The 141,020-nt window shown below is 45.6% G+C and overlaps 10 protein-coding genes across 11 annotated transcripts in view; 6 read left to right on the forward strand and 4 right to left on the reverse strand.

The window, feature by feature from the left end:
* Positions 1-6,898, forward strand: part of dnajc5gb (DnaJ (Hsp40) homolog, subfamily C, member 5 gamma b) — a 7,024-nt gene extending 126 nt beyond the window's left edge. Inside the window, exons 1-6 of the mRNA XM_036542896.1 lie at positions 1-93; positions 3,000-3,115; positions 3,725-3,938; positions 4,438-4,591; positions 5,920-5,976; positions 6,661-6,898. The exon at positions 1-93 is cut by the window's left edge and continues 126 nt beyond it. Coding sequence (XP_036398789.1) covers positions 3,003-3,115; positions 3,725-3,938; positions 4,438-4,591; positions 5,920-5,976; positions 6,661-6,728 — 606 coding nt within the window. The 5' untranslated portion in view covers positions 1-93; positions 3,000-3,002 and the 3' untranslated portion in view covers positions 6,729-6,898. The remainder of the gene's footprint in view (positions 94-2,999; positions 3,116-3,724; positions 3,939-4,437; positions 4,592-5,919; positions 5,977-6,660) is intronic.
* A 4,643-nt stretch (positions 6,899-11,541) lies between these two features.
* Positions 11,542-15,704, forward strand: LOC118787400 (zinc transporter 2-like). The gene is made up of 7 exons (XM_036542950.1): positions 11,542-11,689; positions 12,270-12,416; positions 13,026-13,179; positions 13,544-13,790; positions 14,431-14,536; positions 15,003-15,137; positions 15,559-15,704. The coding sequence occupies exons 1-7, from the start codon at positions 11,548-11,550 to the stop codon at positions 15,702-15,704; spliced, it is 1,077 nt and encodes a 358-aa protein (XP_036398843.1). The 5' UTR covers positions 11,542-11,547.
* Positions 15,705-18,050: 2,346 nt separating this feature from the next.
* coq8ab (coenzyme Q8A, genome duplicate b) lies at positions 18,051-40,971 on the reverse strand. The gene is made up of 15 exons (XM_036542051.1): positions 40,865-40,971; positions 35,055-35,238; positions 34,258-34,632; positions 33,232-33,298; positions 32,263-32,337; positions 30,293-30,418; positions 27,660-27,745; positions 26,985-27,125; positions 25,755-25,836; positions 22,962-23,055; positions 21,063-21,204; positions 20,226-20,333; positions 19,790-19,855; positions 19,409-19,495; positions 18,051-18,823 (listed from the first exon to the last, which is right to left on the reverse strand). Exons 2-15 carry the CDS (start codon positions 35,217-35,219, stop codon positions 18,530-18,532), a joined length of 1,908 nt encoding a protein of 635 aa, XP_036397944.1. The 5' UTR covers positions 35,220-35,238; positions 40,865-40,971; the 3' UTR covers positions 18,051-18,529.
* A 1,057-nt stretch (positions 40,972-42,028) lies between these two features.
* Positions 42,029-60,775, forward strand: ccdc180 (coiled-coil domain containing 180). The gene is made up of 36 exons (XM_036542165.1): positions 42,029-42,088; positions 42,686-42,740; positions 42,905-43,014; positions 43,552-43,680; positions 44,167-44,277; positions 44,383-44,478; positions 44,809-44,972; positions 45,454-45,573; positions 46,065-46,144; positions 46,648-46,736; positions 46,869-46,988; positions 47,768-47,941; positions 48,299-48,414; positions 48,782-48,908; positions 49,068-49,110; positions 49,432-49,523; positions 49,607-49,797; positions 50,362-50,537; positions 51,018-51,198; positions 51,331-51,477; positions 51,967-52,111; positions 52,265-52,381; positions 52,764-52,862; positions 53,029-53,115; positions 53,408-53,595; positions 53,979-54,049; positions 54,450-54,564; positions 54,864-54,935; positions 55,336-55,405; positions 55,587-55,731; positions 56,239-56,399; positions 57,054-57,191; positions 58,046-58,157; positions 58,592-58,697; positions 60,062-60,188; positions 60,619-60,775. Exons 1-36 carry the CDS (start codon positions 42,029-42,031, stop codon positions 60,754-60,756), a joined length of 4,272 nt encoding a protein of 1,423 aa, XP_036398058.1. The 3' UTR covers positions 60,757-60,775.
* Positions 60,776-62,917: 2,142 nt separating this feature from the next.
* LOC118787065 (EH domain-containing protein 3-like) lies at positions 62,918-72,363 on the reverse strand. Its single transcript, XM_036542475.1, has 6 exons — positions 72,137-72,363; positions 71,721-71,897; positions 67,521-67,618; positions 64,891-65,303; positions 64,382-64,546; positions 62,918-63,917 (listed from the first exon to the last, which is right to left on the reverse strand). Exons 1-6 carry the CDS (start codon positions 72,361-72,363, stop codon positions 63,390-63,392), a joined length of 1,608 nt encoding a protein of 535 aa, XP_036398368.1. The 3' UTR covers positions 62,918-63,389.
* A 2,529-nt stretch (positions 72,364-74,892) lies between these two features.
* LOC118786792 (polypeptide N-acetylgalactosaminyltransferase 14-like) lies at positions 74,893-100,100 on the forward strand. The gene is made up of 15 exons (XM_036542115.1): positions 74,893-75,021; positions 80,263-80,432; positions 85,607-85,705; positions 87,230-87,297; positions 87,438-87,503; positions 88,512-88,633; positions 88,851-88,938; positions 89,652-89,736; positions 90,686-90,789; positions 92,797-92,923; positions 94,587-94,679; positions 94,842-94,925; positions 96,970-97,114; positions 97,442-97,564; positions 99,936-100,100. The coding sequence occupies exons 1-15, from the start codon at positions 74,893-74,895 to the stop codon at positions 100,098-100,100; spliced, it is 1,668 nt and encodes a 555-aa protein (XP_036398008.1).
* Positions 100,101-101,575: 1,475 nt separating this feature from the next.
* On the forward strand, positions 101,576-105,961 carry ccdc25 (coiled-coil domain containing 25). Its single transcript, XM_036542116.1, has 9 exons — positions 101,576-101,709; positions 102,090-102,137; positions 102,538-102,577; positions 102,991-103,042; positions 103,506-103,581; positions 104,221-104,324; positions 104,703-104,905; positions 105,198-105,243; positions 105,377-105,961. The coding sequence occupies exons 1-9, from the start codon at positions 101,685-101,687 to the stop codon at positions 105,404-105,406; spliced, it is 624 nt and encodes a 207-aa protein (XP_036398009.1). The 5' UTR covers positions 101,576-101,684; the 3' UTR covers positions 105,407-105,961.
* Positions 105,962-106,591: 630 nt separating this feature from the next.
* On the reverse strand, positions 106,592-125,477 carry LOC118786572 (ralBP1-associated Eps domain-containing protein 1-like). Of its 2 annotated transcripts, none has more exons than XM_036541706.1 (20): positions 124,993-125,477; positions 122,957-123,080; positions 121,208-121,401; positions 119,688-119,844; positions 119,303-119,412; positions 118,445-118,607; positions 118,259-118,322; positions 117,468-117,622; positions 116,730-116,851; positions 115,575-115,652; positions 115,129-115,216; positions 114,639-114,740; positions 114,167-114,239; positions 113,666-113,805; positions 113,383-113,447; positions 112,610-112,780; positions 112,126-112,215; positions 111,202-111,350; positions 110,796-110,901; positions 106,592-110,309 (listed from the first exon to the last, which is right to left on the reverse strand). In XM_036541706.1, the coding sequence occupies exons 1-20, from the start codon at positions 125,143-125,145 to the stop codon at positions 110,241-110,243; spliced, it is 2,373 nt and encodes a 790-aa protein (XP_036397599.1). In that variant the 5' UTR covers positions 125,146-125,477; the 3' UTR covers positions 106,592-110,240. The 2 variants fall into 2 exon arrangements, with proteins under 2 accessions (XP_036397599.1, XP_036397598.1); XM_036541705.1 differs by having other exon boundaries at positions 115,575-115,655.
* A 487-nt stretch (positions 125,478-125,964) lies between these two features.
* On the reverse strand, positions 125,965-135,048 carry txlnbb (taxilin beta b). The gene is made up of 10 exons (XM_036541707.1): positions 134,960-135,048; positions 133,026-133,337; positions 132,255-132,346; positions 131,324-131,494; positions 130,669-130,863; positions 129,622-129,741; positions 128,878-128,952; positions 128,089-128,181; positions 127,648-127,743; positions 125,965-126,998 (listed from the first exon to the last, which is right to left on the reverse strand). The coding sequence occupies exons 2-10, from the start codon at positions 133,333-133,335 to the stop codon at positions 126,459-126,461; spliced, it is 1,692 nt and encodes a 563-aa protein (XP_036397600.1). The 5' UTR covers positions 133,336-133,337; positions 134,960-135,048; the 3' UTR covers positions 125,965-126,458.
* Positions 135,049-137,625: 2,577 nt separating this feature from the next.
* LOC118786517 (gap junction epsilon-1 protein-like) lies at positions 137,626-139,574 on the forward strand. Its single transcript, XM_036541602.1, has 3 exons — positions 137,626-137,664; positions 138,230-138,412; positions 139,179-139,574. Exons 1-3 carry the CDS (start codon positions 137,626-137,628, stop codon positions 139,572-139,574), a joined length of 618 nt encoding a protein of 205 aa, XP_036397495.1.
* The last annotated feature ends 1,446 nt before the right edge of the window (positions 139,575-141,020 follow it).

The raw sequence follows: 141,020 nt of genomic DNA on the forward strand, positions 1-141,020 counted from the left end.
CCGACCTTGCCGGAGAGCGGGAATCTCAGATCCTGAAGTGTGTGCCTCTATGAACTCCCAAAATCTGCACCCCGTCTTACTTACTCTTGTTAGGTAAGGTGATCGCCTTCGGGTGCCGACGGCATGGTGTGGTGAAATCAATGTACAGTTGCTACCAGTCAGAGCTATGCATTACCCAGTTAGCTAACTAGCTAGGTTGCGAATTTACTTACCTACTTTGCGCTCTGCGCTCTTGAAAGTGTGGATCCCTGAAATCTGAAATCTCACTGTACTTTGTTTCGGTTTCCAAGTTGAACAGTCAAGTTGAAGGAACATCAATTAAAACTGTCGTTGGCGAGAGAGCTAGTTTAGCTGGTTTGTTTACTAGCTATTAGTCCACCGAAAACCACGACGCACAGATCGGGAACGAGCTAAACAAAGAGTTTGTAAAATGTTAGAAGTTAGATAGCTAGTTATCTACGCATCAACAGTTAGCATGGTTAGCCAATTTTAGCTAACCGGGAACTGCATTAAAACATAGGAAGTGGGCCATTTCCATGAAGACATTCTGACGATGTGTGTTTCGGTAACGTTGTTAAGAGTGGCATTTCATGTACACTGTTTAACAGTGTTTTAAAAAACATTTTTCGTCTATCTTGCCTGTAGCCTGTCCGAAAAGAGCCCCCAGCCATCTCATTTGTGAGGGAGTTCGTGTCAGACTCACACTAGCTACGTTGGGTAATTAAACATCGGTTTCTGTAATCTACTTTGCTGCTGTAGCTGTAGTGTCTCGCAGAGAGCCACTGAACAGTAAAGGCTAACGTGGTGCCACGTACAGTGGTTTAAACTGAAGAGCAAGCCCTGTATACTGCCAGTGTTTCCTGGCTAGTAGCTACGTTTATTGGTCCAGTTAGGCCAAGTTAGATATTTGGTGAGAGTTCCAGCACCGATGTCACGGTGGTACAGGTAAGACCAGTCCAAACGGACAGGAGACAGAGAGGAGTTTGTGTCCCAGTCAGTAGCCTTAGCAGAGCTGAACCACCAGGGGTGATGCACAGTGACAAGAAAATAAGGATCACCTGTAGTTACTGTTCATTCACAGGTGTTCAGCCAACACCTGTACCAAAGGTGTTGGACAAGAACAGTATTCACTTAGATCAGTCACAAGTAGGCTATGTGTGTGTGTGTGTGTGTGTGTGTGTGGGAGTGGGTGATTTTATCTCCAAGAATCCTTGAGGCCTGCCCCCCCATGCTCCACTCAAACTAGGGTAGAGTGGGGGAGGGGGTGCACTCTCCGCCATGACGAAAGCTGTCATTCGCCTGGAGACGTTTCTGAGCTGTGATTAACACCGTCTGATTATACAGTAACCCAAATCACGAGGTCCAACCAAAGCACCTGAGAAATGGGCGGGTCTGGAAAAAATCATTTGTGATGGGGGGGGAGCATTTGCAATATCTCCCAGCGATACAAGTGAGGACAGATGCAGAACACTGCTTGGCTCTCTTCAGAGGAGAGAATTTCCCCAGTCGCTTCAGTGACACACCGGTCATTCAACTCAGAGCGTTTGACCCCGTGCAAGATTGCTGTCCTGGATGTCACAGGCCTTACCTTTTAGCTAAGTGGCTCCTTTGTGTTTTTCACACGAAAACAGAAATCAAGGTAAAGTGCCTGGTCAGCTTGAGGTAGAAGTTGCCCAATAAATACTGATGTAGGAACGGATCACCCAACTAGTTCTAACCTTTACGGTGATAGGGTAAACAGCAACACTATTAACTTCAGCCTGGAGTGGAGGGCGGCATGGGATGTCCAAATAAGCACTTTCCCTGGGGTTTTACTCTCAGAAAACATACTTAACTTGCCAGAAAGAATTTGTCATCCAATTTAAATTTTAGGCCCACTGGGTATGGGTTGCCTAAAGAAACAAAAGCCAAACAATGATACCCAGGTAGCACTGGCTAAAAGACCCAAACATTTGTCAGTCAGCCTTGTAATGTCGTCCCCTTTATGTGTTATCAGTACTGTCAGATACTGGTTGCCTCGTGAGGCAATCCAGGCAGTCTGACATGCTAAAGGAGAGCAGTAAGGTATGTGCAAAGTTTCAGAAGGTAAGGCTTGCTGGGTCTGGACTCAGGGCGTGACACGGCGCAGGTGCGGACATCACAGGGTGAAGGTGACTGAGGAGAGCACTGCGGAGTGCTGGAATGTAAATCGACACCGCAAGCTGTTGTTTCCTACTCGTTCTTGGGAGTGTTCTGGAATGATCTGGCCTTGCATTTTTAAGACTGCATAGTTGCGCTTGTCCTGGTCACATCGGGACTTTCACTTAATTGCACAACCAGAGCCTGTCTGAAGTGCAGCTGGTGGAAACTAACAGCTGAATTGCTGCTCAGAGTGGGAGAATCTTCAGTGGGTAACTAAGCGTATGGACTCAGTAACAAAGTGAATAACCTTTTTTTTTCCACACACCATAATACACAGCAATTTACAGACAGTTTCAGTTGATACAGCCTTGCTGAAGGGTTCAACAACAGCAGTTTTGACCCCCAAACCTGTGGCTACACGTTGCATTTCTGTTGTCCAGTAACTACTATGCCCTCCCTGCTGGAAGGGGGTTCACAGTTTGACTCTGAGGTCTCATGGGACAAAAGTGACCGCTACACAACACGAGAGATTTTGCTGTTTTAGTGCATATTCTTTATGTCTAATCCTGTTCCAGATCTATAGATATGTTTCCTACGGTAGAAAGCTGGGGGGAATATATTCTGGTGACCACAGATGAGACAACATGACATCCAGATACTAGTATGTCCAACCCAACACTTTCTCATGCTTTCAGTTTCTCTTAAAGCAACCCTGGGTGACTTTTAATACCGCCTACCCTTTTTTTCAACAGCGCAGCTGGGACAGGTTATTGATAGGATTCTATAAAGGTATGGGCCATTTTCTCTAAATGGACATGGATTGTGTCTGGAGGAAAAAGTGAATGTCTCTTTCCCTGTGGTCCCTGTCTCGGTACTAGACCATGGCAGAACCAAACAGGCCCCAGAGGAAGATGTCCACAGCCGGAGACAGTCTGTACAAGGTCCTGGGACTGGAGAAAGGAGCATCAGCAGAGGACATCAAAAAAGCCTACAGGTAAGGACTGTTCTCCTACTCAGGTTTGGTTTTCTGTACTGCACTGTGCTGCTTAGGTGTCCTCATCCAGGGCAATATGCATATTGTTGCTTATATTTTAAATGTCCAATTATATATTGGGATATTTAATGGAGCAGCACAGGTCACATACATTGTTTGGTCACAATGGCAGTATCACATTAAGTATTTAAAACCTGTAACCTCCTGATTACCCATCTGGTTCCCTAATCACTGCAGTCCCAGGGTGGGGTACTGGCCTGGGAGTGCATGTGTGGTTTCACTCTAAGGGCAGCTTTTCTCTGAAATATCAGTAGGTTAACATGTGTATGCTTGGTGCTTCATATAAATTTGTGTGCTTATTATACACATATAACTCCTCATCCTTTGAAAAAACTTATGAAAGTTTTTTTTTTTTCAGGGAAAACATGAGTAAGTAAATAAAAATGAACTTTAGGTTAAGTGTTTATTTGGACATGCCAAGCCACAAAGGGCAGACCTGTAAATGCTTGACATTGCCAACCAGCCGCTTTAGCTGGGTTTTGCTCTCTCATAGAAGGGGGCCACATGCTTCTTTAATATAAACAGCATCTGTTCTCTCCTTTCCTGCAGGAAGCTGGCTCTGAGGTATCACCCTGACAAGAACCCAGACAACCCAGAGGCAGCGGAGAAGTTCAAGGAGATCAACAATGCCAACTCCATCCTGAACGACGAGACCAAGAGGAAGATCTATGATGAGTATGGCTCCATGGGGCTCTACGTGGCCGACCAGTTCGGGGAGGAGAGTGTCAAATACTACTTCCTCATGTCCAAGTGCTGGTTTAAGGTGAGGCCTTTGCTGAGGGGGGTTGCAGGTGCATTTTTGGTCTAGCACAATGTCTCTAGCCTCAGTTGCTTTGAGGAAAAGGTGGGACAGCCTTGATTTCTTGAATAACAATAATGATCATTGCAGTCATCATCATTGTTGACATTTTTGTCAATTAGCAGAAGCCCTGATGTGGGGCGACTTGCCATGTGTAAAGTAATTACAGTACAATTTTAAGTCTGGATCAATAAGTGTAATATTTTGTAATATAAGTAGGTCTTTCCAAATGATTGAACACACAAGGAAATTCATCAGTCACTGTTGGTTTAAAGGTGGAGTGAACGATTGCATGAGTGAAACTCAGTGGGGAGTTGCAGTGTGCAGAGTAAGCTGCCCGACTTTGACAGCTGTGATGTGTGACTCTCACTGCCTTAGTCTGGGTCTGGGTCTGGGTCTGGTTCTGGTCCTGTTTCTGGTTCCTCTCCACACGCTGATCCTCTGTGTCGGGTCTCTGGTCCAGACGCTGGTGGTGTGCTGTAGCATCTTCACCTGCTGCTGCTGCTTCTGCTGCTGCTGTTTCTGCTGCGGGAAGTGCAAGCCGCCCGAGGATGACAACTACGATTACATCGACCCGGAGGACCTGGAGGCCCAGATCAGAGCCGAGCAGGACAGAGGTGAGCCTCCAGGCAGGGCGGGAGGGGGGGCGGTTACAGTGTTTTTTGGGGGTACACTCCCCTAGATGAACTCCACTGATGCTGCTTTATAATGGACCTGGGCCCTGAAATTAAAAACACAGCCAGGGGAAAGGGGTTTTGCCTGTACACCAGGGGATTCCTGCAGTTTAGCAAGCATAGTTTCTTAGCGGTCTTTGGCCATGATCACCCCCTGCTGGTAAAATTGTGGTACTTTTCACACCATGATAGCTTATGTTATTCTGCAGTGATACACTATATGAGGCCAGTGATCTTGAAAACCTCTTAGCCACAGGTTGAAAAATGAAATTGGATTCATTATCCTGTGTCTGGATGCATCTTGCCGTGCTGGGTCGTATTCGGAGTAAACTGCACGGGGGTGTGAGCAAGGGAGTACTGCTGACATGCCGTTAACGCTACCAGTGTGTTTCACAGGGTTGTTGCTTAGCAGCAGACGGCACGTCACAGGTGCCTGCTCGGAATGTCTATAGCAGGGTGTGACATCATAGCCCCAGAACATTCTGTGGCCAGTATTTCATTGTGCCGGGCGGGTTTCGGTCTGACAGGCATTCCTCGGATGTCTGGCAGCACCAAAGCCTGCTGCAGGATAGATATGAAGACTTAATGACATTTTTTAGCTTCTGTAGAAGAATAGCTGTTCTTTGAGAAAGGGAAACCAAAACAAACCAAAGCGATTTTGGCTCTGGGCACCAGCGTGTCACTCAGGGCGCGAAGACCTGCTTCAGCGGGCTGTCTCTGTGTCCTGGACTCTGTAAACAGAGGAAATGAGACACTGAGGAGGTTGGTAAAACACTAACAGCACAGCGGTGGTGCACGCTTCCTGAGGCTCAGCACAGACTCTTGGGTTGGTTGTGGTTTGTAACTAAAGCTCTCTGTGGCAGTGAGGGCTCAAACGATGACCTACTGCACAGTACAGAAACACCCATTGGCTCAGTGTCTGACAGCCTGGAACTGGTGTGGGCCTCTCTGTAAAAAGCAGGGTCATTATTTGAAAAAGACCCACAGGGGAAACGTTTGGGTCGATCTACCAAGTACACAGTCATCACACGGTCATCACTAGGCTGACGGATATGTGCTTCAAGGAAATGCATTTTCCCATAGAAAGGACCTGTCACACACCAAAACAAAAAGAACCAGGAAGTGACTCCTTGCTGGCTTTACGACATGTGACCATTCACAGCCGGGACAGTATGTGGGACACCTCTCCATTAGGACTTGTGATGTTTTTTGGCTGTAGGAGCAAAACTGTTAATGTCATTAAATTTTGTGAATGTTTTTGCTCCTCCCAGGAGGTGATCCGGTGATAATCGTGCAGCCGATTCCCAGTGCGCCCTCCGAAAGCTCAGGTGAGAAACCTCGCCCACATTTACACCTGTGAAGGATTTTACCAACATGAGTGATCCATATGTACACAGCTGCAGTGATCAGTACCAGCCATGTAATTCAACAGGGACTAGGCTTTTGCATGTATTTGCATATATCACATATAGTTTTTCCCCACACGCCTGAAGCTGTTCTGAGCTGTTCTGAGTGACTTACAGAGTAAAGTATGTTGCTGCACATAAATAGACCTTGATAATGTGCTCCTGATTGTCTCAGTTGCATAAGGCACTAACTCCAAGCACAGAGGACTTTGCAGGTTGAAAGCTTGGCTGTAGCCATTAGCATTCAGTGACCGACAGCGTGTCCCCAGCTCAGATTGGCCACATGAAGAACAAACAAATGTGGAAGAACATCACGTTTGGTAGCATTTTATTTCCTGTTGTCTCATGCAGACATGCCTCACCGAGTGCTGCATGAGACTTCATTATGCTGTTTACCACTTTTATCCTTTTAAAATAAAATATTTGTGAGTTAGTGGGGGAATAAAGATGAAAACAGCACAGTGGCATGTTTGTTGCTCAGCGGATGGATGGATGGTAAGCGTGCGTTCGAAGAGCCTTGGTGTGTTGCACCAGCTTGGAGGATCTGCTGGATGGATTCGCTGTGTTCCAGGAGATTTCACACTCGCTGACCTGTCTTCCCCGTAGGTCCAAACGCCCCCATCGCCATCCAGCCCCATTCCATGGCCGGTGACTCCAAATTTGCACAGCAGTGACCCGCCGGGACAGCGCCAGGCCCTCAGAGGACGAGACCCTGCACCAGCAGCAGCCCTCACGGCTGCCACAGTTCCCCTGCGTCCGGGAGACCGTTTAACCTACCCATAGCTCATTTTCATTGCTAACAGGAAACGGGTAGACCTGTTCGTTTCCCATTTTCAAAAAAAACCCCAGATTTTTCAGGTGTTTGTGCCACATTTACCTCACTTTGAGGAGAGCCCACACAGATGTTATGCCTGACGGACACAGTCAAACAGGACATTTAGCAAACCGGGGGTTCCAACAACAAGCAAAGGGCTTATTCTAACCAGGAACATCTCTCCTAACAAACCGCTGGCTGGAATAACAACAGCTCCTCTATCAGTGGATGTGGCTGCTCCTGCTATTGTGTGCTTAAATGCCAGCCGGATAAAACACTGGTTTTATGGACCTGTCCTCACACACACGAACACACATACACTCATGCACATTCTCACACTCTCATATGCATTCTAACACAACTGTGCCATGTGACAGACCCTCTGTCCCATGAATCTCTCGCACCAGCACTGGTCTCCTTCCAGCCGGAGGTGACCTGGCTTTCTTGAAAACGAGGTGCCTTCAGTTTTGCGTGCCGTAGTTACGCCTCCAATTGAGGCTCAGCCAAAGCAGTTGTTGTCCCATCGCACTGAAATTCAGATCATTTGACCCATAGGAAAACTTTACAAAAGCTTAGGCTTTGAGAATGGTATCTGATCCTGACTAACTGGATATAAACAATGCAGAATTTTTTAGTCAAAGAATATATTTTTTTTAAAGTTATGATGTCATGTCCCTCTATCCAGTCACCATTATCTACTATACAGTTCCAGAGGGGCATGATTCTGCTCCCATTGAAAAGACCGCTCTGAGGCCTTACAGCATGGGGTGTGCACCTATGTGCAGCACTTTGGAAATGTGCCAATGCTCTCTCACCTGCGAGGGCAGAGAGGCCAAAGAAAGACTTTCGACACTGCAGACACAGGAACAGGTCTGATTTTTTTTTTTTTAGAAGGTTTATGTCTGTGCTCTGTTTAAATGCACTGGCTCCCCAGCGGGGTTGGCAGGGTACGGGGGGGTCCCAGCTGAGGGTTTGACCTCTCTGAGACTGAGCTGCGAAAAGCGTGCTTTTCTTTTAACGCTAAGAGATCACATTCCTTGAAATAAGAATGGCTACAATCATACAGCATTTACGTCATTCTCATTTCAAGAAATAACTACAGAGAAAGTACAGCACTGAAATCAGACAAGATCTGGTGTGTTGGAGCTGCCGAAGGTTTGACATGTGTGGAATGAGGAAATGATGAATACCAGCAATGAGGAATATTCTCTCTTCAGGAAATGCTGTTTTGGGAAATCCTTCTGGCCTGCTCCTCTGCTTTGAGACTTTGAGTGAGTTTGTTTCACCAAAAGGCCAGCCTTTCAGCTCCTGTGCGTGAGGGCCATGACATGTTGATGGTCTCAGTGTTTGATCTGTTCGATCTACTGTAATGTGAATCGATGCCAAATGATGTTTGTATGAGTATGTGGGAAAAATGTAAAAATTTGTACACAGAGATTTGAATTTGATTGTCTTCTTGTGACAATGGATTTTTTTGTCAATCTATGAAATATTTGGGGTAATATATGGGGTTTTTAGAGGTCTACATGGAATGGCTTTATTGTTATTCAGGAGACTGACTGTGTTAAGGTGCTGTTGTGGCCATTGGCTCTGTGCACTGGAAATATAACGCCTGTCTGTGGCCCTCAACTGAGGCATGTTAAAAAGACCCAAGAGTGCCTTTGTAGGAGAATAAAACCCAGGGAAAGTGGTTGTTTGGACATACTAGGTACAGATCAGGTTTGCAAGCCCAACTGACTTGGTGTGTGTCAAACTGAACGTTTTCTTGAGGGTTAATTTTAAGATATTAATGAATTTTTTTTAGAAGCATAAAACAAATTTACAGATTCAAGATAGACGCACATCTGAAATGATAATGGTTTAAATTCTGAGAAAAGCCAAAGGTGAGCTTTAATGCAAATGCAGTGTCCCTGCTGGTTGGGCAGGTTTTACCTCTTTGATGGCGTTTACTTTTCAGGGTCTAGGCTTGAAGACTGATTTATTCTGTGGTACTTTTACATTAGTCACAAAAAGTAACTTCACTCCACCAAAATCTACAGAAGTAGGAACAAGCCCTCAAATTGGCCCTGCTCCTCTTTCATTCACGCTGTCTATCTTTCTCTCTCATACTCTTACTCACTCACTGATCGAATGGCTCCCTCAGCAGTGAAGAGCAGTAACAGCATTTCACCACCAGGGGCGCAGTAAAAAGTCTTTATCCAGCCGGCAGGAACTGAAGCACTGAGGGTAGAGCAACAGTTTCACACCAACAAGCTTTTGTGCCTGTAATTGGGTCTCAGCAAGTGTATGGAATTTTTGCCAGTGTCACTTGGAAATGAGACTTGGAAAATTCGAGGCTTTGTAAATTCCCATCGTAAAGGTGTAATGCATTCAAATTTTTCTAATGTAACTTAATGAGCTGCATTTTTAAACGAGGCGGAGGCGGAGCCTGTGCCTGTCGATAGGCAGTTGGGAGATGCTGACTTGAGCTAAATATGTTCCTGCTGATCACTGACCACCTCCAATGGTGAGTCTGGCAGAGCAGGATGTGACAGCCAAAAGGTTTCTGCAGGTGGCCACCTGCTTGATGCTGCTCTCAGGTATGCTTCCCAGAGTCTTGGTGGCGCTGACCTCAGATCAGTGCCTGGCAAGAGTGCCAAACAGCAGCTGCTCCTCTCACCCTTGTTGTCACTGACCTGAGGTGTGGAGAGTATTGCCCCTCTGCTCTCCTTATGGGTCACACTGCCTGGAATAATTTTTTTAAGTTTCATTTTGATTCCTCTTTTTCGGTATTATTGTTCAGGCCTTTTCGCTTTGTGAAGCTGTCTGTGAATATATTTATATGATTATTTAAAATAAAAAAATGGGATGGGTTTTACATCGGAAATCTTGTCTGTTTCTGTGATCACACGTTTCAGGAGGGAATGTGAACTGTTGGCCCTCATTCTCGACCATATTTGAAATGCACTGTACAGGGAGCAGAGTAAGTTAAGTTCAGGAAGGCATAGCTGATTAACATTGTAATACATACTTGGTATTGCATTCAAGGGTAGTTCCAGCTGTAGTTGCAAAGGTGGTCTGCAGGTTGCTGTGAAGGTTTGTTAGACAAATGGAGGCCCAAACTGTACACTCTCCTAAAGTGGTGTAAGAGCTTTTAGCCATTGGTCGTAAATACTTAATGTTTGAGGTTTTAGTACTGGGGGCGGCAAGTTCGTCGGTTTTTCACAAGACAGGCTACCCGCAGAGATGATGGCGTAAACAACACTGCCCCCTGCTGGAAGAGATTGAACATTCTTCAAGCGTGTCGTTTTCAACCGCACCAGAGACTGAAGTCCAGCACTCTTCCAAACTACGGAGCGGGGACAAATCAGCGATGGTCACGTGTCTATATTTCACCCTTACAGACCCCATGCCACGATGAAAGATTTCTTCTTCTTTTTTTAGCACTTCTTAACGCGGATGACTATTTGTTGTGTTCTTTAAAATGCGCGTCTGTGCTCGCACCGGACAGACCTGAACATTTGCGATAATCTTGTCATATTTTTCCAGAGCATATTTAGCCAAGGTTCCAACTGTGTTTCCCAGCGTATCGACACACGACAATGGATGACATCGACTGCGAGACATCGCACCTCATCGACAAGAAAATGTACTCACTGAAACAAAAACGGTAAATGCATAGGTTTCTCAATCGATTATTTTCAGTTATGTGATGCAAAAGTTCTGCTGTTATTTTCGTAGTTCAAAGAACTTTTAAAAATTACTTTGTAGCATCTATAGGGTTATAGGCTGCCGGATTTCATTCTCAAATCATTAAATTACCACAGTTTATGTTGTTTTGGCCTACATGTAACCTAAGTCACTATCTATGTAATTAATAATACACAAGCATGTCAATATCCTATTTCATGCTATTCATTCATATAATGCGTATAAAATTAAAGTATATAGCCTATCATTCAAGTAATATTTTGATGATGCTGATTATTATTGTTAGTATTGCTATTAATATCATAGTTGCAATCTATAGCGTTTTTTTCCCGCCAGAGACTCATTTTTAATGAACTTCTTAACGTAGGTTACAGTATGTTTCCGCATACCTTTGCAATCATATGTGCACGGTAATGTTATTCGTTTATTATTCAGTACTTAAAAATCTGACATTTGCTAAACAATCTTGTGCTGCGAAGAAAACCTAATAAAACACTGAAGGTGTAAAAAAAATATATTTTGCACAGCATACTTGGCCACGTGCGAGTGAACACATTCAATCATCTGCTGACATTCCATTCCGTATGGCACCTGTTCGCACTTTATCTTCAGGTTTGGATACGTTTCATACGGAAGGGACACCCATGGCTGCTCATTGAAAAACTATCAATAGCTCTCTCACCAATGATCAATTAACTTCTTGGGATAATTGGAGTTAACAATTGAATATTTCTGTTTTCCAGAAAGTCACAAAGTATTTGAAAACAAACCCCAAAAAGGTGTCCTGCAGCATGTACCAGGCATATGCCTGGTTAATGGCACTTACAAAGTTTATTGATTGTTCATTGCTTGGTACCTCTGACAAAACACTTTTCCCGGATTTTTCCCAGGGTGCATTTTAAATAACACATTTCTGGCTGTCCTGCAGTGCGTGCCCCGGTTCTGGGCATCCCCACTTCCTGTCCGGGACTGGGGCAGCGTCTGGCGCCATGGAGCTGAAGCATCCTGTTGGTGCCCATTGCCATGGCGATCAGGTGGTGCCCGGAGAGAGGGGAGAGAAGCAGCTGGCCATGAGGAAGCTGTGCATGGCCTCCTTCATCTGCCTGGTGTTTATGATCGGGGAGGTGGCTGGTGAGAGCTCCGTCAGGCTGTGGTCAGGTGGGAATGATCTGCCTGGTGTTCGTGATCGGGGAGGTGGCTGGTGAGAGCTCCGTCAGGCCGTGGTCAGGTGGGAATGATCTGCCTGGTGTTCGTGATCGGGGAGGTGGCTGGTGAGAGCTCCGTCAGGCCGTGGTCAGGTGGGAATGATCTGCCTGGTGTTCGTGATCGGGGAGGTGGCTGGTGAGAGCTCCATCAGGCCGTGGTCAGGTGGGAATGATCTGCCTGGTGTTCGTGATCAGGGAGGTGGCTGGTGAGAGCTCCGTCAGGCTGTGGTCAGGTGGGAATGTAGGGAGGGTGATCGGTAAAGCACAAAATCCAGGTGCATCAGAATTAAAGGGCACTTTCTACTGTTTTCAGAGTAAACTGTTAGGATCTTTCCCAAAAATATTCTCAGAGTAAAATGTTAAGACCTTTCCTATGAAATGTGTTTGTGTATGTCTATATATATACACATATAAGTATATGTATATACTGTATATGCAGATGTGTGTGTTCATTTGTCTTTGTATGTATATGTACATGTGTGCATGTGTTTTTCCTGTCTCCACAGGAGGCTACTTGGCCCACAGTCTGGCTATAATGACGGATGCAGCCCACCTCCTGACTGATTTGGGCAGCATGCTGGTCAGCCTCTTCTCCCTGTGGATCTCCACCAGACCCCCCTCCAAAACCATGAGCTTCGGATGGCACCGCTCAGGTCTGGACCTGGCACTGCTGACCCAGAACCCAGAACCCAGCAGATTACACTGACAGAGACGTTACTGCTCCTTACATCCATTCCCTCTGAGTATACATGTGACCTGCGGTACTCTATTATAAATGAAGTCTTTTTAATGGAAACAACTTTACTTGCTGTATCACAGGATTTTCTAGTATGGTGTAACAAAAATGTTTTTACATTTTTACATTTACGTTTTTACATTTGCATTTACATTTTTCATGATGGATGTGGTATGGGTTCACTTTGACTGCTACAGAGACTTTTTACTGCAAAACATTTTGTGCATTGATAAAAACGCCACATTTTAGTACAAGCATGTCTAATAATAATGCAATATTACAGTGTTAGCATAGTGGTTAGAGGTAGGGCTCGTAACTGAAAGGTTGCTGGTTTGATTCTCAGCTGGTGCACTGCTGTTGTACCCTTGGGTAAGGTACTTAACTCGTAGTTGCCTCAGTAAATATCTAGCTGTATAGATAGATAAAATTTTTGCCCATGTAAGTTGCTATGGATAAGAGCATCTGCTAATTGACAGAAATGTAATGTAATGTAATGTTGTGGTGCTCTCCCTCCCCCCTGTGGCAGAGGTCCTGGGTGCCTTCGTCTCCGTGACGTCCATATGGATGGTGACCGCGGTGCTGGTGTACCTCGCCCTGCAGAGGCTCATCGACAGCGACTATGAGATCGACGGGCACGTGATGCTGGTGACGTCAGGAGGGGCCGTGGTGGTCAACCTCATGTGAGCCGCCGCTCCCTCTGTCTCAGAGCTCCGCCTCGGCCTGTGATACGAGAGAATTTTCACCTGGCCATCTGGCATTGTACAGCTTCATTGATTCTTCCTTCATTTTTCCAACCAGTTGGTTAGTAAATAAACCAGGAAACCTTTTTCAAATACATCACGAACAGCACACCCTTCACCATTGAGTCACTGTGTATTTGTTGTGGCTATAAGTTTCCTCTAACCTTTGTCAACCTTTGACAGAACATAGCCAACGCGAGGTGCTCTGCTATGGTTTACCATCAGCCACCAGCAGTGAATGTGGCTGTGCCTCGGGAAGCTGTGAGACTGATGTATAGGCTCTCTCACTTCCTTCTCTTTTCAGAATGGCATTTGTTCTCCATCAGTCCTCCGCCTCCCATGGCCACACCCATGGCCACGGCCACGCCCACAGCTCCGGGTACCACAAGCTTCACGAGGGCAGGGAGAGCAGTGCGATTCCACACGGCCACTCCCACGCGCTCCTGGGTGGCCATGGCAACACCAGCGTGAGGGCGGCCTTCGTCCACGTGTTGGGGGACCTGCTGCAGAGCGTCGGGGTGATGCTGGCCGCCACCATCATCTACTTCCGGGTCAGCACCAGTGTCACACCTTCACTTGAAAAAGGTCATGCTGGTACTTATTTGATGCTTATTAATACCATGAACGATCACCTACAATGACTTTTTCCCTCAAGTTACGAATTATTAACACAGCTGTTACTTAACAGTCGAATGCATTGGCATTAGCTTTGAGTGTTTCAATGAAACTTACCATCCTGCACATAACTGACTATGGGTGTAAAAACACATTTCTGGCCTTTGTGTTGTCACAATAGATGTTTCCTCTTCCCACATCTGTACTCTTCTGAGTGTGCATTTTTGAGTGGAGCTAAAACTGTCAGGCACTGATCTCTATGGCTGTGTTTAAGGGCTGTCCTGCAGTGTATGTAATTTTTGCACTGCATTTATGATTGGTGTGTGGCGCTGAGGTCATCGGGCTCTTTGCTTTATGGATCAAAAGCATCCCCCTTCTGGCTCTGTTCTGACTGACTTTTTCCATAACAAGTTGAACGTGGTAAAGCATTCTCAGGTACCACATAGCGTCGTCCTTGTAATTATTCTAACAAGTAGGCTATGACATGTCCGGCAGTCTCTCTGATGTGTTCAGGTCCCTCGTGCCTGCTTTGACCTTTGACCTAACCACTGCTCTCTGCGCTGCTGTCTCCCACAGCCTGAGTACAAAATAGCAGATCCACTCTGTACCTTCCTGTTCTCCGGCTTTGTCCTGGCAACAACCATCTCAGTCCTCAGGGATGTGCTCAGGATTCTCATGGAAGGTAACCTCACGATCTAGTGCCCAAATCCAGCACATCTCTGACATGCCTGCGTCGGTAATTCCACAGTAATGTTGAAAGGAGTAACTGTTTAACAGATACTTACAGGAGTGTTTCCACAAGGATAGCCAGGGAGAGTGCTCTTTTGGATGTACGAAGCATTTAGAAGTCAGTCATATAGCGTCTGTCAACTTGCTTGTGATGGCCAGCCAAACACTTTCACTGTGGTTCACATTTCAAATACTTCTAGACTTTTCCCATTCAGTAAGACATAGTTTGACTCACTCCATATAAAGTTGTTAATTAGATTTAGTTAACCAGCACTGAGAGGAAACGGTGACGGAGACTGTGGTATTTGGACAAGCAGCTGTAGGTGCACTAGGCCGGGTTCAGAGCTCTCTCTGTGCGGTCTGAGACCCATCAGCTGCGGTGATGGTGAAACAGCCATGCTCCTGCTTGCTCTCGGCAGGAGCCCCTCTGGGCGTAGAGTTCGACTCCGTGAAAGAGGCGCTGCTGGCCCTGAAAGCGGTGAGGGGCGTGCACAGCCTGCACCTGTGGGCCCTGACACATGGCCACGCCCTGCTCTCCGCCCACATCGCCATCGGTGAGAGCCCCGCCCACTTGCAGTGCACTCACACGTACATCACCGCACATACAGACTTCTGCCTGCTCAAGCACACAGCACGTCAACCGTGTCCAAACACCAGCATCTCCACTCTCAGTAAACGCCATGCAACAAAACCAAAGAAACCTGATGTATCAGAACTCCAGCCTTCTGTTCATTTATCATTTTGCTTGGCAAGCTCCTTGACCTGGGATGATGTACAGAGTTCACAGTATTACAGTTTGTGGATTCTGAGCTCTTGAGATAAAGTACTTGAGTATTTTAGTAAGCAGAGTAAGTTGCTTGAGTGTCTAGCAGCAGTGTCCCAAGCAAGATTTAAACCCACAACCTTCAGGTTGAGTCTAGCCACTGCACTGTGTGACTCACATACTGATGGACGCCAGGTGGGTGTGTTTTTCAGAGCCGAATTCAGACCCTCAGAGCGCTCTTCAGGAGGCCTCTGAGCTCCTGCAGGACTCGTTTGGGTTGTACTGCACCGCCCTCCAGGTGGAGCTCTACTCTCAGGACATGGACCACTGCGTGCAGTGCCGGGACCCCTCTGACTGAGGGCCGCCATGGCAACAGAGACCATAGCAACGGGGTACGCCTTTTAAACCGGAGCGGAAAGGTCTCCACAGAATGAGCGGTGGCCGTAGAATGGCTGTGTGGAAAACACACACACACACACACACACACACACACACACACACACACCACAGACCTCCTGTATAGGTCACATACACACACATTCATGTAGAATAGACTGCAAACAGTGCACACATACATGCTGCCTTTGTAGAGCACACATGTCTTAAGGCATCTCAGAGGTCTGTATCAGACTGAAACAATGCAGAACTCAAACATTCAAACAGACAAAAAAGACACGCAAAACATACACACCACTCACCATCCAGGGGGGCAGTTTGCTTGTCAGCGTGCCCAAGATACTGACAGTATATAGCACTGTAATATTTCAAGTATGTAGACATATCATAATTGCTTCTTGCGCAACGGTATTTTTTTCCAGAGATATATATTCAATGGAAAAATAAAAAAATGTTTATGCCATTTTGTGTTTATTTTTAAATATGTAATGGCTTCATTTTCCCCGCAACACAAAGCGTTAACTGTGTGCTTGATATCTGCGCTTACTGTACCTCACCTGCAATCTTGTGGGAAAGCTCCTTATTCAATAAATATTGTTTTTTGCATTTATGATAAGGGACAGATACTGTACAAGGACAGCTTGTGCAGTAAAAGTAGTAGCAGCTGTGTTGGTTTCCTTTTTCTCTTGAGGTTTTGATGATCCTCAGTCTCTCTTTCTCTTTCCAAGATCTGTCTATGAAGTAATTCTCTGGTACCCCTGAAATCCATGCTGTACCCAGAGGAGAAACACAAACAAGACAAAATGAAGTACCATACTGCTCAACATTTGCCTGTGGACCCCCTTCCTGAATTCTGTTTAAGTAGCGTCTGTAACTCTTTGGCTGACACAGGAAAGAGCAGTTGTTGTGGGATCTCACAAATGATAAACTATCTCTGGTGACGCAATCAAGGGTGGGTCTCCTTCTGCTTGAAGGTGCTAGCACACACAGCCAATACTGAAGAGATAAAGAGGTAAATGAGAGGTGACCTCATCAGATAAGAGAAATGCATGATTTACTGACAACAGTACTAACAATCAAGCTCATTTTGCAGACATACACACGGCATGGCTGACCTAATTCAATCATGGCCACAGTCTCCAAAGTAAATAATTATGCTGGTTTTATTGTCATAACTCTCTGTTAGTAGATACAAAACTTGGAAATCCAACAACGTCCAACACTTTTATTAATTAGCATGATCTGTTTTCTTCTGAATTCCTGGCCTCTCAGGGGGATGGCGTGTTTCAATTTGCATCCCCACAAAAAGAGTGAGAAAACACCACAATCAATCTTCATAATAGTGCAGTTCCTTACAAAGAAAGCCAGGCCTTCCCGTTAGTCATCAATGACCAAAACAAAAAGAAAGAAAACAAAAAAAAAAACTGATTTTAATTCTTGGAATAAGTGTGTTACAAGAACGAACAAACATGACCATAAGATAACCTGTAACCGACACTCCTGATCACATGATACGACACCAGACTGATGTAGCTCTGTTTGGCAAAGCCCACAGACAGGGCTAGGAAAGCAGCAGAACAGCTTGCCAAGCATATCTAATATAACAGGAAGAACATTACAGAGAAGGGCAGGCATTGTGCATAAAGTCAGCCCACTGCCAGCCCTCACCTGACAGTGCTGCATCTACGCCGAACCTGTGGTGAAACCAGCTGACACCGGATTGGATGCCCGAGGCAACGGTCAAAAATCATTGGATTTTTCTCTTATAGAGGTGAGAAAACAAACTGAACAGCCGCTGAAGAGCGAGTGTCGGTGACTCCGCCCCCTGTGTGTCGACTCGAGGGTCACTGAATGCGCGCTACCGGGCTGCGGTCAGTGATTCCTGCCGGGCGACAGAGCAGTCCTCCTCCCGCTAGACTCCGGCTGCAGACTGGTTTATCGAGGATGGCTGCGTCCTCCATTTCTCCCTGCTGCGATGACCTTTTTGCATAGGCTGGGACCCGCTTCTTCCAGTGCGTCCTGGGAAATATCGTCGAGCGTTTCTTTTCAAACGGCGACGCACGCGAGTTCTGATTGTCGCCACTTTTGTGCGTGCAAAGGCCTTAAAACAGAATGATGAGGAGCGACAGATAATGAACCAACGCTATGGTTTGAAGGCTGCTTTGCTGGCATGGAATTTGCTCCTGAAACCATGTTCAAAAACTGTGCCCCTCTTCCACTCTCACCTGAAATCATTAATTTTACAAGAGAGAAAGCACCCTTTAAAAACTATGGGGTTCTCTTGTGGAAAAGATAACACCCCCCCCCCCCCCCCCCCCCCCCCCAACACACATAAGGCACACAAGGTCCTTCTGTGAAGAACGATCAGTGACCTCGCTCTTGTCATTTCCCATTATATATCCAATTTAAACTTATTATTCATTTTCATGAAAAATACTATATAAAGAGGAGGATATGCATGTGAAGATTAAACCGAGGGAAAGTGTTTGGTTGGCCATGCTAAGCATTCACAACGTTGTATATGGTATTTGCTTGGTGCGTTTAACCAACCGCTTTCCCTGGGTTAAAGCCACGTGCTTTTACACATCTACCTCAAAAAGCAAAGAAAAAAAAAAAAATGGGATTTTGAGTGAGGGCGAGAACAATATATGTGCCATATTCACATTTAGCTCGCAGCAGAGTCAGCAGAGCGGTCAGAGGCGTCTCTCCCCCTCTGACTGCGACCGCTGCGATACCGCCGCAGTCATGGTCGCACTGCGGTCACAGTCGCCACGGTCACAGTCGCGTTCACTGACCGAGCTCCGCCTTGCGCTCCCTCCAGTACTTGCTGTAGGCCTCCTGGAACATGTTCTTGCAGCTCAGCTTGGCTTTGAGGCGGGAGCAGATGAGGAAGGATCCGCCCATCTTGCGGTGCAGCGAATAGGTCTCCTCGGGGGGCGGGGTCAGGCGCTGCTTCAGCATGACTGGGATCAGGTTGTGGATGCGCTCAGTGGTGCTCTGCGCCCCGAAGTCGAAGGGCTCGTGCGACGCGAAGGCCTCCCCCAGGATCATCACCGCGTCCACATGGGCATTCTCCATCGCCTGCAAGCAAGCACCATACACACTGTATCCCGGAAACGAACACCATACACACTGTATCCCGGAAACGAACACCATACACACTGTATCCCGGAAACGAACACCATACACACTGTATCCCGGAAACGAACACCATACACACTGTATCCCGGAAACAAGCATCACAGACACTGTATGCTGTAAGCAAGAGGCAGAGATTCCACATACTGGAAACACTGAGATATAATCTCTCCTGGAACTAAGAGTGAGAAGTAATCTATCCTGGAAGCATGAGTGAGAGATACTCTATCCTGGAAGCAGGGGTCATAATGACTCATAAATGCCATATGTTGTAATCATGGGTAATAAATCCCATATGCTGTAAACACGCCTCATAAACACTATATGCTGGAAGCGGGGGTCAGTAACACTCTATCCTGGAAGGACGGGTCATAAATAGTCGTAACAGCAGGTTGGTTCTGCACCACTCTGCTCCAGACAGCTCTGCAGTGAGCTGGCCACTTATGCTCTTAAGCGCTTCAATAGTGTTGATGCTGAATTAAATGCTTCCTCTGGCTGCCATATTGGATGGGCCTCAGGTTTTCTTACCTTGGACTCGTAGCCTGTGAGAAACTTCATCTCTATCGACCGCTGCAGGACCCCCTCTCTGTTACCGTCAGCGGCTGCCTTGATGATCTGAGAAAACGGTACACTTTGCAAAGGTTGTGCAGAAAAACCTGATAACACTCACAAAGAGGGCTGGTTTGCTCTTCTTCTTGTGCAAGACTAAATGGATCCTATGCTGGGTGTGCGGAACTGCACGCTGAATTCTGTCCTATACAGCTCATTAATGGACTGAACCTCATCTTTTGTCACGTGTACACTGATATCAGTGTGGCAGAACAGAAGCTGAGACTACAGGTCTTTCCCACACCCTCTCAGTGTCAGATATAACCCACCTTCGTATCTAACCAATGGGATGAGTCTTACCTCAATGTAGATGTCGACAAAACTCTTGTCAAACCCTCTGGTAGCACCAAAATCCAACAGTGCAACCTAAGGGTGGAAGTACTATATTATACATGGGAAAACATAGCCTGGCCTAACACTGTATGTGTGTGTGTGTGTGTGTGTGTGTGTGTGTGTGTGTGTGTGTGTGTGTGTGTGTGTGTGTGTGTGTGTGTGTGTGTGTATTATTGTGTATGGTGCTTTTGTGATCTGGCTGTGAGTGTGCCTGTGTTTCTGTGCATGGTGCTTTGTGATCTCTGTTACAGGTTACAGGTTCAAAGCCTAGCTGGGAAACAGCTGTTGCTTCCTTGTTTTCCCGTGCTTCTATGGAGGCTGACCTGTACAGAGCGGTAGTATCTTTAGCTGAGGAATATGTAGAGGCCACTTTGCCACTGTCTGTTCCAGGGCCAGAACTCACCCTGTGTGTCTGTGGGTCGTAGAAGAAGTTGGACCAGTTGGGATCCGTCTGCATGTACTGGAACTCAAACAGCTCTCTCAGGCAGAGGATAAGAATGTTCTCACAGATCTGCAAAGATGGAAAAAACAAGTGGGATTCAGACTGGCTCACTCTTTAACTGTGCTCCTATACACCTAGTGACTCTCACTTAATTAAGAGCTGTTAAATACACTACCCATGAGCTTGCTCTTTCATTTATGCATCTTAAGATGAAGCTTCAAAACAACCTGACACAGAAGAATATATCAAACTGAGACAAATTAGTCTGGTGGAGGTGATATATTTGCAGGGGCACAATTTTTATACAAATCAAAGTGAATCGACCATAGTTGATGAATACAGCTCAACATGACACTACATCTGTCTGACCACTAGATGGTGCTGCAGCCCTTCAAAGTGCCATAATGCAACTTCCTCTCTAGCTGTGCATGTTGGACACCATATCTGTGAACTCATTCACAGCTGATGTGGCTACCATGTGTAACCAGCAGGGCTACAGTCTTGCAAAGAGGCATGTAAAACCCTTTACACACGCTTGCTGGAAGGTAAGGACCATTTCTGAAATCATCCTATACAAAAAAATTCAAATGAGAATGTGTCTTAGAGTCTATTTTTTTTAGGTCAATAAATATATTTATCATGTGTAAATTATTGCCATTTAGTATACTGCAATATATTTCTGATTTTGATTAATATATATTCTTGGGCTGAACCTTATATTTCTCAGTAAATAACGGTATCTTTGATTTTGGTATGGGGTTCCTGAATGAGCAGGTGTGGTTCGGCCGGGGGACTCGCCTCGTTCTTCAGGTCCTGGGACAGGTCGTCGGCCTTGTCCAGGGGGAAGCCGGGCACCAGCTCGGTTGTGAGGACATGTGGGCTGCTCAGCTCATCGATCACGTCAGGCACGTAGAAGAAGGGGTGGCCCTCCATCAGCGCCCTGTCCGTGAAGCACAGCGTGAGACTCAGACAGCGAGCACAGCCCACAGCACAGCGTGAGACTCAGAGACAACACAAACAGCACAGCGTGAGACTCAGACAGCGAGCACAGCCCACAGCACAGCGTGAGACTCAGACAGCGAGCACAGCCCACAGCACAGCGTGAGACTCAGACAGCGAGCACAGCCCACAGCACAGCGTGAGACTCAGAGACAACACAAACAGCACAGCGTGAGACTCAGACAGCGAGCACAGCCCACAGCACAGCGTGAGACTCAGACAGCGAGCACAGCCCACAGCACAGCGTGAGACTCAGAGACAACACAAACAGCACAGCGTGAGACTCAGACAGCGAGCACAGCCCACAGCACAGCGTGAGACTCAGACACATAACATATGAACATATCACTCAAGCTTGATATGTTCAGCAGCCGTAAAAACATGAATTCCCTTTGAGTGTATGTCATTTAATAAATATGAGCTTTTAGCCCAGATTGTAGTCAGCGGTACATTCAGAACCTGACATCCAGAAGTACTAAGCCTGACTCAACCTGAACCCGAATGCTGTAACTCAATTATAGGCCCAAAACGGCTTCAGGCTCCAGTCAGGTTAGAGGGCTTTAACGCACAGTCTCTAATGAACAACCCTCTTAAAGCTTTCCAAACGCTTTAACTTCCTTCAAGAAACATCATTCGTACTTCATTTAAAAATCTTAATTGAAATTCATTTCATAGCTCCCTTTGCCACGAATGTCACGTTTCTAAGGTTTGTCTGTGATCTTTTTTAAGAAAGCAGTGCGCTCCCTTTGATCGAGGGCTCAGATTAAACCCAGCTCTCCATGCTGTATGTAAAGGCCTGCACACCCGACACCGATACGGCCGCCTGCATGTGCTGACACCCGTGGAAACCCAGCGCCATGGAGACGCCGCTCAGAGCGACGCAGGGGAAAAGCGCACCTCCACAGCGGCTCGCGCGGCCGGACGGTCACACGCTCCGTCCGAAACGGGATACGCCTCTTTCCGCATGGTCAGGCAGAGATGCACAGAGGCCTTGTTTTAGGGCCGCTGTCATTTCCATGGCAGCTGTATGTAACTAAAACCCAGCACCAGTGTTTTTTTCCAGCACTCGACTGGGACCTTCTAGACAGTGGTTCGAAAAGTGTCCTTCCGAAACGTCCCCCCCCCCCATTCCACCTGCCCCCCTCAGGCTCAAGCCCCCCCTTGGTCTGCTGGGCATAAACACCCGCAAGGCAGGCAAGGTCACACACACCTCCCTGTCGAATGCACTGAGGGCGTTTTCGGCCCACGCCCCAAGCTCTCTGCATATCTCTCCTCAGCCTGGGGGCATTCAGATCACCACACCAGACCAACAGCAAGGAGACACACTTACAAAGCCTGGAGTCACAGGAACTACACTACGCACACAGAAAGACAGGACACTGCTGGACATGCCGGTCCATTAGACAGTGTAGCTCACCCCACAGTAACCACTTAAATGCAACTGGAGCTTGAACTTTAATTTTACAGGCAAGGATCAGAAAAGCAACTTCCTTTTTGGATTAACGAAGTACTATCTTATCTTAAAAACGCTCCAGATCTGTTTGTTTAGATGTATGAGGCACATGCACAGTGAGTAGATTTTGCCAGGCCTAATCCCATGACCTCAGTAGGGCCAACTGGGTTTTATTGTGTCAGTGACGGGTGCTGGGAGACGCTCCTCTGAAAGCCAGCCCTGGGCGGTCGCCGCTCTCCACTCACTTGAACTTCTTGGCGCACTTGGCCTCCCTGACGTAATCGCACTCCAGCGCCAGCTCCCGGCTCATCACCTCGATCAGATGCTCCGGGAACAGACCTGCTCCAGCCAAAAACAGGAAGAGGAAGGGGGAGAGAGAGAGAGGCGGGGTCAGGCACCGCGGTGCAGTGCAGACCGGTGCCCACCGCGGGTCAGAGAGGAAGCGACAGCGGCTCGGTACCGTCACGGCAGTGAGGCTGTACGTACGGCCCCAGTGCCAGGGAATGGAGGCCAGAGGGGCCTTCCTGGAGGCCTCTCCCTGGAGGCCTGGCCCGGGTGACCCAGCCCTGGAAGCCTCACCCTGGAAGCCTCACCCTGGAGGCCTGGCCCTGGTGACCCAGCCCTGGAGGCCTCACCCTGGAGGCCTGGCCCTGGTGACCCAGCCCTGGAAGCCTCACCCTGGAGGCCTGGCCCTGGTGACCCAGCCCTGGAAGCCTCACCCTGGAGGCCTGGCCCTGGTGACCCAGCCCTGGAAGCCTCACCCTGGAGGCCTGGCCCTGGTGACCCAGCCCTGGAAGCCTCACCCTGGAGGCCTGGCCCTGGTGACCCAGCCCTGGAAGCCTCACCCTGGAGGCCTGGCCCTGGTGACCCAGCCCTGGAAGCCTCACCCTGGAGGCCTGGCCCTGGTGACCCAGCCCTGGAGGCCTCACCCTGGAGGCCTGGCCCTGGTGACCCAGCCCTGGAAGCCTCACCCTGGAGGCCTGGCCCTGGTGACCCAGCCCTGGAAGCCTCACCCTGGAGGCCTGGCCCTGGTGACCCAGCCCTGGAAGCCTCACCCTGGAGGCCTCAACCTGGAGGCCTGGCCCGGGTGACCCAGCCCTGGAGGCCTCACCCTGGAGGCCTGGCCCTGGTGACCCAGCCCTGGAGGCCTCACCCTGGAGGCCTGGCCCGGGTGACCCAGCCCTGGAGGCCTCACCCTGGAGGCCTGGCCCTGGTGACCCAGCCCTGGAGGCCTCACCCTGGAGGCCTGGCCCGGGTGACCCAGCCCTGGAGGCCTCACCCTGGAGGCCTGGCCCTGGTGACCCAGCCCTGGAAGCCTCACCCTGGAGGCCTGGCCCTGGTGACCCAGCCCTGGAAGCCTCACCCTGGAGGCCTCACCCTGGAGGCCTGGCCCGGGTGACCCAGCCCTGGAGGCCTCACCCTGGAGGCCTGGCCCTGGTGACCCAGCCCTGGAGGCCTCACCCTGGAGGCCTGGCCCGGGTGACCCAGCCCTGGAGGCCTCACCCTGGAGGCCTGGCCCTGGTGACCCAGCCCTGGAGGCCTCACCCTGGAGGCCTGGCCCTGGAGGCCTCACCCTGGAGGCCTGGCCCTGGTGACCCAGCCCTGGAGGCCTGGCCCTGGTGACCCAGCCCTGGAGGCCTCACCCTGGAGGCCTGGCCCTGGAGGCCTCACCCTGGAGGCCTGGCCCTGGTGACCCAGCCCTGGAGGCCTCACCCTGGAGGCCTGGCCCTGGAGGCCTGGCCCTGGTGACCCAGCCCTGGAGGCCTCACCCTGGAGGCCTGGCCCTGGAGGCCTGGCCCGGGTGACCCAGCCCTGGAGGCCTCACCCTGGAGGCCTGGCCCTGGTGACCCAGCCCTGGAAGCCTCACCCTGGAGGCCTGGCCCTGGTGACCCAGCCCTGGAGGCCTCACCCTGGAGGCCTCACCCTGGAGGCCCAGCCCTGGAGGCCTCACCCTGGAGGCCTGGCCCTGGTGACCCAGCCCTGGAAGCCTCACCCTGGAGGCCTGGCCCGGGTGACCCAGCCCTGGAGGCCTCACCCTGGAAGCCTCACCCTGGAAGCCTCACCCTGGAGGCCTGGCCCTGGTGACCCAGCCCTGGAAGCCTCACCCTGGAGGCCTGGCCCTGGTGACCCAGCCCTGGAAGCCTCACCCTGGAGGCCTGGCCCTGGTGACCCAGCCCTGGAAGCCTCACCCTGGAGGCCTGGCCCTGGAGGCACACCGCATGCTGGCCCTCCTTCCAGCTAAGCTCTTGTTTAATTAGCTTTGATTGAGCCGCTCATTTCATACTGATCCGGCTTTGCCAGCACCTCACCAGCATCTGTTGCTATCGCTCTGAGGCAGATTGCTGGAAACCTGTTTGTTCCCGCAGGGCAATGTGTTATCAGGATGATACAAAAGTTTGTTTCTAAGCTATTTCTCCTCATCTGAGCCCCTGGCAGAAATCCGAGACCCAGCCAGGTATACAAGATTAATTAAATGGAGTAATTACTCATTCAGTTGGGCCTAGAAAAAAATCACTGAAGAAACACTAAGCTTGATTGAGATAATCACACTGAAGTTGTTAACAAGGGAAAACACTAGTACTACTAACAAGTGTGATGTAATAATAATAATACATATTTATTTTGACACAACCTCGACAGCACATTTATTTGCACAGAGATTAAATGAAAATATGTAAATATGGGTTACTGAATTATTGAACAGCCTAGTTCAAATAAAACTGAATTCACTGAGAGCTGGAATGAAGAGGTGCACGCATACGCGTGGTGTGTCCTCGGGCCCAGAGGGCGGTGGGTTTCATTCCTGAGCAGGGCCCTTGCACGGCCTTGCTTCAGTGGAGCGCCCTGCTGGATAATGTGTGAAATGCCGGCAATGCGAGCCACGCCGGGTGAGTGTGTCTTACTGCATGCTGTACAGTCAGCGACAGATGCTCCAGCATTCTGGCAGCGGCCCGTGCCGATTGGCCGGGCGGCGGGCAGGCGGGCAAGGGAGGGGCTTGGGGGGGGGGGGGGGCGATGGGGGGGGGCGTGGGGCCTACCTTCGGGCAGCGCGTTGCTCATGCTCAGGACGGTCATCAGGTTATTCACGTCGCTGTTGATGCTCTGGGCCACGCCGGGGTACTGGGTGACACACCGAGGGCACAGAGACAGGACAAGAGTGTCAACTCTCCACACACCCGAACTGTCCTCATCCCTCTGCTAACGGTTTACCGCAACCTCAACCCCCCCATCCTGGACCTCACTGAGCCCCCCAGCGCCACTTCTAGCTCCGTTTAAACCACTGATGGTCTCAGAACCTGGCAGAGAAGCTGGACCGGTTCAGTCCAGACAGCGATCCGCAGACACGGGAGGGTTAGGCGTTTAGCTGGAGCAAAGGCCCAAAAACGCTCTGTGCTTTGAGAACTGGGGGTTGAGTAGCCTTTGTTTGCAGCAAAGTTAAAAGACGCCTGCTTTCTGCCAAAATAGGTCTATTAAATAGACCAAACAATGCTGGGGTTTTTCTTGCTCTTTTCTGGAGATGAAAATGAACCCTCCACCTCTACAGAGATACCATACTTGGAAAAATCTGCTGGCCTTTTTTCCCCTCGGCTGATGGATCGCTGGAATGACGGTCTGCAATGTTTATAATGGGGGCCAGATTTCTAACAGAAAGGTATTTCAAAACACAGCGATGCAACAATTCTAAAGGCAACAGCTCTTTCTTCTCCTGGCCAGTAGGACAGAGAAGTGATTAAAGCATTGGGCCTTTAACCAGGGGGCTGTGGGTTTGAATCAAGGGTGTGGCATAGCAGCTGCACCCTTCAACAAGGTGCCTATCTTGAATCGATTAAAAAAAATATCCAGCGGCACAAATTGATAATACATAAATACCCTGTAAGCCACTGACTTTGATTCCTTAAAGAAATGAGCAACATGAGTAACATAAAACTTATATTGAGAGAATCTATCATCAGTCTAATAACAAACATCAGTAATATTTTGCGAAGTCGGTATACCTCTCTGGCTCTGAAAGACGCCCTGTGCAGTTTGACAATCCAAAGCAAACACTCTGTTCAGAGTTTCAGCACTCTGATGCTGGTGCTCAGGTTTTTATCTCTGCGTAAACACTGGCTTGCAATACATGCACAGGACTTCCCAACAGCCAAGATAAACAAACTGTAAACACTGGCCCTAGATCATCTTACCAACCCCTGATCCCTGCCTTAGCCTTTATGAGAGCAGCAATCAAACTGATCCCAGACCAGTTTGCCTCGACGCATCTCACTCACCTGGATCTTCATGGCCACTTCCCTGCCATCCTTCATGCGGGCCAGGTGCACCTGGCCGATGGAGGCGGCGGCGAATGGCCTCTCCTCGAAAAACTCCAGCTTGTCCCTCCAGTTGGGGCCCAGATCGCTGCTGATGGCTTTCTGTTGGGGGGGGGGGGTGGACGGACGGACGGGACACACACCAGCACGTCACACTGCGTCCCAAAACCTCGTCCCGCACTCCGTCCCCTGCTCTCAAAGGCATCTCAGTTTCTCTCTTCACTGTTTTTTTTGAGGGACTCGCTTTTCAGATTCACTCTGACACCACCGAGGTGTCTCCTGACGTGTTTCAAATAACAGATCTCAGACCGTTACACTGTCATTTTAGCAGATGCTCTTATCCAGAGTGATTTACACAGGTTACAGTTTTCACTTGTTACTCATTTAGACAGCTTCAGATCGCAAAGGGAGGGTACCATCATACAGGTTACATTAAGACACGAGCTCATTGGTCAGGCTTTGATGATGTATTATTGATGGTGATGTGCTGTTTTATGTGTGACTGGCTTGCTGCTTCAGGGTGTATAGTATTAGGGTTAGGGTTAGAGTACCAACGCACAGCTTCCTGGTCAGGCTTTGACAGTGATGTGCAATTTTGTGTTTGGGTTGCTGCTTCAGGGGGTATAGTGACTTTACCAGCATCTGCTTGGTGGGCATGAAGTCAGCACTCTGTCGAACCCGGTCGAAGATCTTGGCCAGCTGGGGGTTTATGAAGGCGTCGTCTGAAAGACAAGCGGGAGAGAAGAGGGTGAAGAGCTGTGTTTTAGAAGCACTGCCATGCTGCCTAAGCAAGTAATAATCAAAAACCTACGGTACTTTTAGGATCATGCACAGTGTGTATTGAACCTGACTGCAGCATGTGAGGATTGCATTGGATAGCAAATAGCTCCCAGATAGCTAACCGTTACAGTCCCAGCTTGTCCAACCACGCACTTTCCCTGAATTTAAACCTTCCACAAGCTCCAGCGATATGGGCCGTTGAACAAAGGTCACCAGGACACTCTAAAGTTAAGCACACAGGACAGGTAAAAAGCTTAACTCTGCTTTGAGAACAGAGGAGAGATACGGTGCTCTCAGCAGCAGTGATCGTTTACATAAGCAAACTTAAGACCTGCTGTCGATATAAAATCCGGCAGTGTGGCGTCCTGACAGTTGTTTTCCCACTTCAAAGCTTCTGGCGCTCGGGGGCCGGGAGATTATTTTGGGTCCTGACATTTCCTTAGCTGTTGCTGGTCTTCAGGGAACGGCTGCTGCCTGTCACAATTTAAATGACAATGACAGAGCCATTTTCGTCCCGTTGTTTCCCAGCCAAATGTGACTCAAACGGAGACAGCGCAGCAAAACAAGGTGACTCTTAATTATGTGACGTTTTCTCCCTCTGGTGAGGGTACTCCAAACGCTCTATCTCCATGGTGACCAGCGGGAATTCATGATTGGAACAGCTCCTTGGACAACAGTCTCTTTTAAATAAGCAGGTTGTTGCTGGTCCCCTGACAGGGGATGGGATGTTGGGCTGTTTCACTGGAGAAAGGTAGGAGGCGGTGCACGCGTGCATGCGCATGCGTGTGTGTGTGTCTGTGCATGCATGCGTGTGTTTCTGTGAGTTTATGTCTGTGTATGTGTGTGTGCGCATGCATGTGTGTGTGTGTGTGTGTGTGGGTGTGCATGCGTGTGTGTTTCTGTGAGTACATGTATCTGTGTATGTGTGTATGAATGCGTAACAATGTGTGTCTGTGTGTGTGAGCAGGTGTGGGTACACGCATGCATGCGTGTGTGTGTGAGTGCATGTGTTGGGGGGGGGGGGGGGTAGCAGAATGACACAGCAGTATAACTAGCCCTCTGCTTTTAATGTGCTGTCACATTCCAAACAGGAATAACCGAGAGGGAGAGAGACCGCTACCGCAAACGACTGCAGTCAAGGTCAGCCGGTAAGGCCCGGGGAAGGGGGCGGGGAGCTATAAAAACGCCATTCGCCGGCAGTATTTGGGGTATGGACCACGCTGATGACACAGACGCACAGAAATGGCACTTGGCTGGGACAGAAAATACATGACAAAAGGCGTCTGGGCAACTCTGTATGGGGTGTAAAAAGCAGGGACAAGAGCCGGACACCTGGACTCTGCAGGAACACTGTGCTGCTCACATTACATTACATGACATTACATTACATTACATGACATTACACTACATTACATTACTGTCATTTAGCAGACCCTCTTATCCAGATGACTTACAGAGGTTACAGTTTAATCCATTTATACAGCTGGATATTTACTGAGGAAATTGTGGGTTAAGCACCTTGCACAAGGGTACAGCAGCAGTGCCCCAGCAGGGAATCGAGCCAGCAACCCCTTGGTTATGAGCCCTGCTCCTCACCATTATGACACACTGCTTCCAATACAGCTACCCCTGCCCCTTTTAAAAGAGGATCACACTGTGAAGCCAAAACGATATAAATTCAGCAGCCAATGGGGGAAAAAAAATGAAGGTTTTCTTTGCAGAGCAGGAAGTTTCAGCAATCTGGTAGAGCTTGTGTATGTAATCCGATAACAAGGTTTGAAACCTAATCTGCCACCTTATCAGGTGTAAATAATAGGCGCTGTAAGGCCTCTCCAGACCTCCTGCATTGCGACACCCTCTCCCATTATTTTTGGTGACCCTGTATTTTATTTAGCAACAGGGCAGCTGTTGACGGCTGCCTTACATTAACTGCCGTGATCTTTAATGCTGCTCCCGGCTGCCACCAGCTTCCTGCGTGCACAGCTAGGTTGTGATGAAGTGATACAGACAGAAGATGAATTGCATTCTGCGATTTGTAAGAAACCTTGCTGTGGAGCTGTTTGTGGAGTTTCAAATTAGCCTGTTGATTGCTTTGTAAACCTAGTAATATCTTCGTGTTGTTAGTAAAGGCAGGGAAAAACACATACATTTAAAAAGTAATGTATATAATGTTGAACAACCATTTTTTCTATTATTATAATGTTGAGTTATCCTTTAACTACATTCTAAATACTTCTCAGTCCCTTATTGATTAAGTGTTGTTCTTGCAGTTGTGTATGTACATGTGCTCTACCAGTTTTCTAATCCAGATAAATGCACAGACCTGAAATGGTACGCATGCTTTATTATAGAGGGCCTACGGAACACAGTGAGAGGAATTTCCCTGGCTTTTGAGGACCAGGAGGAATACACCTGGGTCAGACAGAACCAGGACGCAGTGAGCGCTGCAGGTGTGTGTGTGTGTGTGTGGGGGGGAGGGTGCCTCTCACCTTGGATACTGAGCATCTGTCCCAGCTTGAGGGCGGCTCCGCGCACCTTGCACAGAGTCCTGACAATCCTCTCCGCGTTGGCCTCCGAGAGGAAGGGGCTGGAGTCCAGGATGGCCTTCTTCTCCCCTGAGAGGAGAGAAGATGTGTGGTGTCAGGCTCCTCTGACGCTGGAGGAAAGCTGCGAGGGGCGGTGAAGGACCCTCTCCAAAAAACAAGGAGGAAGCACAGCACAGTGCAGTAGCTGGGGGGTCCCTTCCCCTTTCAGCAGGAGCTGCTGCTGTGGGAGTCGCTCAGGCAGTGATTCAGTGAGTCAGTGTTTCAGTGAGTGAGTCAGTGAGTGAATCAGGAAGTGAGGGAGGGACACTTCCTTCTTGGGCTGCTTCCTCCAGTGATAAATGAATCACAGGAATTACCCTTACAAATATCAAATACCATGATCAGCCAACCGCAGCTGTAGTTATCAAGAATTTTAGTAGCCGACTTTTTCAAACTGTACACCTGGGAAAGCACAGTTGGATGTACCCAGCAGACACCATGCCGTTGGTGCTCTCAAGGTGAAAATGTAATTCATACACAGTCATTTCCCTGAGTTTCACATTGCCACAGAACAACCCACAATATGTCCTATAATCCACTGACTCTCAATCCTACTCCTGGGGGCCCCCTGCTCCGCAAGTTCTCCATCTCTCCCTGCTCTACCTACCTGACTGACCTCATCAGCGGCACTTTTGATCTGCTGAGCACACCTGACTTAATCAAGAGCATGTTAATCACACTAATCAGGTGTGTTATGAGCAAGGATAGACAGAAGGTATGCAGGACAGTGGGCCTCCAGGAGTAGGGTTGAGAAACACTGCTCTAATCAGATTCAATCAAACCCGGAGGAATAACAGAACTAATACAGTCCATGCAAACAAACCTGCTTTTAAAGGCACAGATGTTTCCTGCCTTATGAAATAACAGTACCTTTTATAGGGGGGGGGGTCTACAGAAATTTACTGACCGCTTCATTCCAGTCAGCCTGTCCGATCACACGCGCGCTGTTGGCCACTGCCTGTGTTGAACTGTGAGGGAGACTCAGGGTGTGAAGGCAGATGAATGTGTGTTTATCGCCGTGCGGTTCCAGCGGGAGGCTGGGATTGGTCAGCGCTGTGTTTACAGTCTATTTTGAGGGGTGTTTATGAAGCTGTGGGCCGGGACAAACTCACAGCCCCCCCCATTCGGTCGCTAAGGCTCTGAGACAGTGAGTGCATGGGAAGCATATACTGACCTTTACCAAACCCACTAAAGCAAACGCTTCCTGTTCCTAGCTGCTAATGGTTCGAAGTGAGCACCACTCCATGGGACATGACTACTGGGTAAATTGGCTTGTTATAAGACAATTCCCCAAATTCAGTAAGAACATAGGGATCCCCCATTACGTTTAAGTAATGTAAAAGGACAAACATGCGTGGAACTGTCTAACACAGAAGCCGTGGATCGTGCTAAAAAGGATGCCACTAGGATGCTGTTCTATATCAAGGTGCTTTCCACATATCGGGGAATGGAGGCACTTTGAATGGCACACAAACTGTGCCAAAAACAGGTCCCTCCAGGTGAATTGACTCACATCATCTGGTCATACAGACTACTACAGAACTGTGTCAGCAGTTCCTCAGTCATGGAACAAGTTATAATTGTTCTTTTTATAGTATAGTGCACTTACTCCTAGCGGTACAGACACCCATTTTTTTCCAAGTATTACTACACACCAGGTTTATCTTTAAAAACTCTGTAAACTGGGTATACCTGGCAACCCGTGAACAAAGCAGGCAAAAAACACTAATGCAAATAATTAAACTATACACTATCACCCTAAATGTAGGAGTCATGTTAACATTTTTCAAGTTGAGGACAAGACTGTTTTATCTTCATTATCTTCATCATCATCATCACCATCATCCTCGCCATCACGGTTACCGCTGACTCACCGTTCTTCTCCTCCAGCCGCAGGGTCTTTTTGGCCACCTCTGCCAGCGCCCCGAACCCAAGGCCCACAGCCAGGCCTGCAGGAGAACGCAGCATGACTTTCAGAGTTAACCTCCCCCCACCTCACCATGCGCCAAGTAAAACGCTTCCTCTAGGTCCTCACTGACGTTCAGCTCTCTAACTGAGCAGTGCTTTCAGGTTTTCAACTTTTTTTCTAACATGAAAGTTTTCTCAAGAACAGCATTATCAAACTCAACATTTTACAACAGGTTTTAACCACTTATCCATTCAAGAGGGGCAGCTTCTCTCTCACACTAAAAGCATCATTTTTTTTCTTTAGGCTTAAATGAGTGTCCACTAATCATATTGGTTTTGCTGTAGAACATTTTGTTCTTCTATCTCTCTCTGTTAGCTCCCCTGCCCCCAGGGACTCCCCCTTTATTTTATGTAAGAACAACAGAGTCCATTAGCTTTACTATCGGCTGACTAACAGAGCCATCACCCAAAGCTGTAGGACTAGGGAGTGAACATGCCTTTTGTAGCTGCTTCTTAATTCACCCTTTAATCTGCCATCCCTCCAGCATTTCCCAGCAGCCCCGGGGTGGCGCCACATATGACAAAAGATGGTGCTGACCTTTTATGTATAATAGCATTTCAGAGGCTTATGAATGATTTCAGCTTTATAAAATGAGTTGAATTTCAACTAATTTCTTGCTAAACGACACGCCCACGCAGCATTTCAGCACAGAGTAAACTGACAAGAAGCAACAAGAATCTTCACCCATGAGAGGTTTAACAAAGTGATCGTGTGCACTTACAAATCCCCATTTATAATAATGTGGCAGGTCAGGCTATGACAACCACACAGAAATTACAAAGGGTGCATGTTTCACAATAGCGGCGGCTCCACCCGGGACACTGTGGGCAGGCCGCACATGCAGCACAGAAGCCTGTGGGTTTGTGAGCGTTACCTCCGAAGTTCGCGAGTCTCCCTATCCTCGTGACGGGGACTTTGCGCTCCCTCGCTCTCTCGCTGAGCTGAAAGGAAAGAGGAGGGTAAACATGGCGGACAGAGTGATAGAGGCTGAATAAGGCTCTGACTGGCTGCAGTCTGAATCTAAAAATCTACCTGATCCTGTCTACTTGGAGGGTGAAGCCTCACATTCTGATCACAAGTTACTGTACCAATATCTATGCTTCTTGTCAGAGTGACTGAAACGACACTGCTCCCACATTGAGCTAAGGTGGGGCGTTGCACCACAGGTTAAGACACCTGGCACAGAGAGGGGGCAGGCAGGAACAGCTAACAGCCTGCAGAGCTCTTTCCAAATACAGCCTTCCTCCTTAACATTCGATATTTCAAACTACGTTTTAATCAAAGCAGCGACAACCACATAAGAGGCAAGCTCAGACTCAGGGGCCCCTGGGGTTCCAGTCTCTAAGAAATTATATTCACAGAAAGTTCTTGGTTGGATGTTACAGGTACCCTTGTAAAGGATAATTGCTTGGCATACACTTGGTGCTGTAGGTTTGATTGTTACACTTGTTCCAAGGTACTTGTAAAACCCCTGCAAGACCCTACTGACACTTAATGTACATAATAGTGTTAGAAAACAAGGAACATTTTTCCCTGTGTCTTAGGACACTTTATGGGAGTGGCTTCACAGCTGAACTGAGGTTGGCTGAAACAGCTGGCCTACCGGAAGGACCTGCTGAATTCTTTAGATAAAATACCTTATGATCTGCCAGGAAAAAATACATGATCCTGTTTGTAGGATTACTTCCATGACCTACAACCCGCCAAACATGTCCGAATCATGGCCCACAAAAGGATATTAGCGGGGTATCAAAAAAAAAAACCTTTTAGAATATCTTATATTCAGTATCATACAGTATGTCTAAACTCTACTGAGCGTCTTTCAAAAGTAAAACATAAAAAAAAAGGTTTCCAGTGCCCACGTTAAAGGTGAATACCCCAGTAGGTAGGGGAGATGTACCATTTGCTTGTGGGGTTTGGAGTCGCCCTTCTTGGTCTCCCTGGCTTTGTTCAGGTCCTCCGCCGTGAGACCGCTAACCGACGAGTGGTCCCGGTGGAATCTGCGGGTCTGTCTAGAGAACTGCCTGCTCTGATCCACGAGGCCCCCAAGGAGCCTGCTGCTGGGCGCTCTCCACTGGACGCGGCCGAAGGTTCGGGGTGTCCCCCTGTCTGCCCGGTCCCACGCGGGGGCACCCCCCCTCGTCACCTCGTCACCTCGGGCCTCGAAATCGCCCCCTCCGGAGCCGGCCATGATCCCCTCGGCGCTGGAGAGATCGAACTGGGAGTCCAAGTCCGTCCCGAAATCTGACGATCCCTGCTGCTGGCCCCCAAAGCCCTGAAACAGAGGCAGTGCTAAAGTGGCAGGAGGTAGCAGGTGAGAGGGCCGGGGGCAGGACAGGGCTGGGGGGCGGGATAGGACTGGGCGGCATGACCAACCCTCTCTGCAGCCGTGAGGGGCTGCGGTTACAGGCCTGCAGGTTTCACTGCCAGACTTCAGCATAGCACTTACCCTAAACGGCTTCAATAGATATCTATATAAATATCTTTCCTTACAAATGGAAATATAAAAATGCCAGGTGGGAAAGTCTCCCTGGATCCTGGCTTTGGCCAGTCAGACCAAACAGATCTACCAATTAACCAATCAACCAACTACTCAATGTATGCTGAAAATGACAGTAACTGATGATAACTGTAGTGATATATCATTAATAATAACAATAATGAAGATGGTGATGACGCCACAGAGCCGGTACACACCTGCATCCTTTGCACGGCCACGCCCAGTCCCTCCGATAGGCCCGTCCGCACGCTCTGGGCCGTTCCCTGGGCTCCGCCCCCGAGCAGGGCGTTCGCCTGCGTCTCCATGACCGCCCAACCCAGCCGGGTCAGCCCCCTCATCAGCAACACCATGTCCCCCGCCATGATGGCTCTCCGTCACCCCCTGCGTGCAGAGGAGGAGAGTGTCAGTCCCCTGCTGTCACACACGGGCCAGGCCGCGTTCGGCTAGCGGTGCTGGGCCGAGCCGTGAACGAGGACACAGTGGTAACAGTGGTACTCCGTTACATCTGTTACAGTTACATCTCCGTTACATGTGACTGCCACGTACACTATAAAGAAAGCAGGGCTCCATCAAATCAGAGCTGACGACAAGTTCAGATTCTCTAGAACTGAAAGTAGGCCATAGTAATCACTGCTTCAGAGTGCTTAGCATTGAATCAACATTCATAACCACAACGGCAATCTTTCCTTTTCACCTTTTCAATACACAGCCTAAAAGAAGATGAGATACCGGCCAGCAGCACAGGTGATCTGATTAAAAAAATGCAATCAGCTTACCTGGAATAATATCACTGTTAGTGTTAACAATAGGACTTATATATGATATATAATGTGAGCAACATGTGACAGTCGTGTAGTGATAAGGAGCAGGGGTTGTATCTGAAAGGTTGTAGGTTCAATTCCCCACTGAGGCACTGCTGCTGTACCCTTGGGCAAGGTCCTTAATCCAGAATTGCCTCAGTAAATATCCAGCTTTATAAATGGACAATGTGTAAATATGTAACCTGTGTAAATTGCTCCAAATAAGAGCGTCTGCTAGATGACAACAATGTAATGTAATGCTGGCCATTACACGCTTCTCTCACTGCAAAATACACAGATAAGCGCAAAGAGAAGATAAGAGTGGAGGGAGACCAGCCCGAGGTCGGGCTCTCTGCCAGTGCCCTACTCACCACCACCGATAAACAACAGCAACGGCCCAGCGGAGAGAGGAACAGCTGCCACCGAGCCACATACCGGCCAAGACACATGCAAAGGGCACACCTGTTCCTGCGCCCAGGCCAGGCTAATTATAGAGCCTTCAGTATTGTTTTTATTCATTATTTTTAATTATTATTGTTGGTAACGTTGTCACTTCCCAGCCAAGCTTCACTGTGGCTGCTGTTGTCATTATGTAGTAGTCCATGTCCTCAACAACTTATTAATTACTGTGACATTTGTTCTGAACACTTTTGTAATCGTTAACAAAATACAGAATGTTTTATTCAAAATAATAAAAAAGTCAGAATGAGCAAAATCTTCATTCATTATTAGCTTATTTAATCACTGACAGGAGGAGAAAACTGTGTCCTTGTACAGTCTCTCTGAAATAGTTTCTCTCTCATTCCTAATTCCTACATTACCCAGGGTACCCAGGGCTGAGTTTGAGAATATGGTTTTTGTTTGTTCTGAATTGTGCCCCTTAAGAGCTCTTTTAAGGAATCACTTCTGTTTTTCTGTGGGCTTCAGCATACAAAACGTCACAGCCCTACAAGATGCTCCAGCTTTGAGTGCGTGTCTGGTACTGATGATGAAAGATCAAAGGTGAGGCCCCTATAGGCTCCTCCAGCTCCAGGAAAACAGAGAGCATCATGGGAAGAGCAGTGGAAACTGCTACCTTATGACTGGTGCATAGAATAAGGGCACACTCAGAGTCTAACATTCCCCGAAAGGACCAACACACTAACACTCACACTGAATATGAATCAAACTCATTATACTCATAATTCTTACTCATAATTACTGTAGTGTTTTTTACCCTATACAGAGCTGTACAAACCCAATCATGCATGCGTCGGGAAGCCCAGAGAAATACCGTGACAATAGATTTATTCACACGGGTCACAACACAGGTGGGATCTTTTCCAGTGGACTTCCCCCTGCATCCACTCACCTTTAAATGTCCCGAAAACAACAAGCCACACTTGTCCTTCCACTGGCCTTTGTAACAATCTTATCGAGGTGATTATTTTAAACAGCCCTGCGAATGAGGTCACTGATAACATCAGATCCTTACTTTACAATCTGTTGTTGCTGCATATTCCTTCCATTACAGCAGGGAGAAAGCATCCTATTAGGGTAACTGTACTGCATTAGCTGTAATGAATTCACTGTTCAGTGAATCATTTTTACAATGTTACAGAGTAGCTTCAGCAGGCAAATGTTAGGCCTATAAATAAACCAAAGCTTCCATCTGCAATAACTACGGGAACAATGAATCAAGGTGTCAGACTTAAAACTTGGTTGGATTGTATTAGTTTATACATACTGGTACAATTATGAGATCCATACAGCAACAGTCCAAATGGTACCATATAAAACTGGTGGGAGAATGACACTTCATAAAACCAAAAATGGGTGGCAAAATCTTGAGATATCAATCACTAACTGATTGGATCCAATTATAGTGCTTTGCTTTGGTGAGGAATGCCTTTTCATTGGTTCACACAAATGCCATGGTAGCTTTGGCCAGTTTGTGACCACAAAGCTTAAATTTTCCATCACTACCATACACTGGCAGTAACATTATTCAAGGTGATGGTGCTGAACTACACTGGCTTTCTTTATACTCCCTTGTGTGTGTGTGAGTGTAAGTGTTGCCCAGGTCCACACCGCCCTTTAGCTAGTAAACTGTCCTTGAGCCAAGCCACCTTCCCATATAAACAAAACACTGTGGGCCAGCGTTGCAGAGTAATCTTTTCTTGATATCCTTTGCATAACTGAGGGTGAAATCCAACACCTCTGCCTTACACAAGCTCACACATAAACAGCGGGCTTCCCTTACTATGTCATAGTTCGGAATTCTGAGCACACAGCCTAAAGCTTAGAACCACTACAACGCTTCTGCATGTACGTTCTGTATGTGAGGCCGTGAGTGCTACCAGATTGGTTACTCTGTAAAGACCGATTAAACTGTGAAATTATATTTTTACTTTCCCCAAATTTAAGCATGCTGAAAACAGAAAAACTCCATTTATTATGATCATGATGGTGATTATTATTAACATTTGGAAATAATAATAATAATAATAAGAAAAAGAAGAATAGGCTGATGTTCTTATTCAGACGAGGCTTACATAGCATAGGATTACATGTACAGTACAGGTCACACGAGCAACATGAATAGGTACGGAACAGCCTGAATGACAGTACTATAAATAGCCATTAAGCTGAAAACATACATAAATATATATAAAAATAAAACACAGGAACCAACAATTAAGTAGAAAAGCAACACTACCTTAAATTAAAGTGTTTACTTGGCGCTAGACTGGAGTTCTGGCGATGGACAGTTCAGTGATAAGAACAGACCATTCAGTGTAAAGTAGTGCTTGACATCTTGGTACTTTGTTGCACCAAGGTACCACAATTACATAACTCCGGCATTATGAAACAGTTATTGAAATACTAGTATAATGCATAAGCATAATGGCACATGTCTCAACTACAACAAACATTTAATGTCTTCCTTACAGTCATCTGAATCCATCTCCCCAGTAACAAGACACCCCCCCCAAAAAATGCTTTGGGTGCATTTTTAATCCACTGCAAATCAATAATTATTAGGAATGCAATAAAGCCACAGAGGAATCAGGGACACCGAGGTGAGGATCTGTCAGTGTGTGGGGGAGTTTGTAAATGAGTGAGTGAGTAAAAGAGAGAGAGAGAGTGTGTGTGAGAGACAGAATGTGAGAGAGGATATGTGAGAGTGAGAGGAAGAGTTTTTCTTGTAAAAAATCTGCAAGTAACAATAAATTGGTAAATAAACAGCTGTAGGCTGCCAATGAAGGCTGCTAGATGTAATGTTTTGCAGTCAGTAAGGCGCCCTGCATGAGTACATATGATACCTAAGCAGCAGCATAAGCAAGGAAATCCAATCAAACCGCAGTTTGCATTTAGACAGCAGACATGAAGAGCAGCGCAGAGTTGAACTCGAACAACTCTCCCCTCTGACTCTCCTTGTTTTCACCACGCTAATCTTAGAATGGATCGGCCTCTTTGCTATCTAATAGTTTACGAAGAGGACAATAGAACTAGAGTGCAGTGGCTATTATGGAGCAATCAAAGTCACAGAGAGACTGGGAAGTAACTACTGTAGCCTTGCTCTTTTTACTCTGCATCATTAGTTAGGGTTATAAACCTTATGCCAATCATTCACCTCTATTTCAACTCGTCCCTGCCAGGCTACAGGAAGGCCAGGCAGCGTGAATGATTTCAGATATTTGTTTTGTGGTGGGCAGCCCCTTCATTGGGCTGAAAGGTGAGCCACCTTGACATATATGGAGAGTAGTCACCACCATATGCCAGGAACAATTCGCCACGTTCCTGCCGTTGCACCGGGTCATGACTCACTGGGATATGACGAAAACCTTCTTCATTTACACTTAATGAGGGACCTGAGTCAACCAAAAGGTGCAGTGCATTTGTGAATGAATTCAGCACAGTGATCACATAAGTTCATGACTCAAGGTTATTCTTAAAAAAAGTAACCAACTGGGGTGGGGGGAGCACTTTAGTGATGTGCCCAGACGTTGGGACATCTACCAACTAGTGTCACCACTGTCGGTTTTCCCTGTCCTGAACAACTGACACCAGCAGGTCAATGCACTACGTGTGGGGTTATTGTCAGTCTTTGTATATTGTCACTATTTTCTGTCCCAATAAAGTACAGACAGAACAATAAAGAACGTGACCGCGACAAGGGGATCATGCTGGCAACGCCGCAGGTCCTAGGCTTTGCTTTTTGAAAAGCGGTGAACAGCACGTACACACTCCATTGAAAGAGCGGCCAGCTTCACTGACCAAAAAAAAAATCTAAATTAAGTTTACATGTACCACGTCATCCCCCTGGCGAAGGCAGAAAAAACTTCCCCTGCAACAAGGACACACTGTCCCGAATCTGATAGTAATGTGAATGAAAATATCTTGACGATCACATTTACAGTATTAGCCAGCTAGATGGCTTTATGACTAACTTTCTATTCACGTGCTAAAAGGGGGGTGCTACGGTAGTTACGGTACAGTCAGAGATCAAATTTAATTTTACACGCTCACGTCTATTCACGTGGATCTCATCTCTGGTATAACATATTAGGCAGCGTAATTGCAGGAAGCTAACTCGCTGCGCGGCTAACGGCTAGCTTGCTGTGTACAGTTAGGGCTAGCTCGTTAGCAAGCTGGGCTCGGCGCATACCTATCGCCTAGCGATGTGGACTGCGACGTGCTGTGCGCCAGCGAGCAAGTTGGCGACCTCAGTTAGGCAATTGGTTGACTCATCCTGGCAAATCCAGATGAACCATGCCTTCTGTCACGTTTCGCATGGACGCAGCGGACACCTATCGTTACAGTAGCAGGGCTTAATCACTAGCTAGCGAGCTAGCCATATTGCTAGACAATCAAATCGCCAGTCGTCTAAAACATTCTCATAACTGGCATGCATTCACCTTGCTGGTTAGAAAACTAGCTTCCTGATCGCCATACTTAACTTCTCACACAAGCTTTTATGCAGAAATCGATAATCTCTCTACCCTGACAGTTTTAGTTAACTGGCTAGCCTGCTTCACGTTAGTTCACTCAGGCAAAGACAATCAGAAGTATGCAGGCTGGCCAGATAACGTCACATGTGGCATGTCATTTAAAACAAACATGTAGAGAGCGATAACATTAGGTAAGTAGGCATAAGCCTCACCAGGTAGTTACGAAATCTGCTATATGGCAAGCACTTTTATTAATTATAGACACACACTTACCACCAGGGCTTGCCAACGACCGTCTAGCTCTGCACAGTCCCTCGTCCTTCACGGAGCGAAGGGGAGATTCGTTCCATGAGGCGAAAAGTGCTGTTTACCAACTCAACAGATTCCCATAGATTCTTACTGTACGCCCAAGGACACTTCCTATTGGCCGAACCTGTCTCCCAAAAAAACGTCCGGGCTGACACTTTAGCTTCCCATTGGCTGTCTAAGCCATCAATAAAGCAAAACCGTTCGCGGACGCCACTGGCGGGATCAACCAATAGGAAGTTGGGCAGTAGTTACGGGACCAATCCTTGCAGCCACAGCGCGTAAATCCGAGAGAGGAACACGCCCTTTTGTTTTATAACTTGCCAAATCCCTTGTTTAGCCCCCACGGTTTAACCTGAATACACCCAGAAACGTCGAAAGTTTCCGACACAATCCAGACACATTGATACCAGTTATACTGTATATAAAACCAGTTTAGAAGACTTTGTGTTACTAACTTTGCGTTAAATGTTCTGTACTGTCACTGATGAAACTTATGTCTCTGTCGCGTTCTAAATGGTCCATTACCGGAACTGTTTAATGCAGCTACTGTGAACGGTAACCGGAACTCTTTGGCTAGACCAGGAAGAAATGTGGTGCGTCTTGGTTCCCCTTGACATAAAATGTGTCTGTCCTCTGGCATCACTACATGTTGTCATGGCAACATGACGCTGTGATAGCAGTTGGGAAGGGCTTTTCCACAAAACTTGTCCTTGGACACTTGAAGGTAAATGGACAGAGAGAAAACATAAATGATCGTTTGTTTTGTTGAGCCGCGAATGTTTTGGTGCTTGCATTGCAAATGACACGTGCAATTTACGTATTAGCTAAGATCGGTAGGCATCTGGCATGTGGAAATATTGCTACAGTGCTACTGCTAGCTAGAAGGTTAGGCACCAAGCTAAAGTTATCGCATAAAGATCCGACTTCGGTTGGCAAACTAGCTTGCCTAGCTAAATGCCATACTTTTACGCCTAACAGCACTTCTTTTGGGCGTAATATCACAAAGGAGTTAGTTTACAGAATACATAATATTGACCTTTTATCTGTATCTAAGATAGCTACCTTCGCTTCCCCAGTGATTCAGTAAGCCACCTCCCCCAGCGAGCTGTGTGTTCGTCGCTGATAATGATGGCTGAAACTCGAATCATTCCCAGCGGAAAAGTTTACAGACAGATGTTTGATGCCCAGGTATGGTGTGTAGCTACCAATGTATAAACACTCAGCTCTGAAAGTAATTGATTAGTTTAAACACTTTCTAATATTACTATCTGTTAGCTACCTAGGTAATTGTAAATGACATCACCCATGACTAGCAGCGTGTGTGTATGTGTTTGTATCCATTAACTATAAGAAAAGCCAACAACAATAATAACATTTTTTTCAAACACTCTTATCCAGAACGACTTATACTGCCAAATGATGGCTGCTATGATTTCTGCCAGGTTCAGCTGTCCAGAACATTGCGTGACAGTCGGAGGAGACGTGTCGCGCATGAAGGGTCCCTGCACAGCGACGCCCCGGCGACCCGGGACGCGGACACCGTCCTCCCGTTGGGGAACAGGACCGGGGCCAGTCACCCTTTGGCAGACATGGCCGTTAGGTACAGATGGCACACACGATCTGTCCCAGTTCAGTGTTGGGATTCTTCTTCCTTTGCAGCTGTAATAATGTCACGCAACCGGGACGCAGCGCTTCATTCATGTGCGCGGGCCTGTGTGTGTGTGTGTGTGTGTGTGTGTGTGTCACCGCAGGGATCAGCTGTCCTCCGGCGCGAGGCCCGTTCAGGAGAGCGAGGAGCAGAGCGTGGAGGAGGAGGTCAGAGGACTGCCAGACACCATCAGTGCGTGAATTCCCTAAAAAAAATCCAAACTCTGCGTGTTCATTGTTGCATATGAAAAAGTGATTGCTTTTGCAAAGACTACGGGTTGTAAGTGTTTAATAGGTTTATGAAAAAAAGATTAGTAGAATTAGCTAAAAGTGAAAGTTTTTCAACTTTCTCCACAGTGGCAGAGAAGTTGGGCTCTGACATCATTGAGCGCATGATGGAGAAGAAAGAGAGGAGTCACACAGAGGCAGTGGCACAGCTGCACCAGGAGCTTGTCATGCTCAGTGCGGTATGCACATCATGGTGGGGTGCAGTGACACGCACACACTACAGTGGTGGTTCGTGGTTTACTGACAGGAGAGGTAGATGAGACAACCTAACATTAATTGACAGGCATCCCAAACCTGTTTTTGATTGTGTTGCTGAACTCAAAAATATGCCAGTTTAAAGACGGATTCATTGGCAGCTGATTAGAATCCATTTTCTGGAAAATTAATGGTGACTGTCTATGCATTATCTGTTATTTAATGTAGGGTCTCTACGGTCTCCTTCATGAATATTGATGAGAAAATTGACAGGTTTTTTTTGGCATTTTTGTAAATTAAACTTCTGAATGCCGATCCAATCAATTTATCAATGATTAATGGTTGATGGTTGAACATTCAAATCAATTATTTGGTTTCATCCCTAGTATGCATAAAATATAGGGAAATGGTACAAAACGTATTTCACTGTATGTACAAGCAACAGGGAAGTTGCAAACATTTAAAGTGATTCTTCTCTGAGCTGGTGAATATTCTTAGTTCATGTCCTTTTTTTCTGGCAGGAGTATGAGTCATTCCTGACAGAGAAGGGAGAAGACTTCCTGTCTAAACTGTCAACATCCTATGAGAACGCAGAGAGGCTACTGCAGAGATTGGACAATGTCTCCGATCTGGAGACGTTCACCCTTCAGGTGAGGGGTGCTCCTGTACCCTGCATCAGCTGGGATTCACCAAATATCTGCCTGAGCATTACCATCATCATAACAAAAAGCGTGAGGTTTTTAGTCACGGGTGGGGTGATGTGGATGTGCACTTAAGATACTCAAATTGAATTGCTTCAGAAAATACTGACCTGTGTGAGAGATGTGTGCTATGTTATTCATCAGCTGTGCATGCTAACCCTGGATGAGGCTGTCTGCTAGATACACCAAAAACCTGATGTAATCACCTGCATCAGCATCATTGAACATTACCATGGTAACACACGGCGTATATTTCATTCACTGATCTTGTTGAAGGGCGTGTTGCCGCACAGATTCTGCGCAGATTTTGCACAGCTTCTGCGCAGGTTCACTGATCTCTGCGATGCAGCGGGTTTAGTGAATGCGACGCGCTGTCCAGATGAACTGAAGATGAGTGTATCTGTGCTGAATGAAGCAGGGCCCGCTCTTCCACAGGGTCTGCATGAGCTGTGGGAATCAGTGAAGCAGGAGTCTGAGGAGAGGAGGAAGTGGATCCGGGAGCTGGACGAAACGCTGGCCCAGCGCGAGGCCGAGAGGACAGCCAGGGTGGGGGAGCAATGCAGAAACAAGAGCGTGAAGGTTTACTGGGTTCAGCTGATGAAGGGAAATCATGTGTGAAAGAATGTGTGAAATATTTCTTTGTTGTTGCAGATTGCAGCAATGCTGAAAAAATACACAGGAACACTGGAGAAAATTGCCTTCATCGCGATTGCAGACGTGCATAGGCTGATCCACAGTGAAGCCATGGTACGACTCTCCTTTGCTGGGGGGAAATCATTTGCACTGCTAGAGTGGTTAGAGATGCTTTGGCTGGTTAGCGAAACTGTAGCCACTGTAAGCCATACTGTGTATGAGCATCATCATGGCCAGTGAGGAGCAAGTTATTGTTTGGCTTTTCACCATTTTTGGTTGGGGTGTTATCAGGTATTACTTTATTTCATTATATGTAATGATAACAATGAGGATAAGAGATACATCAAAAACACACAATGAATGGGTATCTAGTAGCATGTGGACTCACATAGCCAAAGTTTGGTAGTGATCAACTGAGATCAGTGGTTTTTCTCTTCTCCTCAGATGATAAACCAGGCAATGCTGGCCAACCGCCGTGCCTTGGCCAGACTTTTCCTGAACTTGATGGAGAAGGACCTGCAGGGGGCGCTATCTCACAGGCATCACTGGGAGGACAAGCTGCAGGACTGGAAGGCCATCCGAGTCCATGCATCGGTCAACCGGTTCAAGTATGTCGGCCATGTTGGTTTTCCTCAGACTTCTCTGCAGGAGGCACAGACGATCCTTGAGAATTAACCCTAGACCTGGAAGAGATCTTTTAAATATTAAATCATTATCCTTTAATCTACCGTGAAAATGAATTCCACTTATTAAAATACCCCAGCTTATTTGGAGTTTGTTGTAATCGTAGTAGTAAGTCATTCAAGCGCACCGTGTTGAGATGCACCATGTTCTTTCAACTGCCAAATATTCGCGTTCTTTTCTGTTTTTAACATGCAGAAATTTGATATCATTGTGTGGAATGTACTGGGCAGCTTTCAGCTTCCGAAACATGTTAGTTGTGTATGCAGACTGTGTAGCACACAGTGAAAGATCCATGTTTATCCACTCTGTATATACATCATGTCTGGCAGCACTACTCAGAATCACACAGTGCCACAGGCTATGTGCTGCCTATTTAGCAGTCTGTGCTGTGAATTCTGCCTTCAGGGAGTTTATGAGCAGCCCCCCGATTCGGAGCCCCGAGGGGGTGCAGGCCACGCTGGACGCCATGAGGGCCGGGCAGGAGTCACTGAGTGAGAGGCGGAGCCAGGCACTGCGGTCACTCAGGTCAGAGTCCACATGCGACCGCAGAACGCACAAAAGAACATCTGTTATCAGGGTTAAATTTATATCACCCGCCTGCAAATAGGCATAGGGGCTAGAACGCTCAGGGAAAACCAAACCCGTTTTCGGTGCAGTCAGTGAAATGAAAGTTGTGAAATGGAGCTAATATGCAGTTGAAAAATTTGATGTACTTACTAAGAAGGGTCAGTTTACAGTCTTTCCGGTGCTCTGTATCTGTGTCCTTGTTTTGTGCTGCTCCTGTTATGTACATTGAATGTATCTTGCCATGATCATAATTCCCTCAGTAATTCTCTGAGAAGAGCATCTACCAAGTATGTAGGGAAACACTAAATTACACCATTCATAGATACACTGTGGAGCTCTAATCTGACCTCGTGTGCTTACTTTTGTTGCATTGCATGAATTTTATTATGAGTCACTGTATGCAACTGTAGATTGTGCAATTTGGGTTTTGGTGCTTTGCTTGCGCGTAGTTGCATCACCCCTCCGAAGTGCTCAAAGGCCCAGGCTGCTGAGTGGTACTCCACCCTCTGTGCTGTCAATGACCAGATAGGTGAGCCCATCACACCTGCTCTCCCCCTTCGCCCCTCTTTCTGATCCTAACCTGTACCCCTAGTCTGGGCCCATACCTCCTGTCTTTTCTGGTTACCCCTCTTTGTCAAGCTCATCAAGATCGTACAGATCATTGTTGGACATTATGTGTATGGATGTGTGATTCAAGGTAATATTTCTCTTGGGGATTTACTGATTGCTGTCTGGCACAGTATGAATACTGATATAAGTGAATGTTGCTCCTATGCAGTATTATTAGACTCAGTGTGTATGATGTGCTGTATGTATGTTGCTCTAAAATTTAAGGCATTATGAGTGTGCTGAACAAGTGTGGTTGTATGCTTACATATGGTCACTGTTTTTCAGTTTGATGATCATGTCACCGTGTTGTTGACTGGTATATGTACGTTTGTAATTTGTATTTCTCCTGTGAGTGGGGCCTCAATGTGGCCTCGTTTTCCTGCATTTGAGACGCAGACTGTGTGCTGCCTCTTGTTCCTCCAGATTCTCTGCATGTTGGCTCTATCACCAAACTGCGCCTGCACTATGAAGAAACCTGGCAGGAGTGTTTAGCGGAGGTCGAAAGGTTTAAGGTACGCAAGCGTAACGTTTCTCCTACGTGTTTCCTGTTGTCTCTGTTTTTTCTCCAGTTGTGAAATGCGTGCATTACAGGAACCACGATTGCCTTGTGACATTTGACTGTTTTGGTGTTTGATTGTGTGCAGGATGAAGTGGCTGCGTATGGGATTCCCGCTGACGAGATCCAGAACGTTGTCAGTAACGAGCTCCTGCCTCTGATTGGACAATGCCAGAGCCAATCAGATGAACAGCTAGAAGCCATGGATGTAAGATCTGGAGGGATAAAAATGTAGTTTGGATGTTTTTAGAAGTTGTATTTTTGAGTTGGCTCAGTTTTAAATTCAGTTTCCCACATTGAGACTTTTACAGTTGTCGCTGTTTTTAGTATTATTTATTTACATGGTAGATGCTCATATCCAGGGTGATTGTCAGATAATAATTGAATTCAAACAAAGAATGTAGTATGAAGCACTACATACAAGTAATAAATGGAAAACAAATTACATGAGAGGAATAACTGAGAGTCACTTCTTTTATCAAGCTTTACCTGTCATACCGTGGAGCGAAGCCAAACCAATCAATGATGAGTTTATATGTCATTTTCACTGCCCATTCACTGGTGCAATCTCAGTCCAAATATACTTTCAAGATCAGTTCAGGTTAGAGGAATCCAGGAAGAGCCTGAAGAGGAGCTAGGCCAGAGAGACCCTGCAGGTCTAAAAGAGGAGGAAAGGTCATTAGACAACCTAGGAGCCAGGTGACAGGGAGCAGACCCTCGCCATGGGGTGACAGGTCTTTGACTGGTACCTACAATTGGGGGAGTCAGTTGCAAGATAGATTCTTATCTAGTGTTCAAGTTATAACAATCTGCCCAGTCACCCTTGAATTTCAGCAGACTCATAAGAATTAGAAGGCAATGCGCCTTGCAAGGATTTATTTTTATGCAATTTACCTTGCAAATATTTTATAAAAGCTTATGTCTTGGTGTCACATGATGAAGCGTCACTGACATGACATTTGTCCCTGTCTCTGTGTGTCTGTGCAGAGGGCGTTTGAGGCTTTGGCCAGGCAGGCCGGTGCGCTCAGCAAAGCGCTGCTGAGGTTTGCCCGGGGGGCGGGGCACCTGTGGGAGGTGCACGGCGCGGGGCTGCAGAGGAGGGAACAGCAGCTGCAGGCCCAGCTGGAGGAGGTGCGCCACACCCACGAGCAGGAAAACCAGGCAAGCTCCGCCTCTCATAACCCACACAACAAGGCTAGCTCCGCCTCTGTCACGCCCCTAAACCTGACACAACTAGGGAAGCTCCACCCCTCTGCCATTCCCATTACATACACAACAAGGCAAGCTCTGCCTCTCTGTCATGACTGAAACCCACACAATCAGACAAGCTCCAAGCAATTGTCATGCCCATAACCCACACAGTTAGGCAAGGTCTGCACCTCTGCCATGCCCATGATAACAATCATGCCATCACCAGAACAACTAGGTGAGCTCTGTCCACACCTGGCTGGACAGTCCATAGAGACACAGCCCCAGGGCACCCCCAGGGTTGAGTTCCCTTTTCCTCTCTCTCCCCAGAGGAAAGAGGCGGAGTTGGACATCATGCTAGACAGACTGAGGCAGGAGAGCTCAGAGGAAGCCCTCCGAATCTCTCTGGACAAGACTCTCCGCTTCCTGGAGGAAATCAAGGCTGGGTAAACCTGCTAAAGCAACCTGAGATCAATGCAGCAGTTATTACAGCTAATCTATTTTCAGATCAAAAAATCAGGATTAGTTTTAAGTCTTCTTTCTGATTTGAATTCAGCATATTGCTCTTATTTATCTTTGTGGGTTGATAAGGTGAGGTGCAGGCACAAGTGTTTTTCCTGTTCAGTACCTCCAACATGCTACAGTTTTGCTACAAATTATATTCACAATGTTTAGTAAATGTCAAAAGTTTTATCACTTTTTTAAATCTGTGTGAGATTTGTAAAATTGCAGTGTTCTTGAGTTGTGTTTAGAGTTTTTTTACCTATATCAAATTACCTGAGCCAGGTGTACATATGTTCCAATCCCCCACAGGTATATTAACCTCCACAAAGATGAGGTGAATGTAGTGGAGGGTTACCCTGCCATGGTCCTGAAGGAGATACAGGCTTACAGCACGGCCGTCAGTCGCTTCTTCAAAGTCAAGGAGATATACAGTCAGGTACAGATTCTGGTGCTTTCCAAAATCAGTGTATTTCAAATTGTTTTGTCTGACTTCATCTGTCACTTGAGCAAAGTTAATTATGTGAAACAGTACGTCATTACATCTATATTTGTGTGTGTGTGTGTGTATGTTTGTGTGTCTGATTGTCTTCTACAGGATGCTCAAGAACTCCGCAGACTTTGCCCGTTCCTTAACTTTGGTGAGCCTTACTGAATTTGTTACACAAGCATTACCCAGAAAGCAATGTCCCATGTTTAAAAGAATCCCCCAGGGAAACGATGGCAAGAGGATTGTTTGGAACAGCAACGTGTGTGTCACCGGTCTTTCAGCTCCTCCTATGGCCGTTCTAGTTTTCCTCAGTGCATTTTGGCTGTGAAAAAAGTGCAGTATTTCTCCCTGGGTAACCTTCATATGTGTAAATTTTATCACTTAAATGTTTCCGAGCCCTGTCTCTTGGGTGAGTTTTTGCATGAGAAACTGAAGATATTGGGTGGCTGTGATGTGTTGTGATACATTGTAGATTCCAGCGGGAGGGTTAGAGAGAAGCAGAACCGACAGACTCGCAGAGCTGAAGACCTGTCAGACTTGTCTGCTGATCTGTTCCTCACCGAGGTAGGCGTGACTAAACCAGTGGGTGTAGTACAATACTGTGTGAGTACAGTTGATTCTAATCCCCTTTGCTTTATGTACTTCAGGGCAATGATGGCTCCCATCAAGAGACTTCCGATTCCCAGGAAAGTGAGACGTTCACGACCTCCGGGGGGAACGTGTACAGCGCGCTGAGTTTTGGGGAGCAGTGGGCAGAGGATGGGGAGCAGGGACCCGCCGTGTCAGTGGTGGAGCTGGTGGTGTTCCCGAAAAGTCTCCTGGCTGAACTTCAGAGAGAGTGAGTGCTTATGATCAGCACTGCTACTCCACTAAAGCAACCGAAACAGCATCACTAGCAGCAGCAGCTGGTGTGGTCGATGTCGTCTTTGTCACCTTCCTTTTGTTAAAATGTTGAATAAAATCCCAGTTCAGTCAGAGGCGTTTGTAATTCTGCACATTATTCATGTATCAGGGATAATTCTAAGGAAAACTATTTTAACATTTTCTATTCACAATATGTGACATTAGCCTTCAAGCAGCAGGTGATGGAAGTTGGAGAATATTTCAATTAGAGCATTATAGATGTCTCGTAAGTGTAGAAAGGGATGCAGCATGTGCAATTATTGCTGGTCAGTAATACTATTCTCTGTTCTTGAAAGAATATGCTCCTCTTCTTCATCTTCTTCTTCTTCTTGTTCTTCCTCTGTTTATCCAGAATGACTTAATTAGCTTACATGTTACACACAGTGCTATCTGTTTGCACAGCTGTATGTTTACGGAACTCCGGGAGGGAGTTTATTTGGACGGGCCGAGCACATGTCAGTTTTCAGACCATCGCTGTGTTTATTCTCCTGTCCTGCAGAGTGCGGGTGGCATTCTTCAGTCACTTAGAGGACTGGTATCAGACGGCACTGACCAACGGCACGGGCGTCGTGGAGGCCAAGAAGGAGGAGCTGAAATGTGGGCTGGATCTTCGGCTGCAGCTACAGCAGTCCCGTGCCAGGAGGATCGAGGTGGACGTTCACGATGTCCGCGCGGGTGAGTCAGCACACAGACCAAACCGTGTAGCGAAGGTTGGGTGTGTACCTGCACTACCCTGAAGACTTGTGTTATTGGACCAAAAATCCAGTCAGTTCGACCTCTTCCTGCTGCCAATCGTTTTGCCAAATCTCATCCAGCTCTATTTGTTCATCTTCAAGTCAGCCCATTCGTAGGCAGACAAACTAATGAGAAAAGTAACAGAACTAACAGGACAGAAGGGGGCAGCCTTCACAGGGGTTTAGACCTTGAGTGTAGACCAGTAAACTCTGTGTGATTAGGAAAAGCAAACTGTTCCAGTTCTAGCACAATGCAGTGGTCTGGTGGTCTAAATTCAAAGTTTGACACCCTTGCTAAGGTCATTTCACTTGGCCCACGAGGACGATCCTATGAGAACTGCTCCCCCTGGTGGCGGTGGAGGTAATGAACACTGCGCTGTGTGAGTGTGCATTTGAATGTGCGTTTGTGTGTCTCACCCAGGGGAGCTGGTGTTGCACCGCGACCGGGTGGACAGACACTGTGAGGGCGTCCAGCAGGCCCTGAATGAGCTTCGAACCCGAGTCCAGGACCTGCAGCTCCAGCAGCAGCGGCTGAGCGAGGAATTCCGCACCCACATACACAGCATGGAGGACGTCTTCACCTCGGCCAAAAAGTCTGACGTGTGAGTGCGTGAACGACAGGGTCATTGGGTGTCCCTCGTGTGGGACTTCAGTGTTCGCGGTGACACGGTTTGATTGAACGAGTGACGTGCAGTCGCTCTTAACCCCGCCCCCCCGCGTCTCTCTCTCCACAGGCTGGCCAATCTGTGCGGCTCACTGCAGTCCCACCTGGAGAAGCACATGGCCGTGGTCCAGAAATCACAGAGAGGCTTCAGGCAGGAGATGGAGTCCAGGCTGGGGGGCTTAAGGGAGGCCAACGCCCAGTTCATCAAGTCCCTCCTGTGCGCCCCCTCTTCCTCTCTCCCCCTTTTCCTTCCCTCCTCGTCTCTTCTCTTTATTTCTCTTTATGTTCTCTATTCATTTACCATTATGTCTGCATGAAATCAGCCAAGACTGCAGTGTTTCAGAGTGTCAAGCTAAGCGCTAATCGATATCTGTTGGTACCCAGATGGAAATGAAATATATTGTAACATACTGAGAAATAAGAATTGCGAGAATATATCGCAAGTGCAATTAAAATATATTAATGCAAATCAGAAATATATTGCAATGTACCAAAATAGCAATCGTTTATATACTGTATTTAGGATATATTGATTGAACTCAAAACTAATATCTCTAACACAGAATTTTTTTCATACTGTGACAGGGTGAAATTTTTAGATTTAGGTTTGCTGCCAGCCTTTCGCTCCTCTTTTCCTCCTCCATTGTCCCGATTCGTTCCCTCTGGAGCTCAGGGCCTCACTGAGCGCCTCTCTCTCTGCACTCAGGCTGTTTTCGGAAGGGGGAAACTTCACCCCCGAGGAGGTGGAGGCGTGTCAGAAGCGTCTGGAGAAGATGGCAAAGCGCATCGACTCCACAGATGAGGCCATCATGCTCGACATGGAAGGAACGGAGTCCAGGTGCCTGGAGCAGGTAAACAGCACCTGTCTGTGTGTAAGCAGCAAATCTCACAGATACATCCACTCTCCTACAGATTCACTGCACCCTGTGACATCTAATGTATGAGTATGCTCTGTAACTCCAGCAGTTTAGCACTTTTTCCCTCTGATTTTTTTTTTTCTTTAGGCAAAAGAAGTGATCAGCATGTTTGAGGACAGGTTCCAGTTTTTGACTGCGGATCTGAAGTTCCTGGAGAAGATTCAAAGAGTCCTAACCAACACACAGGTCCAAATTAAATCAGAGGTGTGCCAGGATTTTACCCTCAGTAGACCTCTGGGTCATACTGGACTGCTGTTGTCGTGCTGTTTATTTGTGAGACTGCCCACGTTGATGTGCCCTATAGAGTTGGACTAGGACTTGTGTTCCTTCACATTAGAACAGCATAAAAACCAGCCCTGATCATCTACTCCCTGCTGTTTCACTGAGTGTCATTTTTTTATCATCTGTCATGCTCCTGTCAGGTGTCAGATGGGGTGGGGGTGCGGGTTTAGACTTTTGATGGGTCGGGCCCCAGCCAAGGGGGAGGGTCAAAAGCTGAGATCATTAAAAATCACCTCATCATAAAGATGTATTGACTGAACGTTGGGTTCACATGTAATCTCATGTAGTTTTCTCTCCTCCACAGGCAGCAAAGAGTAACACACAGAAGAGGAATCTCGACAGCATTGTGGTGCAGCTGGAGAGCGTGACTGAGGGATTTGCAAAACCCAGTCCTGAGAAGAAGGTATCTTGATTTTAAATAAGATACACTAAATAGCCGATTATTTCATAATCGCGACTAAGATTGTGTTTGTCTGGATCACAACCAAATTACATCTGCAAATTCTGTTCCTGATCGCGTTTGCTTTTACTCCGTCCTCATAGCTGCGTAACTTTCTTTGCCGTCGCAGGGTGTGACACCAGATGACGTAAACGCTCTGACCCGGTCGCTAATGCAGGAGCTGAAGAAGAGGTGCCAGTACCTCAACTGCTCCTTGGTGAGTGTGCGGTAAGGGGCTGCTCTGCACGGAGAACTCTGTATAAGGATGCTAAACCTCACAGGCCTCGATATGACAGCCTATCCTCTGCGTTCATAATATTTACATAAGGTTCGCAGCTGGTTAGGTTCACATAGCGGTGGATGAGACCTAGCTTTTGCCTGATAATCATCTTGAACCTGTTGCTGACTGTTTTGTATGAGTAACAAGCTTGGCGATTTAAACAAGGTTGGCTTGTGTGAATAAGTGAAATGTGAAGGCTATGGGGATGCCCCCCCTCTCTGGCACACAGGTCCCCTCTGTGGCTGTAGCGGGGCCGGACTCCCCCCTCCAGGGGGCTTTCGCGGTGGCGGCACGCCCCAAATCCCGCCGGCAGGACAAGCCCGGTAGCCCCGCCTCTGACAGCCTCCTGCAGCCCAGCCGCATGGGCGTGCCCTTCAGCGAGGACACCGCCGTGAGCGTGGTGCAGGGGCTGCTCAGGTACGGGTTTACATGGGCTTTAAAAAGTAAATCAAAAATATAAAGAATATTTTAAAAATACAATAGGTAAGTAAAAAGGTATATGGGTTAATGGATGGATAGACACAAACCACCAACAACAAGACACTTCATGCAGAGACTAAATTGCCATTTTTACACATTTATTTCATTGATATATTTATATACAGGCTTATACACTACCCTGTGTGGCAGGGCAACACCTGATTCAGCTGACCAGCAGCAGCGATTGCCAGTTCTCTGTGATCATACTCAAAGAGGCCTTTATTTATTATCTATAATCTATAAAGAACAATCTGTAATCCTCCAGCCATCATTTCATTTCAGTTCAGGATTTTTAATCTCCTTACCTGTACTTGCTTCAGAATCAGCAAGCCTAAATCCAGTCAGGAGGTCCAGGTGGAGTCACCTGATCGACGGCCAGCACCTGTAACAGGTAAGGGTCAGATTCCGATCCGGGCCATTGATCATCCTTCATGACAGTCACAGAATGAGGGGTTAATTTTGGGGTCAATTATAAATCCAAGTAACCAGAATTAATGTAATAAACATGTTTACAGCTGTAGCCACACAACGGCAGGAAGACACAGAGCAGAAGTGTGTTTCCCCTGCAGAGCAGAAGGCTTTCCCCCACACAGTCCCCCTCATTCTCGCGGTGCTCTGTGCTGGTTCAGGCAGCCTGCCCCACACAGTCCTCCTCATTCTCACGGTGCTCTGTGCTGGTTCAGGCAGCCTGCCCCACACAGTCCCCCTCATTCTCGCGGTGCTGTGTGCTGGTTCAGGCAGCCTGCAGGAGCGGAGCTCTCACTCGCAGGCCTCTGTGTTTCATTTCCCAGCCAGGCTGACCCCCGCAGGGACACCAGGGCGGCGAGAGCGAGCAGGGGGAACTCCCAGCACCCCGGCACTCCACAGACAGCGCAGGAGGTCTGCCGAGTCCGTCAGCTCCCAGAGGTCAGGGGTCGTCGCTGGGATGGGGGCACATACACACACACTCTCACATAGAGGAGCGGTGTTGGACATTTCATATATGCTCCAATTAATAAAGCAGTGAGCCTTTTAGAAAATACCTGAGCGATAAAATAATATGGTGGAGATCATGAACACTTTAAAGTGTTTCTGACACCAAAAAATGATTTAGAATGTTAGATATGTTTTGACTTATAATAGGTGATTCATCTGATTTATAAATACGTGGTTAATCTTATTCATAAATATATGATCAATCTGATTTATGGTGTGGTGTGTTGCAGCATGCACAGACTGTCCAGGCCGTCTCGCTCTGATAAGAGGTTCCAGGTGTTCGGGGCCGATCCTGAGGCACAGTGCGGGTGAGCTCTTCAGGTGTCGGTGTCAGTATGATTACGCATTTTAAAACAGCTTTCTGAGAAATGCGGAGGGTGGAGTTCTGATGAGATAATAAAAAGTAATAAAATTTAAAACAGTGACAAAGATCAATATGAACAGTGTAATAAAAGTCCAAACATGATATCCAATGATATGAAGCACACTGAGATTAAGAAGGAGGGATCAACAGTATGAAATAGAGGAGAGTGTGATGAGACTGTGATGGTCGGTTGACTCCTGGTTTCCTGATTCTCTGGGGGGGTTAGTTCCACACATTCCACGCCAGCATTCCAGGTTCAGTTTGTCAGTCAGTCAGATTCATATTTTCATGTCTTCATTGCATTTCATACAAATTCTGAAATATGCTGTTTCTTTCAGCACGACTTTCAATGGTGCCATCAACAGCATTCTATGGAAGGCCAACGATCTTCTGCTCTCATTGGCTGAGGTAGCAGCAGTTAATTTTTTTGTCATTCGCACTGCAATGTATGAATGGACTCAATGAAAATAGTTTGCTTAGGAGGCATTTCATAATGTATGTCAAAGAATGTGGAAAACTGCGATTATAGTCTTATCATTATGACCAGATTTGTTATTGACTGCACAGTTTTGTCGTGGGTGTCGACCAGGAGTTCTACAAGAAGAAGGAGCGTCGGCCAATCGCGCGGCCGCAGCACCTGCAGGAGACGTTTGAACAGTGTGCGGAGGAGCTGAACAAGAGACTGCTGCTGTACCAAAAGCAAGCGCAGGAGTACCACAACGGCAGCCTGCAAGGTCAGCCGGGCCCTGTGCTGTCTGAGCCTGCCCGGGCCCAGCCTAGCGCAGCACTGCCAGCACACAGCTGGGAAAACACTCAGGCTTAAGGTTTATGTTGTTATGATTACGATTATTATTCTCGCTAGCATCATTAATATTTCTTTATCTGGCAGATATCCCTCTATTCAGTTCAATTCATTTTTATTTGTATAGCGCTTTTTACAACACAAGTTGTCACAAAGCAGCTTTACATCCCTCTAGAGGCCACTAGATCAGCAACTGTGTGTGTGTGTGCACGCTTTTGGTCATGTGACTGAGAGCTCAGTATACATGCATATGGGTAAATAATGCCTGTATATTTTTAAAAATGTATCTGTTCCATTAGTGTTATCAGTATTTCACTGTATTGCATCATGCGTGGCAGTAGGTACCTGTGTTTGTGAGCTCTGACACCCTCGGAGGTGACGGGGTAACGCAGAGAGCCAGCAGCTCACCCCTCTCCCCCCTGCCCCCTCCCTGTGACAGACTTCAGGCAGCAGCTGATCCGCACTGAGGAACGCCTGTCCCAGGTGCCCACGCTGCTGCTCTCTCACCTGGGCGAGAGACACCTGGAACGTCTGAGCCAGGACACCGGCCAGATCCGCCAGAACATGGAGCGCGTCCAGCAGGAGAGCGAGGACAGGAAGGTACAGACGTCACCTGTCACCTGTCACCTGGCAGCTGTCATCTGTCACCTGTCACCTGTCACCTGTCACCTGACTGGTCTTGGACACTCCGGCATGGGCTCAGTCCATCAGGAGGGCAGCCAGAGCGAATGTTCCAGAGTCCAGTAACACTTACCAGAAAAGCAGGATTACACCTAGTTTAGCTGCTTAGTATAATTCACTTGTAGAAGGTTCAGAGTGCAGTATAATATCCGTTTCTGCTTTATTTACCAGTAGAAGGTGCACAGTACAGAGTGCAGTACTACACCTGTTTTTGTGTAATTTACCTGCAGAATAAGCAAAGTCCAATATCATACCTGTTTCTGTGTAATTTACCTGCAGAATAAGCACAGTGCAATATTAACCCTGTTTCTGTGTAATTTACCTGCAGAATAAGCAAAGTCCAATATCATACCTGTTTCTGTGTAATTTACCTGCAGAATAAGCACAGTGCAATATTAACCCTGTTTCTGTGTAATTTACCTGCAGAATACGCACAGTACAATATTAACCCTGTTTCTGTGTAATTTACCTGCAGAATAAGCACAGTACAATATTAACCCTGTTTCTGTGCAATTTACCTGCAGAATACGCACAGTACAATATCATGCCTGTTTTTGTGTAATTTACCTGCAGAATAAGCACAGTGGGCAGTTGCGTGTGCGGCTTGGTCACCCTGCCTATGAGGAGGAGCTGGAGAGCTTGCGTGTGGCTGAAGAGAGCAGACAGAGGGAGCTCACCACTGCCATCCAGAGGACCAAGCTTGAACTGCAGGTCAGGCCCAATACAAGCTGAATGGTGTAGTATAGCTACTCTCTTCTGTCTGTTTTAGTTGGAGTGTGCTAAAAAGCTGGGCTTGAGAAGTAAAAATAACTTAAAAATAACCAGATTAACACAAATTTACCAGCCAGACTCAGTCATGAAATGACTCTTTCGAATGTATTTATCGAATGTGTTTGTCTGATCTCATCGCTCTGTCTCTGGACAGAGCGATTCTATAGATACTATTACTAATTACTGTATAACAGATGCCTTTATCCAGGGTGATGCATGTAATTTATTTTTAACAGTTTATTGATTTGACACAGCTGGATACTGGAGGTTTTCAGCTTAAATACCTTGCCTAAAGTTTCAACAGCAGTGTCCCGCCTGAGAAATGAACTTGTGACCTTATTGTTGCAAAACATCATGACCATCCCGGTCCTGTATATACTAGCTTACCTCTTTATTCTTCATAATGAAAAGTAAATGAAAATTTGTTCTTAAAGCCCAGCTTTGGTTGCATTGGGGACCGAGGGAAACTCTGCACATTTCCCTCATGGCAGGGTGCTTTCTGTGGCTTTTCCCCCATTATGTGAAACTCTCATTAAAGGGAAAATGACCTTAGCAGATACCTTCTAAGGACTACAGAAAAAGGTCTACATCTGTTTCAGTGTATTGTGTTTTGTTTTCAACTGTGCATTCCTCTTCACTAACAATCATGTAGTTCAAAGGGGCTGTGTGAATGCATTTACAGAAAGATGGATGGATGGGTGAATGAGATCGATAGATAGATAGATTGATTGACACGCCAGCTTCCTTACCCACAATGCCGTGCAGTTCTGATAGCAGTGTCTGTCCCCTCCCAGGCTTGTGTGAGGTCACATGGGGAGGAGTTTGTCGCTGCGCTCGCCTCATTGACAGAGAACATGCTCTTCCAGATGGACAACCTGCTCACCATCGACGAGGTGCAGGCAGGCCGTGAGTACCCATCAGCCCCAGGCTTACTGTGCACCTCTGCCTCAAACCTGAGCTAGAATCACTGATGCTACTGATGGCATAAAATAGCATAGTGCATGATATACCTCACAATTGCATGGTGTAGGATAGATTAGGATATATTAGCGCAGAATGGCACCATATACATACACTGTAGTACTGTCTACAGTATTGTGTATAGTGTAATACAGTACAGAACAATACAGTACAGATCAGTTTAAATTTGGATAGTGTGGATACACAGATATGGCGTGTTAATAAAAACAATGGAGCCGTGTCTAATTTGCTGCCTTGCAAAGCTTACAGCAGCACATTGTGCTGAAACGTCTGGGAGATGAGCCTTCCGGTTCTCTGAGCAGAGTGAAAAAGGGGCAGGTTTAATTCAGTCAGACGTTTTGTTACTCTCTGGCCCACAGAAGCCGAAGCAAAGCAGGAGACTCTCACCACGCTGATCCGGCAGAAAGGGGCTGGAGCTTCACTGGGGGAGAAACAGAGCGGCCCTCAGATACAGAGAAGCAGCAGGTAAACTCACCTGATCACTCACTGAGCCCTCAGATACAGAGAAGCAGCAGGTAAACTCACCTGATCACTCACTGAGCCCTCAGATACAGAGAAACAGCAGGTAAACTCACCTGATCACTCACAGAGCAGCCCTCAGATACAGAGAAGCAGCAGGTAAACTCACCTGATCGCTCACTGAGCCCTCAGATACAGAGAAACAGCAGGTAAACTCACCTGATCGCTCACTGAGCCCTCAGATACAGAGAAGCAGCAGGTAAACTCACCTGATCACTCACAGAGCAGCCCTCAGATACAGAGAAGCAGCAGGTAAACTCACCTGATCGCTCACTGAGCCCTCAGATACAGAGAAGCAGCAGGTAAACTCACCTGATCGCTCACTGAGCCCTCAGATACAGAGAAGCAGCAGGTAAACTCAGCTGATCGCTCACTGAGCCCTCAGATACAGAGGAGCAGCAGGTAAACTCACCTGATCACTCACTGAGCCCTCAGATACAGAGAAACAGCAGGTTAACTCACCTGATCACTCACTGAGCCCTCAGATACAGAGAAGCAGCAGGTAAACTCACCTGATCACTCACTGAGCCCTCAGATACAGAGAAGCAGCAGGTAAACTCACCTGATCACTCACTGAGCCCTCAGATACAGAGAAGCAGCAGGTAAACTCACCTGATCACTCACTGAGCCCTCAGATACAGAGAAGCAGCAGGTAAACTCACCTGATCACTCACTGAGCCCTCAGATACAGAGAAGCAGCAGGTAAACTCACCTGATCACTCACAGAGCAGCCCTCAGATACAGAGAAGCAGCAGGTAAACTCACCTGATCACTCACTGAGCCCTCAGATACAGAGAAGCAGCAGGTAAACTCACCTGATCACTCACAGAGCCCTCAGATACAGAGAAGCAGCAGGTAAACTCACCTGATCACTCACTGAGCCCTCAGATACAGAGAAGCAGCAGGTAAACTCACCTGATCACTCACTGAGCCCTCAGATACAGAGAAGCAGCAGGTAAACTCACCTGATCACTCACTGAGCCCTCAGATACAGAGAAGCAGCAGGTAAACTCACCTGATCATGAATATGCAAACATGCTGTGCTGTGGGGGCCACAGCAACTTTTGAAATAAAAATATACAAATACTCCTACAATTCAGTATTTGTCAGTCTGTCAACCTAAATTGTCAGTCTCAATTTCTCCAACAAGTGTTGACTCCCTTCACTGTCTTTTGTGTCTCTCTTTTGTGTACCAGGTCAGATTATGGTGTACGTTTTATTATGGTGTCTGCATATGTTTGTATACGGTGAAGGATATATTAGTCTGCTGTACTGCAAGCAGGCTCTTCCTGTTTTCCTGCACCTGACAGGACCTGGCCAGGGGTTCGTTACTTTGAGACTCAGGAGCAGCCACACAGGGAAACCGCGTCCATCACCACGGCCAAAACCACCCAGGGTCACCTGATTGCGGTGGAGATGCGGGACACCATGTACCAGGTAATGCCGCGAGAAGTCCCAAACACAAAGCACCCACCATCTGAGCAGGGGTTTCAACTAGGAGTCAAGACTACTCACACCACTGAACTCTATCACAGCTGGAATGGCTTCTCCCAGACTGCGAGACCCACAGCAGCCTATCTAGTTATGATACATGGTACAGGTAAACACTCAATGTTTCAGCCCCTGCTACCGTAGCGTTCTGTGTGTTGAACATGGTTGTACTTTAAATAAAGGCACTTCCACAAAGACATTACTTATTTGGGAAACTGCAGTGGCAAGAGCCGTTTTCAGAGGCAGGTCTGAAGCGTGTCTTTTCAGAAGCTGATCGTGAAAGTAATGGATTAGTGGGCTGCAGGTCCCAGGCAGAGCTCACTGTCCGCGTTCACCGCCTCCCTGTGTCTGTGTGTGTGTGTCCTCCTGAGAGCAGCGCTACAGGCAGCGGTACGAGGAGGAGCTGTCCCGGGCGGAGGAGGACAGTGTGGCCCAGGAAAAGCTTGCCGCCCGCTGGGAACAGCACTGGAGAGACTCCATGCAGACCCTCACTCAGCTGTACTCTGAGGAGTGACCCCGCGACCCTCAGGGCCCTTCACCCCACCGCAGACGTCTCCCTCTGTGGCACCAATATCCAAAGACTCTCTATAGTGGGCGAGAGCTCAGTAACAGCAGCTGAGACAGCGGATCGCTGTCCACACACCCTTTCTCAAAAATCTACAACCTGAGAAAGGCTGAATTATACACATTATATAACCTGAGAAAGGTTCCTCTTATTTATTGGTGGATGTAGTTTTGCAATAACAGCGCATTGATGACATGTGTGAAAATAATGAGCTGGGATGAAATACAACCTTTGACTAATGAGACAAACTGATAGTCACCCTGTTCATCTGAATAAACGACCATGAACTATTAACATCTGGCAGTGACACCACCCGGTGGGATACAACAAAACCAGTGTGCGCACACATCCTCAGAATTAACAAACCTGCATGAGGGACTAAGAGTATCTCATAGGAGCAGTTCAGCTGTCACCATTCACATCAATACAGTACAGAATGGTCTGCACACATAGTGGATGGATGCTTCAAACAGTAGGGTTCCCATGGTTACAACAAAAATACTAAATTATCAGCACGTGGATGAAATTAGGGCACTTGGCATGACTGATGAGGGAACATTTTGATTTTGTATTTCAATCACTCACATTCAGTGAACACTATTTCCACTGCAGTTTCACTTCCACTATTACGGTTCCCATGCAAAAAGTATGGCATTGAGCAATGGTTGCACCTCTCCCTGTGAGACTGAAGCGGCACAGCAGAGCTTGTGCTCACTCCAGTTAACAGCCGGCTCTCTGTCCGGGCTGCAGTGTGGTGCAGGTGTTAGTGTGAAAGGTCTCAGGTTTAGCTTTGATTCCAGTGTTTTCATCTTGGTGATACTGTATGCAGAAACGCCATGTGGTAGTTTAATGGTTAAGTAATATAGTAATGCCATGTGGTGACACTTTATCAGTGTAATTTCGTAAGACCTTCATAAATCATACATAAATCTATGATGTTCATGGCATGACTGTCTTGTGAAACAAAGACAGGTAAATGCATTTTATGCTGTGGTGTTACTGATACATAAAGTCATAATGCCTGAAGCCATATAAAGGTATTATATTTGACTGATCCTTAAGCACTTTCTTTGGTTAGCACAGTTTGGGTATCTGTCTGTCGTAGTGCTGATGCTGTGACCTGAATATTGTTGTATGGAGTTTCTCAGTCTGTCTCCCATCAGGGCTGACTCATTTTGCCTGAGGGACACAGACAGCCTGACTGACCCAGTTTAACGGTCTCATATCGAGCACCAGATCTCAACGTGTTAAGGAGAACTAGCGCACATCGCCATGAGGAACTGCATTTCACTTTTCTTTAAACAGTGAGGTACTTCATTTCATTAACATCTCCTGCGAGCCTGTGATCATTTAAACAATAAACCAGCTCTATTAGTAAGTAAAATCTGCTGATAGTCACTGGATACTTAGACAGTGAACCAGTTCATTTTATTACTACACCCAACATCCCCTATTAATCACTGGGCATTTCGACAGTGAGGTACTGTCTGAAAAAGCATCACATGTGTGTAACCACAGACTATCCTGGGTGCCTGGGTTTCCCTGGGACACAGTCAGTTTACTGCAAATGACTGCATCCGTCTTAAAATGAACACAGTCCCCCAAGAACTCAAGAAAGCTCTACCACAGGGACACCTTTGAAGACCTGCAGTAAATATGTGGGGTGTACACAAAAACATATTCTCCAAACCTTTTCTAGGTGACAAACTAGATTTAAATATTACTGAAGCACTATGCACATTGAACTGACTTCATTAATACACATTATACAGGGGTTTTAGTGTTCTAATGGAATTTTAAAACACCACCTTTTAAGAGGCTCAGACTGCTAAAAGGATGAATACACACTCTCTCTGAAGACAGGAAAGGACTTGCATTTCATCACAGTGCAACCACCCCTGCTCACACAGACAGTTTATAAAGTACATTTTATTAAATACATTATAAAGTCACATTTTCTTTTCATAAATACATCATATCCATATAATAAATGTACTTGCCTTTACGTTGAGAATACATAAATATACAGGCCTCACATCTCCCTCGAAAAGGACACTTTTGGGAGTTCAAGTGTAAAAGCAAGGCAAATTAAATTGCATTTGAGTTCCCATCCCTGGCAGATGCCTCAAATAATACACTGGCACCACATGGAAAGTCGGAAAGCAGAGAAATCTCAGATGTTCTGTGACCGGACGGTGTACAGGTGTCTGAACCCATCTGTTTCCCCTGATAAAATCCACCCTCTTCAGAAGCAGAGCCACTTCAGGTCCAGACAAACTGAAGGCAGCGGCGAGGCACAGCGGTTAAGGAGCAGAGGTTAGCCAGCTCGCTTTCCAGGTGGCTGAACCCTGGAGCCTGCGATTCAGACGGATATGTAAAATATTAGCATTGTAACAAGCCCCAGAGAAGCACATCGGTTTTAAGAGGACACGGCGAACACTTAAATCCTGTTGAGCATGGCTTAGGAAGAGTTGAGTCGAATGTCTGTGGTTTTACATCACTTCCTGTTGAGGTGCTTTCATCCCGCCTCGTTTCCTTGCATTTTGGCGCACTTCCGGCCTTCTCCCTGGCTCTCTGCAGGTTTACTCAGGTATTTTCCTCTTGGAGGGGGGCACCAGGTGCGGGGGGAGCGTGGCGGGCAGCTCGTGGCCCTCTAGCTTGACCTTGATGAGGTGGTTGGCCAGGGCGAACTCCTCGTCATCCAGCATGCCGTCGCGGTCGATGTCGGCCAGCTTCCAGATCTTTCCCAGCACGGTGTTGGGCAGCTTGGACCTCAGCATCTCCTTCTTGGCGCTGGCGCCCGTCACCTTGCCATTGATGGGTGAGAGGGTGAAGAAGATCTCGTCGTACAGCGGCTTGTCACGCGCCACCACCCACTCGGGCTCGTCGATGCCCTCACCGGCGCCCTCGCCGTAGCCGTGGCCAAACGGCCCATTGGCTGTGCCCTCGAAGGCCCCGCCCCTCACCGCCTGGCTCGGACGCTGGGTCTCCTCCTGCCTCACCAGCGCCATCAGCTGGGCGATGTCGTGGGACAGCATGTCGTCCACCGTCTCCAGCAGCTTGGGCTTCAGCGGCGGGAACTTGCTGAGGTCATGGTCCTGCAGCTGCTCCTATAAGGACACGCAGGGGGGAAGAGTCAGCGGGGCGCGTGAGATTGTTACGGTTACGGTGATGTAATAGTAAACCCAACACAATCCAAGTCAAAGCACAGGCCCTGCTGCACACACGTCAGAGCTAAGACCACTCAGGGCACCACTCAGAAGACTGAGCAATAGTCACATGACAATTAATTTATTATGCTACATTTCATGATTTACATTACGTTATATTATTGTCACTTAGCAGACACTTGTCTGTATGGCTGGATATTTACTGATGCTGTAAGTGCCTTGCCCAAGGGTACAGCAGTGCCCCAGTGGGGAACTGAACAAGCAACCTTTCAGTTAGGAGCCCTGCTCCTTACCACTATGCCACACTGCTCCCTCCACACTGCTGATTTACACATCCAGGTCATCTACAGAGTAAAGAAAGTATGGCTAATCTCAGAAATTAGCATGAGTAACGTGAGTCCTGCCTGCATCTTCCTGAGGTTGGGGAAGTCTCCGCGGGAGAGCTGGCGCTCCTTCTCGATGCGACTGTAGACCTCCCCCAGGTTACTGATCAGCTCCCTCTTCTTGTTCTCCTTCCCAAAAACGGCCGGCATCTCCTTCCTCAGGGAGCTGACAATGTAGGCGTGGACCTGGAGGCAGAGTGTTACCGCACTGAGACCAGGGTCAAAATGGACTAAGCAATGACCCCACTGACCGGGGACCAAACAGACCTAGACAGTGACTGCATAGAGGCTAGGAAACAGGTGAATCAAGACAGTAACCAAACTTAGACTGGGAACTAAATGGACCCCAATGAGACCAAACAGACCTAGACAATGACTGCACTGATGCTAGTGAACAGATGGACCAAGACTGACTGTAGTCAGACCAAGACATGGATGGACCAAGACAGTGAACATACTGAGGCCAAGAAACATGAACCGAGACAGTGACTGCACTGATACTGAGGGAGGTACAGAGGGGAGGTGCTTGCCTTGGCCAGCCGCGCCCTCTTGATGAGGTCGTTGAGTTTGCGGATGGCGGCGTTGCGGGGCAGGGACTGGATGTCCGTGAACAGGTCCGACTCCTCGGCCTCGAACAGCTTGCGGTTGTCGGGGACGAGCAGCGGGCGTGACCAGAAGGAGCCGGTGTAGACACGCACCACCTCGGGCGTGTTAATGATCTTCCCCAGCGACCACATGAGGGCGCCGTAGACCCGCATCAGCTGCTGGGTCTGGATCTGGTCAGCCTTGTTCAGCACCACCCTAATCTTGTCCTCATGGTTCTTCAGGGCCTTGATGACCTCGGAGAACTCGTCTGAGATGTCCAGCTTGTGGGCGTCAAACAGCAGGATGATGCGGTCCACGCGCTCGGCGAACCACTCCAGCACTGCTGCGAAGTTGTAGCCTGGGGGGGAGGGGGGGGAGATGGTCAGCATCCAATAGCAGTGTGCCATCAGGGAACAACCCTTGCAAACAGATAAACTTAAAGAAACTTAAAGAGCAAGATAGTAAAGCACACTCCCCTTTGTAATAGGTTGACAGGTCAGAACAGAAAATGGCCTTCATCAAGGTACATCAAGCTAATAAATTTGAACAATACCATGAGGAAATGATGTCACATGTTGCCAAGGAAGACTATATAATTAAACAATGCGTGTACAGTAAATGAAACTTATTTCACTTTCATTTATGTTACATTTCTTTGGCATAGTGCTATGGGGAAATAGCTATGGTACGGTGCAGAGTTCTCTGAAGAGGATGGTGCGAATTTTAAACTGGGAATAAAAAATGGACCACACTCTCTGTGAATGTTATGAAGCCCCTCTGCTCTTCAGACTAGAATGACTTCACATTGTCTCAATTTGCTCTTAACATGAACATCAGGGGGCACCCTAGAGAGAGCTTACACCATGCTCTAGGCATTCCTCTAGGGTAAAACTCCTGCGGGGGGGGGGGGGGAGCAGGAGAGACACATGGGCGTCTAACTCTGCCCCTGAGCTAATTAAAGCACAGCCCAGCCTCGTCATATCAGATTTCTACACGAGTGCGGAAAACCTCTAGAAGCAGATGTACGTTCACCTAAAATAACATCTGTAGGAAGAGGAATATGCAGCAGGTAAAGTATCTTTTTTAGTGGTTCTGGTAAATAAATCCCAGGGAACACTAGGCAGCCGGACACACCTGGGTGTCGGTGCGAGAGGTGTGTTTCCTCAGCGCTCAGTGACCCGGGCTCCATGCCCTTGTGAAACCCGCGGGCTGCCTCCTCATTAAGGGCCGGTGCTGCTAAATCAGGCTGTGAGCTGGCTCTGCTGAAGCAGGAACAGCCTCACGTAGTGCATAAGAGGACCACTGGCAGCACGTATATACAGGGTGGGGATCGCGGGAGGTATGCACCCTCACGCTGTTTCCATACATGCTCACGTGAAGCCACACACGCACACACACACGCACGCACACACGCGCGCACACACGTGCGCACACATGTGCGCACACACGCACATACATGCACATACATGCACATACACACACAAACACACACACACGCGCACACACACACATGCACACACACGCACATACACGCGCACACACGCACATACACGCGCGCACATGTACATACATGAGCAGCTTGCAATCCTAGGATTCCTGAAGAAACAACAACACAGGACAAGGTACAAATTCCAAGATCTGTTGCTGGAAAAAATGAGGGCTTTACACACATGGTGGGGGGGGTAACAGCTGTGTGAGTAATGACTGGCAGAGGTCCCATGTCCATGCCCTACAGAGGAGAGGAGTGACTGACACTATAAGCTTGGCACCTGCTCTGACACTGCACGGTAGAGTCATTCTGTAGCTGCATATGGAGCAGACATCAGCTCATTGAAAACCTGCCCCTGCTGCCAATCACATTGCTTCCTGCCTTTCGAAAGTCTGTTCTCTTTGTCATGACATAAATATGACATAAGAACAAAGAAGAATTCATTCATTAAAAAAATGCTCACGGGAGTTTCGATGCCTGCTTTATGGAGAACGTTCATCGCACTGGTATGCCCTGCCCTGCTCCCACCTTCAAAACTCCCTGAACAGGTGATGTGGGGGGTGGGGAGCATTTTGTGGGGGGTTATATGAGACAACCACATTCCTCCTATCATTTAAGAACTGTACAGAAACAAAGAGGCCGTCATGAGTTCTGAGCACATGGCAAATTCCAGAACACTGGAAACACTCAAGCTGCCAGTCAAGTCAATGACAGTCCATGCGAAAGCTCCAAAACCGTGTTCCTCCCTCCTTTTGACACCGTCTGAACCTGTCTACAGTACAAAGGTATGGACACAGTACAAAACTAGGACCGGAAAATTGAAGATCATAGTTTCTACGGGGAAAGAGGAGAACCACATGTGACCACCAAAGTCCTCAGCTGCTGTGGCGGTCATGATTTTTCTATAGATATCCAAGTGAAAAAATTCCCCTGTGCCGATGCCTTTGCATTGATAGTGATACTGATACTAAGTTACTGATAGCACGCTAATGATAGCAGGCTGCATACAGGGCTCTGCCTGGCCTAGGCCTTTGCAGTGATAGTGGTACTGATAGAAGGCTAATGATAGCGGGCTCTTGCCACTACCTCGGCTAATGCGCTGCTTCTCTCCGGACAGGATCCCCGGTGTGTCGATGACGCTGATGCTCTCCAGCACGGGATTGGGCAGCTGGGCGCAAACGAGCCTGCAGGCAAACACAGGGCAGGGTCAGGGGGGGCAACGGACAGGCCAGACAACCCAATGGGGGTCCTCACTGCAAAGGACGTTAGTGTTACAGTGTTACGCTTTCAACAGCATTACACCTGTAACATCGGTGTTACACTCCGGTGTGAGGAGACAGGCAGCTAGGAGTCTATTCCATTTTCATTTCAACTGTCTGTTTGTTCCAGCTGATTAGCAGAAAGCGAGTTTGATAAAAATGACAGTCAAAAACAGTAAAAGGAAATTAAAAAGGAACAAAAACATTTCAAACACCTCAAATTTACAGCTAAATATGTACTTTCTGCTTACATATCACCTAGAAAAAACTGGTTTGACAGCACTAGTTTTGGCTGTGGATGAAATTTGCCTGTTGCTGGCTTTGCATACATATGTACATATGGCAATAAGGATTTAGCTTGGTTGGGTATATGCAGCTGTAATTCTGATACCCAGAAATAAGCGTCCTCTTAGAATAGACCTCAGCTGACCCTGGGTTACCTGATATTTATTATAACTTTTCTGACTATATTTTTACACAGCTTAACCAACCCCTTAAAAGACACTTCAATGTTAGCCTCTCAGAGAGGATTCTGATCCTGTCCAGCCTGCAGTTTGAATGCTTCCGTTTCTGTAGATGTGAAGGGATGTTACTGCCAGGCATGGTGTAAACAGGCACTTTGCTGTGCAGCCAATCAACAGCAGGACTGGTATGATGGAAGGATACCCAGACCAATGGAGGGTCAGCAGTAGGGTGGCCCTCTGTCCTCATGAATGCTCTTATCCTTGGTGTCACAGTATGGAGCCATTTACTCTTTTTGACTCATTCAACCTAACTCTATTACAGTCTGAGATCAACTTTGATAAATTCCAGTAAGCTTCACATTTTTAGTTAGTTCTGCAATATTGGTCTTTAATGTCAGTGACCTTGGAACCCATTACATCTCGCAAGTGAACAAAATGTCACAGCAGCACAGGAAAAAAAGAGTCCTGAAACTTGAACTTGTTATTCAGAGTTAAGGATGAATGGCAAAGCCGGCCAGAACAAATTCCTGCCTTAATCCAAAGGAAGGGCAGCAGTACAGAAAAAGGCCTCTAAGGCCAGGGGGGAGGAGTCTGGCCTGAGACTCCGCCCCTCTCCATAGGACTGCATTATGACCTCATCGTGTGACAGAGGAACCAGCCCTGGCCCCTCAGATGGAAGCCAGGAGGAGGTTGTGCTCCTGCTATTTCTGGATTCATAAATGAACACCAGCTCTATTAATAAGCCCTCATAATGAGACCAATCCTCCACTGGAGCCTCAGCAGTTAAAGGGAATTTAAACCAGGGTAACGCCGGCTGAAATATTATGTTTGATGTTCTTTTACGTGACATATGGTTCCTCTAGATGTAAGCAAAAAGGTAAACCATTCTTTCTGAAACTCTGTCACGTTGGAAATCTTTCCTTACTCTCAGGATCTGGTAGGCAAAGCTTGAGAAGAAAAAAATCAGTCCGAAAATTTTGACTGATTTTTAGCATTTATTTAAGCTGTTAATGTCTGTCTTTGTTGTCTGCCTTTAGATTTCAGATTTTTTTTCCATAATGCCACCTCTGTCTGGTGTGGAGCAGACTTCTTGATTCACAACTCGATCCCTTAAGCCTGATTTACGCAATTACTAGACCTGGCAGAAACCTACCAGACAAACATAGCTTAGATTCTTCTGCCCTATCGTGTTTAAAGAGTCATCCACCTGCATAACTGCTACTGATATCCTGCTGAGGTGCATATTCAGCCACACAAGCACATGATCCATCCTGCATGACCCCCTTTCTGTGTGCATACTGCTTTCAGTCACATGAGAAGAATAAACAAGAGCACGCACACACACGCAAATACACACACACACGCATGCACGCACGCACGCACGCGCACACACACACACACACACGCAAATACACACACACACACTCGCAAATACACACACACACACGCACGCATGCGTACACACACACACACACACACACACACGTGCATGGACATGGACACACACACACACACACACACACACACACACACAGTCTCTCTAATTCTCTCTTTCAAGCAGTGGTGTCCACTCCCCTTGCTGATCTAGAAAGACATTTCAAACAGCAACCAACTGACATCTGGAACAACAGGCAATTCACGTCATGGTCCAGCCTTCTGAACTCAGTGCCAGCACAGGCTAATGAGATCTCACACAGTTCTTCCACTGGCCCACATCTGAAAAACATCAGGGTATGACAACCTATCCTATCACTATCCTGTGCATGAGAGACACTGGAACATTAAATTCATTTCTCTCAAACTCTACAATATTTTGCATTTAGCGTTCTTAATTAAATATGTGGACAGCAGTGAGGTGTGTGAAATGCCTACGACTGTGCCATTACCATAAAGCTAAAATACAACTATTAGCAATCGGGGTTTTCAATGGAGAAACGTATTTGATGCCTTCAATCTGGCTGGCTAAATCACACAGCTTTTCTTTATAACTCATCAGTCATGTATTCCCATTCTGACAGGAATTTACCCAACAGCACTCTGAATACCAGCTAGGAGGAACAAAAAAGAAAAAGCAAGCAAGAAGCAGGAGTAATTTTGTAATACTGCATACACAGCCCCATAACTGAGTCAGTTTACCGCAGTGAAAAGTCATGCAAAGGGCTTTTCATACTTTCATTGAAAACACACACTTGGATTTTAAAAACAGGATATTAAAAAGTAATTCACTCGCAGGGCTTGCACAGATTATCTGCACTACTATGCTCTACGCAATATTATTTTTTTTTCAAATAATAGAGTGTTTGATTTCATCAGCCCATCTACATAGAATCTAAAAATGGATTTAATTTTTCTTTAATTGCACCCACTTTGCATACATCGACCAGCTACTGATCACATATTCCCCAGAGTAGAGCAAACTGTGTTAACTGGGTACGAAAGAGAAAAGAAAAGCATATCATTCTTTTCTAGCTCCCTAAGCATAAGCATATTACTCAATGCTAACTCCAGAAGTTAAAACATTCCATTCTTTGCATAACTCTAGGCTTTCTTCGGTCTTTGGCTTTGTGGGGGAGTGGGAAGGTGGGGGAGAGACATACCTCAGCTCTGTCTGACACAGGGATGGAATGAAACAGCTCAATCAACATTCGTATAGTTTCGAAGGGCACCTTGAAAGGCAGGGCTTGTAACCGAAAGGTTGCTGGTTCAATTCCCCACTGAGAAACTCCTGCTGTACCCTTGGGCAAGGTACTTAACCCACAACTGCCTCAGTAATTACCCAGCAGTATAAATGGATAACATGTAAAAACTGTAACCTATGTGACTCGCTCTAGATAAGAGCATCTGCTAAATGACAATAACGGATCACAATGTAATGCCTGAACAAAATAACGCAGGGAATACATTTGGCTGGACTTACCAAACATGTGCTTATTAGCCTTGTAGATGACATTTCTGGTACATAGCGTGCATAATCAACATTTACTTATGCCATTGCGTTATTTTTTTTTTACAGAAATACCCCACTACCCCTATGTAAGCTTTTAGGACATGTAAAAAATAACAAAGTAGTTTGTAAAGGAGTTTTTAAATAGCAGTCTTCACAAATACCAAAGTGGTTTTTAAACAGGAGCAAATATTTTTGTACATCAATAATACTGTATTGTACCAAAAATCCTGTTGGAAAAAAAAACGGAGGTGGATTTATTCATGAAAGGCTTAGAATAAGCATGTGTGGGCTAATATGTATTTACATCTACACAAGTGCATAATTGTTTCTGAGGAAACTTCTCAGAATACCAAATCTCTGTGTGAGAACAAAAGCATGTAGCTAGCTTTGTACAATGGAAAAAACACACCACTTCTACTCCTGATCTTAATTTAGCAGATGTCTGTTCTGCTCAATGTCACATCATGCTCTGAAAAACATTAAAAGCACAAACCTACAAGTCATTCACTCTTTCCCCGTTGATCTTGTCTTGACATCAAACAACAAGCAACAACAACAGCAGCAGCAGCAAATCCCCCCCCCCCCCCGACGGCCGCGGCGGGGGGCTGTGCAGTACCTGTTGAGGAAGGCATTGCCAAAGGCGTTGAGTTTTCGGAAGGGCTTCCTGGGGTCCACCACCAGGGCATTTCCCGGGGTCAGCCCCTCGTGGTCACCGTACATCACCGCCGTGAACGAGTCCGTCGTGGGCTCCGGCCCAATCCGCATGCCCGGGAAGTCCTGCTCCAGGAGGTACCTGGGAAATGAGAGGGGAGGGGGATGAGTCTCCGGCCCCAAACTCCCATCAAATGCATCTCAGAGTCCCTGCTCCTACTTCAGCGCCCATAAGGCTGTCAACTGAAACGCTGACAGTAGCTACCTCATCAATGTCAGAAGCCTACCACTTATAATATACTTTTCTGAAGCTAAAAACTAAACGGTGCACTGCTAAAATGTTCTAGTCCAAAGTGTTAACCCGATCCATGGTGCAGATACCTGATGAAGGTGGTCTTTCCCGTGGAGTACTGTCCCACCAACAGCACCATGGGCTTGTTGTCGAAATCGGCATCTTCTAAGGCGGGCGAGTGGAAGTCGTGGAATTTGTACTGCTCTTCCAGCGGCAACAGCTTGCTTTTGTAAAGCTTCTTGAGTCCATCGCTGACCGTCTGAAAGACCTCCGGGTCCCTCTTCCTCCTGTCAGCGGTACCCAACCAGCTGAACATAATGCAATTCAATTTATATTGATTTGTGTGTGTGTGTGTGTGTGTGTGTTAAAGGTAACGCTAAACTAACTGTCACATGCAAATTCAGCAATCTTTAGCAGTCACAGTAGACAGGATAGCAACTATTTTTTGTTCTTTAGGGTTGCAGTTCACGAATCATTGCCAGCTTATTCGTTTACAGTTTACAAATAATTATAGCTAGCCTTTTCTAATTTTAATATGTCTGCTCACTTAGCTTGCCAGTGTGTTCAGTTCATTTTCCCAATCGCACGTGATTTCTTTCCAGCAGTCACTAACGCGACTAGATAGCTGGTTAGTTGGTTAGCTCTTTGTTAGTAGATTAAATGTCATTTTCTCAGGTTAACTAACAAGATTAGTTAGCACACACATTCGCACTGGCAACAGGTTTGTAATATACATCGCGCTACAGACTAAACCAATCAGCCGAATGGTTAGTTAGGCTATCTGAACACATTCAAGACATTTTGACTGCTACCGATTGAAACTGTTGCTATCGGAGTCCCAACCTTACATGCTCAGTTACAGCAGATATAAGATATTTATTAAAATAAAAGCCATTCCTTACATTGGAATGATGGGGCGATCTCCAATGAGCTGTTGGCGAGTTGACAAAAGCTAGCTAGCAAAATAACGCCTGAAAACGCGAACTGCAGCTGTTTGTTTTCAACTGACAATTACGATCACGCGAAACAACCGTAGCTAATTAAAATGTTCCTGCTGTTTTTTTTTTCTGCGTGGAATCTCTGATCACTATCTGACGCTAAACCGAATTACTAGCTACTGAACTACTTCAGATTTGGTGAGCCAAGCCGACCCCTAAAGTAACTTGAAACCCGTCCTCCCAACTGCTGGCAATGCTTTCCGCAACACATCACCGGTGACACATCACATCACACACATCACCCTGCGCTATTTTCTGTTTGATGGGCGGGGCCGGAGAGGCCGAGAGCGAAGTGTGGATAGACAACCTTAGTTATAATCTGAATGCACCTGACAGGTGACACTTTACAAGGTGCCACGTTGAAATCCAAAATTTGGGAGTGTTCGACTATCTGTGCATTTTTTATAAAGAAACCAGAGCAACCGCGCCAGAGCGCCCTCACAATGTTGCCACCAGCGCAACTCCCAGGACTACCTCTCGTTTCCTCTCTGTCCGTCCCCCATAAAATATCACCTGATTATTGCACCGCGGTGATCTGGGCCGAAGCAGGTTTTCTTATTCCGGGCCAAAGCAAGTTTTCCGCACATCTACGGTAAAGCAAGTCTTTTGCTGAACCGCACTGAAGTAGACGTGCGAGCCTGTAGTCCATAGAAAGGATGGGTGTTGACCTTCAGCTTTAGTGAAGACCTTTGAGAACCATGGCGTCTCTGATAGCGTCTATAACAGAATGTACTATATTTAATATAGTACATATAGTTAATACAGACAAATATTCTGGATGATTTTTAGAGCCTTTGTGTTTTCTCCTTAGGAACCCCCCCCCCCCCCCCACCGATTATGTCACATGCATGCTTCAGTTTGCGCAAAGAAAACAAAAATCTCCATAATGCCCACAGATAACTGCAAAAACTTGCAGGAAAAGCTATTGCATGAAAGTACGTATGATGCATACGTCACCAACGTATGCATCAAATCATTGGGTTTGCATTGCTTTTATTTGTGCTGTGACTGTCTTTACAACATCTTTAATTACATTGGATAAGATCCAAACAATCCTTCTTTACAATGAGCTTTTTAAATCTTCATGCAGTGGTCTTGGGCTGGGTGAGCAATGGGCTGGTTTTCATTTTCTACACTTCAGATTCCATCGCTCTGTTAAAAAAGCTTTTTCCTCAGGTGGTTCAGGAGTGATCGGGCAGGAGGTCGGAGCTGATATTTTCTGGTCTGTGACCCGGTGCAAGAGAGGTGAGGAAAAAAAAACCCACAATTAAAAAAAAAGAAAAAGTAAAAAAAAAATGCTGGCCTGATGGCCATCAACTGTAGGGTGCCCTAGGATACACTAGGCTTCTACCTATATAATTTCAGTATGGATTTTCAAATTTAAGCCATCAACAACAGATTTAACTGACATTTAGACAAAACACATTTTTATGGTTACTAGTTTAGTGGATAGCTACACAATTCCAAGCTAAAATATTTGTCCATAACTTCATTCGCTAACGTTAGCTACAAGCACGTCTTGAATGTAGCGCATTGATCTTCTCATGTGACACACGGCGGCGCCAAACTCATTCAGAAAACGCGTGTCTCTGTATTGTGCTTAAGGATGTATCAAAGTAGGCGGGAACCAGCGCAATACCGGGTGTCGTCGCTCTAACGGGGATATCGCCCACTCACCGACTTGGACCGAATATGATTTCAGGTGGATAGATTTGTTACTGCGAATATTCTAGGATTTATAGATCTATTGAAGGAAGTAAGGACTCTTCGCACGCGAGATCCCTGAAAATATTCCTTTAATTCAGGCTGCCCACGAAAATGGGACTAGTGCAGCATCTTTATTGACAATGAAAAGGCTTTCCAGAAAGCTGAGTATAACTCTGTCAGTATTATTGTGGGTAGCTGCGTTACTGTATCTGTTGGTGTTAAATAAACGGAAATTATCCGGTTTGGGAACTGAAGAGCAAGACATAAAGGTAAGAGCCGGATCGACGATGTGAGTTTAGAATTGCGTGTCCCAATTCGCATTACATTTTGAAATCGGCATGTGAAGTGTGCGTCGCATGGCACAGATGCACCCACCGTTTTGCAAATATTTGAATGAAAAAGAAATATGAAAACTTTGATGGACTCGTCTACCTCCAGCCGTTCAAGTAATAATCTACCTGTGCAGATAGCCACTAGCGCCGAGGCGCTGTCACGCAAGAATTATTGACGGGCTGTCTATTCTGGTGCCACCCGTTGCCTTTGTGGAAGTTTGGGATGAAACACAACAACATTTAAATTAAGAGGTTATGTTTACCATAAATCAGGCATTAAACATCACAATAAAGACATCGACACAACTCACTGTTGCGCACTATTGGAGTCGACGTCAGTTTATACTGGTGCTAAAACAAATTTGTCCAGTGTTTATACTTTTCTAATTACACTGCATTATTAGCTTCTAAGGTGTGTTTCCTAAATAATTTTACTTTATAAAGTTGGAAATATTCGTCCTGTCTTAATGGACCGTTCATCGTAGAAAGTGACCTGTGTTTGCATATGTTTGCTTTGTAAAATGAACGGCTAAAGTACCAATTTACACATTGATTTCAGAGGTTCATGAAAGTTTACATTTTTTCAGGGTTCTACAGACCTTCACGGGAATGACTACTATTCGGGGAATGGTATTCTTCTGTCTCCCAGCTGAAGTAGAAACACTTAGGCTAGTACCAGCGGCAGGATAGTATTACGTATTTGGGACTGACATCGAGAAACCGGGACTATGTACATGCTGTCCGATAAGTAACATTGATCTCTGTAAAAACTTTGAGGGTGAGTACATGGATTGATACATATTTGACCCAATTATCTGCCAATGATTCACCTGTCTGAAACAAGCAAGCAGCTAAACAAAGAATGTACTCAGACCAAGGGAAGCCTTCTTATTAGCTCTGTTTTTTGTTTGAACAGAAAGCGATTTTTAGGTGGTGCAACGCGTTCTGTTCCGTGCTATTGGAAGTTCCAAGTTGTTTCCACACACGCCCAGCCGGTATCAGTGTCTTGCGCAGAGCACTGGATCTGAATGGAGCAGTTTGGTGTCTAAGCGGATTCTCAAGTCTGCCTTAATGATAACTCTGATTAATAACCGATCTACATCTCAGTGTTTAAGATATGTGATGTCTCTCTGAAGAGGCCCCTGTGAGGATATTTAATTGCCTCATTTTATTTATTCAGACTGCAGACTGCACGCGGATGTGAACCGTTAGAATGACTCGCACAAAAGGCTGTATAGGAACGTGACTTGGGAGCGCTGTTGATTTGCAAAGGGGACGCAAGGCGGATTACATTTTTAATATTAACCATTCGTAGAACTGGCTATTTACCTAAACTTTTCAGGCTTGGTATCTTGCTCCAAGCAACCTGTCTGCTGACACTTGCAGCTCCCTAAAAGCACTGCCAAACCTTTTCCAGATGTGACGGCAGCATGCGGCAGATGGCATTCTCCTGTTGTACAAATAGCCAAAAAATGCCATGGTGTTACATCATGTAAGTCACTTCCAAAGTGTATTTAAATAACAGCGAGTCTGTTTCAGCCAGAGAGAGAGCTGAAGATCACAAACCTGCCCCATGTGACACTAGAGGACCCAGCTGTGGGAATCCCCTGCAGCCACTCAAGAGTGCAGATCTGATTTACAGAAGCTCTTTTTTTCCTACTAATTTGTTCAAGCCTGCTGAAAATAAGCATAAAGAAGTGTCCTCGATGTTAATCTAAAAATAAAGAGAAGATGTTCTGATGATTCTGGTTTCAAGAAAATGCTTTCATGCTTAATGCAGTCATTTTTCATGGATGTAATTTGGAAACCTGAGAGGGACTAAACCAAGTTATGACGAGGATGTCATTTGTGTTGTTCTATTCTCGGTTTCTGTTACAGAGAACAGATTGATTGGTCATAGCTTATCTCCCTGAAGCTGGTGCTGCATACTGGTAACACAACAGAGTCACAATGAAATGATAAGGGAAAGAAAGTGTTAAAATTCTAACCATCTCAGTCTACTGTTCCCTAATTCCCTAATTTGATAAGGCAATTTCAAGTCAGCTCTAAAACAAAGGAGATGATTGCATGTCTGAACAATATAGAAATGTTTTTTTCAGGTAGTTTCTCAGAGTATCTATCACAAAGTACTTTACCTGTACTACCCCAGTTGTCTCCTTATATACCGATGTCCCCCCCCCCCCCCCCCCAGTGGATTGCAAGTGCACCCCTCTGTATTTTCTCCTGGTGCTGAGCCTGGTGGGAGACTGTGGTGGATTGTGTGTGTGTGTGTGTGTGTGTCTGTGTGTCTGTGTCTGTGTGTGTTGAGTGGGTGGGGGATGGTGGGGTATAAAACACCTGAATAGGTTTGATTGAGTGAACAGCACTGAATACGCAGGAAGCATCTTTCCTGCTCACTCAGCATCTCAAGGCATGGGAGACCTTATGTTCTAACAACTGATTGACTGTGTACTTCAGTAGGTTTCCGGGCAGAAATATCCCACTGATTTATTGCCTGGTTATGGTTATGCTTTGCAAAAACTTGGCATTTTTTATCCCTTTTTTCTTACTCAGATAAAGTACACCAGGGGTCATAATCTGAATAATGAGAATGAGAGAGTGCTTGTCATGCAAAAATGGAACTGCAGGTAAAAACCAGGTGTAGCACTATATAAGCCACCAAGCACTGTGGTTGCTTATGACTTCTCTACAAAGTGGTAATACCATGCTCATGGAAACATTCTGAATGCTTTATGGAGACCTTGTACAGTTGCACTCAATATAAAGCATAACCAAAGACCATAATGGAAAATTTTCATTTTAATTTCCCATTGGAGACAGAGCTCCAAGGCAATTTATGCACGGGGATCACTGCACTGTGACTGTTATTATATTAAGCAGTCCATTGTGCTCAAATGACATCTATGATTACAAATTTTTGTGCAAGCTATGAGGATTACATCACGTCTCCTGCAAACCAGCTGGGCATGACATCGTAACCCTGACAGCACTTTGAAAGTGAGCGAGCTCTCTGTCCAGGAGGGAACACACAGTCGCAAATGCTTCAAAGACACTCACCCTCCTTAAAACCTCCCTTACCAGCTTGCTGCCCTTTCTTGCCATCTTGTCTCTTCCTGAGAATAACAGTTTAGATCTGACACAGAAGGTCTATTGCGGTTTTCTGCCTGCATGTCCAGTGTCCACCTGTAAGTGCTGTCTGAACCAGTGAACCAGCGCTCTCTGCTTGAAACCCAGCATAATGTGTTTACGTGATGGCCAGTTATTCCAGGGTAACTTACACAGGGTGACTTGCTAAGATGAGTATTCACCAAAACCATCTGGTACATGTTCCTCATGTAAGGGGAACAGCATCACTGTCCCACCTGCTCTTTGAATCTGTATCCCCCCAGTTATGAGTGCAGTGTTGTAGCAGTGGTAGTAATCTCCCTATAAGTTTTCCTGTTTGCATTGTATGTATTTTCAGGCCCAGCTTTTCTTTATTTGCGACACCCACCATACACTGAAAACAGCTGTGTTCAGAAAATTAAGGTCACTGAAGTCCTTTTGAAAGAGAAATACATTATTGTTGTTATTCAAATTATCTGTGGGGAACTGAAGGCACCTAAGTGCTGTAGTCTCTGAAAAAGAATCAGTCCTTGACCTTTTGCTTGCTCATTGACATGTATAAGAAACTGGAATCTGAAATTCTTTAGACATTTTTTTGGGAAAATTTCAATAGGTATTCAAATCATTCAAGTCATGTTCTAGTTTGGTTTCATATTCTGAAGTTGTAAATGCGCAAGTAAAAGTTTGCTCACTAACATCAAGGAAATTTCAGTATTTCTGGTACTATCTCTTCCTGTTGGGTGGCGCAATAGGTGCGAATTTGGAGAGACCAAGCAAGTAAGCCCTACAGCTCCTTAGTGCTGAGAGGAAAATGGAATGCTGAAAGAATAAAAAAGAACACCAGACAAGAGCTTTATCTCCCTCGGGTTACCTGTATTTGTGCCTCTTTCTCTGAGGACAAGCAGCTGTTTTCCACTGTAGGAAGATAAAAATTTAATTCGCAGCAGTTCTGAAGTGAAACAAACAGCAACCCCCCTCCCCCCTGAGCAGAGCTTCCTAAAACAGGATCCCGTTCCAGAAGACTGATGCAGTGAAGGAGAAGCAGGGGAAGTGTTTTGGAAACGTTACTGTGGACCTCAGGGTGTGGCAGGCTCCCCGGGGGCTCCCCACGGTGCACGGAAATCAAACGGAAAGAACCACATTTCGGCGGCGGTCAGTCACAGGTGATTTGCTTTGGCTACCCAGAAGCCCTTGCCCCAAAGTCCATCTGACCACAAAATACGTCACAAGTCCGTGTAGTGAGAGTTATCACGCAAGAAGATAGAGGGATATCCATCAAGAAGGAACCGTGGGCGCATGCCAATCAAGCTGCTAAAATGAAAGTAATGCCCAGCGAGCTGGCAGAGTCAGCTGGGTCCTGTCACTTTTAATAGTCCTGTTTATCCATTTGGCACTTTGGCATTTTGCGGTTAAAGAGGCAAAACTCAGCAGTGGAAGAGGCTTCCGCTGGTTCATGGCCTCACGTACTGTAGCTGCAGCTGGTGAACCCAAGTTTGGATATTCAGCCATGTTGGGATGCATATTTGATAAAGGGGTTTAAATACCTATTCTCAGTAATTACAACAAGTGGCAATATCCGCAAAGTACATTTTGCCACATTGGGTAATACTCGTTTGCTTGTAATATGTTCAGGGACGTCTGATTGACAAGTCCAAGGAGACCTGTCTGTACGAACCTGAAACCATTACGATACATGCTTCTTTGTGCAGATATTTTTATGATGTAAGCAAGCTTTATTCTTTGATTCCCTAATACCTGCAATTCTAAATAAGTGAGCATGTGCTTTCGCTAATGATCCATACATACTATATGTGAGTAGATGACAAAATATTATATTCAAAATGCAAAGAATCCATTTAATAAATTTTGCTAACATACACTGCAACATTTACTCTTTTTTTCTGACTAGGGTTAGCTACTCGTAGTGGCAGGTTTTATTTTGTTCTGACTGAAATGATTCCTGATTGTTTTTTAAACTGTAAACATGACTGCCAGTTGTGAGATGTTTACCCCATCACCTCTGCAAACAGACAGTTAAAACCTTGTTTTTTTTTGGATTTGTTAACGTTTCAGCTCTCTGAGGCGGAGTGGGATGATCTCCTGGATCGCTTCGAGGAGAAACGGTACCTGAGTGCCCACCGGTGGAAGCCGGGACAGGACCCCTACAAACTGTATGCCTTCAACCAGCAGGAGTCTGAACGTATCCCCAGCAACCGCGCCCTCAGAGACACCCGCGACCATAGGTACGCATATTCAACCCATTTATCTCTCCTTTCTAATGGGAGGTATGAAAGGGGTTATGCATTTGTAGTGAACAATACATAGTGTGTACGACTGCAGGAAGGACTGTTCAATTGCCGTCCATGTATGGCTTTCTCCCATATTGTGAACTCCAAAGATGTGTACATGAATTAGACGCGTTGCGGCCTACTGTCAGTGTATTGGTCAGCGGTGAGTGCTTTGGGAGATTGTCTGCAGCTGGCTACAGGGCCACCTAGCCCCATGGCTCGTGGATGTTGAGTGTCTCAGTTCTGTGGTGGTCGTCATGGTTGTAGATGGCTTTTCTTCTCAGTATTGTGGTGGGCTGGCAGCTGGACCACCTTCCATTATAGCAGCCTCAGGCCTGGTACTGCGTCTGGATTTGGGAAAGTGAAAGAACCCGCTGAGCTGAGCTGAATTTCCAGTCTTATGAGTGGGAAGCGCTTGAATCACAACACATTTTTATGCACTTTATTATGCAAATGAATTTGTTGGGGCAATAAGTGATGGTTTCCAAAGGTCACATTCGCAGGGTAGACTCAGGTGGAATCGCCCCCACAGTTCCCATAGCGATGACCCCGCAGTGCCTGCACAGCCGTGTCCAATCAGCAGCTGTCTGGGAACTGCTCCAAGCTGAAATGTAAATTTGATTCCTGCATCTGTTTAAACAAGACACACTTATAGCTTTCAAGGCCTGCTTTATGGACAGCAGTATAGTATAGTGGTAAGGAGCAGGGCTCACAACCAAAAGGTTGCTGGTTTGATTCCCCACTTGGCCACTGCTGTTGTACCCTTGGGCAAGGTACTTAACCCACAATTGCCTTAGTAAATATCCAGCTGTATGAATGGATAAAATTGTAAGTTATATAAGTTGCTCTGGATAAGAGCATCTGTGAAATGACTGTAATGTAATGCTTTTTTTTTTCAGCAGGTGGCAAAATGCATTTAGGTAGCTGTCTGTCCAGCCGCTTAATGGATATTGTTTATCCCTTATTATAGGCATTTCAAGCACATTTGGTTGCCAGTTACCTTTCTTACAGAAGGCTATGTAGACACAAGCTGATAAGACACTCTTTTTTGAGGCATAGATGAAGAACGGCCTTACTCTAAATCAAAGCTGTACACTGTCCCATGTCTCACATAGGGACCAATGGAACATGGCTGGGTTCATTTCCCCTCTGAATAAGCATCAGGCTTACACCAGTTTTTCACAACTTAGCAGAGTGTATTTTGGGAGGACATTTTGCGTTAATGACATGGCATCAATTTTTTACGAACCTTAATTTCACCAGGCCATCCCTCTGTGATTAAAAGCTCTTTTATGTGCGTTTCAATAATGATCACGAATGAGTCCCAGTGGTCTTGAACTGGGCTATGTAGTCTTTTTCAGTGCTTAATAAAGCAAACTTGAAAGTCTTAAAGTAAAAAGTTTTTTGGTGAACCTGATCCTCTGGTAGGCGTAGGTGCATGAGACATCTTTATGGAGCACAGGTCATTGTGAAAAACAACAATGGTATGGAGCAAACAAAACTAAACCTGCATCTTAGAAATATTAATTTGTCCTGTTCATTCATATTCCATTAGAAAACTGTTTGTGCCAATGCAAAGGAACAGCAATCAGTGACTGAACTGACAAAGACCCACATGGACAAAATGTTGTGAAACCAATCAGTGCATGAGTGCCGCTCTTCTTATGTCAGAAGTTACTTAGAAGTTACATTTTTTGGCTGATGTATGTAGGGCAGTTTACATTGCTCTCGATTTCAGCTTTGCATCATGTTGATTTTCTTGTGCTGTTTTGCTGTGCTGTCAGCTTAATGGAGCGCCTTTCACATCTGATCCTTTCACATATGATCCACATTTTACAAACGCTTGCGGATGTCGCAAATGACTGCCCAGTTAAACGATCGATTTCGTGCTCCGTCTCGCCTGAGGTTAACGGAGTGAGCGATGTAAGTTCGTGTGGGTGTTGCTGACTCGTTTTTGTTCGGGTGAGTGCCATTTCGAAAGCCGAATGGCGGGGTCTCGGCCATGCACGTGGCGCCAGGGCTTCACCTAATGCAATCGAGCAGGGTGCTGCGCTTCAGCGACTCTGCCGACCGATCGGGCAGGTTATTTCCGCGTGCCGTCCCCCGGGCTTCGTAGCAGATGGCAGGGAAATGGTAGACGCTCCCAGCTGGCTGCTCTCGTTGCCTCAGTGACTCCCCACGTCGGCGTGTTAGGGAGCGGCAAGCGGGTGAAAGTTGATCAACTGCTGAAGCCAACTGACCCTTACAGCTGATGCTACCCCCTCGTGCTGCCTTCAACAGACCAAAATCCTGCTTATTTCAGTCCATGTCCTGTTTGTGGCCCCCATGTGTTGAAAGCATTTGAAGATGAATGCAGGCATTTTTATTAGTGATTCCGGGAGAAAATAAAGCCAGATGAAAAGTGCTTGGTTGGACGAAAAGAACATTGATGAATCTGTCTTATGAGCGCCACAAGATTTGATGGACTAAACATGTTCAGTGGGCTTCATTTCTAGAATATTCTCAGGAACAAACCTTCCCCGCAAGTAGGTCTCTGCTCAGTTAGACCACAGATCAGCAGTAGTTGTGTTGAGAATATTAGGTTTTCTAATTTAGTTTAATGTTTCTTTCCCCAGATGTATTTGCTTACACCAACAGTTTAGTACTGCCTTAGTTCCAGTGACATCATCAGCAGTCAGGCGTGGGGATTGGCCAGCACACTTTGGAAGCATCATTCCCAGTGTTCCATATCACCAGCCAATTGCACGTCAGTTGATAGGAGATAGCTGGAGTAGCCCTTTGAAGTAATGAGCTAATTTTGGCTGCTTCCGCATGCTAGCTCCATCTACTGTAGCTGTGCACCCATCTGCTTCCCAAATATACAGGGTTCCCAGCTGCACTTCAGAAGGGCAGACAAAGGGGTCTAATCTGATATCAGTGCATCCAGTGGATTTGTTCTGAGCTGAATCCTTAGCTTTCCCCTCAAGCAGCGTACTGCTCACCTCTTGCCACCGATAATAAATGAGTATTTCAGCTCTCTGCAGAGCTGACGTGAATTTTAATGAGTGTTTAAAATGCCATTATATTGGAAGATGGATGATAGAAGCTATTTCTGGTTATCTCTGTGGAATTTCATTCTCGTTGTCTGTGATAAAAAAAAAGTGCGAGCTGGTTTTGGCTGGTAGAAATTGTGATCTGCTGTGTTCACTATTCCTTGTGAGCTTTGAAACGTGTCCAATCAAATGTGAGCGAATGTAAGAGAAGACACAAGGGTCTGATTTTGTGACTTTGTGTAGCGTAGCCCGGAGTGTAAGTGCAAATGATTTAACCCTTTTCGCGAATCAGAGCTCAGTTCTTAGGGAAACATGTAAATGGTAAATGGACTGCATTTATATAGCGCTTTTCTACTCATTTTGAGTACTCAAAGCGCTTTACAGTTATATGCCTCACATCTACCTACCAGTGGCAGAGGCTGCTATACAGGCTTACCAACTGGCCACTGGGAGCTGTTGGGGGTTCAGTGTCTTGCTCAAGGACACTTTGACACTCTGCCAGGATGAGCCAGATTCAAACCAGGGACCTTCCAATCCCCAGTCGACTGCTCTATCTCCTGAGCCACTGTCGTCCCCCATGTAAATTTGAATAATAGTGATAATGATGATGACAATGATGATGAAAAATGAATTCCAGCCTCCAGGGAGCAGCTGTGTCCTACTGAATACTACTCTGGCGAAACTGTCACCACACTGTTGGATTGTGACAATAAACTATAAGAAGAACGAATGTATCTTCATAGCTGACTGGAGTCTTATTTCAGGACTCATCTGGGGTGTTAGGGTTCCTGTCCCATAACACCCTGGGGCCGGCTCTACTGGGAAATAAAACCCAGGGAAAGTGTCTGGTTTGACTCACCAAGCATGACAGTTTATTCCCTAAGCAGTGCATCAGCACAGAGATTGTGAAGCAGATTTTAATCAGGGTATTTAATCAACTCTGCCTTCACCTCCAGGTGAAAGTTTAAACCGGCAGGATTTGAAATGGTTTGCTGCTCCCAGAACACAACCCTGCCAAATGCTAATGATTTCAGCCCTATTTCTGAGCGGTCGCTGTAACGGCATCCATAGAGACTGCTTTTAGTCTGAGGAAAACATCCCCTGTAATGCACCATTCATGACAGATCACCTGCAATGTATGAAAGAATATTCATTACATAATTCATTACTTGACTTGAGTGGAAAATTCATTGCTGTATATTTGCTTGAACATGCATGGCTCACTACAAAAGTGTTACTCTTTTTAGAACATCTGTATGTGTCAGCCCGGCAAAAAAGATCCAAGAGACTCATCTAATAATGAATCGCCTTTATTTGGAATGGAATGTCCATATAGGATATAAAGTTGACTGACCATAAACACAATGTAGCTTCTTTGAGCCTTTGTATATATTTAAGCAGAGAAGCCAAACAGTAAAAATCAATACGTGTAAAAAATTTACAAAAAAACACTTTATATGATGGTTTAGTCTTGCTGGATTTTGTCATTTTTTATTTCTGTTTGTAATGAACACATCTTGAAAGCCTAAAAGCTCATTCTCAGTGTCACCTCAGACAAAGTTTTGAGTTTCGAGAATAGTCACAGGCAATATGAATTTTATTTACATAAATGAATCAGCTTTGAAATTGAATATTGGGGTGGTGGAAAAGGGGAAAAACTCCTCAAAGATACTCTAAGGCCACATTGGTACCACTCTGGGCACAGTTCTTACCGATAGGAGATTAATAAGCAGCATTACCAATACAAAACAGTGCTTGGTGCAAGGAAGCCAGTCTTTCATAATGGAGGACAGCCCCACCCATATTTTGGTTCATGAAGGCTCACTCTCCTGTTAGAGATTTATGAATTTCCTTAGTCTTTTTTGTTTTTCTTTTTACCTGTCTGGAACAAAACACCAATGGCAACCAGGTCAGACAGAGAGATGTGCTGCCTCAGGGAAGTATAATGTAATTTCCGTGAGGTTTCCCCTCTGCTTTAGAGAACGAGGCACTCTGTGGGACTGGCTGTACCCTGAGTGCTCCTCGCAGGGGTGTGGGCGTGACTCTGTGTCCTGCTAAGCAGCGGCGGGGTTAAAAGGGCATCTCTGTGTGTTCCAGGTGCACTGCATTGCATTATGGGCCGGAGCTGCCGCCCACGTCCATGGTGATCACATTCCACAATGAGGCGAGATCCACTCTGCTGCGCACTGTCCGGAGGTGAGGCATCTCTCCGAGGTCATCCTCAGCAGGGTTGCCAGGTTTGCATTCTTCCCCAATGGCTCTTTACATCGGTAACAAAAGGCACCCAAGGTGGCTCTCCATGAATAAACTTAGAGAAGGTGATTGGTTGGACGCACCTGGCATTTATTTTCTGACATTTTGGACACTGATTTGGTAGACACCTGGTACATCCCATTTCACTCTTTATTTATTTATGCTCTTTGCTATATTAATTTCAAATCTCAGATGCACAACCTAAATGGTTGCATATCAAAAGGTAATTAAGATGATTGGCCTACTACTGGGATAAACTATTGGACAATCCATGGTGCCCATTAATGATCTCTGTGAGCTCAATGACTTTCAGACGAGGCTAATTGTCTCATGTCAATGTGTTGTAATATGTGTAATCCAGTATACATGGAATAAATTGCATGTTAACATATAAAATATTAAATGTATTGTAAAATATATAAATTACAGGCATTGTCACCTATCCTTTTTAAAATTTGGAATGCCCAATGTGTCTTCTCCCAGTTTGGAATTCTAAATGGTATCGTAGAAAGGGGAGGGCACAGCCAAACACATGTACTCCTCTGAGACAAATGATGGTTATTCACACCATAGTCCCCATGCCAAGCTTGCACAGACATGAGTCTTCTGCTTCTCCCCCGGCTGATCTACCCACCTCTATCCACCAGCAAAATGGTTTATTCTGCCTCTACGGGCGCCCCGTCATCGCTGGCTGATAACATGACCAGGAGCAATTCTGATCTGCAGAGCTCAGCTTGTATTCAAAGTAGGTGCCTTGCCCACTGAGCTATTTGAGAGTCACACCTTTCCCATTCTTGATATATGTTATAACATATACTAATATGTGCACTGTGCATTAGATGCTTCCATGAGTGTCTGTGGCAGTACATTCTAATAGAGAGGGGGCAGAGACCAGGGCATATTCACAGAAAAGTTAGTCAGTACACTGCAGTTTTAGCCAAGTAGAAAGACTAATTTTTCCACCAGTAATCTACCCTTGGTTTCTGCATGGCTGGTTCCTATTGGAGCGACTCGCGCTTGCTTCTTCAAATGAATACACAGCTGCAAAAGGACGTCCTCCTTGGGCAACAAGATAAGCTGTTTGCAGACAGTTTGTCATTATCAGAAATTTGGGTTGTGGTACAAAGAAGTTTGGGTTTTTTTGTGTGAAAGTGAATCTCCCCAAAGTGCCCTGGGAAAAGCTCATTACCTTTCTCCCCCTTTGTCGTGGTCTGTTTTCATAGGTAGCCATTTTGAATTCCTCAGCTGCTTTCTCTGTAGGCTTTGCTCTGTTGACCGTGAGCATAAAAAGCCAGAGGAGGCTTTGATTTGGCAGGCACATCCCCAGATGACCCTGACCTGACTGAGTCTGGGTTACAAAGTGAACCCTGTCAAAGAAGCCTTTCCATGTGTTCCAAAACTCCGATCCCCATGCTGGCTGCAAGTACCGATTGCAATGCATTTCTCTGTCTTGTGCTTCATTTACAGTGTTCTCAACCGAACCCCTTTACACCTGATACATGAGATCATACTAGTAGACGACTTCAGTGAAGACCGTGAGTATGGGTTGTGCCGATTGTGGAATGGGACTAATTTGGATTGACATGTTTTGTGGATGATGTGTGGAGCGCTCACTTTGCCAGTGTGAAGTCTTCCATTGGTGTTGCAGTTTGATTTATTCATTTATATTTTCCAGCTAATGACTGTCTCCTTCTCACAAAGTTGCCCAAAGTGAAATGTCTGCGAAACTCCCAGAGAGAAGGTATGTGTGTGTGTGTGTGTGTGTCTGTGAGACGGAGAGAGAGAGAGAGAGAGAGAGAGAGAGAGAGAGAGAGAGCGCTTTGGTTCAGCACAGCAAAAAACTGGAACCTGAGCTCCAGCTGTACAGTAACTTAGGTTGGTCCTGTCTTCAGGATCACCTGAGGCTGATTCATAAATAAACCCTGGCAAAGTGGTAATATTTGCTGTTAATCAGTTTTGCAAAGATGTTGGACACTACTCAGTAAAAATGTTGAATCTACATAATGGGATAAATGCAACGCGGCCCTGGAATATTTTTGTCATGTGACCCGCATGGTCCAAAGACATATATATAGTATATGCCTTCTCCCATTTTAGCACTACTATGAATTTTGAAATTAAGTACACTTTGTGGTCCTCCTACTCGTAGCAATATGTTTGACCTTTCAAAAAAATATGGCCATTATGTCATTTGATATTTGTAAGTATTGCATTTTATATGGATTACTTCTCCCTGGCTCTCCTGGTTATATAAAAATGAATAGAACCTGGCAAACAGGAGTGCAGTATCTCCCCTTGGAGAGCCAGCTCATGTGAGCACCGGCCTTCTGTCTAACACACTTCCTAAGAAACCAGCCTTCACCCAGCAACTATTGAAAGCAGGCAGACTTTTCCCATCCAGACAGAGTTATTAAGGATGAAATGGGAACTTTAATTGACCTGTTTCACACTGCGGTGCTCAAAAACCTCTGAGATGACGCTCTCTGAAGAGACGATCGATCCCTCTGTTTGAGCCAAAATGGCCTCTTCAACCCTCTCAGTAATTCCTTTTCTCTTTTTGTTTCATTTTGTTTGTGTCTGAAGCCTTAATTGCCTCAGTTTATTGACAGAAACATTTCTGCTAATTTTTGGGGTATCACATAGTTGTCACAGCTTATCAGACATAACAATTAACAGCATGTCAATCAAATCATTTGCTGGTAACAAGCAGAGCAATCCAGGTAGTCATGTGAGCGCTGCTGCACCCCAGGTCTGATCCGGTCCCGGGTGCGAGGGGCAGATGCTGCTCAGGCTAGGGTCCTCACCTTTCTGGACAGCCACTGCGAGGTCAACAAAGACTGGCTGCTCCCACTGCTGCAGAGAGTGAAGGAGGTACACATACATCCTCAGTCTGTATGCTAACACAACTAAGACTTGTTCTCATTTTCATGGTACTGTTTGCTAGATAGAAAGGGGCATAGATGTCTTTTAATGTAATCTTAGCTCTGATATGAAGAGCCTTTCTGCGAGCCTTGCTCATTCACCTCGGTGTTCATCCAAACGAGTTGTAGGTTTAGATGGACTGACTCCCTTTGTGCCTGTGTTGAAGGACCCAACCTGTGTGGTGAGCCCAGTCATCGACATCATCAGCATGGACTCCTTCGCCTACGTGGCGGCCTCCTCTAACCTGCGTGGAGGTATGATAGGCCCTTCTGTCACGAATTCCCCTCCCCCTGTCAACTGGCATCAACACCTCCCCCCCAGCTCTCAACCAGCAGCAGGTTAGGAGGCATAACGCTACATTCAACTACCTAGGTCTCCTGAGGGAAAATAGTATTCAACAAAATACCCTTCCAGCTTAGATTAATCAAGTACTGTATTGCTTTGAAGTCATCCCTGGATCCAATAAAAACTGCCACACCATTTTAAGCAAGAAATCACTTTGTTCTACTGCTCTACTGAGGCAGGTTAATTTAGGAAGGTTTTTTTTAAACATTGAATAGCGCTTTTAAAATGACGTATTACTCTTGATTGAATTAGAGGCATACGTGGCCCAAAGCAGACATGCAAATAACATCCACACACTGCTCCCAGTTGAATTTTTATTCGCTTTTTTCTTTTTGCTTGTTCTTATGCAGAACAGGGAAATATTTTGATCCGCTGACGAAGGTCCTTCTGGACTGAAACATCATGCTCATATACATAAAATATATGAAGCCATTCACCACATTAAAAAAAAGATTTGCAATGTTGCAAACATTTTACTGAAGCTCCACTTGAGACACGTATCTGCAGCAGAATTGGTACATACTCAGGATGTATTCAGCATGCATATTTAGGTCAGTGTTCAGGCATGTCCTGCCTCTTCTCCTGCCATTTTGTCCTCGCTGTATGTCCTCTCTGGCTGCAGGCTTCGACTGGAGTCTGCACTTCAAGTGGGAGCAGCTGACCGCCGAGCAGAGGGCCAGACGGAACGATCCCACGGAGCCCATAAAGTAGGTAAAGGGAGCCTTTAACACATATTAACTGGAGGATTGCCCAGCTCAACCGCAGAACTGAGGGGATCAGAGGTTCTCTCTCCTGGTCCTGCCTCAGAAAGCCCTGGGAGATGTGCACTCTCCCCCTTCATCCTCCACCATGTACTAAATCTTCTCCCCTGGCCTTTCACTAAATGCAGATTCCAGGTCTTTATTCTGGATGGGAAACACACTGGGAAAGTTGGTTTAACTACCGCTTTCAGGGCACAGGAGGAGGAAGCTGACTGGGAGCCAATTACACACAGGTGTGCTGTCACAGGTTGTGATGCTGGCCGTTAAACTAAGGCCCAGCTCTCAAGCTGTGATTACCAGTTTCATCCACACAAATACTTGTTTTTTATTGGTCTCTGTTGGTGTTATTACTTTTCTCTCTGAGGCATTCAGCGGTTTGACACTGAGGTTTCTGCCTCATTCCTGGAGGCCAGAGACCCAGTACTGCTGGAAGGAAGAAATGAAGAAGGCAATGTGTGTGCCTAATCTTGGGATAATATCAATTTTAACAAACTTCAGTACACACTTGAATCTGCAGTGCTGTCTGGAAAATTTCCCTCTGTTAAATTTTGTTCCGATTGAAAGATTGAGCCACATACATTGTAAGCATAACGCCCTTTGCCATAAAATTTGAGCAATGAATTTAATGAATGCTGTAAGGACAAAGCAAACTGTGTTGAGCCTGATAAATACTAATCAAAGAAGGGCACACATAAGGAGAACAGTTAAGTTCTTCAGCGGGGTATTATGTCTTGGGCTCCACATATTTATGTTTTTGCTTACTGTTATATTCACTGCTTAAATGATAACATGAAAAATGATAAATTCTTAACCCAGTGGAAAAGAGGAATATTCTCGTCATGTGGTGTGGGTGTAAATTTCGGGGGTGCCTCATGAATCTGCTTATCGCTTGCAGGACTCCGATCATCGCAGGAGGGCTCTTTGTGATTGACAGGTCCTGGTTCAATCGCCTGGGGAAGTATGATACCTCCTTGGACATTTGGGGCGGGGAGAATTTTGGTGGGTCACCTTAATTCATAGGTATTTCTCTGAATGTGTGCCTGTGTGCTGTGCGGTTTAATCAGGCATTGAAACCTTGACTTTCCACAACCGCACAGAATGATTCCTGATAAGAGGCACAGTTAGCTTACCGTATGTCGTATGTATGTTGTGTAGTTCAATGAAAAAAAAAAACGTATCAATGTTTCTCCATATAAATGACAATTTGTTCATCCTCATCTCATGTGAGCTTTTAATTGATTTTAAATGTTGTGAGAAAAGTCCACATGTAGCAATAATACTCATGAAGTTAATCGTTTCTGCTTGCAAAATTATCCAACACTTTCATAACTTGTACTTGAATAGCTTTTTGACCAGGCATTTTTTCACTTCTGTGGGAGAATTTTTAAGTTGGCTACTTTTACTTAAACTTGAGTACATTTTCCTATGAGTAACAGTACAGATTTTGAGTTGTCTACCCAACAGTGAGTATGGCACATGAGGCTTCTTCATTCTCCCTGCTCCAACAATATTGAAGGGATTGAAGAGGCTCTTATTTTCAACAGGATAGTGCCAGGGGGATCTGTTGTTTCATGTGTGCTGGTCCTCATATGTCAGATTCCTTAGTACCGTAAACACCAGCAGCGGAGAAGGCAGAGCTTTACTGGTGTGTGCTGTGTCTCTGAAGACTGAGGCCTTCATCCAGTCGTGGTCAGGCCGATCCTTTTGGTTTTGGAAAACTGTCAGAAGGGAAGCACCAAGTCAATCATTCTGTATGCTGTACAGAGGCATATGTGCTTTGAGAGTGAGCTGAAGACCAAACAGACAAGGCTGACACAAATATGAGACAGTCTAGCACAGTGTGGAGGAGAAATACTTTCAAATCATTACATTACATTTTTGACATTTAACAGATGCTCTTATCCAGAGTGACTTACATCAGTTACACTTTTTTTTTTTGCAATGTCATCCATTTATACAGCTGGATATTTACTGAGGCAATTGTGGGTTAAATACCTTGCCCAAGGGTACAGCAGCAGTGCTCCGCCAACTGGAAACCTTTCAAGTTCTGCTCTTTAACCACTGTGCTACACTGCCGCTTTCAGTCCAGTCCAGTCACCCTGCTGTGTGATGACCTGTTAAAGCCCCAAACAGTAAACGAACAAAGATTCATAGGAGCAAATGATCTTCTGTGCCCTGTTTCACCGTGTGATGTATCTGTGAGATTCCCTTTCTGCAGTGAGGGGTTGTTATCCCGTCCTATTCTCACAGGAGGACTGATCCTCCGGCAGCATTCAGCTGCACTGTCCTCTGGGTTCAAGAAAAACTGCATGAATGTCATTTGAAGGGAAAGAGCAATTTGAAAAACTGCCATTTTACAACAGAAGTAGCCTTGGATTCAGTCAACCCTTCCAAACCATTTTAAGGGATGAGTGTCACTTTGTGGTAAAACGGTACAATGTAATTTGGTAAGATTTATCTGGGAAAGTTTTTTCAACAGTATTTTTCCTTCAGATGACTCTGGAGTTTTGAGCAAATGAGCTGGAGTAAATACTCTTTAAAATACTATAAATACTATTTAAAAGCAACTCATGCTAAAATAAATTATGAAATAAATTAAGGAATGTTGTCTACTCTTAATATCAATATATGTATAATATCAATTTAGGTGTTCAGAGTTCTGCCAATTTTTAGAACCCTTGTGGTTAAAGATGTGATATTGATGGCTTGTATATATTTCATGTCTTCATGGATTTAAACACATTTCCTCCAAAACATTTTTATTTCTTCATTATATACGACATAAAATGTCAGTTTTTCTTTGGCTCATCGCATATCGTTTGAGAAACTGTGAATTATATTTTTTGGTCTGCACAGAATTCAGCACAGGTACATTGAGCAATAAGTAGCACTAATGGAACAGTTTCCACACTGTGTTTGCTCGTTGGAAGTGTAGACCCACACACACACATACACACACACACACACACATTTTAACACGTATTACTGTTGGCATCCCCTCCCCAGAGATCTCATTCCGGGTTTGGATGTGTGGCGGGTCGCTGGAGATTGTCCCATGCAGCAGGGTGGGGCATGTCTTCCGGAAGAAACACCCCTATGTCTTCCCCGAGGGAAACGCCAACACCTACATCAGGTAAGCCCCTCACCTGCTGAGAAACCAAATAACCTATCGGGCCAAGTCTGCTGTGTGAGGTATCAGTCCTCGGAGAGTGCCATTCAATTAGCCACGGCCTGTGTTTCCATGTGGTCTTCTGCATTGAAGGGCAGGTCAACATCAGCTTGTATAGATCTGAGGAGTATTGAACTAGATAAATCTAGATAATAATCGGAGACTATGAATAATGTAATAAGGGATTTACTTAAAAGTAGCTTGCGAAAGGAACTACTGAACTGTAGCTACAAGGCTACTCACCCATCAATTAAAAATGACAAATACAATGGTAATGCAGTTTAGTGTATTTAAACTACATAAAAATTCAGAAAAATTCAAGTTGTCTCTAAAGTGCTTGATCGAACACTTAGTTTTAAAATCAGGTGGTGCAAATGTATTGGCTAAATATGCAGAATCCAACAGGGATGAAGAACAGTCTGGTTGGGTTCATAGAGTCCAAACATTTTCCTCATATTTTTGACTTACATTGAGTTTTACTTTTATTTTTTTTTATAATGGCAGCATGCTGATCAAAGCACTTATTTTTTGGGGAGCAGAGGATAAATTTATCGAGCATTAAAGTCACTTAATATACACGGGGACCAAGGCGAAATCTTTGTTTTTCTGCATCTGAGAGTATCCGGGGAAGAAAGGAAGTGAAATGGCTGATCTGCTTTCCAGGGCTTTTCAGAGCACAAAGTACAGAGCTGAACTTCGTCAGAGCTGTGAACAGGATCACTGTCTTCCTCACCACGGGAGGCTGCCACAACTGTGAACCTGGAAAAGAGGGCTGTTATCATTATTATTTTTCATACATCGCTTTCTTTCCTGTCTGTTTCGAATTACTGTGTCTTGGCATGGCGTGGAAGTGCTTCACTTGCTTATTTGGGTAGAGATTAGTGGAGCTCTCACAGTCATTGTCATTATCAAAGATTATACCGTTATGGATTGCAACATTTGGTGAGGATTTTGAATGTTTTGAGCTGTAATTATACTTCAGATAAGTGGATGTACCACAGGGCCCTCAGTCGGGGAGGTGTGGAATTTTGGATGATTTGAATTTTTACCCCTTATCTCCATTTACAAGTCAAGCCTGGGTTTTATCTAACAGCAGTGCAGTGTGTTCATAATTTCACATAATGGAATTAAGTTAGTGTAACCTTTTTCATTGCTTCCCTTATTTTTTTTCATTTTAGTGATGCCGAAACTGAAATGGATGTTTAAAGCGCACACACTCACACAGACACACACACAAATAAAAATAATTAAAAAAATAAGAATTTGTTACTTGGAGTTCAAGTGCACATTCAGGGTCTAAATGTAGAAGGTAGGGGTTACTTAAGCGAAGGTTGCTGAAATGGGTTTGGCTTTGCATGATTCTGAGGTTCCTCACCTCTCTTCATGTTTTGATGTGTTTGCCTGTGCAGGTGACACACACCTGTATCTGTGTGGGTGTGTGCTGAGCCGGCCAATCTTCCATGCAGACATAAGGTGTCTTTTATTTTGTGAAGAATTCTAAATCTGAACTAGTGCACTTTTCAGCATGGATAAATTGGCGCTGATGGCTTTGAGACTCCGGATACCTGACCTGAGAACAGTAGATCGGAGTGACTGCGGAGTGAAATATGGTATTTCGCTGTTTCAGGAACACCAAGAGAACTGCAGAAGTGTGGATGGATGAGTTTAAACAGCTCTACTACTCTGCTCGACCAGCGGCCAGGGGAAAGGCCTTCGGGGAGTGAGTGACGGAAGAATGCTCTCCTGCTCTCCTTTCAGTGCCGTTCAGTTAATCCCATCTGCACTTTGGATGAGATGAATGTGCTCTATTTGAGAAGCGTTGGTTCTCCAGTAAGTGATTATAAAGCTCTTCTCCTGCGTTTTCTTCTCTTCCTCTGGGCAGCGTTCACAGCAGGAAGGAGCTCCGTCAGAGTCTGAAGTGCAAACCCTTCAGGTGGTATTTGGACAATGTTTACCCGGAGCTCAAGTGAGTGCACATCTGCTCGCACCTGTGTTTTCCCACTGTGAGTAACACAGTCACATACTCCCCTCAGGTATAATACATTCCAGTGCATGATAAAGTATAAAAGATCAGAAGGAAAACATGACTAAATATATTAAAAATGGATACATGTCACATAATTAAATTTCCATACTTTATCAGGTATTTCCACTAATATATATTGCATTATTTTATTTTATTTCCCATATATGTACAGTATATTATATAATGTATTTTTTCAATATGTAAGCAAAGACTTACATGGGAAAGTGTCAATAATGCATATTTTGTAATACATTACATATTTTGACAGGTATTGAAAGATATGTACTCCCTATACTTTAGACATTATTGGATGTTAAATGCTTTACTTTTTTGAAAGGGTCCTTTCACTTGAAAATAGTTTTTTTTCATTTTCTGTTGTCTGTCCTTTGCTTTCTCATTGCTTGGGAGGGCAATGAGAATGCCCAGAATGTGTGCTTGTCATTGAATAACAAAAGAGTAATAACTCTTGTATGATCAGAGTTTAGTGAATTCTGCTCATTTCCCTGAAAGCGTGTCCACTGAAACACCCAGTATGAGGGTGACCCCGCAGTGGGGCACATCACTGAATGCAGCAACATTGGCATGCTAACAGCACTATGCAGTCATTCCAACCTGTGGTTTGCATCAGGGAAACTTCCCCTACGAAATTAGCACTAGCACTTCTACACTTATTTACTTACTTAATGTACTATTGCATTTATAACTTTAACAGTTGTTGTAACTATTTTTACATTTTAAAAGTTGAAGATAAAACCCAGGGAAAGTGTCTGGTTGGACAAGCTCAGCATGTTCAGATGTTTAGCGTGTCACTCTCCAGGGTTTAAACGTACCACCTGAGGTGCCTTTGAAATTTAAGCACTTGTCACTTTATCCTCTGCATCCAGAGCCCGGGGAGCTCAGCGGCATGCGGAGATTAATGGAAAAGCTTGGATAACGGGCAAAAGCACATTTGCTTAAACTGTCATGCAAATTGCAAGGCGGGAGGATTGACTAGCTGTCTGAGGGAAGGTGCTGCTGGGGCCCAGCTCTGAGGTCCCCACTCTGGACTGAGGACAGTGGCCAGGATGGCTCTGTGGCATAGCGGGAGGCCTCTGTGGCAGAGTGGGTGGTCCCTGTGGCAGAGTGGGCCGGCTCTGTGGCAGAGTGGGCTGGCTCTGTGGCAGGGTGGGCGGTCTCTATGACAAAGTGGCCCGGCTCTGTGGAAGGCCCCACAGTATCTACACCGTGCCCTTATATTATTACATCATTTATTTTCCCAGCAGAAAGCGTTACCCGGGGTGACGTAGGCATTTTGTGCAGAGACCATTATCCATTTATAACAGAGTGTCTAAAAATTCTGGATGTTTAGGGAAGCAATTTACTGAAGTAATAAGTACCTCTCTCAAGGGCACAGTGCTCCCACACCTAGGAACTGAACCTGCAGCTTTCAAGCTACAGGCTTTGCTCCTTATCTGCCTCCCCACAGTACTCCCTCATTAACTCCTGTTAGTCTCTGTGGCTGAGCAATGAGTCTGCCTTTGTGTGTGGTTCTACTTCACAGAGTTTAATGTGCAGTGCAGTTCAAAGCTCACTGCACTGAGACACAGGAAGTATCACACAGGAATAAAACTACATTTATTATTACCATGAAGAGAAGCAGTAGCACTCTGAAGCCCTAGCATTCAATCATCATATGGTTTATCTGCATAGCAGGTGCCTTCATGCAAGCTAACTTACATAGCTTACACTTCATGTGTTATTCACTTGTATTGGTGGAGATGTGCTTAAACAATTAAGGTCACTGTATGTGCCTTGCTCAAAGGTACACCGAAAGAACATTCAAATATATGTTCCTCTGGCTGAAAACCAGGGTCACATACCACCACACAACACTGCCCCCCATGTGGAAGCAGGTGAAAATGTAGAAACATAACTGTGTACACCGTAAATGATAATAATAAAAAGCTGCTGTGTAATAGCAATTGGTGCTGTACTCTGACCCCAGACTCCCGGACGATCCGGGTTCCAGATCTGGGCTAATCCGACAGGGGCAGACCTGTGTGGGGTCCCGCAGGCTGGAAGGCCAGGAGCTGCCCCTGCTAACGCTGGGGCCCTGCATCGGGACGAAGGTGGCCCCACAACTCGACCAGGTGTGTGTGTGAGAAAGATAGTTCTGTCTCTGCCGTTGCTTAAGGGGTAAGTGCTTTGATTCTCTGACTTGTTATAAACATTCTTGAAGGGGTGTGGTCTGAAACATCCAAAGTCTTCCGTTTCTCACATCCAGTAATTCTGTAGCTGTCTATGTTCATCACGTGTGGTGCTCTCTTTTGGCAGAATGACCCTCTAGTGACCATGTGTGGTGTTCCTCTCTTTTGGTCCAGTCACTCTGTATACGTTTATGGTGACAATGCGGGGCGTTCCTGGGGTTTTGTCCAGTGGCTCTGTGTTTGTCCATGACTGTTTGCGGTGTTCCTCAGGTCTGGACCTACACACACGGGCAGCAGGTTCGCCAAGGCCAGCACTGCCTGTCCCTCCCCACTGCCGCCATTCCCGCCTCCCAGGTGATGCTGGAGGCCTGCAGTGATGGGGACAGGAAGCAGGTGAGCTCCCTCCCACACTGTCTCCCACTGCAAGCCCAGAGACACGTGGATACATCGCCACCTGTTGGTGGGTGGGCCAAATCTCCCCACCACTTTACTCAAAACTTCAGGCATCTGCAAAAACTTGAGAAATAAAACTACAGTAGCTATATTGGCTACAGTATCTGTTTCTGCTGATAGAGTATTACAGTGATTATATTATTATATTTTACAAACTGCAGAGCATTAATCCTCCGCAGAATAACCCAGATTAACTGATGTAATATTGATTCCCTTATTGCTAAGAGTTGACTTAAGAGTTACTACCGTTACTTTCTTTGAGAAATTGCTCATTTTGCCCTTTTTGTGCTACATAAAAATTCCCTCAGCTGTGTGAAGGAATCATTAAATGTAATGACCCAGGAGATCCTGTAATTGCAGCACAATGCAAATTCAAGCATGAACGGAGCCACTGATGGTCCAGTTAGTGTCGTTATAGATTCAAATTCAGGTCAGTATGAAAAATGAAACCCCAAAACTGCACACACAGCTGTTTTTTTTGAAGAAACTTATTTGAAGTACTTTGTGTTTTCACCGTATCATCAAAAAGAGGAACAAGTATGGAGCAGACACTGGGATTTAGGTGTCTCTGCTGTTGACTTTCATCAGCTGTGAACATCCAAATTCTGAAAGAGCAGAACATGAAATCTCACTCATCCCTTCCTGAAAAAAAAACAGCTCCATTGTCTGCCTTAGCAGTACCAGAGAGATCCCCTTGACTCAAAGGCTTTAATTTTCTTAAAGGGCACGCAGGCTTGTTTTCTGAAATATTATCAGGAAGTGGAGTGTGATATTAAGGATAGGTTTTCTGGGAAAAGTCAATGTACATTTGAACATGAATTCAAAGGAAATAGTTGAAAATACCAAGCACGCACCAAGTAAATATGTCCTAAATGACTGAGGCAAGACACTTTCCCTGGGTTTAATTTTCTCACTCTTGAAATGCCACACCTGCTTTTTTAATAGTTCCACTTTTCTTCCTTTACATTTACATTTACATTTATTTATTTAGCAGACGCTTTTATCCAAAGCGACGAACAAAAGTGCATACAGTAAGTATAGCAACAATACGGGGACAGGATGTGTACAGTTCCACAATGAGACAGTAATTCCCAGCTGAGAGCAAGGTCTATTTGAGGACACAGTACTAATTTATACAGCTACAGGGTATAGGGCAACTAATAAGATCCAACTTCAAACTTCCTTCAAGTGTCTGGTCTAACTAAGTAAAGGCCATAGATGGTGCCCCTGCTTTGTGTCTCCTGGGGGGTCTCCATAATCAGATCATGTGGAAGATTTTCTAGGTGAACGTCTCTGCTGCGACCTGATTGGCCATGCCCATTCCCCAGGCCTCCTGCTCCTTCACTCAGCATTTGCAGCGAAATGGTGCAAAGTTAGCTGGCTAATTACAGCCGCTGAGAAGCCCCCAAGGGGCCGGGTTTGAAGGGGGAGTCCAGAAATGTCCTCATCTTATTTTGCATTGCTACGCAAAAAAAGATTGGCTTTAGGATGCTGTGAGCCCCATGTTCTAATTAATCTAGCTTTCAAGATTTTTTTTTTTTTGTTTCAGTTAAAAGAGCCCCACTGATCCACAGGAAACTCGCTTTGAACAGAAACACAAAGGTTGAGGGCACTGTGCTGGAAATTACATCCAAACTTTTAATGGAAGACCTTCTGAATAAATTGGTGGGAAATGAGGTTTTTATAACTGTATTATTTGACTTGTATAAATGCCATTTGACTTGAATATCAATGATAAAACATCACTTTAAACCTTCACTTGCTTTCATTACAAAAACCACATTCTAGATCTGCCTTTGTGCAGCAGACCTAGAGGGTCACTGCATGAGACAAGCCTCTGTTCTGTTAACATTTTAAACTAAACCTCTGAAAAGTATTCAGTGGTTCAGAAACGAGCCAATCAATACAACATTTTTGTAATCAGGTTCGTTCGCAAGAAAGTCCAAGTCCAAAACTGAAGCAGAAGAGACACCTAGTGGTAGCTGTGGGGACTTGTGAGCCAGTCCACTTATTTTAATCACAGTGACTTTTGAGGGAACTGCCAGTTTACAACCATATATGCACTACATTGCAAACCTTCAGAAGACTTAAAGGAAAATTATGAAATAGCCCACATGTCCGACATCATGACGTATTATGATTTACATCACTTTAGACTGACCTGCATATTTTAAAGTGAATAGATTCCTTGGTTGGTAACACAAAATCAAAACTGCTTAAAGACAACCACAAAATCCCTTGGTTAGCATGTTAGCTCCTCCAGAACCGCCCATGTCCTGCTACGCTGTGTTTTGCGTCTCTGTGCCCCCAGAGGTGGCAGAGGTCTGGGGTGCGGTTGGAGCATGTTCCCTCTCACCTGTGCCTGGACAGCGAGGTGGAGGTGGCCCTGGAGGGAGTGGAGAGCGGCGGGGTGCTGGTGGTGAACCCCTGTGACAGGCTGTCCCGCACGCAGAGGTGGGAGGGGCCCTTCTCCTGACCCTCGGACGCGGCATCCGCAGAAGCTGTGGGGATTGATGAGACTCCGTACGAGCGCCGAACGCTGTCACTGAGCGGGGAGAGGGAGGCAGGCTGAGGATGGCGGACATCTTGTGCTGCCAGCTGCCTGGAGCATCGACCGTGATGTTGTCCACGAGATGCCCCATTTCAGGACTGTAGCCGTCATCGGCTGGGTATCTGTTTGGTAGAAAAAGGCTCTGTCTGGAGACGTGAGAGACTTTTCAGGGGTCACCAGAGCCAGTGGGTCAAGGGTAGCAGAACTTTTTAGAGCAAGAAAAAGAAGAGGAACTGATATTTCACAGATGCAAAGCTATGGATAACTATTGGACTTACAGGAGTCCAAATAAACAATATTATGAGTGTAACACTGTCATAATCGTAACTCTTCTGTAATTTAGTTGCACTTTTGCATACACACCATCATTCTCAAAAGGCTTCAGGATCTTATCAGTAAAATTAAATATGTATTTCTGAAAAGAAACATGGCTGACAAATAAAAGTGTGAAAAATTATGGCGTTTGTTTGTTTTTGTGCAGTCTATATATTGGGGCTGATGCAAAGAGGTAGCAAAATAATAATATTGGCTGGCATGATCTCAGAGCTTACAGGATAATACTGACCTTGTCCAGCTAACACACAACATTCTCACAATGTATCTGTGGTGGTATTGTGGGAATATTTTGTGCAAACCTGTAACATTCCATTAATAATGCAAAGAAAACTTTGTTTCTTCACAAATATTTAAAAGTACAAATCACTGCAATGGTATTCCTTTAATTTATGTGGCAGCAGTGAGGTAAGTGACCTAGAAGATTGCAAATTTAGATCCTTGGAGTATTAGAAGTGAAACCTTTCTTCTTTCCCTTTCCCATATGTCGACTCCATCCATTAATCACAGTGCCCTCTGTACGTTTTCATTCCCTGGGTTAAATAGGATGAAAAAAATATTGTGTAACAGAATTTTTTATTTTTCTTTTATTTTTAGCTTTCTTTTCTTATTTTTCTGCTGTCTACTCTGAATGTAATAGCAGACAACAGATGTAGATCTATCCAAAAATAACATTATTGTGATGTGTATGTCTGTAAGTGTGGCATGCTGTTAACTATTTTTAAAACTTTCATTAGGGTCAGGGTTATGGTTAGAGGTGTTACATGTGTAAAGACCACCACTATGGGCAGATATGCCTACAGACAGACCCTCTTCTTATAAAGAGGTTCATAAGAATAATTAAAGATTTCAAGACTTTACCAGGTATAATTAAAACATATCCACAATAATTATGATATTATGAAATAAATTGTGTCTGATAACAAAGACTGAAAAGTCTGAAAACACACAAAGCCTGACGCTTCACGGACCTCACAAGATGGCGACGGCTGGCGTCCAACTGCAGACGGAGACCGGAGGCACAGGCACCGCGGCGAGAAGGCAAACTCTTCCGGTGTGTCATTTCCTCTCCAGACTGATGCACGCTAGTTCGTAGCCTGCCAGTACAGAAGAGCTTATTTCTTTACCTTCTTGTCATTTTTTAATTGTTGTCAGTAGTTACGTCATTATTTCAAGATGGTATTTTATTTCACAAGTGCTGGTGAGTACTTTACCGACCATTAAAACACTCGACTAAAGTCACTGGTTTTAACTTTATTTAGCATGCTAGCCAGCTATAGCCAGCAACACAGGCCCTTGCTGTAAAACAGTTCTAGCAAGCCGGCAAGGCTGCACTGCAGTGTAACTTTTGATATTCCGCCCTGGAAATAACTTAATTATCTTAAATGTGCCGTCTGATGTGTCTGTTAACATAACACACAGCTGATTCTGGTAGTTAGGTAAATGTCATTAGCAGACTCGCTAGCTTTCTTGCTGGGTAACACAACAATTCTCTGGCAGCTAGCGCACAGATAGTAAGCTTCACAAAACAAACCCTGCCCGTTCAGTTGATTAAGGTACCTACTGTTTGCTTTTTTCCAGTTGTGAACCCGCCTTACACCATTTACATGGGAAAGGACAAATATGAAAGTAAGTAACTTCAGCTGTCAAGGCACTGCATCAGTAACGGTAACCAACAACATTAATTACACTACATTTGCCATGTCAGATCTGGTTAACATCACCATTAACTATATTCCGGGCAATCCTTATTAGCTTGCAGTGGTTAGCTCTCATTTACAGTTAACGCGTGCACGAACCAAGTGCACGTGGGTTTTAAAGCAGTAATTAATTAGTTCAGGTATTCCCCTCACCTGGTAATTTCAACACACATCCTTCATCCGCAAGTGTACCAAACTGCCACCCTAAGTGTTGCCCATGGAGAGGAGCCTGTGTCTTATGTGCTAATTTGGTCAACAGCCTTGTTTACAGTTTTGAATGTTGTAAGATTTCCATGCAGGAGTGATAGCTCTCTTTCCCCTTTCAACAGACGAGGATCTCATCAAATACGGCTGGCCAGAAGATATCTGGTGAGAGATTCAAACTTTAATTTAGCCGCTGTGAAATTACACTGTAACGGTACAGTGTTTGAATGCAGAGTACAGTAAAGGACCGAAAGGCCAGCTCCCCGTCAGCGAAGGGAATGGTGGATCAAGCAGCGACATTGAACAAGCGAAGGGTCAAATTTGTATTAATCCGTAGGATCGTTAAACGGGCGGTGTGTGCCGTCTTGGTAAAATAATCTCATCAGTGTTGCAGAATGGTTCTTAACCCTGATGGTCTAAGTAAGCAAAATATATAAACTGCTTACCAGGTTCATATTCTGGAATTTACCCGTGTATGATTTCATGCTGTAGTTGGTAGGTTTTACCATCAACAAAATGCATTTGCGCTGTGTTTCCGTTGTGTCCTTCCTGGTGTTATATGGTAATTATGCTTACAGGTTTCATGTGGATAAACTGTCTTCAGCCCATGTATACTTAAGAATGCCCAAGGTAAAAAAATCAAGTTTGACTATAGAGTTTGAATAGAATATGTAAAGACAGACATTCCATTTGTACATTTGGTTGAGGTATTCATAACATTTTGCACTTTCTGTGAGTGTAAATATGGTTACATATATACATATTACTTTTCTATATTATTTCAAACCTGTCTATAATATAGTTTTTGTCCTGCCTCATGTGAACCAAGTGATAAACCATGATGGTGTGTAGTTATTGGCTACAAAAGAGATTAACTGGTGTTCTTTGACTCTATATTGCATGTTTATAATATACTTTGTATTGCGCTGTTTTTTGTGTATATGCAGTAACTGCAACCTGACTTCCGCTGGCTTTCTGATGCAGGATTTATTTAATGGCTGTATTTTTAAACTCATTTTAGGCATACGTCAAACTTGCTTGTATTGCTGATAAAATTAGTTTTTTTTTTTTTTTTTTTTTTTTTTACATTTAGGGACGAACAATAGAAGATATACCCAAAGAAGTCCTGATAGACTGTGCACAGCTCGTCAAAAACAACAGCATCCAAGGTACTGCATGCGCTGGTGTGCCATACTTCCTCCGATTCATACTGCATGTGTGGATGTGCTGACCTGGAAGTTCACAAGAAGAAAAATGGCAAAAGCATACAAATTAACACATCATGTTTTTTTTGTGGTAAGAGAAAGAAATGCGGTATGAGAGAAGAAAGTATGGTAATCAGGCAGAATTAGGCTTTAAAAGAAAATTTCTGAAAGGCTTTCTTGTAGCTGTAAGTGAAAATACCGCCCAGGTAAAGTGTTTGGCTGGCCATTACAAGCATTTTATAGCCAGTGCCGACTGTAAGATTGGTGTCTGCCTGGTATGCCAAAACACTCTCCCTGGGTATTATTTTCAGTACCAGCAGGCTGTTTTCCAGAAATTTCAGCTCCCTTGGTGCCTTTTAAAGATTAGTTATTTTTAATGATGAGCCAACTGTCTTCAACAGAGGACATTTTTCAACATAGTGTTGGTTCAGTGAGCTGTTCTATTTTTCACTTGTTTAAGGAACCTGTTGAATGACCCTGTACAGAGTGCAGTAAGATCCCTTAGCAGTGTTACAGAAAATTACTCATTTACCAATAATGAGTGATGCAGCTAGAGACGTCATCCTGCCAATCAGATCACACAAAACTGCTCTCCTCTGTCAGGGTGCAAAATGAACAACATTAACGTTGTGTACACACCGTGGAGCAACCTGAAGAAGACTGGAGACATGGATGTCGGTCAGATAGGCTTCCATCGACAGAAAGAGGCAAGACTGAACACAGTTCCTTCCTCCGTTTCTACTCACTTATCTTTCAGATTTATTTAGGTATTTTGGAATTTTCAAACAATTTTGGCCTTGAAAAATGATGCCATCATGATATCCATAGAGCTCTCTATATACACACACATGTACACTCTTAAACTGGTGTATTATATGTAGCCAAATTGTTAATTTTGTGGATGTTCAACAGAAGTTTATGGGTAAGTGAAGTTGATGAAAAATGGATTGAAAATCAAATATCTGATAAAAATGTTAACAGCAAAGTTGCTAGTGGTTAGGTCTAAATACTGCCCTTAATTTTAGCAGTAGAATTACACCTTGCAGTGACATAAGAAAGCCAGAAAATGGGATGCCTGTTTGCAGGTGAAGATTGTGGCGGTTGAGAAGAAAATCAACGAGATCATTAACCGGCTGGAGAAGACGAAAGAGGAGCGGTTCCCTGACCTGGCGGCGGAGAAGGAGTCTCGAGACCGAGAGGAGAGGAACGAGAAGAAGGCACAGGTCCAGGAACAGAAGAAGAAGGAGAAGGAGGAGATGAAGAGGAAAAAAGAGATGGAGGAGCTCAGGTAAGAGGGAGACGCCACGGTGCGCTCACCTGAGAGCCAGGGTCCTGCTGAGCTGCAGGAACATAGATGCCAGACTGGGGTGATGAGTAAAATGCTAAACTTGCAGTTCGTGTAAGATGAATATTTTTTTTGTGCTGAAGAATGACCAAATTCCATCAGGAGTTAGCTGCCCCCTTCTTTATGCCGTCTTCCTCAATAGAGTTTAAACATCTCCTGATTATTCCGTGAGTGTTAGAATGGAGCTTTTAATTTCTGCTGCCTGATCAAACTGACAACCGTATGTTCCCTGTAGGAGTTACTCCTCTCTTATGTCAAAAGAAAACATGACAACCAATGAGGTAAGGAGCTTTACCGTGCCTCATATCGCTCACGTTATCCTGAGAAGCATTGTGTGGTTTTGGCAGCCCTTGATGTCACACAGGCTGGCCTCACACTGGCGCTGAATGTCCTTTGTAACTTTTTCTTTTTTAGGATGGGAATGATTCAGATGACTTCATGTAAAATACAGAAATTGCTGGAAAAAAACTAAAAAGGATTGACGCTAAAGCATCATGGGGCTTTATTTAGAGAAATGCCAAGAAGTGACACGTCATGACTCTTTGGCGGACGTTGGCTGTGTGTGGGAGACGTCGGTCCCTGGACTTTGAGTGCAGCTGAAACACCCGTTGCTTCTGAAACTGCGTAAGGACTTTGTGTGGAGGCCGAGTGACCCTGCAGCCCATGCTGAGGATACCGAGCTGTGGGGGGGGGGGGGTCTCGACCCTCCGACGAAAGGGAATGGACTGCTTCCACCCACTTCTTGTTAGAAGTGATTACCTGTTGTCAATAAATTCAATCACAAAGAAAAAGGATGCAGGAAAAACTCAAGAGGGAGTGTAATGGGGGGTATTATAGCCTGTAGGTCTGTCAAAATTATATTCCTAAAAAAATCTCAATAAATCTTCAGACAAAAGCTTAAAATGAAAAGGAGCTGGTTGGGTTGTAACTCCTGCATGGATTGTTCAGCCTTCTCTCTCTTTCTCTCTCTCACACACACACACGCGCACACACGCACGCACACACGCGCGCACACACGCACGCACACACACACACAGTGTTGAAGCAGGAGCATGAACAGATATGCCAGGCATGTACTCCTCCTTGTGGCCATATGAAGAATTGGTGGTTATGTTTATTATCCAGGATTGTTGCTTTATCAGTCAAAAATGTACAGTGTTATATATATCCTGATGGGTAAGAGCCTTTAACAGAAGCTTACAGTAATATTTTACACAATTCTGATTTTGCCTATGCTTGCTGTAAGTTGAAGTTTGGGGCATCTGCTTTCATTGGTTAGTGCATTCTTTGTAGGACAGTAAGCTTTGGTGAATATGTTTAGAAGATGTCTTAATATTGAGTCCAGTTACAGATATCAAGGATGGTGAAATGTATATCTTAGACTAAATCTGTGATATGTTTAATACTGGATTACCACTTTAACATTACATTTGAACTCATGCTGCACATCATTGCACTGAGATCTGTGGAGATGAGACCCTTAATTCTTAAAAACCGACTAGTGCTCATCATACTGGTCTCCTGGACCTCAGATTTAAGTCCTTTAATTCTACTGGACAAATAAAATCTGAACCAGAGGTTTGGCAGTTTGGACAGCTGTATGCATGAACTGTTAATCAAATGCCTGGGTTCAATTTCCCTGGGTTTTATTTTCTTACATGATCAACCTAAGTACCTTGAAACGACAATGAACATGCTTTATTGAAAAAGTATCTCTTTGGCCTTCACTTTGACAGTTTTTTTGAAATGGCAAACACTGGAGGTCATGGATGTCAGAAGAAGGTTATTTGGAAATTATGAAAAATGAAGACAACAAACATATTAAAATATATATTTGTGTAAAAATCACACAGCTTGCTAGTTAAGTCTGCAGAGATCCACCCCTACAGCAAAACACAATCTCACAGCAAAAAAAAAAAAAATATATATATATAAGCCATTAGGCAACAATGCAAATTTACAAACAGCATCAAAAGGTCTCAATGTAAGGCCCTTTGGCAAGTTTAAACACATGAACATGCTGGTAAAGAGGAACTGGAGTACCCTTTCTTCATGTGACCAAGAGTCTTTTTTTTCTTTAGGGGTTCACAGTATCAGGCTGCACCTCCAAAACTCTCCCAACACCCCCTCCCCCAACATACAGATACAGTACTGGACCATATTGAAGATGCTGGTCCAGTATGTCTCTCCTCAAAGCCCTACTTGCTATAGCCACTCCAGGCCACAGGGTGGCACTACATGCTTTTCATACAGGACAGATCTTAAAGGACACCATGCTGCATTTTACTTTGCTGTTCCCTGTAAACCCTTCATGGTGATTTCAACTCTTCCTCTTGTACTCAAAAAGCAGTAATCACGCTTTTCCCACTGCTACCACTGGGGAGGGGGCATATTATATATACTCACTGTAGGGGCACCAAGCTTTGCTAAATAGCCCTTTTTTTGCATTTGAAGTCTGCCTAGCTCCAGGCTGAAGTCAGCACAGCATATTCATATATTAAGCAACAGACACAATGCCACTGAGGCAACAGTTTGGTTAAATCAAATAAAGACTGAATTGCCCTTTGAAATGAAGATGGACAAGTGACTCCTCAGTTATTTGAACATGGCGACACAGTGCTCAATGGGCAGTGCTGATAGGCTTGTTAGCTTTTACTCTTGGGTGATTGATTTCCAGTTCCGGCTAAAAATGATTTCTCCAGTCACCCAGAGAGCTCAGGCCTGCTTGCTTGCTAAGAAACTAGAAGCTTTTTAAATTCATCTTTCACTGCTGGCAATATGAAACATAAGTTTAACTGGCTGAATAAACTGGCCAATTAATGACAGGTGTTGAAGCAAGCATGGTAGGTAAGAGCCACATTGTAAGTTGTAGATAACCTGGTAGCCACCTAGTTTCAAGACATCATTTAGCTACAGCCAGCAACGTTTGTTTTAATTATACCTTTGCAGATGCCAGACTTGGTTTTCATATTACTTCTTAGCACAGTACCTGGGTTTGAGTTCATCCCTACCCCCAAGCCATCTCATTCAGTGCTCAACACCACGGGATAACAGACTGCATTATCATTTCTGAAAAGTACGTGGCAGCCCAGGAAATCATATGTATATACAGGTTGCCTAGACTTTAAACAACTGCACATCAAAGCTGAGATAAGCTGTAAGCACTCTGCATTTATCACTCTAATCCTCCCTCCAATGCCTCTCACACACTTGATCTCCGTGCTCTCTTTGGCACGCTGACATCACGCTAATTACAAACATACATTCTTTATTTAACTCTTCAGCCTTCCAATAAAAATACATATCACCACACAAAAATGCATCTGGTGTTCACAAAAAGGCAGGGATGAGCTGTGAGCGGAGGGCTACTGCCCCCACAGTGGGGGCTCGTACGGATCTGCAGAGGCTGCTACGGCACTCTCCGCCACGCAGAGCCGTCCTGCAGTCTCCCACACCACTGCAGCGCAGACAGATGATGTCATAATCATGTGCACTTCAGATAAACCTGCCTGTGCACACAGCTGTGAACACATGCCTTTCTGTAAATCAAAGATGTATTTTTTTTGCGTGGTGTAACATATAAAATACTCCCTTACACAGCGGCTCTCCCCAACAACTGCGCCCTTCATCTGGGTCTCATTAAGGGAGAGCACTGCAGCAGAGACCTGACAGAGGCCAGAGTCTGGCCACAGAGAGCTGTCTCCTTCACTTTGGACAGTCCATTTAAGCGTGTGGATTATTTATGTTTTACACAATGATTGTGGCAGCATAACAAATTTAAGCAAATGTTTTTGTTGTTGAGGTTGAGGAACATTGTGTAAAAATAAATAAATGACACACTTGCTTAAATTTGGTAATTAAAGACATAGTGCATTGTGGTTACATTGAACTCAAGCCCAACTCCCTAGAGACAGGCTTAGTGGACCGGTCAAAGCAGAGCAAATTAGTGTGAGAGTGTGTGTGTGTTTGTGGGAGAGGGTTATACCACTTTAGAGTACCATCACAAATGAAGTCACACTAGTTATGATACAAAGATTAAAAAAAAATCAGGTGGTTCATTTTTAAGAGCTTGTTTTATACTAGAAGACATGAAGGTTAGAACTGTTTAAGAGGGGAAAAAAGTGCAGTTATTTAGCATCAGCTTGTGTGTCTCCAGCACATATTCCAGTGTTTGCATTAGGACTGCTTCCCAATAGTCCAGAGAGGTATGTGTCCTGCCGTGCTGGGGCTGAAACGCTAAAGAAATGAGGAAGAAACGTAGCGGGAGTCTCAGGTTAAGTGCTGTAGAAAGTCTGTGTAACCCGCTTGGGTTCAGTCTGGACTGCTGAGGGAAAAACGCACAGTGCTGTTGGCACGGTGCCACAGATGAACCAGTGCCCCAGAGCATGCTGGGAAAGCTCCTGCTTGTGCTGCTGTGACGTGTGGCGCAGAGGGTGGAAGAAACATCGATGGCTGTGTGGCATCATCTTTCACAGCCTGGCTGCGTGGCACCATCTTTCACAGCCTGGCTGCGTGGCACCATCTTTCACAGCCTGGCAGCGTGGCACCATCTTTCACAGCCTGGCTGCGTGACATCATCTTTCACAGCCTGGCTGCGTGGCACCATCTTTCACAGCCTGGCTGCGTGGCACCATCTTTCACAGCCTGGCTGCGTGACATCATCTTTCACAGCCTGGCTGCGTGACATCATCTTTCACACCCTGGCTGCGTGGCACCATATTTCACAGCCTGGCTGCGTGACATCATCTTTCACAGCCTGGCTGCGAGGCACGCCTTCATCTCATGTCCTCCTTCCCCAAAAGCGTTCTCGTTAACTTGATTATCTGCGCACCCCCCAATCAACCCCTCCCACCCACCAACGACCGCACCCCCCTTTCAGTCAAACCACAGTGCTGTACTGCTTCTGGGAGCAGGTGACCCCCCTTCCCCTCCCCCTGGGCAAAGTGGAGGGCGGGGAGGGAGAAGGGATTGGGGGTGGGGACTCTAGACTTGGGCAACATCTTCCATCTTCCAGCTCAACTGGAATAGCAATAAGCTTCTGCGGCAGTGGGGAGGGACTGAAGTCAACCGTTTTCCTTCTTTTGAAATGAAAGTGCTTGTTATTTGTGTGGTGTCTGACCTCCGTGGGTCTCGGGGACGGTGCGTGTTCTCCGACCGCCCGCAGCGTCAGCTCGCCGCCCGTGAGGTCAGAGGTCAGAGGTGAAGACGCAGGTTCTGGAGGAGGCCAGGTGTGTCCGGCCCCGCGGGGGCGTCCTCAGGGGGGGTCCCCTCCTCCTCACTATGCGTGAGAGAACGGCCTCAGCTGCTCCAGCTGCACCTCCAGCGATATCCTCTCCTCTAGCACGTCCTGTGGGGAGCGCAGCAGAGCAGAGCAGAGCAGGCTCTATTACAGCAATTATTATATGCAATAATTACTATTATTGCATACTTTACACACCTGTTTTCAGCTTGTTTAACCCTGACCCCTGGTTACTACTACTGTGTTACTAATGCATTCAACTTCCTCTCCGAGCTGCCATGGTACTTAACAGAATATGACATGTTATGTAATGACTCCTACTCCTATCAGATTGTGGTACTGCTCTTAGCCTCACCTACCCATGCACACTTTTGTAGGTCAATCTGGATAAGAGCATCTCCTAAATGGCTGAATATAAATGTAAATGTAGTAATAATCATGATAACCCCAAATAATTTCATGAAAAACTCATTTAGTGCATCCTCCACACTGTAGTTAACACTGCACCCTGTGCTGGTCCACAGGTGTCTCTTGGCTGAGGAGAATTTAAAGAAGATTCAGTCATTAACTCCTGCTGTTGGCCTGTACTCTCACCTTCAGCTGCTGTTGTAATTCACTGTTGAGTCTGGCCAGGACCGTGTTCGTCTCCTTGTTCCTTCGGATAGAGGCCTGGATGGTCTTTTTGTCCTTTCCCACTGACCTGTGTGGGGCAAAAAGATGCAGAAAGTCAGCACTAAACATCCCATTCAAGCTGTCAACCAATCACAACCCTCTCACCACAGCTACAATCAAATGCTGTGAACCTGTCTGCTCACTTCTTTACCTGTGTACAGATATTACTCACTCTCCCCTTCTACTCATTTGCCTGTAGCACTCTGACGTTGCTGATTACACATACTGCAGCCCCCCCAGGACTATAAGAGCAGCCCCTAAATGAGGAGATAACAGCCCAGTGACACCGTGCTGCTGTCTGTCCACCCGGTCATGTGACCGGCTGTACCTGGGGAGGGACGGCTGGGGGGCCAGGACGCTGGCCACCACGCTGGGCTTCTGTGGGGTTTCCCCAGCCTCCGGCCGCAGCTCGTCCTCCGACTTTAGCCTCCGCCGCACGGGTTTGGGTGGGGGGGCCAGGGGGGCGGAGCCTTTCGCCTGCGACAGGTCAGACAGAGAGGAGGCAAAGACACGGGCTCACCCGAGAACGCTTCTGCACAAGACGCTGCTTCCCACAGGACCACACAAAAAACAGCCGTACGGTATGCAAGGGCAGGATTACAAAGCACTGCGGGATGAGTGTCCTTTAGCACAATTACTCAGTGGTTAAATGTCTAAATAATTATTATTATATTTTGATATATTTTGGGTGGAGTGTACTCTGAAACTTCTGAAACATCTGAACACACGGACTGCTTGTGGTGAGAAAGTATTGCTGTCAAGTGTTTCCTGGCATGAATAGCCTCTCGCCCATTACAGGAAATCTCATGGCTGTGGCTGTGGGAGGACCGCAGACTATAGAGAGCGTTCTTTCGGCATTGGAGACAGAATGCAGACCTCAGAATTCAACACGGTCAACAAGACAAATAAAGCAAATTAAACACTGAAACAAGTGACAGCTTCATTTAGTGATCGCACTGTTGAAGCTACTGGCTGAATGCTGTAGGATACAGGTAACCTCTGGTGACTGAGGTTGTGGTCAGAACTGTTGGAGCTTACAGTCAGCATTATAGGAGGTTACAGTCAGCATTACAGTAGGTCACAGTCAGAGATATGGAAGGCTACAGTCAGACATATGGGAAGTTACAGTCAGAGGTATGGGAAGTTACAGTCAGAGATATGGGAAGTTACAGTCAGAGATATGGGAAGTTACAGTCAGAGGTATGGGAGGTTGCAGTCAGAGGTATGGGAGGTTGCAGTGAGTGGTACACACCGAGTTCACAGTGGCTGCAGGCCTCTCCTCGGCCTGGCTCTCTGTCTTGGCTGCTCTCAGTATCCCAGCAGACTCTCCTGGCTTCTTGCCCTGCGGTACACAGTACAATTATACAGAAAAAGCACACACAGCTACTCCTTTTATTGTTGTTACAAATCAATATCATAACTGTATCATCAACATACTATGAAAAGCAGTTCAAAATTTCATTTTTGTATGTCTTAAAATGGAAATTTATTCCTCTAGTGTCGACTTAACGGAGGAAGCTTGTGAAAACTCCACAAGTCCACAACATTTAAATATTCAGATGATCTGACTGTTTTGGAAGGAGCATGCAGGAGACATAAAACACTAAAATAAACAATACAGAATATAGATACTATCAGTATCCCCAGAGGGAGCAAATACAAGCCCAAATAATGCACACTGCTACAGCAGACTAGTGATAATAAATATTACAGTAACAAAGAGGAAAGTAGCCCACTGTGCTCTCCGCATGCTGGTCTCCATTTACGGAGGGCTGCTCCGCTGCAAACACTTCAAACTGGCTGAAGTCGGCAAAGTTGGGCTGTTCTGGGATCAGCTGCGGGGAGGTGCTGGGGTGAGCTGCAGTACCGTCTCCATCCACCGAGCGGTGCCCATGCGTCGCTGTGGCCTAGGGTCAGGCAGATACAGAAACAGCACTGTTAGACGCAGTATTTGCATTACAGTCTAGAAACATGACACAAAGCCAAGTTATACACAGCTAACAAACATTTAACAAAAGCCAAATAGCTGTATGCTTTATCAGCTGCTTGAGGTTTTTATGCTTAAACTGTGTTTGATCATGCAGCACAGGTCTATGCTAAACCTCAGTTTGGTTTCAGTCTGAAACAGCAGGGCCATGTCTGCTAAGGACATACACATCCACAGAAGGGCTCAGCTGAAATGATAAGCACGGTGAACCTCTGCAACCGTGTCGTGCGTCTCACATCACTCTCCCGAGTTCCTCTGAAGCACAGAGTCTCAGGGGAAAGTACAGTCATTCTGGAACTCCCCTTCGGAAGCCGAGAAACCAAAATTCTGGAACTTTCCATGTACTGTTGTTACAGGAATTCAGCTTCTGCTTTTGTGCCCAGCTCCTGTTGACTGAAATTCTGCAAACTCTGCACTTTCTGTGCTCGCCACATATAAAAGGACGCAGTGAGAAAGGGCCCAGATCATGTGTGGCCTGCACTCGGGAGGAGTGTCTCCCTGGGGACGGGCACTCAGGCCTACCTGTGAAGGCTGCGGTCGGGGGGGCACAGCCGGGGGGAGGGCCGCGTTTCCGGCTGCCTGCGGTCCTGTAGCAGAGAGGGAACACAGCGGTCAACATGCTGACCACAACTGAACCACAACTGATGACAGTATAGCACAGTGGTCAGCAAAGGGTGACCAAACAGTCATCCTGCTGTACAAACAGGTGATGTGTCACAGTGACGACACATGGGCTGCTGCTAAATGAACGGATATTATAATGACAGGAGAGAGAGAGACGTGCTTATTCGGACTGCGAGACCACCTGCGGGGACAGAGGTGATAGAGGCGAGGTTTCTGTTCATGTCCAGGGAGGAGGAGCGCGAGTGGGAGGCGGAGGGTCTGGGAGGGGGTGGGGGCGGGGCCACTGCTTTCAGTCCCTCAGGTGACGTCCCAGAGTGCGACCTGCAACCACAGCGAAACGACACCCTCCTGTAAGAGACCCTCGCTTACACCTTACTGTTACAGCCCCCTGGTGTCATGGCCCCTTACTCTGATGGCCCCTCAAACCACCCTTCAGCCACAGATTCCCATATCACACATTCATATACCATAAAAATAGCTCTTTCTGCATTTATACATTTAAGTGGAGCAGCATGCACATAAGCCTACACAATCGACAGGTCAACCACGAAATCTGAACCTCCAAAAATCACTTCATCAACATCCACCAGAGCACAGAATGCAATAAAAGGACCATTTTCAGGTTTTACTCATTTTAATTCAGCATTTGAACCCCCAAAAACAGAAACAAGTGCCATGCTACCTTTGCCTTGCTATGACGCTCACAACTGGATCCTGATCTGAGGTGAAGGAGTCAGAGCTGTTATAGCCATCGCCTGTGAGACACAGAAAACACCGAATCAAAAATAATGTCTTTTCACAGACTTACATTTATGTTACATTCGAACCACATGCCCACACACTGCTTGGGACTGAGACCACTTCATTATGAAATGTCACAATATTAACATTAATATGATTTACTTTTAACCTACCGACCAGAGCCCTTAACCCTTTTGGCTGTTACCACAGGTTGAGGTTTAGGGTGTACGTGTGTATTTAATATAGGCAGAATACTACTTTTACAACTGATAAATTTCTAAGGTCTTAGGGACAAACATAAAATACTGGACTGTTATACTCTCTACAGTGTAACGAATCCCTTAAACGGAATATAAAACAGCACACTGAATATTTCTGCATTATTGATTTCTTGAGGGGCTGTGTAACCTTACCTCCAGCATTAGCAGCCATAAATTGCATGGATGTTGCCATCTTACTCTCTTCAGACAGTTCAGGGGGTTTGTCTGAAAGAGGGCTCATTGGGTGTGTATGATCTGCAAAAATAAACCACATAAGCGTGATTAATACTACAGACAGAACACCAAAGGATTTCTGTTCTGTTTTGCTTTCTCTATTTTTGAATTTCATTTAAAATATCACAGCTTTTACCACTCACATGCAGTTGGGTTTAAAGTATTTTCACCAGGATGGTTACTATGTTTTATGACTGGAGTCATATCTCTCATTCCCCATCAGGCAGAAAAACCTTACCAAATAAATTAAAGAAAATAAAAAATGATGAGTTCCGCTACACATCTGACATCAAACAACCAATTGACCAATCAGCCGTAGAGCTGAGACGATGCAAGGAGAGCTGCGCAGTGGAGGAGGAGGAGGAGGAAGAGGAGGAGGAAGAGGAGGAGGAGGGCTCTGCTCTCTCACCGCTCCCAGGCCTCTTCAGCTCCAGCTCCTGCAGGTGGATCTTGCTGGGGGTCATGCGGATGGGAACAGGATGCACTATGGCCGTGTCCTGCAGGGAGGCAACACGTCCATGTCACTCCTGTCTCCTAACGCATGTGTGCCTTTTATCTTAAAACATCTTTAATGCGTTCTGAGTATGCTTCTGCAATGCACTACGATAATAATACAGTAAACCACTAATAACTTTTCTAATCACAGTTTCAGATGCAATTTAAAAAATGGTGCAAAAATCACATCATATCAACATCGCATCACATCTTAGGAACATGAATTTGAAAAGGGGCGAGGCAGAAGTAATCGATCCTGTAAATAAATTCATTCAGAGAGGATGCACACTACAGTAACAGGCTTTAGGGAGGAGGCTACAGTAGCAACACACTAACTAAGATAACGAGGGGCTGACTTACAGGGTCGGCTGGTGCAATGTTAGAATCAAAGTGAGTCAGAGTTTGTGAGCTGGAGGAACGTTCACTAAAAGTCTCCCACTGCTGGACAGACAGAGCAGAGACACATCAACACAATGGCACCACTGCAGAGGCAAGTTTCACATCCAGTTACAGCAGAAATCACACCCCGTTGCAGTGGAGAGCACATCCCATTACAATGGAGAGCACATCCCATTACAATGGAGAGCACATCCCATTACAATGGAAATCACACCACATTACAATGGAAATCACACTCCATTACAATGGAGAGCACATCCCATTACAATGGAGAGCACATCCCATTACAATGGAAATCACACTCCATTACAATGGAGAGCACATCCCATTACAATGGAGAGCACATCCCATTACAATGGAAATCACACCACATTACAATGGAAATCACACTCCATTACAATGGAGAGCACATCCCATTACAATGGAGAGCACATCCCATTACAATGGAAAGCACACCCCATTACAATGGAAATCACACCCCATTACAATGGAAATCACACCCCAATCACACCCCATTACAATGGAAAGCACACCCCATTACAATGGAAAGCACATCCCATTACAATGGAGAGCACATCCCATCACAGTGGAAATTGCTTCCATCCAATTACAATGGCAAATATAGCATTTTGCAAAATATATACTTTGTAAAGATAAAAATGGTATGAATATGGTTAATACAAGCTATGAACATAATAAAACACGAGCCCTGTCTATGATGAATTTTTCAGCCCTGCTGAAACAGCTGGGGAGGATGAAGGCATCGCGGAAACTGATTGATTACATTTTCATTATGTGCTCCCCCACAGGTTTCTGCTAAATCACATCCTGCTGCATTCATCTGAGAGAAAGCGGTTTTCTCTGATGTTAAACGAAATTTCAGCTGCAGAGCGCTGATCGTCGGTATGATCAGGCCTATACTATGCCTCCATTTGACCTGAAAATTGCTGAATGGCTATATAACAACAGTATAAACACTGTATTCATGCAGAACATCTTTATTAAAGCATTAAGACCACTTGTGGATGGTTGCCAGGCATGTAGTCTTCTGTGTGTGCAGTGACCGGATTTTCCCAAGACATCTTCCCATCTGACACAGACCAATCCTGGCAATACCTCGTTGCTCTGGTTGAGCTCGGTCCAGTTCTGGTTGAGGGAGGGCATGGACGGAGACTTGCTGGGCGTGGCTTCCGTGGGGGAGGTGCGGTAGCCTGCCTCGGGGGCCTGGCTGGAGACCTCTGAAACCACACACAGCGAAGAGCGCTCAACACACTGCATCCAACACAGAGAACGCACTGTCAGTCTCAATCCTGTGTAACTTCTGCAGCTTTGACACACACAACAATCTGATTACCTGCTTGTGTATTGACTTGGGCTGGGCCCCCTTATAATTCTGCTTTCTCTGACAGTCATGATGACAGTGTAGTATGCGTGTATGGATTTACTGTTGTTGTGTTGAAATATGTGGCGTGTTTTTATTGACCAATGGCTATAAAGCAAATAGAGTGAATATCCCTGAGACTATCTCCACATCTTAATGTAACAGTAATTCAAATCTATGGTTTCAAACACTTCTATCTCTACCAGCTGGCTTGCATCTTGCCTGACCAGCTAGTGAAACTTGGTCATGCAGCGCTTCTAATATTGTTGACTCCTTATATGGCTTTTTGCTTGTGTTGTACTCTGCCTCACCCGTAAGTCACTTTGGACAAAGGTGTTTGCCCAATGAATAAATGTATATGTAAATGTAAATGTAGCTGAACTGTGTGAGACATGCAGGACTCCGCAGACTGGGAGTGACCACACCTTGTTCCATCCTCATGTATAACCTGGCCTTCACTTAGCCTGTTTTACCGGTTGCGTCGTCCAGGTCGATGAGCTTTGGCATGAGGCTTTCCGGCAGCTTCTCCGGAAGGTCGTAGCCGTTCTTCCTCGCCACGACCAGGTGGAACGCCGCACAGAACTCGTCCAGCGTCAGAGCGCCGTCTTTGTCAAAATCCGACAGCTCCCTAAAGCGCACAGAATCACAACGCAACTGAAAATGGATATGAAAGGGGAAATAAACCGGGACAGAAGTGCTCTGTGCATCACACTGACAGGTAAAGGGCGTATATGACATACTGAGAAAATGTTCAAAGAAGAGTGGGGAAAATGGTGAAACCTGATTGGTTCTGCATGGTGTAACCCGACTGGTTCTATTAGGGGGGTGGCTTTTTCCTGTCTGCCAGAGGAGTGGTCAGAATGGTACTGTTAGCTTGTGAGTATGAAGTCTAATGTTGTGCTCTTAATTTGAGGCACTGTACAGTTTGGTATTACTCTTTGCAGCAACCAGTTGATGTTTTTATATTTAGCCATAGCGCCTTTTTTAGTCAACAAGATATATCACATGGATTTGTGTACATGACATTTTGTGTATATACTGTGTATACTCTATATCCAGTCAATATCCCTGTTTATGTCAACAACAGTCATCACAGTTACACTTTTCCGGATACACAGAAATGTTTTTACTGAAAACACAGCATGAACTCATTCATGCTGACATGAGTACATTTTACTTGGCTGATGCTGACACATTTTTAGTTGCCGAGGTGATGGAATATGACAAGCATAACGCAGTGCGATCTCTGCCAAAACTTACTCACCAAATGTGCGACAGCTCAAGAATAGGCAGCTTTGATTTCGTGAAAAATTCCTTTGCAGCAGAGCCTACAGAAAGAGCAGAAGTCACAGAAAGGCAGTTCCAGAGCGAACGGTTTCACTGCAGCGTGTCTGGGCTAAAGCGATTAGCACACCACTGGGTGGGGGTACGGGACTCAGGCGCTGCTCACCTGGGATGAAGCCGCTCAGGTCGGGCTGGATGGTTCTGAACTGGGTGATGTAATACTGCCGCTGCTCGTCGGTGATTCGCCAGGGGTCGTCGTAGTTACTGGACTGCCTCTGGATTTCGTTTGCCACTGCAGCTGGTGCTGCGGTTCGTACCGATGCGTTCTCCTGCACAAACAAACCAACCGGCATGGCAGAAAAGAACTCCTCACATTAACTATGAGAAAAACAACATACGTATCACGTGCATCAACAGTAGTATGATTTCTTGCAGATGTTATTATGCTAGCCTGTAGTTCATAAAAAATCCTCAGTTTAACATGGCCTGATCTACCATGCCTGGGCACTTAGAAACAACTGACAGCCGAAAGAGCCTAACATTTCCACAACATGTCTGTTATGTTGCTGCAAGGTTAATGTATATCCACAGCCTTACAGCAAAGCTCTGAAAAGGTCATGTTTTAGTTTGGGCAATGGGTGCATGGAAGTGAATGTCTCTGGGTGGGAGCTTACTAGTGGAGGTGTATTGATAAGGGGCAGTTTTTGGGCTGAGTGGTGGAGGTGTATTGATAAGGGACAGTTTTTAAGCTGATTGGTAAAGGTGTATTGGTAAGGGGCAGTACCTGGGCTGATTGGTAAAGGTGTATTGGTAAGGGGCAGTGCCTGGGCTGATTGGTAAAGGTGTATTGGTAAGGGGCAGTACCTGGGCTGATTGGTAAAGGTGTATTGGTAAGGGGCAGTACCTGGGCTGATTGGTAAAGGTGTATTGGTAAGGGGCAGTACCTGGGCTGATTGGTAAAGGTGTATTGGTAAGGGGCAGTACCTGGGCTGATTGGTAAAGGTATATTGGTAAGGGGCAGTACCTGGGTTGGTGGAGGTGTGCTGATAGGGGGAGTGTTTGTAAAATTGACCCAGTTTTCCTGAACTGGAACAGGGGGGCGGGAGGACCACATCCCATCATCCACTACTGGCCCTGTCAGAACAGACACCATGGGAAAAAAAAGAAAGAAGGAAAACAGGTTAAAAATATCAGATTCATTCAACTCACAACACATTCCATCCACAAGGCCGTCTCGACCAAAGCCTATCTGATGTTCATTGATGTGACACCCTTCACCATAACTGATACTGTAACCAGCTCACAAACCAAAGTTTGCCTGTCAGAGTTTGCTCATGAACACCCCCCCCCCTGACTATCATGTGAACAGCCTCCTCTGAACTCTTCTGATTGGTCACCCATGCAGTCACCTGACGGGGCTTCTCCAAAGGGAGGCCAGAGTGCGCCGGGGGGGAGGGGCTGTCTGTCGCAGTTCCCGCCGCTGGGCTGTCGCTGGTGCTTCCTCCAGGCGTGGGGGGAGGCGGGCGGGGAATGGTGAGGGGACACCACGGGAGACACGCCCTCAGGCTGGGGACAGCAGAGGAAACAGAGCATTCACTGATCACACAGGCACTGCCCTGCGTGGCTTTAAAGCCGCAGATACAGAATACATCAGTCTTTAAGTGCTCCACCATCACGCTACTGTCACTCTTATCCAGAGTGCCTTACAGAGGTTACAGCATTTTGCATGTTATCCATTTACACAGCTGGATATTTACTGAGGCAACTGTGGGTTAAGTACCTTGCCCAAGGTTACAGCAGCAGTGCTCCAGTGGGGAATCAAACCAGCAACCTTTTGCTTACAAGCCCTGCTCTTTACAATACAATCTATTTGCTGACCAATGCAAAAACTTTGCTTTGCTTCTCTTGTTTCTCGAAAAATGAACACCTTTACGCCTGTAAAACGGAAAGAGGTGATTTTTTTTTGTACTCAAATGATTCAGTGAGGAGTTCAGTACGTAAAGCTGAAACGAGTATCAGATATGATACATTCCTCCTCATGGCCAATGCTGGGAAGACTGCCATGAGCTCTCCAAGCATGCCAAAGTCCCAGCATGCCGTTCCTCCCTTAGGAAGCCACCAATATATGCAGTGGTCTGTTACACATTTCGTACACAGCTGTTTTATGTGGTAAAGGTATTTCAACAGTACAAACCAATCAGACTGACATATGGCCGCACAATTCGCAATTCCAAGTCAGCACTTCCATCCAGCTCCATTTACGCTGTAACAATGCTGATTAACTGTGCTGAGCTTCCTCGCTGGCACTCTGAAACCCCTCTTTCCTGAAGACGCGCACACCTGCCTTCCACTAAACAAGTATCCCGGGGTTTTTCCACCAGATGCTTCCCGTTATCCTGCCTGGAAATCAGCCACGCTGCAGACTTTCACTACGATCGCTCCACACTGCCGTCGCCTTTGAGCCCAACGTGTGGAGCCCGCAAACCGAAGGCTGCCGATACCCCGACACCCTCAGGAGCTGAATCGCCGAAGCTGGGGTCACTGTGGCAGTAAGGAGTGAAAACATACCCCTGTCGAGCAGACGCTCATTTTTGTCACGGAGGAACACACAAAGCTCTCAGTGCACTGCCTGATAAGCTCAATTTTTATTACTGCTGACAACACATAATCTTCTGTAATATTACGAAATAACAAACAACATATCTGTAACCCCCCCCAATTCTTACCATGTACCATACCTTCCCATCTCAGTCACAGAGACAATATCACATAATGGCTGAAAATTACAGGTGTACAACCGGGTGCTTTACCTGGATTGTTCCTCTACAATATCAAGCTGTAATAAAGAAACATATTTAAAAGGGAAGCTATGCAGTTTAGCCTGGATAAGGGCCTCTGCTGGTGCCACTCTGTGGCCGGCGAGCCTCACCTGCGGTTCCACCGTAGTCCCGTGCGGTTGGACCGCCTCGTGGGTGGGGGCCTTCTTGGCCTGCGTTCGGGCCGACGGGGGCAGGACCGTACCGGGGTAAGACCCGTGGTTCTCCGGGTCGGGGTACGCCACCACATGTCTGACCTCCTGCTCATTCTTCCCCACCACGAAGCGCGGCAGAGGCAGGTCCTTCACTGTGACACACAGAAAAGCATTCATCACGCAAGGAAAACGGCAGCAGCCTTCACCTGGCTGACTGACCCGCGTCCCATCCTACCACTAACCTTCCCATGATGCTGTGGGCTTGGGAGGTGCTGGAATACAGGGATGAAGAGTTATGTCTTTAATGCGGAAAAGTAACACTAAATTGAATTCAGTATCCAAACTGGAGGAAGCAGTTTGACAGACACTGAAAGGCCAGTTCTTCCTGACATTGACAAATGTCAGTTCTACCCATTTCCGCTACCCCAGGCCTGTGAACATGTGGCGTAGAGGGTAACCGCAAACTTGAGGCTGGTAATTAATACCTGTGTGTATATTCTATTGATTCTATTGAAGGTTTTAAGACAACCACCACAGGGAACCAACATGATTACTCAACAAAACAGTAACATTGACATTCTGCCTTTTACAGAATAATTTTCAAAGTATCCACTGTTGATCCAGAATACATTAAAAACACAGGATTTCAATGTCCCTGTCTGTCATGATAACCGCTTTTGACAACGCATGTACGATAACAAGCCCATAGCTGATAACCCTGACACAGCCAAAAGAAGTCAGTTTTGTTAAAAAATAAAAAAACAACACCAAACAGAATCATACATGGCAAACAAAAGGTACAATTTGACATGCACAGAAGTTCCTCTCCTGGTTCAGTTACACGAGTGACACAACTTCCCTGAATTGTATCTGTGGTGTTGGCCAGTTCGAGAGCTGACAGAGCTCTCGCTTCCTGTTGAGTCAGTTTCTGCTCCGTGCCATTGCTGTTTATAAGAGCTCACCAGCACGGTTTTTACCACTCCCCTTTGTGTTCATATGACTCTCTCTTTCCTTCATGTATTATCTCACTGTAGTTTAATTTTTAGCTCATGTCTGTCATCTCCTTCAAGACCCATTCTGAAAGCAGTCATCAGCAATTTTAAAGTGAAAATGAGCAAAATAACCTCACAGGATCTGGGTGGGGGAGGTGTGTGTGTGTGTGTGTGTGTGTGTGTGTGTGTGGGGGGGGGGGGGGGGGGGGGCATTTGGTTTGAACATAATTTTCCAGTTATTCTGGCTGTACATACAGGTGCCTCTTTGCCAGGTCAAACGTGTCTCTGTCTGGATATGACAGATACAGGAGGGCTGGCGGCACAGCGGATGGACACATATACACACACAGACAGACACAGACAGACACAGACACAGACACAGACACAGACACAGACACACACACAGACACACACACACACACACACAGACACACACACAGACACACACACAGACACACACACACACACAGACACACACACACAAGCAGCAACCCATTCCCAATGATGCAGCACATTAAGTGCAAGAGCAAGGTACCTTTTGGGCCTCTACTTTCATTGCCCACGTTGTTCACAAGGTAAGATGCAAGAGCCAGAACTACACACACCATTTACCAGAATGGAAATGCAATATGGTACATCAGCAGAACATCTTGTGGTGCATTAGAACAGCACATGAGACCTTGTGCCACGAGCTCTCGATGCTGTATCTGCTCACCGGTGTTCAGGCTCTCCACACGCAGCGGGAATCCGGACTGCGCCACCGCTATGAGTTTCAGCGCTATGTAAAACTGGCTCCGTCCAAAATACCCGAGGCGAGTCGCACCGCAGAGCTCAGTGATCTGCAAGGTAAAAACATCGATCACCAACAAAAAAAATCAACATGAAAAGAGACACATTTCATCAAACACTGGGCCCGGATTCACAGCTTGGCCATTGTGGGGGGGGGGAACATTTAAATTGCTTACTCAACACCAAGGAAAAACTGTGGATGGAGTGAATCTGCACCTTTACTTTCTATAATGCTACTTTGCTGTGATTTAACAGACACTCTTATCCAGAATAACTTACATATTTTTACATGTTATCCATTTATACCTTACTACTATACTACACTGCTGCAGAAGATTTCTGTTAAGACCATTAAATCTCTCAGCAGTTAGCTCTTTGGCTCTCTTTGAAACAGCTGCATTGTATGTGGATGTTTTAAATAATTTCCCTTTTCTCCATCTGCACTTCACTGAGCTGCTCTCTGTATTAGATGGTTGTGATATTTTTGTATTACTGATAAAAGAGCAGAGCTTCATGGACCACAAAGTGGGTGGAGCTTCCATGCACTGGCAATCAATGACTTGTGCGAACCAATCAAACAGTTTTGCTCTTCACACCAAAACACCACCCTTGGCTCAAATCAGCAAGTTAAAGATAGCACACCACAGCTCCACCCATACTGTTGTTCATGAAGCCTCACTAATTTTACACGTTGATGGGGCTGAAACTAAAGTGTGCCTTGTTTTTAACATAGTTGGGATTAGTGACCAACTCCCTACTGAATCAATGTCCATGTAACATATCAATCTGAGTGACCTTGAACATCTCATCCACATTTATTGTTCAAATGGGGAAGAAGTGACACAGAAACTGTGGAAACGGCTGCAGGAAAACACAAAGATTAGACCTTCTGAAATGTAAATATACAGGCATAAGGGCACTGGGAGAAACTGAGTAGGAAGAAAACAAGTACTGTTTTCATTCGTGACGGTAACTTTCAGATCCAACAATCCTGAAGCATTACCGCACAGGGGAAAGATATTTATCAAACAAGAATCTTAATTTCAGCAATGTAGCAGGCTAGACAGCTGGTCTAACCAACGTTACACGTTTCTGCTGCAGTTAGCAATAAGATCGGGGCTATCTTGGGAGAAGCTAGTGTAGCTATCTAGCTGGCAACCGATCTAGCTGCTGACCGACTTCTTCCTTATTCTGCCTCATGTTTGACCACAAACAGCTGTCTTATGTCATCACAAGGACTCAGTACATAGTCCCAAACATCTTCCGCTATCAGCCCAACATGAAAAGGGAGTATGCCGTAGCTAGCTTGAGTTTTTGTCTCCTGGTTGTACCTCCTATTCATGGTTATTTTGTCAGAGTCACTGCTGTATGTGATCAGATCACGAATAAACAACCATCTTCTCAACTTATTTTATTAATCGTTAGCCAGCCAAAATGTTGCCAGTAGCCACACCTACCAGTAGCTAGCTATATTAGCTATGTAAGCTCACAAACACTACTGAAAGAAAAACTAGCTACCTTTACCGTTAACGATGGCTTGCGTTAGTATGACAAAATGTCTTCTACGCCCCATTTCTGCAGTTAATTTCACTTAAAATATGCTAGATAGCAAGCTACTGATGTCAAAACCACACTGTCACAGTTCAGTCCTTGTGTTGGCTAATGTTAGCTAGTCAGATAATCACAAGTCATAGTAGCTATCCTGCTGTCGGTCGTCTATCTTTTATCTTCTTATTCATATATTTGTAAAGTATACAAATGAATGACACACGACTTACTAGCATCCCCACAGTGCTAAACTAGTCATCTGGCAAGCTAGAACCATCTACAACTCAACTCGATTTAGCAGGACCAGCTAGCTGCTTAGCCAGGCACACTTCCCAAAGTTGTGTTGCTACCCCAAGCTGCATCTTTAGCCGCAGTTTGTGACAGATGCGTTAGCCCAGCCTGCTGTCCCGTTACCTGCAGGACCACCTCGCTGGGTAACCGGGCCACTCGGAAGAGGTCGAGAACTCTGCCGTTACACGCCACTTTCTTGGTGTTTTCCGTGTCGCAGTAGGCGAACAGGTCCGAGTAATACTTCTGCTCCGCCTCACTCAGCGTTAAACCTTCCATCCTCGCATACGCGACTGCGCTACGGCGAGCTGGACGGCGGAGGCATCCGGGGCAGGCAGGGAAGCGGGTTCGGATGAACTCTGCAGACTCACAGCACTGTCGGATGCGCTGACATTGTTGTCAGCCCGCAACTCCCGGCGCTCGCATCGCACGCCTCGCAGGGCGGAATGAAAAGCTTTGCTTTGCTCCTTTCTATTGTTATGTAAAGTTTCGGAGTGGTCCTCGGAGTTTTAATTTTTTAAAACGGGATACTGCAATGAGCAACAAGGTAATAATAAAGTTTCAAGCTCTCTCGGCTCCTTCCCCTACCGACCGACGCCGCCATTCCTGCGACCCCGTGACGTCAGAGCGCAGACAGCGCGCTGTCGCGAGCGGAGGGGAACCCGGATGGACAGTGTCGGTCCAGGACAGACAGACAGACGTGTTCACGAAAGGATGTGTGGGGTGTTCAGGACTAACTGTTTGCTCTATAGAATTGAATTGCTGAAAATATATTGAGTGTATCTATTGAGTATATCTTCTATTTTCTACATCCTGACAATAATGTGGAATAATATTTATGTTCAATATTCATTATTCACACATTAATGTAATGTCATGCAATATTATAAAACACATTATTTATTTTTTAACAAAAAGAAGCCTATTTAACCTTGTATGTATTTACACAAAAACTCTTGATAGATTTGAACTGTTTTGCTGTGAAATTTGTCATGTATGAGAGCATCTGCTAATCCTCAAGGTATCTGCAAACTAACCAGGGCTAATTTTAAAGATATCAAGATATCTTTAGTCAAGCAAAAAATATGAAGCAAAAGCCATTGTCCAACAGCGGCATTCTGTAGGCCTTTATTAGATGACATCACTGCTTGTGTGTTCTTTAGTTTTTGGATACAAAAGATCAGTGATCGAGACAAATGTCATTGGAGATAAAAAAAATCCTACCCAACATTCTGATGTCTGCAAACACTAAAAAAGAAAACAGTTCAATATCTGTTTGTAGCCTTTGGGAAAGCACATTCTTCAACTGTCCACTCTTCAGAACCACCAGCATAGGCTAACAAAATGAATGAATTATTCTTTGGGCAGACAAATTATGAGCCAATCCAAGCTCCCCTGCAGGTTATAGCTCGCCCAAAACTTACAATTTTAAGCAAGTGTTGCTTTGTCCTTAGTTGCAGAACTATATGAAAAATAAAATTTCTGTAAAAAACAAAAAGTAACACTTGCTTAAAGTTGTTGGTTATAGCTGAGGACAAACCAAGATGCGGGAGGATTGAACAGTGCCCACGATTCAGACAGCACTTTTATCTTCAGTCGACCGCTTCCATGTCACTCTCTGTGTGCTCCTGGGTGCTGGACTCAGTGGGAGCTGGCAGGGTAGTGTCTGATTCGCCGTTTGATTCGCTCGGGCTGCTGTCGGACACTGTCGGGTGGGCGTTGTCAGAGACTACCTCCTGGGTGTCTTCAGAAGTGTCCAGGACCTCTGCATCCAGGTTCGACTCGTCGTCCTGGCCGAGCCCCGCCGCAATGTGTGAAACCATGAAAGAGGAGGCGATTTCCTGCAGCCGGGCTTGCTGGGCCTTCAGGCTGGCCAGCTCTGTGGTCAGGGGTGTTTCCTGGGTGGGGGTCACCTCGGGGGACGCCTCCTCTGGGGTGCTCACTTCCTCCGGGGCGCTCACCTCCTCCACCTTTGCGTTGGCCTCCGCCTCCTGACCTGACTGCTGGCCCCCCGGGGCCTGCTGGAGCTTCTGCTGCAGGTCCTTCCTCTCCTCCTGCAGTGCCCGGCAGAGCTTCTCCAGCTTCTGCGTCTTCACGGTGAAGAGCTCAAACTCCTTATCCCTCAGAGTTTTCTACAAGGTAAAAACAGTGCAGCATAGCGGTAAGAAGCAGGGCACGTTACTGAAAGGTTGCTGGCTCGATTCCCCGCTGGGGCACTGCTGCTGTACCCTTGGGCAAGGTACTTAACCCAGAATTGCCTCAATAAATACCCAGCTGTATAAATGGATAACGTGAAATTCTAACCTGTGTAAGTCAGTCTGGATAAGAGCGTCTGCTAAATGCAATGAAAAAGGAGGACACGTCAGACTGCTAGGCAGGGATCACAGCTCACTCTGCTCTTGGCCTTACATTGCTTTATTTAGATAACAGTTATCCTTACGTAGGCCCAATCAGTTTGTTTTTCTATACTGTGCATTTACATATGCCATAAATACACATCTACATGTTTTTAGAGGTAGATATTCAGGTTGAAAAACTTTGCACAACAGTACAACATATTTGCCCTGCACATGTGTCAAACCTGCTACCGTTTTACAAAGGTAGCTTCCCAAACACTGCCCCTTAGACATCTGCTGATTAAAGGCCTACACAGAGGTTAGTAAAACCGTCCATAATATCATTATTGATGCTATCAAAGGTTGTACCGGCAATGGAAAATGTCTTCACACAGAGGACAGCACTAAGAAACAGAGAGGAGTGGAGACCAGCGTAGTGTTTCACCTCTTCCACCATGTCCAGAAGAGCCTTGTTGCACCCCTCAAAGCGTGACTTCCAGGCATTCGCCTCCTTCTCCAGTTTCCGCATCTTCTTTGCCATCTAGGAAAACAAAGCCTCACAGTCAATAACGATTTTTAAAGTGGCATCTTACATATACCAGCCCACCACAGTATGCTGATAGCTCATTTCATGACAGTAATAAAACAGCCCTAATATTGGTTGTGTCTTTCGCTGACTGACTAGCGCCCCCTCCCTCCCCAAAGTAGCCCCCATTTTGCTACTAGATTGTGACAAAGTCACAGCATTGTTGCCACTGAATAGTGCCTGTTCTTGTTTCCTGTGCAGGGACAGACTTCACAAGGAAGATGGGCGGTTGACTTCCTCCCATTAACAGCAGTTTTAGTGAGATATAAGGGATGGGGCAGACGGGAGAGAGGTCCTGACCTTGTCCATGTCCTGTTTGAAGCTGGCGTACACCCCGTTGCTTTTGGACACAGTGCCCTGGAATTCCTCAAATTTCTCTGAGTACATAGAAAGCTGTGGAAAGAAACGAATAAAATCAGTCCTGAAAAGCAGCCAGAGAAGAAAAGATGTTAAATGTTGACTCTCTCTCTTAAGAATTTTCAGAATTTAAGCCTGCGCATTGATGGGAAATAAATTTGGTCATGGTTTAATTACGTATATTTAATCATGCCTCCTTAGGCACAGCTGAAATATATTTTTGTGAGCTTAAGTAAACTGAAAAGGTTTGCTATGCATTTCACTGTGCCCTCCTTCTGTTTAAGATCATATAAAGATCTGTGAATCTGTATCTTCATGTCAGGGACACATGGATACACTGAGAATATGAACTTCTGTTCATAAATGTAAGGTTCACTCAAAGACAGGGATGGAGCACTACATGGACGCATCAAAACTAGGGTCAGATGTGGCGGAGGGTGTTCTTGTAGACAGGGTTACTTTATCATGCAGAATCAAACATGTCTGAAAAACACTTCTTAAAATGTTGAAAATCCTTTATTCTCTCGGCATGTTCATGTTAGCACCAAGTTAAAAACAGAACACCAATGTGTTTCCTTTTTTCTTTTATTTATATATTTATTTTATGCTTTAACTGGATGTGTGGAATCAATACTTGCAATGTGACTTCCTGTTTCTGTCTCGGTGCTGTTTAATCCGAGGGCTGCAGTGGATTGTGGGAAAGTGGGTGGGGTGGCAGGGTGGGAGACTCACCTGGGCCTTCATCTCCTTCTCCTGCTCTTTCAGGAGCTTCACCTGGAGCTTGCACTCAGCCGCCTGCTTCAGAAGCTGCAGTCAGACACACAGTGTGGGGTAAACACTCAGTCTCTTCACCCATAACTCTTGTTTATTTAGAGCCAGTGTTTCTTCTTAATACCTCTGTATACAGTGGGTTTCATATTTTTTGGTAGAAGCAGTAATGACCAGGGGAAACCAATCAGATGGAATTCTTTACCAATTTGGTTTTCATTTGGGTTACACCGATAAAACTGGGGGACACAATACTATATATAAGTTTGTTTTAATTAATCTTCCAATGATAAAAAAAAACATCTGCAAATGTGGCAGAATATATGGTGTAATATTCAATGCTTTCATTTTCAAACACACCCACAGGCCACTCTGAGCAAAAATCATGTTGTTCTAAATGTTGCTTAAAATAATTTAAACAAATTATAGCAGTAAATGATCGAGTAAGACTTCCTGAATCATTGTGTTTACTATCACTGTTTCACTGGTAAATAAAATAAAATAAATAAATAAATAGATAAATAAAATTTACGAGTTGTAGTGACCTTATTCAGCTGTCTTTTAATAAAAGAATAGGACGATGAAGGTGAATGTGCTCCATATATTTTGTTAGTAAATTAAACAGGGTTCATTTCCTGCAGTGAGACTAGTCAGTACAGTCCTCTTTCATGTGTGAAAAGCTGAGGTTAAAATAACATTGTGACTCACATGTTCCTTCTCTATCCTGTGTTTCTCCTCAGCATCCTTCAGAAGCAGGTTGGCCTGCTGAAGTTTTGTCTCGGCCAGTTTCTGCTGCAAGTCGCGGTGTTTGAACACCTTCTCCAAGTTCTGTGTGGGGAAATGGCGGAAAAAGACATTGTTTTTCAGTACTGTGATGTAATGCAGTGTAAAGTAACGTAATTCTTGTGCTTCTTGTGCTAGAAGCATAATGGCCACAAAAATCTGACTAGTGTCACACTTGAAGAACAAAAATTAGGAATGTCCGCTAATCTTAAGTGAGTATGGCATACCACCATGAACACAGAGAGAGGTATGCTCAAAACAGGATTTTTTTTTTTTGTAGGAATTTTTATTTTTTTAAATATACTTTCTTTCTTGTCATTATTGAGAGTCAGCATTCCAGCCGCATTGAGCACATTTATATGGCTGCCTGGGTAGTTTTTACTGAAGCAGTTCAGGTTTAATGACTCTGTTTAAGGGTACAACAGTGATGCCCCACCTGCCGCTGGCGCTTACAGCTTCCTGATTAAAGACAAGGTTCCCTGATGACTGATTCACAATACCCCCAACACTAAACATCTGAAAAACGTTCACAGAGCCAGAGCTCCATGGATACTCCACTTACTGACAAACATCCATATTACACCACTGGTTCTTATAGACAGGCAGTTACATTATATTATATTCTTTTAGCAGACTGTCTTATCCAGAGCGACTTCCAGCACAATAGAACATAAGTGTATCCGTTCAAGTTGTATGAGCAACAGTGACAGACCAGGCTAACACTCCCAGACCAGTGAGTGAGAGCACAACACTGTTCAAGCCCTACCCCAAGTTAACCTGTGCAACCTGACCACACAGCCTAGAAACGAAGGGAAAAGCCTTGAAACTAAGGGACAGTTAGAGGACACCTGTAAAATAAGGATCACTGCTACAGGACACTTGGCTCTGGCAGTGGTCAAATGATCTGGTGCCCTCCATGGAGCAGGTTTGGATGATCATGTGATCACGTGCGGGCGTGACATGGGCCTGTACCTCTTCCCTCTTGTCGTACTGGGCGATGAGTGACTTGAGCTTCTCGGCCAGGTCGCTGTTCTCCTTGCAAAGCTTGGTGTTGCGGTCGCTGTGCTCCTCGATCTGGGCCTGGATGTCGGTCAGCGTGCTCTGGAAGTGTGTGGTGATCTCCTTACGCTTCAGGTCATCCTCTCGGCACCTCTGGAGAGTCTCCTCCTGCAGGTGAAGCAGACAGAAAACAGCAGTCAGTGGAGTGGTCCCACCTCCCCTCCAAAATTATATATGTACATACACATTCACACACACACACACACACACACACACGCACACACACACACACACACAAACTGAGATGTCAGTTTTCAGACCCTGTTTTTCTTCCTTTTATGACACAGCCAGATTTTGTACAGTGCTTCATCTCACAATTATGCAAGAATGAAAAAAAAAAAACAGTATTGCTAAAACTTGTCATTCAAAGTTCAGGATAATACACACCAGAGTGGCTAGATGGGATTCCCCCCTTAGGTTGAAAAAGTGATAATGAAATAAGGAAGTATGAATACAGACTGCATAGATGAAGTATAAATCGGGACGTGACCGATTTTGAGAACATATTGTAAATGAACACCGATGATCAAACACGCATGCAGACTGGGCACGGCTCGGCCCCGCCCACCTTCAGGGTCTTGTTGTGCCTTTGCAGCTCCCGGCACAGGCCCTCCAGCTTGCTGCGGGCCAGCACGGCCCGGCTGTGCTCCCCCTGCAGCTGGTCCTTCTCCTTCATCACCTGCACCAGCTTCTTCTGCAGGGCCTTCAACTGCTTCTGCTCCGCCCGGTGCTCCTCCAGCTGCAAAAAACCCAGGCAAACAGACGTGACAGTCTGATTGTGAATCAGCACCACAAATCAACCAATGGCTTGGGATGTACTCATCCACGCATCCAGCAAAGCACCTTCCCTGGAGTTTATCGTGAAGTTCCGAAGATTTGTTTTCTGTAAAACTTACAAACTGATGTTAGGCTGTTGTTATAGGTCCTCTACATGGTAAATGATCATTTTAAGGTGAACTAGAGATTTTTTTTTTTAGAGGACAGGTCCAGGTGTTGTTCAGGTACTGCATACACCTGTGCAGTGCAGGTAGCTCTACTGTAATCATCGCAGTGTGCTGTGCTGTGCAGTAAACCTGACCAGGGAAAGCTGCTTTTAGATACTGAGTTACAAACATGTTATTGAAAATTTATGTGATTTATTGAAAATTTATGTGATTCCCATAGCTAGATGGTTATTAGTCCAATAAATCCATTAATGAGGATCTTTAAACTGGAGCTGGTGGCGAGATCACAAATTTGCAAGCAATCGGGCAAAGCGGGCCTCTTCAACGGTTTTGTCTGCCGTACGGCCTTGCAGCGGCTGTCAGCTTGCTTTTGCAACTTCAACATGCTGAATATGTGCTGCAGGTCATACCGTCGCAAGGCAAATGACATGAAGATCTCCCAGGTGCTTAAGTCAGTCTCATGCCATTTTTTTCCCTATCTTTTAGGAAAAATCTATTTGATTTGTCCTCATACTGTACGTGCCACCTGTCTCTCCACTGCTTGCAAACACTCACCAGTTCGGCGTGCTTCCTGATAATGGCCTCCAGCTTCTCCTCGGGAGTGCTGAGCTTGTTTAAGCTCTGCATCAGCAGCATGGCCTCCTTTCCTGTGAGGACGGAGAGCAATCTCACAGCAACCACTCTCACACAGAGGGGGTTCTCAGTGTGAACCATATTTAACAGCAGCTTTTCCTGCACAGAAGGAAGTACTCCTAAACACTGCAAGTTGAAAAGAGCAAAGTACCCATACTGAAGGAACATTTCTTTAGGAAATGTATCACTTTATGGAAAGATTTAACAAAGACATTCAGTGTTGAGACTGTTGACTTCTTTGTCACAGGGGTAAGTATAAGCTTATCTTCCTCAATGTCTGAATATAATTCCATTGTTATAATTGCTTTTAGGACTTGTGTCTCAAAGCCCAGCACCCCTCAGGTAACAATAAATTGAGGATAAAATGGACAATACAATATTAAAACATGATTGTCAGTTTAAATATAAATATACAGCACTGTGGAACAACCTATAAGATTATGGATGCATTTTTTGCTGAAGTCCCCACTGTAATCCCTTATTCAGATTGAACACAATTTTTTCTGTTGTTGGGTTGGTTTAGTTAGAAATACAGTACATCTGTTTAAAGCTATTCTAAGGTGCATGTTGGTTTGGGCTGTAACTTAAGCAACATACACCGAAGCTTAATTAATACTGACTTCCCTGACCCTCAGTTATGCGATTCAGGAGCAGTCATGTGAACAGCAGACTGCAGACCTCAGGAACACCCACCCAGACTCTTCAGCATCTTCTTCTCCAGCTTCTGGTCCTTGCCGCTGCCCGCATCCTTGGTAACCGTGACGTCCCCGCCCTGCTCGAGAAGCGCCCCCTCCTCTGTCCCCTCGGGCTCCGCCGGGGTGGGGTCTGTCTGGTACGAGCTGATGATGTCCTCCAGCTGCTTGCTGAAGTCGTCTGATAGGTCCACGGTCGGCCCCTGGGTGCTGCCGGCCTCGGCCTCGGCCTCGGCCTCGGCAGCGGGGGAAAGGCTCTGAACAGAAGTGGCCTCCGAGGGCTGGAACTGGCTCTCCATCTTAACAGACATGGCTGAGAGGGGAGGATCGTCTGTTACAGACCTGTTTATGGGCTGGCGGGATGGTCATTTCCTCTGGCAAACTTTGTGCTTGTGCATTAAAAAGGGACTACCCAGACAGGGAACGCATAGCAGACCATTTACCCCTCTTCAAAGTTCCACACAGACAACAACAGAGTTCTACACTATAGCACTCTCTTCCACTGGTCCTAGGGTCAAGTGAGAATAAAAAGTTCTTTCTCTTTCCATGTTGATTTGACATTATATCCCTTTGTCCTTATCTTAATTTCCTGTAATTATCTGTCAATTATATCAAACTAATTTGGCACTAGCTACTAACATGGCCTCTGTCCCCTTGACAAATTTTAAGATTAAATGCTGTGAAACTACCCATTGGTACACAAGTGTGTGGTTCATGAGCATTGTTTAGGAATTATGCGTAGGGTGGTGTGAGATTAGGGCCTGAATTTAGGGTTAAGGCTGCATTTGAGGAAAATTTTATGAATCACGGGCAGATATTTATATAAACCACAAGCCTGTTACACATTTTCACTGGAAGCTGTAGACACATAACACACATGAATTAGTTACACAGTAGTTACAACGTAATTACACCAGTAAATATCATGCATCATATCATACTGGCTAATTTTCCAGCATTTAAGGTTAGCCAAAGCCCAGAATGTATGCAAATTTTTAAATATCAGCCGTTGCAGAACTACATGCATAACATTAATGCGTATGTAAAAGTTCCAGTGATAAATGCTGTAATATATGCCGTGTATTTCACCATATGTTCACATACTGTATACACTTTGTCATAAGGGTGTTTATCCTTGGGCTTTGTATGTTCCTCATTTGCTCCAGCTAAACAGGCTAAACTTAGCCCTTGACGCCCCGCCCCCCTTCCCACATGCCCCCTCCCCCGTACTTCCACAAGTGGGCTCATGACACCTGCTCTGGATTCACGCTCTATTTTTGGAGCGTCTTTATATGGTCAAGCTATTTCTTATCCCAGTCGTGCCTCCAGCCTGGATGTCGGCATCGCTGCCTCTCCACAAACGCATTTCAGAAGAAAACAGACGGAGGGGCCGTTTCCAGCGTACAGGCTTAGCAACTTGTCCACATGCGTGCTAACATGTTGCATTCTTCAAATACAGTTATAATTGACTACCCGATCATGCTGTCAAAGAAGATGAAAGCACTGAGGAAGTACTGCTGACAGGCTCAGCGCATGCCAAATACTGTCACATGTCACCCCCTACATACGCTTGCCTGAGTGTAACACCCACTGTATCAAGGTTCAGTTTTAACTCAAAAATTGAATTGAAAATTGACACACTGTCAGCCACGTCCTGAAAGGCTGAGTCAGTCTGCAGTCTGCAAAGTTCCCCTCGTCTGTCACATCGTTTCACATCGTCCGTCTGGAAGACACTGCCTCTTGTTGTTCTAAGTTTTGCGCAAGCTCATGCACCACATAGTGACATAGGGTAGAGAGTCACATGGCACATGTGATTGCTTAAGAAGCCTGTGCCTTTTGAGTTTTCCTTTATTTTAAAAAATGGAACTAACTGATCTTATACCAGAGACGCACTGAAAGCACAAACACGGCGCGTGCGACATGCGGGTAACCTACCACCAGGCGTGCAGCGGGCTGTCCGAACGCAGGTCCTGATCTCACAGAGCAGGGGAGACCGAGCTGCCACTCACGGGGACGCGCGGGGAGAAAAGAGACCAGAGGGGAGAAGAGGGGAGAGGGGAGGGGTGGGGAGGGGGTCTGAAAGCAGGCGGCCGTGGGGGGCCGCAGCTGTGACAAGCAGACCTCAAAATAACCAGGCAGGACTCTCAGCTCTCGAGCACAGACCAGCGCTAGAGTGGAGCACGATGGGAGCCTCTCTGGACATGGAGCCTGGTGACTGAAACTGGCCACAGTCAGGGAACGGCAAAAAAAGAGTGGCGTCCATTGGAGATCCGAAACTTACTGGTTGATGCCCCCCAGCCCAGGTCTTCGTTGCTTATCTAGAGCCCTTTCTGGAGCCAGTCACTTAAAGCACTGATTGCTTTAGGTCATACATGCTGGTTGAGGGGTAGCTTTTTGGTCCTTTGGCCTTGAAAATTGTCCTGTTGTACAGCTTGGGTTTGTGCATAATAATTCATGGTTTTATTGTTATTAGTAGTAGTAGTAATAGTAGTAGTATTAGTAGTAGTATTACTGTATATTAGTATATTATTGTTGTCTTCATCATCACAGCATTTAGTAGGTGAGAGGGAGTGAAATGGAGGGAAGGAAAGGCCCACAGCTTATGCCTGACTATAAGACCTGAAGACCTGAAGACCTAAGCCTGACTGCTGCTTGCACAGATGACCAGATGATGTCAGCATTGCATCATCAATGTTTTGCCATGAGGTCGTTCTATGTGGAAAGGTTCAGCGTTCATTTGACCAGTGGACATGGATTGGACACCTGCTGGTATTCTACAAACACCGGTAAACATGATAAACCATGTCATTTTTTTTTTTTTCTACTTCTGGAATCAACATCATTGACAGAAACAGCCGGGGGTGCAGCCCACTGCTGTGTTGATGGGCGTGCAGTCTTCAGCTCTTTAGCTCTTTAGCTATGTCAGCATTTGGCATTAAGTTTCATCTTAAAAGAATAATGTGAAATGCTGTGAAATTCATGATGATAAAATAAATTGGAGCATTTAATGCACCTGTAGAGGTAAATGATAATTGATATAAACAGATCTTAGACTTAAATTCTAGTAAGCATTATTAACTTTAGCAATACACACATGTTTTTGTGTGTGTGTGTGTGTGGGTGTGTGTGTGTGCATATACATATATACCCTTCACAAAAGTCTGTCTGTAAAAAGTCAAAAAGTCAAAAGTCTACAATCCCAGCCCCACTGTACCAACATGGGAACACAACCAAAATAAAACCATTCTCTGATATCAGGTGCAGCACCTGTTTGTTTTTGGGCTGATCTACCAGCGGCCGCCAGCCCCGCACAGCGCCCTCTGTTTGAATCAGAGTTCATCCCGCACCGGGACCCTTCTGAACCCTCACTGTTCAGCACAGAGGGCAGTCACCCCTGTCCAAAAACACACCGTGTCTCTGCTGCCCCATTGACCAGCCCAGGCTGGGGTGAGTGTCTGCGTCACAGTGGCCCGTATGCTCACTGGCTGAATGCACCCGGGGCCCTTTGTTGTCTTTATTTAGGTAATTAGCGCCTCCATCTATAATTCTGGTTACCCCCCTGTGCTTGGTGGCGGGCCTGGCGGACGCTTTTGGGTTCGCCGCTTCGCCTCTCTGGAGTGTCAGGCCTTCTCGGAGCGGCATGGTGCTCGCCGGTCCCTGCTCTCCCTCGCAGTTCAGGAGGACGACAGCCACACTCTCCGGTTGAATGGGGCGAACAAACAACTCTCCGCCCAGTTTACAGTTGGTGCGTGACCTTTTGTTTTTTTTTGTTTTTTTGTTTTTAAATCTTATTTCGGTGTCATTACATTTCAGTTAATGGAACCTGTTTTCTGCTGTGGACACTTGCGTGATTTGTGGTTTACAGTTTGAGGGCAGGGAGGCGGTGGTGTCTTTGTGATCCATCTTCAACTGGTATTCTCCATGTGTGCACGATATGTGCTCTGTTCATGTAACCAACAAGAACTTACTTTTCTCTTCTGCCTTTGCCAGATAGTGTTGTCTAAAAATCAGCAAAACTATTTGAAAGATCTGTTTTTTTTGTCACACATTTAGTCTAAAGGTGGGTATTTATGATGATTGAATCTGACCTTGCAGTCTTTTCCCCTGGGGCAAACTTTAGTATAACATAATTTTGTGTTTATTATATTCAGAAAAAGTGCTAAAATTTTTGTGTTGAAAGCCTGAAATACCCTATTGGCATTTAACACACATTTTTTTTTATGTGTGTTTTTCTTCCGCATAATCGATATGTTTTCAGTAAGTGCCACCTCTGCACTGTGCGCGGTCGCATGCCTTCTCGCCTCCATTGTTCTGTGGGAGAGTTGTTTTTTTTGCTGACAGAGTTCAGCGGGGGATTACAGCAGGGCCACATGCCCCACGCCTTTGTTTTTCCGTTTTTGTTGCCTTTTTTTTTGGACCGGGGCGAGTAAATTGATGAAGGCAAAGTGGATAAAAGAGAAATATGCATTGACCAGGCCTTTCCACAGCAAAGGGTCGTTAGGAGCAGCGGAATTATAGGGAGAGTTTGCCCGATGCCAGCAGACAGGCAATGAAGGATTCGCGCCAATGTGAGACTCTACCTGAAGGACAGCCGCCCCGCCATGTCTTTAAACTACATTAAGAACTTCTATGAAGGATGTGTAAGTAGGAAGGCATGCGGCCGGCCTGTAAGAGGAATCTGTCCTGGGGGGTCTGGGGAGGAGTTACATGTTTTCAGGCGGCCACATCACAAACGTCAGTTCAGTATTAGAAAGGTCAGGAACATAGCACAGGCAGAAAAATAACAGCAAAACAGTTACAGTAAAAATACCAGTAAAATTATGTTGAATTAGCTGTTTCTGTTCATGGCATTAAAAAAGATTCATGAGTCTAAGCCACCAGTTTATGTATCATCTAGAAAAACTTGAAAAATTGCTGAAAAAAATTATTATGCATTACATCAGTGTTTCTTTATAGAAAAAATTGTGTCTGGAAAGCTTTTTTAATAGAAAGTGTTGTTCAATAATAATGGAAGTTTACATATACACAGAGAGAGGACTGCAGGTATCAGTTGGTCTTTGAAAATTGAACTGCTGTGAATGTTGATGTGGGTAGGCCTACTGTGCTTGTCTTCATTTTGGTAAACTTGTTCACTTGATGGCCTCCCATTTCTGTCTACTTTTTATAGCCTCCTTTCTTTTATCTCGTTTTTTTTTTCTGTTCCAGCTGAGGCCTCCCACCGTGATTGGACAGTTCCACACCCTGTTCTTTGGCTCTGTGCGAATGTTCTTTCTTGGAGTGCTGGGATTTGCAGTTTACGGAAACGAAGCGCTCCACTTTAGCTGTGATCCAGACAGGAGAGAGTTGAACCTATATTGCTACAACCAGTTCAGGCCAATAACACCTCAGGTGAGTAATACAGACGTCATGAAGACTGAAGATAAAATGGGCATCATGTGTAAAAGACAGCCTAAAACAACAAAGCCAAGATTCAGCCTGAAGTCCTGAAGTCTGTTTGAATACTTTGCAATACATTGCAAAACCTGATGACAAATATTATGTAGGAAATGAAAAAGTCTACAATTTGCAACCAGAGTTATATTAGATTGAATAGATAGGGTTAACAACAAAAGTAGAAATGAAGTGATCACCTATAGAAGCTGAAAACTAATATCATGGTAATATGAAGCCGACAGAATTTGGATCGATGATGCAGGGAAGAGTAAATGTATATTTTTGTTTGTTTTATATCTCCTGTCCCAGTCTGTATTAGTTTATTAAACACATCTTATTAATTATCATTCCTTGGCTAGTTCAAGCATGAGCAATGGAACACAGATGGATTTATCCCACTGTGGAAGGAGGAGCTTACGTTAGCTAGGATTCCTCTGGGCACCTCTGTATCAGCACCTCCTAACCACTCCTTAGGCTACAGGTTACTGACTGAATGCAAGGCAGTGAGAGATGCATTATGGTTTTTAACGGTAGTTTTATTTTCTCTCTCCTGCCTGAGTTTTTCATTTGTAATATGTATGGTGTGCTCTGCTGAACGTCAGATGTTACCAGACAGTACGCTAGTTTGTTTTTATGTTCAGCAAAGCTACTGTGCCGTCACAAGTGTGGTCCGCTGGCGTTTGTGCGAGGAGGTAAAGCAGGAACTTGTGGCCGGTTGCAGGTGTTCTGGGCACTGCAGCTGGTGACGGTGCTGGTCCCGGGAGCTGTGTTCCACCTCTATGCAGCCTGCAAGAACATCGACCAGGAGGACATCCTCCTGCGGCCCATCTACACTGTCTTCTACATCATCTCTGTCCTGCTGCGGATCGTCCTGGAGGTGATAGCATTCTGGCTGCAGAGCCACCTGTTCGGCTTCCAGGTGCACCCCATCTACATGTGTGACGCCAGCGCCCTGGACAGGAGGTTCCACATCTCCAAGTGCATGGTGCCCGAGCACTTCGAAAAGACCATCTTTCTCAGCGCCATGTACACCTTCACCGTCATCACCATAGTGCTCTGCATAGCCGAGATCTTCGAGATCCTCTGCAGAAGACTGGGCTACCTGAGCTGCCAATGACGCGCCTCTCTCTGGTTTTAGGATTATATAATCAAAACATGTTTCTTTTTGCTTTTTTTGCATCTGATCCAAGTCTTTCCGCCTGCAGTATGCCTCCATCTTTGTTTGGGACATGTACCTTAAAGATGTGCTCCTTTATTATTGACACAATCTCAATGACCAGAATCTACAAAATCTTTTTTTTTCCCTTTGGAGGCAACTACTGATGCAAATCTGGAGAGATATCTGAGGATTTTACAAAAATATCCTTTTGACCTTTCTTGATATATTATTATTTTAAAGAAAGAGACTGATCAGCTGCAAAGAAGAAAAGGACACTGTCTGCTGTATTATTCTGCTTTTCCTCTGGATTTCAACTCAACCTCAATATTTTAGTCTTTGTGTTAAATTTGGCTAGTTTGTACAGTACAGAAAGGTATCTTTTTTCTTAAACCATGCGGATAGGACTACATAAATCCTTTACAGTGCTCATTACTACAATAGCTCAAGGTAGAATGTTATTAGTTATTTCATTGCTATTAAACGATTCAGCTAATAGGTGTTCATTCAGAAGAGAGCTGTTTATTACTCAGCCAGTGATGGGCAAGGGATGTTCGAAGTGAAGCTTTTGATTGGATTCAATTTTTTTAATTTATTAGGTCTTGAAGAGAGTGGAGATGTACAAGTCTCTGTTAAACCGAATGTATTTGGTTAATTGTACCTGTTCACAATAGGTTTTTCTTCTTAGTATGAACTTGTGATATATACCGTAGAGCTATTAGTGATTTCACATTTTTTGCCCGAGAATTGCCACAATGGGAGAACCTGAGGATCACCTCTCTTCCCAACCATCAAAGATTTGAATTATCTGTGTTTTCAGGTATTTCACTTTACTCTCAACATGCTCAGATGTTGTGGTTTAATTTGCAATCTGTGCCTACTTACTTGCTTTTAATGTCCTTTCTGAAAAACAGCTAGTCACAGTGCTCTTGGGTACCTGGAGTTCTGACCACATCAATGACTTTGGTTCTCGGACTTCCACTTAACCAGTAGCATCTGCTCTGGGTTTTTTTTTGGCTGATTCCCTGTTTTGTGGTTGACATGAAAAACAATTACCTCTTTTCTTCTGTTCTATGTTCCTCCTTAAGTGATTATCAGGCATCCATCCAACTTTTGTTCTAACATTCTCAGATACTGTATGTATCTTCTCAGGTACAACATGGCTTACTGTCCCCTAGTTTTTACACCAGATGGTTTAAAAGTTTGTCCCCTCATATCGTGTTACTTAAAAGGTTTCTTGGACAGTTCTCTGAAACATTATCCGTACTTTAAATTAAAATCATACATTTTACATGTATAATTTATTACAGCTGGAAAGGACCAGTGGTCTGGAAAACATCACTATGTGCTGTATGTAACAGATGACCTGGGAAAATGTTTGGTTGGATGTATCAAACATATGTCAGG

Source organism: Megalops cyprinoides, chromosome 12 (assembly GCF_013368585.1).
Source record: "Megalops cyprinoides isolate fMegCyp1 chromosome 12, fMegCyp1.pri, whole genome shotgun sequence".
Classification (NCBI taxonomy): domain Eukaryota; kingdom Metazoa; phylum Chordata; class Actinopteri; order Elopiformes; family Megalopidae; genus Megalops; species Megalops cyprinoides.

Coding starts and splice junctions, on each gene's coding strand:
- txlnbb (XM_036541707.1), bottom strand. CDS start 133,335: ATGTCTGTTAAGATGGAGAGCCAGTTCCAGCCCTCGGAGGCCACTTCT. Junction 128,182..128,877: donor AGAAGGAGATGAAGGCCCAG/GTGAGTCTCCCA, acceptor TTCTTTCCACAG/CTTTCTATGTACTCAGAGAA. Junction 127,744..128,088: donor TCAAACAGGACATGGACAAG/GTCAGGACCTCT, acceptor TTGTTTTCCTAG/ATGGCAAAGAAGATGCGGAA.
- LOC118786572 (XM_036541705.1), bottom strand. CDS start 125,145: ATGGAAGGTTTAACGCTGAGTGAGGCGGAGCAGAAGTATTACTCGGAC. Junction 113,448..113,665: donor TATCACCTCTGTCCCCGCAG/GTGGTCTCGCAG, acceptor TCTCTGCTACAG/GACCGCAGGCAGCCGGAAAC. Junction 112,781..113,382: donor CCCGACCGCAGCCTTCACAG/GTAGGCCTGAGT, acceptor GCCTGACCCTAG/GCCACAGCGACGCATGGGCA.
- ccdc180 (XM_036542165.1), top strand. CDS start 42,029: ATGGCTGAAACTCGAATCATTCCCAGCGGAAAAGTTTACAGACAGATG. Junction 46,989..47,767: donor AACAGCTAGAAGCCATGGAT/GTAAGATCTGGA, acceptor GTGTCTGTGCAG/AGGGCGTTTGAGGCTTTGGC. Junction 54,050..54,449: donor ACGGCCAGCACCTGTAACAG/GTAAGGGTCAGA, acceptor TTCATTTCCCAG/CCAGGCTGACCCCCGCAGGG.
- LOC118787400 (XM_036542950.1), top strand. CDS start 11,548: ATGGAGCTGAAGCATCCTGTTGGTGCCCATTGCCATGGCGATCAGGTG. Junction 11,690..12,269: donor TATGATCGGGGAGGTGGCTG/GTGAGAGCTCCG, acceptor CTGTCTCCACAG/GAGGCTACTTGGCCCACAGT. Junction 12,417..13,025: donor CTTCGGATGGCACCGCTCAG/GTCTGGACCTGG, acceptor CCCCTGTGGCAG/AGGTCCTGGGTGCCTTCGTC.
- LOC118786792 (XM_036542115.1), top strand. CDS start 74,893: ATGAAAAGGCTTTCCAGAAAGCTGAGTATAACTCTGTCAGTATTATTG. Junction 88,939..89,651: donor CTCCTCTAACCTGCGTGGAG/GTATGATAGGCC, acceptor CTCTGGCTGCAG/GCTTCGACTGGAGTCTGCAC. Junction 94,680..94,841: donor AGGGGAAAGGCCTTCGGGGA/GTGAGTGACGGA, acceptor TCCTCTGGGCAG/CGTTCACAGCAGGAAGGAGC.
- coq8ab (XM_036542051.1), bottom strand. CDS start 35,219: ATGGCGGGGGACATGGTGTTGCTGATGAGGGGGCTGACCCGGCTGGGT. Junction 27,746..30,292: donor ACAGATGCTCAGTATCCAAG/GTGAGAGGCACC, acceptor CTTGTCTTTCAG/ACGACGCCTTCATAAACCCC. Junction 25,837..26,984: donor AAGTGGCCATGAAGATCCAG/GTGAGTGAGATG, acceptor TGTGTCACCCAG/TACCCCGGCGTGGCCCAGAG.
- ccdc25 (XM_036542116.1), top strand. CDS start 101,685: ATGGTATTTTATTTCACAAGTGCTG. Junction 102,578..102,990: donor GGCTGGCCAGAAGATATCTG/GTGAGAGATTCA, acceptor TTATGCTTACAG/GTTTCATGTGGATAAACTGT. Junction 104,906..105,197: donor AAAGAGATGGAGGAGCTCAG/GTAAGAGGGAGA, acceptor TGTTCCCTGTAG/GAGTTACTCCTCTCTTATGT.
- LOC118787065 (XM_036542475.1), bottom strand. CDS start 72,363: ATGTTCAGCTGGTTGGGTACCGCTGACAGGAGGAAGAGGGACCCGGAG. Junction 67,619..71,720: donor GGCAATGCCTTCCTCAACAG/GTACTGCACAGC, acceptor GTTTGCCTGCAG/GCTCGTTTGCGCCCAGCTGC. Junction 64,547..64,890: donor AGAGGGCGCGGCTGGCCAAG/GCAAGCACCTCC, acceptor CTCTGCCTCCAG/GTCCACGCCTACATTGTCAG.
- LOC118786517 (XM_036541602.1), top strand. CDS start 137,626: ATGTCTTTAAACTACATTAAGAACTTCTATGAAGGATGT. Junction 137,665..138,229: donor AGAACTTCTATGAAGGATGT/GTAAGTAGGAAG, acceptor TTTCTGTTCCAG/CTGAGGCCTCCCACCGTGAT. Junction 138,413..139,178: donor TCAGGCCAATAACACCTCAG/GTGAGTAATACA, acceptor GGCCGGTTGCAG/GTGTTCTGGGCACTGCAGCT.